Genomic DNA, 142,601 nt, shown 5'->3' with positions numbered 1-142,601 from the left:
CATCATCAATATTCCCAAATGGCATGTCTTAATCCAAACAACCAAGATCATATTGTGAATCAAACTTTCATTGCAAGGCCGTCTGCATACCCCCTATATATGTTTGAGGCTGCTTCACTTGATGAGGGTACTACTCGTGCAAACAACATTAATATCAATGTACATGTAGATCAGCATTTCCCACTCAACGTGAACTCGAACAATCTTGGGGCATGGATTTTGGATCAGCATAATGTTCAACCCCTTCCTTCTACAGCACCATTTACAAACATGGATGCAAATCTGTTAATGCCATCCCTCATAGGAAGTACTACTACTGTTAATGCAAACATGGTTGAAGTGGAATCTTGTAGCAATATTGATGAAGAAGGTGATATTTCAATGGAGTGCTTGCATAGTCATCAGGATTTGATTGCAGTAGTTCATTCCCGGCAACAGCAACCGTGTTCGAACTTTCCATTTTTGCTGGGATAGTGTTGAAGAACAACATGGAGGGGATGAAATTGCTGGGCCACTTCATCGCAATACGGGAGATAATATGATGTCTTCATTTCTCCCATCCTACCACTGAGATTTAATGATGGCTAAAACATTCCTCATTGAACCCTAGATCGAGGAAGGATCATGATTCATCTTTCAAGCTTTACTATCTTTGCGTTTAAATTTAAGGACGTACTGTAGAACTAATACAGGGACAGTATGCATGCATGCAATGTACAGAACTAGAAGAGTAGAGAATAAATCTAATATTAAGAGTTTTCCTTGTAAAACATGATTAGTTAGCATCTTTCTGACAGTTCACATTTTGTTATGCTCTATTTTTAGGGATCAATGATATATTTAAGATTTTCTTCATTATCTTAGCTTAATTAGCAAATAGCTTCTTAATAGTATATACAGAAATTTCTACCATGCAAAATAGCTTCTAAATGATTTTGTGAAAATCCCTTATCAGAATAGAACATAAGTGCAACAAAAACCTATTGCAAGAGAATATTTGTGAGATAGTGTTGAGGTCACTACTAGCAAAATGAGCAACCCACACTGATTTTATACACACTGATGTTCACACTGATAAAACATCTGTGTGATTTGATTTCTAGATACAGACATCCGTGTGAATTGATCAACTGGACCCTACATAAGCACATGTTCACACTATTGCCTACTGAAATCGGTGTGAGATAAAATCTCTCACAGATGTCCGTGTGTCCCACATATTTAGCAGATACTGACATCTGTGAGAGATTTTTACACACGGATAATTGTGAGTGATAACAAAAATAAAATTTATTAAATAATTTTATACTCACAGACATCAGTGATAAAGGTTTTACACACGGATATTTGTGAGTAATAACAAAAATATAATTTATTTAATAATTTTATGCTCACAGATATCTGTAACTAGGTTTTACACACACGGATGTCTGTGAATAATAACAAAAATATAATTTATTGAATAATTTTATACTCACAGATATCTGTAACTAGATTTTACACACACGGATGTCTGTGAATAATAACAAAAATATAATTTATTAAATAATTTTATACTCACAGACATCTGTAACTAGGTTTTACACACACGGATGTCTGTGAGTAATAACAAAAATGCAATTTATTAAATAATTTTATACTCACAGAAATCTGTAACTAGGTTTTACACACACGGATGTCTGTGAGTAATAACAAAAATGCAATTTATTAAATAATTTTATACTCACAGATATCTGTAACTAGGTTTCATACACACGGAAATCTGTGAATAATAACAAAAATATAATTTATTGAATAATTTTATGCTCACAGATATCTGTAACTACGTTTTACACACACGGATGTCTGTGAGTAATAACAAAAATGCAATTTATTAAATAATTTTATACTCACAGACATCTGTAACTAGGTTTTACACACACGGATATCCGTGAATAATAACAAATATATAATTTATTGAATAATTTTATGCTCACAGATATCTGTAACTACGTTTTACACACACGGATGTCCGTGAGTAATAACAAAAATGCAATTTATTAAATAATTTTATACTCACAGACATCTGTAACTAGGTTTTACACACACGGATATCCGTGAATAATAAAAAAATATAATTTATTGAATAATTTTATGCTTACAGACATCTGTAACTAGGTTGTTCACACACAGATATCTGTGAGTAATAACAAAAATATAATTTATTGAATAATTTTATTCTCATATAGTCGTAGACGTCTGTAGCAAACATTTTTCATACATCTGTATGAATAATTTTTTTTTCCTTTTTTTACTCTAATACTAGGAAAATCTAGAATTAAGTTGGAAAATTATCGCGGTGTACTCTGTATAGGATTCATCAGAGAGCACGGAGGATAGTCATCTTCATTTCAATAGCAGCTCAACAGAAACTCCGGTAGGTGTTTGGAGACAGAGAGAAAGAACCCAGATCTGATTTTCTTCGAAGCGAATGAGAGCACGACTCCTCCGTACCAGATCGCTTGATTTTCTTCTTCTCTCTCTTATATCTTTAACTCCAGATCTGATCTTGGATTTAAGAAGCAGATCGATTCCAGGTCTGTTCTTTGATCCTTTATCTCAATTCTCTATGTTCAATTTGTTATTGGATCTTGAATTAGTGAAATATTGAAATAGCCTTTCATGGTTCTTTTCTGATCCGGAATTTCTTTGGATTTTATATAAAATCATACTCCGTCGTCTTCCTCCAGGTATTTCACTTCCAATACAATAAAAAGTGGGGTTCTGCATCATGGGTTCCAAACTCCAAGCCAAACTAAAGTTCCTCTCAAAAAAGCTGCTCATAAAATGAGTGAATAATTTTGGTTTAAGTTACCCCCGTGCCTCGTGCTCTTGTGGTTAAATTTGGAGATCTTTTGCAGGCAAGTATAAGTATCATTCTTCTTGATTTTTTTTCAGGTTATAAATTGATTTATAATCTGATAATCTGATCGTCGATGCTTATTTGTTTAAATGTCTAACATTCCAACAGATAGCAAATACTTGGGTTTTGATCTCAGGTGTCATTTGGCATAAGGTAATATTTTTTTCCCCTTGATTTTTGCATCTGCACTCATGCCTTTCCAATTGATATTGATCATCAATTGACAAAAACAGAGGGGGTTCTGATCGATCTTCTGGAGATGCAAACAGAGGGGGTTCTGGTCTTCTGGAGATGCAGCAGACGAAGGGGAAGATGAAGAGAACGGGAAGATGAAGAAATGAAGAATTAATCTGGAGTGTGTTTCTTTGTTCAATCATGTATATTTTGTTTGTATATTTATTGACATTCATCCCCTTCTCCCTCCTTGTATCGAATATGATGAGAATTTTAATAATTAGTTAATATTATTGGTTGTTCTTCAAATATATATTGTTGGTTAATAACTTAATATTCAACATTATTTAACTAATTCTATTTTTACTGTGTAGTTTATACAGATTTAGTTTAGTGATTAATATTCTCACTGATTTTTAAAGATAAATTTTATATTATATTTATATGTATCTCATGCGAGCATGTGCTGGTCCCACAAAAAAGTTCACACTGATTTTTTTATCAGTGTGGAGAGACCAAAGGCCACCCCCCTCAAATGGGACAGAAATCCAATCTGTGAGTGTAGGGTGGCTATTGAGCTTCCCACACGGATATCAGTGACCATTAGATATTATATTCACTGATTTTAATCGGTGTGAATAGTCAAATTTGCTAGTAGTGGGTCTTGGTTACAAACTGGATAGATGAAAATTTTCACACTTCTAGTTTTACAATCCACAATTATTATTTTTTTAGATTGAAATCGCTAAAAAACCAAATTTTGAAATAGTAAAAGAGGAAATTCAAGATGGAATGTCAATGGTGGATTTCACTCTCCTAAAGCAAATGAGCTAGACAAATAGGTTTGATCTTAGCCATACTTGTTCGACACATATTGGTACACAATATTAATATCAATTACTATTATATTAATCAAAGATCAGATGATCAAGAATAGACTTTAACAATTTGTGTGAACCATGTTTAAACTAATGAAAAGTTTCTTGCTATAGCATACATTTTTATGAATGGTCGAATCCATTTTCGAAAGCCCTGTACATTTAAGACCGTACCCCTACCGAAATCCGGAATTTTGTTTAATTAATCAAAGCATCAACCACGACTTTAAAGGGTAAGACCAACAGAATGAACTGTTAAGGCTTGGCTTGTAGTCCACTGAGAGGTGAGGAAAAGTCTTTCATAAATCTGAAATTCTTGGAAAGGGATTGGTTAGTTGTGGAGGAATTCGCAAATGAATATCCTTAACTAGAGAACTAAAAGGCGAAGGAGTACGTTAGTGCAACCTTTTAAAATTGAAACTAATCCTTGACGAAGAGCTCGATCAATCCCTCAACAACAAGAGGAATTAAATTGTAGATCTTGCAGTCACTGGGCAGAGGCCCATCTACGTATAGTGTATATCAGTCAACCAAATTTGGATGGGCGCTTAGAAGTTTTTAAATTTTTGCCTTCTTTTTTTTTTTTTGGTACTATTTTACTCTCAAACCTTGGTATCAAATCTTAATGACTGGGCCTTCAGGCTGGGCCTACTGCTTCAATTCTTTTTCTTGACTTCCTTTTTTGAGATTTTTCTTGGGCTTTTTAATGATATATGTGTGGCAGGCTCAATCAAGTGGCTAGTACTGGTGTACACTAATTGCGCTCATTGGCGGATGTATTAGTTTATTGTTTGGGTCATGTAACATCAATTAGGTCAAGGTTTTAGCTTTTTAAGTTTTTGTAGTAGTCACTATAAATAAGTGTGCAGTGATATTTCTTTAGTGAAGTTTATTTGTTAGGGCTTTGTACCTCATTTAGGCCGAATATGCATGACATTATTGTTTCGATGACTTTAGTTCTGGCATATATATTTTCATGGTGGTGGCTCAGTGAAGCTGTGTGAATATATTATTCATTTCCCTAAAAAAACATTCCTAATGATGGATGACCATAATTTTTTTTTTTGTTACTGATAGATACGTGAAGTCGTGAATCATACTCTATAAATAGTAAAAACATTCGCCTGTTAGCATTGAAGCCACCCTCAAGTGCAAGAGGTACAAGTTATAGAATAGGGGATTGAGTAAGGATGTCGAACCCACGAGGATTGGTAAATCTTTTCCTAGCTAAGGGAAAACCTAAGGAAAAACTAGAAGAATATGCAAATGTACAATCACAAACAAAGGCTCACAAGTGAACCAAAGTTCATGGTGAGTATGTGCAAGATGGTGTGTAGAGATTTGATTTTGATTTTGAAATTGGTTTCTATTCAAATTGAAATAATGAAAACAAGTAATATAAACTAAGCTAAACTAAACAAGTTGTTATCAAATGTGTATTTACAGGAGCATTTGCCAAGCATAATTAGCTATAATGAGCCACGCTCATACCACCGCCAGTGGTACCAACAATCATCAACGATGTGACCTACGGAAACACAGCCAAACAGGCTATCACCTGAGCCCTGGCTCACCCCGAGATCACCGCTGACGCGCCGCCCCAAGATCGCCTTGCTGAAGCATCAGAAGCTGGGAACTGAAGCATATCAGTCTCACATCGAAAAAGAGGAAGAGGTCAGCCCTTTCTCCACCTATAAAAGGTTCACTCCTCTCTCCTTATTAATCATGCATTTATTACTTACCTACTGTTATTCTGTCAACATAAATACATTGACTAACTTAGGCATCGGAGAAGAGAAGGCTGCCAACCGCGGTCTCCCTCTGACTCCCTTTGTATTTCATTTGACAGGCAGCGGGAACATTAGCAACAATATCACAAGTAGCGGTTCGCCATTCGAACCAGCGTCAACCAAGATTTAGCTACCGCTTAATCTTAGACATTAACAAAATGGATGGGAGTTAGGGCATCAGATTTCACCTTTTGCCTCCCTTGCAAGCATTAAAGCAATTGAATATGAATGATGCAAAGCTAATTGTCCAACTACCCTCTTAGCATCCGGATAGGACTACTAAGGCTTAAACCCCTTTCATTTTATTAACTCTAACTGGATAAGTCTAGAGCTAACTACGTAGAGACAAATTCAATTACCGGATAGGTCTCAATCCTTTGCCCCTAAATGCATAAAGCTTAGAGTTTAGGTAACCAAGCAAGCAAACTAATCCTATCTCTAAGTGATTTTAGCTCACTACCCTCACATGCACACATGGTGTGCTTTCATGCTCCCTTTTTGCTTAAAGGTAATCAATCTCTAGGAAAAACTTCATGTCATAGCAAACACATAACTCAAATTGATTAGGTCTAAGTAATGCATTCAACAATTGACTTAGCATGTGAGAATGACAACATGAATTTGCATCAATTTATAAACAAAAGCATCAATACAAGCAAGTTTGGCTAGGGCTTTCAACCCTAGCCCCAACTAGTTCACTACTCACACATAGCTATATACACAAGCTTCAATATTCTATTAAACATCAAATATATAAAGAGATAGGGAGTAAAGGGTGACTATTGATGATGCCGGAAGAGGTGATGGAGATGGGTTTCCAAGAACATGATGTGGTGGTGGTCACCTCCTTCTACTTGCTCCAAGCTCTTGATATTGGTAAGAATAGTGAAATTTGGAATCTCTAAGGTGAGTTGTGGTGTTGAGTGGTGTAGGAAATGGAGGTTGTAGTGGTGGAAATGGTGGTTTTAGTGGTGGAAATGGTGGTGTCTTCTCTAGAGAGAAAATGGATCTTTGATAGGATAAAGATGATTGAATGGAGTCAAGAATGCTGAATAATTAGTCTTTGGCCTCTCTTTGATCAGCTATGTATGTCCTCTTTGGTCCCAAGGTGTGCAAGAGATGCTCTTACACCATTGTCCCCCAAATGGTCCCAAATTGGCAAGGTGACAAAAGGACAAAGTGTAGGGAGATATTTGAATTTCAAGTGATGGGATATTCTCACAACCATGATCCTCCTTTGCTGGAGAAAGGACCCTCCATGAGTGGCGGCTCGCCGGAAAAGTTCATCGGAAAAATCGCCGGAAAAGTCGATTTGCAATTTTCTTCCAATCTCCATGTCTTCTTCCCCTAGCTTCAAATTTCCGCATTTCAAGCCTCAAATAGTCATTTTATTCCCAATGCAAGGTTTCCTACAAATAAAAGGAAATGGATTAAAAAGGGTAAAATAGCATGGAAGACAAATCAATTTTCATAATTATGGGGCACAATTGCATAATTAAGTAATTTGTGACTCAACAAATACCCCCAAACTTGAATATTGCATGTCCTCATGCAAAAGCATTAACCCAAATCCGAAACATAACAAAACTAACACAACCTAATCCTTCCAACATTATCCTCAAAGAACACAATTTACTCAAGGCAAGAAAATCAAGTCATGTCTTAAAAGTTTATGAAGCTATGGGACAAATACTAGAGTAAAATGTATGTCATGCCATGATTGTCACTTTGATGCACCAAAAACCAAGCTTGCACAACAAAACCGTGCTAACCATAAACTCACTAGATTTTCACTCTAATTTTCACACAAGTGTTTAAGGGTTAGCTACACTATCACTCAAACAATCTCATGCAAATGCCGCCATATGCTTGCTTTTCAATCTCATCTCCACGGGTCATGCACAAACCATCTTGGATAAAAAAGGACTTTTATTAGGTTGTAATGAGGCTTAGGGCGAGGGGTTAGAGAAATGAAGTGGATAGGAAATCACAAATTCCAAGCAACTTAGCAAGCAACTCCCTTATTGAGATTTTACGAACTTAAGACCTTAAGATGTTTCGTATGATTCACTCTCTTAACCATTCCCCCAAACTTTAATCTAAAAACTATTTATTGAACTAGAGAAACTTTCTTTTTGGATTTTATTTATTTATTTATTATTTTTTTTTTTTAACTTTCTTGACTTTCTTGAAATGTAAAGACAAATTACACCTGTACAACAAACATAATACTCCCCCACACTTATTTCTTTTCAAGTACCCCCAAACTTTGTTTCTTGAAGCATCTTGACATATACAATCTCATATTGCTCACTAAGAAAACTTAGAAAGGGTAAGGCTAGTGTTTAAGCTAGAAGGTAAGACATTTGTGGTGCAAAGAAATGAAAGGCTAACAAAAGACACAAATTGGCAATCTAAGGATAATCATCTTTTTAGGACAAGAGCTTGTTTGACCATGGTGGAATTCCTATTGCCTCAATCATTTCAGCGATGTATTCATGCTTGACAAAAGTTTTGAGAGATATAAAGCAAGTTCTAGAGATACAGTTCACAAAAGATTGATCACACATGAAGAATAAAGTGCTAAGAGCTATTGGATGCACTTTCATTAGACTCAAAACTCACATATATGGTGCAAATAGTTCTCACAAATTTCATCATGCCAACCATATTTCAATGCATCAACTTGACAATCAAATGTAACAATGAAGTTAAGCATAAGTCCCATAACCTTTATTTGAAAAATTGAGTTCATAAGACATAAACATGATTTCTAGCCCTTTACGAATTAAGTTCAAGTTTTATCATAGGAGTTGGAAGGAACTAAACACAAACAAACACACAAAAACTAGAAACAACTAAAAGCTAAAAACAATTTTTTTTTTAAACAATTTGAATTTATTGAATTTAAACTAGACCTTCCCCCCACACTTGAACTTAACATTGTCCTCAATGTTAAAAAGTGTTTTCTCGAAAGCTTTGCAATGAAAGAGTCAAGCATGGTAAGAAGGAGCAGGCAAACTATCACAAAAACAAAGAAGTGACCAGAATTTAAACACAATGAAGTACATAAAGCAAAAGAAAGGTAAGAAATTGCTCCCCCTTGAAGACCATGAAGTTCATTCAATTCACCAACAATCACCAACATGCAAGGCTTAAAGCCCTTGCCTTCCAAGCTAAACTTTAATGGTGTCATTTCTTCAAGAATGGTTCCAAGGGTTTTCCTTCTCCTTTACTTGCATTATGAGCTTGACTACCTCCAAGTAGGGCTTTGCTTTAAGGACATATTGTCAATCCGTTGATCATCTAGGCTCAAGAGGATGGAGCAAGAAGAGCATCCTCAAGGTAATTAAAGGATCTCTTTTAGATCATGCATGCCACTTTGTAGATATGATTTCAACCGGTGACCATTGACTTTGAATGTGCTACCATTACTTAGATTCTTGATTTTGATAGCTCCATGGGGCAAAAACTTGCACCACTTCAAATGGACCACTCCACCTTGATCTAAGTTTTCCCGGAAAGAGCTTGAGTCTTGAATTGTAGAGAAGAACAAGTTGTCCCACATGAAATTCCTTCTTCACCAACTTCTTGTCATGATAGAGCTTGCTTCTTTCCTTATACAACTTTGCATTCTCATAAGCCTCCATCCGGATTTCGTCAAGCTCACATAAATCAAGCTTCCTCTTCTCTCCCTCTTTGTCAAGATCAAATTGAGTTTTTTAATTGCTCAACTTGCTTTGTGCTCTAATTCAACCGGCAAGTGACATGATTTATCATAAATCAACCGGTAAGGTGACATACCAATAGGGGTCTTGTATGCGGTCCGGTAAGCCCATAGTGCATCTCCAAGCTTGGTGCTCCAATCCTTCCTTGTAACCCCTACAACTTTCTCTAGAATGCTCTTGATCTCCCGGTTTAAGATTTCAACTTGACCACTTGTTTGTGGGTGGTAGGGAGTGCCAACCTTTTGCTTGATGTCATACTTCTTGCATAAAGCCTCAAAATGCTTGTTGATGAAGTGGGATCCTCCATCACTTATGATTGCTCTTGGAGTGCCATACCTTTGAAAGATGTTCTCCTTGAGGAACTTGAGCACCACATTATGATCATTTTTTGCACTTGCAATATAATTGCTTCTACCCACTTAGACACATAGTCAACTCCAACAATGATGTATTCGTTGCCATAAGAGCTTGGGAATGGTCCCATGAAGTCAATGCCCCAACAATCAAAAATTTCTACTTCCATGTGGTTAGTGAGAGGCATTTGGTTCCTTGAGGAGATGTTGCCACTCCTTTGACATTTATCAGAAGTACTAGCATAGGCATATGCATCTTTGAAAAGAGTATGCCAATAGAAACCACTACTTAGTACCTTGAATGCCATTTTCTTTCCTCCAAAATGACCTCCACAAGCAAGTGTATGACAATGAGAAAGGATACTTGGAACCTCCTCTTGGGCTATGCATCTTCTCAACACTTGGTCCTTGCCGAACTTGAACAAATATGGGTCATCCCACACATAATTGTGTGCCTCCTTGAGAAACCGCTTTCTTCACTACTACAAAAAGTTAATCAGACAACGGTGGATTTCTGTTGTCTGATGACCAAGTCCACCGTTATCTAAGTCGGTGTTGTGTGATTGAAAAATCACACAACGGTAATTCCACCGTTGTCTGACAGTAGTTGGCTCAACAGAATAGCTATTTTTCCGTTGTGTGAATTCTGCGCAGCAGGTGCCTGCCATGGCATGCACAGGGATGCCTCGGCCATTCAGACAACAGAAGATAATTTTTGTTGTTGTCTGAGATTCATAACACACAACAGCTATGATTCATTCTTTGTTGTTTAAGATCAATAACACACAACATCTATAGTTCTCTTTTGTTGTCTGAGACACATAACACACAACAGCTATAACTCATTAATTATTGTCTGAGATTCATAACACACAACAGCTATAACTCATTGTTTGTTGTCTGAGATTCACAACACACAACAGATATAACTCATTCTTTGTTGTCTATGATAAGTAACAGACAACCAAAGTGAAATTATCTCCCTTGTCTGTTATTGCATTCAGACAACCGAGAGAATTTTATTTCAGTTGTGTGTTATCAATCTCACACAACAGAATTTTGTTTCTTTTGTTGTTGGTTGTTAGTTCACACAACAGCTAATCAAATTGGCTGTTGTAGGAGAAGCCTTAATTTTGAACTCTTCTGCAATCATACAACACATTGTTTTGTATTATGTTGTATGACTGAAATTGGACAATAATTACCACACAAATAGTACTCTAATCCATATCATTCAATTACCATTTTTCAAACATCCATACATTCAAGAAACTACATAATGTACCAAACAAGAAAGCATTCCTAGCTAGCTATACATCAATCAAAAGATGATATAATATCTTTTCGCTTCAACAAAACCTTCCTGTGCCACTTTGTCAAGCATCTTGTGCACTATATTCTTATTTGCATCACCTCCAAGCTTGTTGTGAAGCTTCACAAGTTAGCACATACTGTAGCAAAAGAGCATGATATAGTACCTACATGGCTTAACTCTGCTTCATGCTTGCTGCTGTGATTTCCACCTGACAAGTAAAAATATGTACACAATATGAGCATAATAAAAGTATGCTGATCAGTTATCCTAGTTTAGCTATCACTAGGTACCGAGCCCTGCGCGATGCTGCGGGTATTTCTGAATTTGGTAAAACAAAAGGCAATTAAGCTAAGTTTGATGTTCAAAGTTATGAGACGATAAAATAAAAGGAAGAGAACACATTATCCTGGAATAAAAGAACATACAAAACCCATCATAACAATACCAGACAATGATAAGAAACTTGTGGCATAATTCCATATACTTTTGGCCCTTCTTCCATAACAGACCAATCTTCTTGAACATGTCTTTGGCGAGTCATCGTCCAAGTCTTCTGAATAAGGTGAACTCAAGGGATTGTAGTGGCTGTCAAGAGAACTTGTTCTGTTCACAAACTTCCCGTTGTTTCTTGTTGAAAAAATAGCAGCAGCTGCCTCAGCGGTCTTCCTCCACTTAGCTGACTGCACCTTTAATCTCCTTAGAACTGGAACTGCCGTGTATAATCCCCTGTTTGTTTATTGATCTGCTTGGAATTTCATAAAACCTATATGCTTCCTCCACATATCCACTCCCTTACCCAAAATATCAATCAAAGAATTAGAAACAATTAAAGGGATACGATAAAAGCCTGTTACTAAAACCATATTTCAGATTCTACAACTGTACAACTTTGTCAACTAATGAGGAAATCATAATCAATTAACCCACATGAATGGAATGAATTACCTAACTTAGAACTGGAACCGCCGTGTATAATCCCATTTTTACTCTCGGTGTTCTTCCGCCAATGCTTAAACAAAGAAGAATTAATAGCACTCCTGCAAGCTGCCATAGACTGTAAACTACTTAGTGCAACATCTCTATATATAATTGGGTCTTAATTATACATAACAAAGTTCATCACAATGACCCATAAATCAATTCAATTCCAATGAGGTTTGCTTCTTTTACCATCTTTTCTTTTTTACTTTTTCCCAAAGGAAGTAATCTACCCCAAGCATAAGGACTTGGTTAAGTTGTATAAGTTTGCATTATTGAAAATGCTATGCGATGTAACCAAAAACATCTATGCAATGTAAAACTGGAATCTCAGTCTTTTCATTTCAATCTAAGGTATCTGAGAAATGACATAAATCTAAACCATGCTTGCTGTCAACCAGAAGAATGTGCATGTGTGAGTGAGTGGACTAGTGAACACAATGAAATTTTAATGAGGAACTAAGAAACACATTCATTTTCTGATGTAACACAAAATAAGTTGGATATCCAGTGCCCTTAAAACTAAAATTTATTCATGAACTTGAGATTTTCTTCTGCATCAGTATTGTTCAACATAGTTCAGTTAATAAACATATGGGGACTTGATACTAATGTATGCCTACAACACTACATAACCTGAAACAAAAGCTTCAAAAGAAGATTACCTCCCTTTTCATAGCCCAATTTGTCGAAAGGATAGTTCAAAGTGTGAAAAGAAGTTGTCATAATCCCATCAAACCAACACCAAAACCACTCCTACATGCTAACAGCTCTGCAAAAATTAATGAATTTTGCAACTGGCCTCCAAAATGTATAAACTTTTTCAATAAATAAACATGTACCTTATAATGGTTATAAGGTATGCAAATTAATTTGAAAAGGAATGCAAATTAAGCACCACCCTCAATCAATCAAGATCCATATAAAAAAGGAACATGTATAAAAAAACTGCAACATATAAAAGTTTTCTGGATCTAATACCCTAGCATGCACTTGTCGACGATTATCCTGCTTAACCATCTCCATCAATGCTATCTCCAGCTCCTCAGCTCTGAAAAATGATTAGGGCCAAAAATATGTCAATGTCACTAAACATATTCCATTCATCCTATGCGAGTACAGATTTTATAAGCTAAAATTGTAATAGAAAATATTAACCTGAGTTGAGCAGATCTCTTATCCTCCAGAAAGAGAACAGGGGTATTTTAAATTCCTATGAACATGAAAAGCGATTAATAAATATTAAGCATAAACTAAGAATAGAGCTACTGGAGTGTAGAGAGGATTACATTTAATTGCTTACATCCACATAATAGTTAAGTAAGAACATATTCTCGTATTGTACTGCAAAGTCACTACCAATTGAAATCAAAACTCTCATTTATAATATGACATGGTTCATAATCCAGAACAGATGCATGACTGAACAAGCATTCAACTAACAAACTAACCAAATAAGTATGCTTCTATGTTCTATATAAAACAATCAGGAACTCAGTAAGAACTAAGAATCAATTAACAATCAGTAACTAAAGTAAGCAGATGATGCTAATAATTAACAATTAATCCAACCATCAGTCAAAACCAGCTAACAATCAGTCAAATAGTTGAATATAATCCAACAATTAAGTGAATTAACAAAACAACTCATGTCAACTTCAAAAGTCAGAACCAAATTGAAGTAGAGGCTGGTCTGTTTCGCAACTCATCAAATTGAAGCAGAAAGAATCCAAATTTCAAGTTCGACCCTTCGAGCTTTGCTGCAATTTCAAATTTCAAGTTCAAGCCTTCGAGGCTTTGCTACAAAAAAAAAAGAAAAGAAAAAAAAAAGAGCCCCAAATCTCAAATTTCAAACAGTGAAACAATTCATAGTTTTGAAGCTTCAAACTTCAGATTGGGTGATTGGGAGACTTACAAAGTTACAAGTTACAAGCAAAGATTGGGACTTTGGGAGGGAACGAGAGTGCCTAGGCTCAAGCTGTGACTCTGTGAGATGACAAGAGGACGAGGAAAGAGTGAGAGGAGGAGTGCCGCTAGCCCGCTGGGTTCAAGGAGGAGCCGAGGAGGTCGTTCCGTACTTCTTTCACTTCTTGGGTTTTGTTGAGGCTGAGAGAGGAATGAGAGAACCCTAGAGAGGATTGAGAGAATGGGTCGAAGAAAAATAAAATCTCTATCTCCTCCATCGCTGAAGAATATTTGAATTTCAGGGGATAAAGAATAGAAGCAAAGAGAACGAAAGACTGAGAGAGGTTTCATGAGAGGGGTTTCATGGAGGGGGAGGGGGGGTTTCACAACCGAGAGCTGAGAGAGTTCGAGAGAGGTTAGGCTTAGGTTTCATTTTGTTTCGGGCTAAGTGGGGGGCACAATTAAATTTTAATAAATTCTGAAGTTACTCACACAACATAAACCTAACAAACTGTTGTAAGAGTGCACTACTTAAAATCAAAATGTCAAAACATGGAGGGAAATATGCCGCCTACAACATTTTGGCTCAAAATGTTGCCACTATGTTCCCACTTCACACAACAGAAATGTATAACTTCTGTTGCGCAATTTCTGCAGCTTGCACTAGGTTTACCTAGTGGAAAACATTCAAGCAAGCTTCCTCAAAATTTGGCATCCAATTTTCAATCACACAACGGAAATCTCAAGCACCGTTGTACCTAGTAGCCCAAATTTCATATTTCAAGAGGCAACCAAGACTCGAGAATAGAGGGAAATCTGTCGCTAAATTTTTAAGGCTCAGACAACGGACAATACTTAATTGTGTTGTGCAATGTAGTTTTGAGAAAAAAATTATCACTTTGTTGACATTCACACAACAGAAAATCACTAATACCGTTGTACAATAGAGTTTACTTAAACACACAACAGACGATTTCTGTTCTGTTGTGTGATTAGTGTTGTGTGATTAACATTTTGTAGTAGTGCTTCCTTGATAATCAAGCTCATTTGGGATGTACTTCCCTTCACTTGCATGGTAATTCACCAAGTTAGCAAACTATGGGAGCTCCCTTTGTATTGACATTGAATAGTTGCTCATCCGAAAATGTGTCGTTCAAATGAATAGAAGCATCATCACCTCCTTCTTGCAACCTTGACAAATGATCCACCACTTGATTCTTTTTACCTGGCTTGTCCTTGATTTCTATGTCAAATTCTTGTAACAAAAGGATCCACCGTATCAATCTTGGCTTTGCTTCCTTCTTAGACAATAGATATTTCAATACACTATGATCCATGTGCACAATAACCTTGGTTCCAAGCAAGTAACTTCTAAACTTCTCAAAAGCAAAGATTATTGCTAGAAGTTCCTTCTCCGTTGTGGTGTAGTTTACTTGTGCATCATTCAAGGTACGGCTAGTATAGTAGATGACATGGAGTACCTTCTCTATCTTTTGTGCCAAAACAGCTCCCATTGCATAATCTGAAGCATCACACATCAACTCGAATGGTAGAGACCAATCCAGTGCAACCATGATGGGGGCTTGAGTGAGCATCACCTTGATTGTCTCAAATGCCTTCAAACAATGTTCATCAAAAGTAAAAGGAGCATCCTTCGCAAGCAAATCACAAAGAGGCTTGGAGATCAAGAAGAAATCTTTGATGAATCTTCTATAAAACCCGGCATGACCAAGAAAACTTCTCACGACCTTTACATTATGTGGTGGTGGTAACTTGGAAATGAGCTCCACCTTGGTTTTATCAACTTCAATACCTCTTGAGCTAACAACATGTCCAAGGACAATTCCTTCTTGTACCATAAAATGACACTTCTCCCAATTCAAGACTAGGTTGCTCTCTTCACATCTTTGGAGTTAGGGATGACAAAAATCTCCAGCGGAGCGGAGCTCCATTGGATACCCGCCCCTAATGGGGGGAGAATCCGGGGACAAATGGGGAATGGGGAATGGGGATGGGGATCCTCAATCCCCGCTATCTAAGATTGGGGATGGGGCAGGGATGGTATAGTGATCCTCATCCCTAAATCCGCCCCAATAATATATACATATATTTAACTTATATATTTTTAAATTTATTTTTCATAATATAAATCACAAATATATACATTTACTACTTTACTTTAATTGCTACGCTTTTACTTTAATGGTGTTTTGACTTTTGCACTCACTGAATTATGATTTATGAATTTAATCATGTTTTAAATTTATTTGTTGTAGATTTTGATTTTAAAAAAGGCAATATGAGAAAAAATTATTTTATTTATTAAATTCTTATTGGGGATTTGGGGCGGGTTTGGAGGCTTAGTCCCCAGTGGAGATGGGGACGGGGAATCCCCAATATATTTTTATTGGGGATTGGGGCGGGGATTGGGGTAGAGAATGATCCCGGGGATGGGGATGGTATTATGATCCCCATCCCCAACCCGCCCCATTGCCATCCCTATTTGGAGTACAAGGGTCAAGTGTTCTAGGCATTGATCAAATGAATCTCCGAAGACACTAAAGACATCCATGAAAACTTCAATGAACCTCTCCACCATGTCACTAAAAATAGAAATCATGCACCTTTGGAAAGTGGCGGGTGCATTGCACAACCCGAATGACATTCTTCTATAAGCAAAGGTGTCATATGGACAAGTGAAGGTGGTCTTGTCTTGGTCTTCCGAAGCAATTGGAATTTGGTTGTAGCCGCTATATCCATCAAGAAAACAATAGTATTCATGGCCGGCAAGCCTCTCTAGCATTTGGTCAATGAAAGGAAGAGGAAAGTGATCATTCCTTGTTGCATTGTTGAGCTTCCGGTAGTCGATGCATACTCTCCATCCATTAGCAACCCTTTGAGGAATAAGCTCTTCCTTGTCATTAGCTACCACAGTCATGCCACTCTTCTTAGGAACCACTTGGACCGGTGACACCCACTTTGAATCGGAGATGGGGTAGATGATACCAACATCAAGCAACTTCATGACTTCCTTCCTCACCACTTCTTGCATGGGAAGATTAAGCCTCCTTTGTGGATCCCTTCTAGGCCTCATGTCTTCTTCAAGAAGAATCTTGTGCATGCACATACTTGGAGTTATGCCTTTGATGTCGGCAATAGTCCACCCAATGGCCTCCTTGTGATCATCCAACACCCTAAGTAACTTTTGTTCTTGCAAATCACTCAAACATGAAGAGATAATTACGGAAAACTTGTGGTTTTCACCAATAAAAGCATACTTTAAATGGGAAGGAAGTGGTTTCATTTCAAGAGTAGGGGCATTTAATTGAGGGAAGTAAGGGAAGAGACTTAGAAGGGGATACCTCAACCTTTGGTTGCAAGTGTGGAGTGCATGGCCTCATGGCCTCAAGTGTAAGATCGGCTTCCTTGGTTGCCTCTTAAACAAACTCCATACCATTATGATGCAAGCATGTCTCTAAAGGATCTTTGGATGTGGTTTCAATAAAAGTGTTCTTCACCATTTTGTCAATACCATCAAGAACCTCAATCCGGTGGCATGGGTAAGCTTGTGAAGGTCTATTGAATCCCTCAAAGATTCTAAAGCCGATAGTGGTTTCATGGACGGTCATGGTCATCAACCCTTCCTTAACATCTATCATTGTCCCACCGGTAGCCATGAAAGCTCTTCCAAGAATAATAGGTAAGTATTTCTCCATTGGAGCCTCTTCCATGTCAAGAATGACAAAGTCCGCCGGTATTAATAGCTCATCAACTTTCACAAGTACATCTTCAACAATTCCTCTTGGGTACACGATGCTCCTATCCGCCATTTGCAATGAAATAGCAATGGGGCGGATTTCTCCAATGCCAAGAGATTCATAGACACTATAGGGCATCAAGTTAATACTAGCTCCCAAATCCATCAAGGCTTGATCAAAGAACTTGGCACCCACTTTGCATGGAATAGTGAAGAAACCCGGATCTTTCAACTTGGGTGGTAGCTTCCTTTGCAAAACCGCACTCACACTCTCACTAAGGCACACCTTCTCATCCTTCTCAAATGTGGTCTTGTTATTGTTGCAAAGCTCCTTAAGAAATTTGGCATAGGTAGGAATGGTTTTGATTGCATCCAAAAGAGGGATGTTAATCTCTACCTTCCTAAACACATCCAGGAACTTGCTCTTTAACTTCTCATTCTTTTGCTTCAATGACACTTTTCTTTGAGATTGAGGGTAAGGAATCGTCACTTCTTTTTCTTGAACAATCTTTAAAGGAGGGTTGAAGGTGATACCTATTTTGAATTGCCTTTCATTTAGAGTAGAAGGAGAGGCTTCATTATCCTGAGTTCCGACCTTGGCATTAAAATTGTCCTTCAAGGCTTCTTCTTGCTTCTCATCGGCATAAGGATTCATCTTATCATTCAAAGCTTCTTCTTCACCATCATTGAAGCCTAAGATGACTTCTCCATGTGACAACTCTCTTGCTTTCCCCTTTGATCTTCTTTCAAAACCGGGTGGCTCCCTTGGAGTTACATCTTCCTCATTGGTAGGCATGTACACATTGTTCTCCACTTGCCTTCCACTTCTTAAAGTGGTAATAGCTTTGGCTTCATGCCTTGGGTTGTTCTCCACTTGGATTGGAAACACACCTTGCTTCCTTTGACTCAACTCACTAGCTAGTTGCCCCATTTGTACCTCAAGCTTGCTCACACTTTGTTGAATGACATTGATCTTCTCATCTTGCTTTGCTTGATTATTCACAAAGGCCGTCATCATTTCTTCAAGGGTAGGTGTCTTTCTTGCTTCTTGAATTGGCACTTGGGGTTTGTTGTAGAGGTAGATGTTGTTGAGGTGGTGCTTGATAGGGTGGTCTAGGAGCATGATAAGTATTGTTTGCTCCATGATTGTTGAAGTGTGAGCTACTTGCACCTTGATATCTACATCCTTGCCTTTGGTAACCTTGACCTTGTTCAGTGTTTTGATTGCCACCCCAACCAAAATTAGGGTGGTTCCTCCATCCGGGATTATAAGTGTTGCTATAAGGGTCATTCTTTGGCTTTGTTTGGTAGCCAAGAAGATTGCATTGCTCTATCAATTCCGGATACATGTCGCTTTGTGAACACTCTGTTGTGCTATGATACACACTTTCGCAAATCAAGCAAGCTTGCTCCATGGCTTTGACTCCTAAACTAGGCTCCCGAATTTGGCTTGGTGATGCCATTTGATAGAGGGGTCTTCCTTGTGCTTGTAGAATCATGTTAAGCTTCTTTTGCATATCTCCTTCTATCCGCTTCAACTCTTGTTGCATATGAATACTTGGAATGTCAACATTATACATGCCTCTCCTTTGTTCTTGCTCCCTCATAGGTACTTGTGCACAAGACATCATCATTGGCTTTCTATCCGAAGCGCTATCATAGAGTTGAGAAGATTCACTCATTTCATCTAGGATCTTCATTGCTTCATCTTCGGTCTTGTTCATGAAACATCCCCCACAAGCATTGTCAACTCTCCTCCTTGTGTCTTGTGAAAGCCCGGTGTAGAAGGCACTTAGAACCGCTACCTTAGAGAGGCCATGATTGGGAACACCATCTTCTATATCCTTGAATCTCTCCCATGTCTCATAGAATGACTCATTTGGTAGCTCTCGGAAGTTCATCAACTCATTCCTCAATGAATTGGACTTGTGAGGAGGGAAATAGAATTTGAGGAATACCCTTTGCATCTCTTCCCAAGTGTGGATACTACTTGGGGGTAACTTGTACAACCATTTCTTGGCTTTGTCCTTCAATGAAAAAGGAAAGAGCCGAAGACGCAAGTTGTCTTCATCAATACCAAAAAGTTGAACGGTTGAGCATGCTTCATTGAACTCTTAGAGGTGCAAGTATGACTCATTACTTGGCAAGCCAAAGAAAAGGGGTAAGTTTGCAATAGTCCCTGACTTTATGTCAAAAGCAACGGCACATGGTGGAAGCACGATGCAACTTGGATGATCGGAGATTGTTGGCAAAGTGTACTCCTTCATGGGGCATGGTTCAACCATTGTGGGTATCCGAGCTATTTTAGCTTGCAACTCTTCCACTAATTTCTTGATGAGATCAAGAGTTTCTTGCGGTATCCGAGTTTCTTCACCACTATCTTCAAGAATTTGATCAATAGATATGTTGTCTCCACTTAGTGTGCTTGGAGATAATAGAGTAGAATATCTTGAATTGATCCTTGGGCTACTTGTAGGTGATTCGTGAGACATAAACACCTATAATATTTCAAAACAAAGGTAAGAATATAAGTTAAGATACAAAAGAAACCAAAAACACGAAATTGAAAAATTGCTGAAAACAGGGGAAACGACCGGTCGGCGACACTTGCCGACTGGTTGGTGAGTTTTTGACCCTAAGACGACCGATCGGAAATTTCTGACGACTGGTCGGCGAAACAAAAATCACACGAAATGAACACAAACGACTGGTCGGCGGAGACCAACGACTGGTCGGTAAACAGAGATAAAATAAAAACAAGGAAAATTTCTAGCTGATCCCTAAGGCTACTCGAGCTAGGGATTGACTTTCACACCAATCCCCGGCAACGGCGCCAAAAACTTGTTAGCATTGAAGCCACCCTCAAGTGCAAGAGGTACAAGTTATAGAATAGGGGATTAAGTAAGGATGTCGAACCCACGAGGATTGGTAAATCCTTTCCTAGCTAGGGAAAACCTAAGGAAAAACTAGAAGAATATGTAAATGTACAATCACAAACAAAGGTCACAAGTGAACCAAAGTTCATGGTGAGTATGTGTAAGATGGTGTGTAGAGATTTGATTTTGATTTTGAGATTGGTTTCTATTCAAATTGAAATAATGAAAACAAGTAATATAAACTAAGCTAAACTAAACAAGTTGTTATCAAATGGATGGGAGTTAGGGCATCGGGTTTCACCTTTTGCCTCCCTTGCAAGCATTAAAGCAATTGAATATGAATGATGCAAAGCTAATTGTCCAACTACCCTCTTAGCATCCGGATAGGACTCCTAAGGCTTAAACCCCTTTCATTTTATTAACTCTAACCGGATAAGTCTAGAGCTAAATACGTAGAGACAAATTCAATTACCGGATAGGTCTCAATCCTTTGCCCATAAATGCATAAAGCTTAGAGTTTAGGTAACCAAGCAAGCAAACCAATCCTATCTCTAGGTGATTTTAGCTCACTACCCTGATCACATGCACACATGGTGTGCTTTCATGCTCCCTTTTTGCCTAAAGGTAATCAATCTCTAGGAAAAACTTCATGTCATGGCAAACACATAACTCAAATTGATTAGGTCTAAGTAATGCATTCAACTATTGACTTAGCATGTGAGAATGACAACATGAATTTGCATCAATTTATAAACAAAAGCATCAATACAAGCAAGTTTGGCTAGGGCTTTCAACCCTAGCCCCAACTAGTTCACTACTCACACAGAGCTAGATACACAAGCTTCAATATTCTATTAAACATCAAATACATAAAGAGATAGGGAGTAAAGGGTGACTATTGATGATGCCGGAAGAGGTGATGGAGATTGGTTTCCAAGAACATAATGTGGTGGTGGTCACCTCCTTCTCCTTGCTCCAAACTCTTGATATCACTACACCAATTTTTCAATCAGACGACAGTTTTTCACTGTCGTCTGATTATAGAGTTTGCTGTTGTCTATCTCAATGCCGTCTGATACATAATCAGACAATACCAAAAAACTGTCGTCTGATAAAGTTTACTACAACAGCGACTACTATATTGTCTGTTGTCTGAATACCACGAAGAACAACAGCAATAATACTAAAAACTTTCGTCTGATAAAGTTTACTACAACAGCGACTACTATATTATCTGTTGTCTGAACACCACAAAGAACAACAGCAATTTGTACCAGAACTCTTGTGCAAAGTAATTTCAGTTGGCAGACCCTGGAAGAATGTTGACGTGTAATGAATATTTAGAGAACATTGATTTGTACAAAAACTGTTGTCTGAATGAAGCTTGTAGATCAGCAATGTAATTGAATACTATTGTCTGACTTTGAACAAGACAACAGGAAAACTATTAAAGCTATTGTGTGTCATTGCTTCAGACAACAGTTTTTTCTTTCTTTTTTCTTTATGTTCGTTTGTTAGACAATGGTTTGCGATTGGTATTGAATTGTCTGAGATAGAAAAGAAGATATACACAATTGAACAACATATCCTTGATTCCAAAAACCATTTCATTCCAGTATTCGTCCCAACATTTACACAGGAATTAACCTTGCCCAAGTGCCTATATCTTTTTCATTAGCTTAACAAGCTTTCAAGTTTCATGAGCTTTACATGATAATAAAAAAGAATACAATTTGCTCGATCTCTCAAGATATAGTTGTAAGCAAAATCACTGCAAGCTTGAAGCCTATTCCTTTGGTGTTGTACCACTAAGATAGTTGTAAGCAAAATCACTGCAAGGAAAGAAAAGTAGATGCAATTAATAAATTGTCAAGGTATTGAGAGCATCATGATCAAATACTAAAGCTCTTATAAAAAGTAGATTGCAATCTCTAGTCACCAACTTCACGCTCTACCTTAGCAAGAACGTGCAAGTTTCATTGCAGCACAGGCATCATCTAGACAATTGTGTGGAGAACCTTTCTTTCTAACTTCATAGCCTAACACAGTCTGACGCAAGAAAAAGAGATATATGCGACAATAAACCATGCATGTGACAGGTTCTAGTCAAATCATTGTAATGGACTAATTAACGGATTCCATGGTGCAAATAGGAAATGTAAAAGTGAATTAACAGGTTTCGATAAACTTGCCTTGCACAGATTATTCAAGGAAGGTTTCTAGAAATAGGCCCATCCAAATATCTAAATACATATGCGGTATCAATCACCATTAATATATGGTCTATCTTCAATGCTGAAAACAAGAAAAACGTCATAATGAAAAAAACAAACAAATGAAACAGATCTGAAAAAAGAACACATAAATGTATAAGTAGACTGAAAATCCAGAAGGCAAAAAAAAAATTATGGATTGATTGCAACTCAAAACCAACTTACAGAAACAACAATCAACTTACCCTGCAGGTCATTATTCAAACTGTGTCCAACTAAAATAGTTCAATCTGACAACAACTTCTTGAAGGATTTCTACAATACACACCAAGAATTGAGGTGAAAAAATGTTAATGGATTTAACCCTTGAAACCAATAAACAACCATTATACCTGTATATCAGCTAAAGTACATGTAACACCAGCCAAATCTGCAGCATACATTCCTGTAATAACAGTTCTGTAATCAGCAACTTCTTTCTTGGGGTTTACTCGTTCATCCAGTTTGACCTGAAAAGACAAAGTATCATATACAAGGGACTTGAAAAGGTCTAGGTATTAACACAATATCTTCTGAGGTGGACAGCAGTAATATCTCTAAGTACCCTAGTGCACATCTTCCAACGCAGGAATCCCTTCTTTATCTCTCACTGCCTTCAAGATTCACAAAAGGAAATGTAGTTAGAAATGGTGAAGATGGTGAGGATTGTCTTGCTACAAACAACCTTATGGCAGCTGCTACTAAGTAGAGTAAGTGAAAAACAGAACACTAGTGAATACTAAAGTTATAACTTCAGAAGATTGAAAAGAAAGTGAAAATAAATGAGAAGATAAAACCATATATAAAAAAAAAAAAACCAAATCAATCCATTTGAGAATCATAAAACCATAAGTACACATTCTATGTATATCTACATTTAGAGAGAGAGAGAGAGAGAGAGAGAGACTGAGTAATTGACATTACTTTCTGTAATTTTCTATTTACAAGAAAAAAAAAAAAGGAATTATATGTGTACCTGGAGCTGCTACCTTTGAACTGGTGAACATGGGCACCAATTTTTCTGAAGTCTACACTTGGTTGCACTTTGTGCAATGAAAACAAAAAAGGGAAAACCTCATGAACAACAAAATCGAAGTATCCAAAAGCAAAGCATCAGCACAAAACAAAGCAACCCAATCCAAAAGATATAAAGACAGATTGAAAAAGAAAAATCTTGGGGCCTCACAGAGCTCTGGTGATATAATTGAGAAGCTTCTCAGAATCATCAAAGAACAAAGACACCACTTCCACAACAAAATCTGGGTTGCTCTCATCTTAAAGCTGTTAAAGCTGCAAAACTTGGCCATCCAAAAGCCCCTTCTCTCCCAAAAACCCACCAGGAAACAAAAATGACCAAATAAAATCAAGAACACAACAACAATCAAAACAAACCCATCTGAAAATTATTCATAAATCTCAACATTAATTTTCTGTTCCTTACCTCCAGAATTGACAGAAGCTTGCAGCTTCAACATACTCTTGTATCTGCAAAGATCCAAGCACAACTTGATAAGCGAAATAACTAGGACTCAGCATCCAAACCAATTGGAACTGACATAATGAAATCGAACCAACAGCAAGGCAGCAAGAGCAATTAGAACATTCATTCATTTAATCAAGAGGAAAGCAGCAACTTACCCAAGCTTGAAAATTTCTGAATCGAACCGAGTCTCCAAGAGCAAGATCAGTTGACCACGAGCCCGATACTTCAACTGAAAACCCATAAATTAATGAAAGAGTGAGACACAGATCGATTGTAAACCCAGAAAAGATCGATTGAAAACATTAAACCCAGAAATTCAATTCAACCCAAAAATTCATGAGAGACAGAGAGAGTAAGTCAAGGAGAGAGGTCGTGCTGCTGTGCCGGAGTCCGCAGAGAGAGAGAGAGAGAGCCGGCCTTCATGTTTTGGTTTAACCCAGAACCCATCTTCGATTTGGTTTAACCCACAAAACCAAAAGAACTCATCTTCGATTTGGGTAGATTGGGTTTTAAGTTTCAAGAGACAAGAGTTAAAAAAAAAATTAAAAAAAAGACTGAGACGCCGACCCGCCCAGCACCGCCTAGGCCGCCTAGGTGGCCGACTTTCTGCTCGGAAGAGAAGGAAGCGATGGTGACCGTGGAAAGAGAGCGGGAGAGGAAGGAGGAAAGGTATAGGGTTTCGGGGAAGAGCTATTGTTGAAGATAAAGTGAACGAGATAAAAGTGGGAAATCTGACTTAAGTGCCCGCGTATGTGAAAATTTTCAACTTAGAGTTTTCCGCGTTTTTTAAGAAGGGCGCTAGCATATATATATATTGAATCCTAAAACTCAGACAACATCAATTTAAGTACATTGTCTGATGGAGAATGGCACAACAGACAACTAAAAACTGTTGTGTGAATTAATAATCAGACGACATCTATTTCAGCCATTGTCTGAATTAACAATTAGACGACATCTATTTCAGCCATTGTGTTAATAGTAATTGCACAACAGAGAAGTAATAACTGTTGTGTGATTAAAACAATCATACAACATCTTTTCTCAACCATTGTGTTAATCAATCTTGGACAATACCAATGTAATAACTGTTGTCTGAATTGATTGATTCAGACAACATCAAAAAAATAACCATTGTCTGAATTACAATTGCACAACAGCAATGTAACAACTGTTGTCTGATTCCAAAATTCAGACGACAGAAATATTCTTGCTGTCGTCTGATTATTTCAGACGACAGTTAAAATGTTTGCTGTCGTCTGATATGTGTTGTCTGATTGAAAAATTGGTGTAGTGTATTGGTAAGAATAGTGAAATTTGGAATCTCTAAGGTGAGTTGTGGTGTTGAGTGGTGTAGGAAATGGAGGTTGTAGTGGTGGAAATGGAGGTTGTAGTAGTGGAAATGGTGGTTTTAGTGGTGGAAATGGTGGTGTCTTCTCTAGAGAGAAAATTGATCTTGGCTAGGATGAAGATGATTGAATGGAGTCAAGAATGCGCTGAATAATTAGTCTTTGGCCTCTCTTTGATCAGCTATGTATGTCCTCTTTGGTCCCAAGATGTGCAAGAGATGCTCTTACACCATTGTCCCCCAAATGGTCCCAAATTGGCAAGGTGACAAAAGGACAAAGTGTAGGGAGATATTTGAATTTCAAGTGATGGGGTATTCTCACAACCATGATCCTCCTTTGCTGGAGAAAGGACCCTCCATGAGTGGCGGCTCGCCGGAAAAGTAGCCGGAAGAGTTTGCCAGAAAAATCGCCGGAAAAGTCGATTTGCAATTTTCTTCCAATCTCCGTGTCTTCTTTCCCTAGCTTCAAAACTCCGCATTTCAAGCCTCAAATAATCATTTTATTCCCAATGCAAGGTTTCCTACAAATAAAAGGAAATGGATTAAAAAGGGTAAAATAGCATGGAAAACAAATCAATTTTCATAATTATGGGGCACAATTGCATAAGTAATTTGTGACTCAACATCGCCTGATTAAAAAATTTGTGATTGCCCACAGTTAGATAATATTTTCTTTTTGGTAAATTGAAGGGGATCAAACTCTTTACCTAATCGATATTTGATCACCTATAATTGGTGATCAAGAAAATTCTAATTACCCATCTTGAAATTTAATTTAAAGTTTGAGTATTTTTCTTTTTTTCTTAATCCCCACCTCATCCATTGACCATGCCATATTAGTGAGATTAATTTGAACTATGTTCACTTCCACCATGTCTTTTTAAACCAGCTAACCAACATTGCCACGACTCACTATTAAGGGTTGAGATTAAATTAAAATATATTAAAGTAAGTTTTAATCTTAACGTACTTTTAATTTTATATTTGATATCAGCAAATTATACTATATACTAAAGTTGGTGGTTTGGTGCCAGGAGACAAAGCAAACGCTATTTGTATATGAGATATGTAAAACTAGTTAGTAGTTGATAAATTTTTCACATGTTCATGTCACAACTTTTCCAGGATATATAAATATCCCAACCAGTTAAGAACAAATTTCCATTGTTGGAAAAAGGGGCAAAGATTGGCTAACATATAAGGAAAGGGGAGGGCTCCATATATAGCCCATACCAAAATTCAACATGTAGGTTACAAAACCACGTGGTGTGGTGTGTTGGTCGAATGGCCTAGTCTGGAACCCCCAGGTCTAGCGTTCGAATCCCAGCTCCATCCCGTGGCCAGCAGATTTGAGGGACCCTTTGGGTTCGTGCGTCTGCGGTGCAGTGGATTAGTCTGGCTTTGCCAGGCTTTCGCCACAATGTTGGTGCAGGTGTCCTGGCGCTGGGATACCACTGCATGGGTGTGTGAGTTACTAACAACTAACCCGATCAAAAAAAAAGGTTACAAGTGTGTGTAAACTCATTACTTTATATCTTGAATTATAGATTAATTAAGAGAGAGAGGATTACAGCCGGAAGGTCTAGAGCAATTAATAACACCATTAATTAATAAAAAGACCTTATGCTAGAGACGTTTCATCCATGACTTAACGAGTTAACCAACCAATGCTTATAAAGGCAAAATCCCAATATCTTTTCTCTCTAATCCCTACTCAAAAATCCCAATGGTAGGCCCTAATGCTACTCCATTGCTCCTCCTTAAAGCTAAGAATAATAATAATTATTTCCCCTTTTCATTTCTTCCCCAAAACCAATTAAAGGTCGAGAACTCTTTCAAGCGAAAAGAAAAAAAATGATTTACACATTAATATTAGTTTCAAAGTTTTAGCTTGCTATCCATCCAAGCAAAAGTCATTTTTTATATACTCACATCGAATGTGGTAGATGATTTGCATCATACCCCTCGCTTTCAGCACGTACTACTCAATCCATCACTTTCATCCCTGATCGGTCTCTATTTTTCTACTTCTATATTTGAAACTACGTATATGGGAACGTTTAATATGTCATATCAGAACTCTACAATGAGATAAATAGTTATATATACCCAGCTTGCTATAGTACTAGCTGGTTTTGTGTCTTCCTCGTTCTAACTAATCGTTTAGATTCATATCCCAGCCAAGACAAGGACCTTCTCTTCTCAACACGCAAGCTAGTTAGTTTCAGCTGTGCAATAATTCTGCAAACATTTACTCGGGGTCTTCAGCTTTTTATGTTTTTGTTAATATTCAATACTATATAGGCATTTTCCTTAAGACATGTCAGCTTTCTAGCTTACAGATCTAATCATCTAACATTCCCTCCTCGATTATAATCAGTCAAGAAGTGTATTCATGAGGGAAATATAATGCATGATGTCTTCGGAGCTAAACATAACCTGGTGAATCGTGTGTATAGTGTTGGAATAATGAGAACTTTGTCGTTATGAAGACAATTATGAAACCTTGAAAAAATTTATGAAATTTAATATATATATATATATATATATATATATATATATATAGACAATTATGTCTTGATTAACTTGTCATCTCTAAACATAAAAAATGCGACATTTTGTCAAACAATTAATCCATTTCTTGAAGAAGAAAAAATCAAGAATCTGAAATATTAGGAAGGAAAAGGAAAGTCATTGGGTCAATAAATATAAGACCACTGCATCAGTACTAGATCAGAAAACGAGTTTGCATCTTCAATTTATATATAATGTTTCAATTCCCTCTGTGCCAATAGCACACGTTTAATCTCAATGACAGATGAGCTAGGTTTTTGCGTTCAGCCGACAACAAATTTTAAGATGGTTTCTAGATCAAAGATGGATCAAAGGCAGTTGGAGCATATGTATATGTAAAAGCCTCGTGGAAAATGATTCTGTGATGAAGTTTGTAAGGCATGCAACCCCTAAAAGTCAAAAAAATACATACACGAATTGGTCTAATCAAAGAGTTGTTGTAGAACAAACAACCTTCCAATTGGGTGATGTCAAACATATTAATAAATTAAATGTGTAGCATAGACGTTATTCATACACTATATATGATCGAGCTTTGTTAATATATGCTTGTTGACAAAGCAAACATGTTAATACAACACTTAGATCATGCACATTGCAACAAACCATATACTAATTATTTGTCATTCTCAATGGCCAATGATTCTTTTGGAAGCCATGATGAGGAACTAATTAAAGTGACTCACAGTTTAATTTGATTTGAAACTCATGGATTACGTGATGCCATCGTCACCGACCAACATAATTATACGAATATTGATTTTCAAATGATATCATGCGTGCTTTGAATAGTGTGACTGAAGGCTTTTTGTAAATTGTTAATAATTAGGTTACTGGGTAATAATAGGTAATCAGGATAATCAGAGTTGAATGGTTTCATTTTTACCCGCTGATCATGTCCCCAATAGCTAAACCAGATATTATTTTCACGTTAAATTAAGAAACTTCGAGTGATCAATGTCTGTATCCTTGAGTGAAAACTTACCATCTACTATATACTTATTGTTAATTGTTATTAAATAAATATATATATATCCTTGAGTCCAGACGCCAAGGACTCCGCTTTGAAATTACGGAGTGAACTTCGAGTTTTGGGTCACTTTTAGGTCGCATATCCACATCTCGACCGTTCAGTTTTTAGATACTATTGTATAGATCATCCCTGCAAATTTTCAGCCAAATTGATAATCGACCGTTCAGTTTTTAGGTACTAGTGTATAGATCATCCCTGCAAATTTTCAGCCAAATTGATAATCGTTAAGGTATCTAACTCGCTTAAACCAATTGACGGACTGAATCTGTCAACCTGAACCGTACTAGCTTTAAGGCAGTTATCAATGCCTTAACGATCATCAATTTGGCTGAAAATTTGCAGGGATGATCTATACACTAGTACCTAAAAACTGAACGGTCGAGATGTGGATATGCGACCGAAAAGTGGCCCAAAACTCGAACTTCACACGGTAATTTCAAAGCGGAGCTCCGCTCTGGATAGGATCTGTATATATATATATATATGTTTGTATGACATATATATATGTTTGTATTGAAACTTACCATCTACTATATAGTCTCAGCTATTGAAATGACCGTACATTATATTCTCTGTTGAAGACATTTTTGATGATGATGAACTTTTCCGCAACTACCATGGTGAAAATCCGTGGTTGTTGATGTAAAGGTGATTATCCTTTTCTCTTTTTCTTTTTTTTGTAAAAATGGGGAAAAAAAATGAAAAAACAAGATTGCAAGATTGCAAGATTTGGAGTTGGAAACACTTTGTATATGGTGCATATGCTGAAGAAGGCCCGAGTGACTCATAGCTTTAATTACCATTATAGTAATTATCTCCAAAACACGGATAGAGCGCAATTCACCATGTATGTGCTCTCTAATTAGTATATTATCAACAATAGATGATTGAAAATTACATCATACAAAAAAGTTATTATAAAGAAAAAAAATAGGATTTTCACGTTTTAGTACTCATGGTAATATAATAGTAGGGAAAGTATGTTACAAGTTGTCATGTACGTATTCGAGACACCCTACCGTTGGTTTTATGTTTTTGTTTTATGAACGAGAACAAATTAATAATATCTTCATAAAGTAGGGAAAATACTTCAAACCTAAGTATTATTGTTTTATTTGGCTTAACATTATAAGTTAGGTGTAAAATGAATGAGCAAGTGCAGTCAAGTGATAAAAGTAATTAACAGCCACAATTGGCCTACGAGGGATATCAAGTTTCCAAAGACAGCACCGTTCACAAATTAAGCTGATTACTTAGCTTAGTGTTGGAGAAAAAAATGTTACAAGTGGCAACATTAGAGTTTTGCAAAATAATATAAAAGTAGAGGAGAACTTTAGTTGAGAACCACTAAAATAAGGACTAGTTGATGAATTTTTGTGAAACCTACTTTTAATAACATTTATGCAAATCAACCGTTAGATGTTTAGATATTCATGTTTAGATCATTTATGCAATTTTTCAACCACATTAAAAATCATTAACACATTTATGATTGTGATTTATCAGTTATGAACTTGAACGTTTGATGTTTGACAGATTTGGTTTGTTCATTGATTTGATCCAGTTTAGTATCTTAACAATTAGCAATTTAGAAGAAAATTTTCAAAAGTGATGTACATATGCATGCATAAACATCTAACAATTTGCAGTGTAATTGAAAAGTGGGTCTCCCAATCTATTAATTAAAAAGTCATCAACTAGTTCTCATTAAAGTAATCTACATTGCCAATGAGAGTGGTTCAGTTGGCAAGGGCGGACTTGAGGTGTAAACCCACACAAGTTCGATCCCCTCTACCAACAATCTCTCATTTGGTGGGCAATCTACAAAATGTCTTGCATAATTCCATATCAATGGGCTGGGCTGGGACACTAGCCAGTTTTGTAAGTCCTATTGGGTTGAGGTCGTAGGTTTGCCCTGACCCTGATAGTGTAGGGAAGCCTCCCTCTTATCTAAACTTTTCTTATCCCAAAAATAATAATAAAAAAATAAAGTGATCTACATTAAAAAGGATCCCATAAAAGTAGATCTCTTTAGTCTTTACCTATTGTCAATTGAATTTTAATTCAATACCTAGATTTTTAAATGGGCAATGATATGGGGCCTCAATGAGGCCTAAGATTTGTGGCCTCAAATCCTAGGTGTCATGTCATGTAAGCAAATACAAATTTTTTTTTAATTCCACATAATATATCTTGCCACATCATATTATTGCAACGCCAACTTTACCCTTTTATATTTCCTTTTAGATGTTAGGGGGTGAATCAATTACATTAATGAATTTAATTAGGTGATGAAAAAAATATCAACTATTAATTATGTACTAATTTAGAGATATGTCTACAAATTATTTGACCAATATTTTTCTTCATTTAATTAAATTCTTTCCTATAATTTTTCTTTCCAAATAGCATTAATATATTGAATTAGGTGTCAAGAAATAGGCATTAAATTTTCTTTCCAAATATTGATTAATTTCATCCAAAAAAAATAGCATTAATAAATTGAATTTGGAAAATATGTATGTCTAAATTAAGAGGTAAGAAAAAATTCCATGTTAGTAGCAATCATTAATTATCATCTACAATCTAAATATTAGGGAAAAAACAAACAAATAATAATAAACTCAATTTTAATGTTTAAACCCTAGCTACATAAAGAGAAAAAAAAATGAACAAAAGAATATATAATAATCATATGAATATGTAATTTTCACGTACATTATATTTTCAAAATTTGCAGGAACCCAATAAAGGTTGAATTTATATACATGTGTTATGCAAATCTTTTGTTCGAATGTATGTGCAAATCTATTGATTGAATTACATGAAATTGTTTCTGTTCTTGATTGAAGAAAAAAAAATTGTTGTTTAAATCAAAGCATGAGTGTAATGAAAAGGAAAAATGAAAAAAAAAAAAAAAAAAAAAACCAAAATATTTCTTTTTTTAGAAAAAAAACCAAACTAATTTAGGTTCATTAGATTTTAGAATGATAAGATTATCTTTTTCTCAAGAATTACAGAACATGATCTAACAAATAAGTGACTTATGTAGGTGACATGGCATGACACCTAAAATTGAGGCCATAAATCTTAGGCCTCATTGAGGCCACAAATCATTTTCCATTTTTAAATAATAAGAAAACCTCGCTATTCATCCAATACATGCACAATATATATGCTTTGTGAGATCGATATGCATGTGTGTGTATGACGTTGTACATATCGTATGATCTAACTTGCACAATCCAGTTTAATTTGTAGTCGCATGCACATGAGGCGAAGATCTAAGAATAGAGTCTGATGTCAAAATCGAAAGCTCACAAAATAACATAAAAAACTTTGGATCGATCTCTCTCTACCAATTGTCACTGAATTTTAAGTTGGATGGCTAATCAAGTAACTAATACAGTTAGTTCTCCATGCCAATACGATCCTATTCAATCTTACTAGAGAAATCACGTAACTAATACAATGAGTTCTCCATGTCAGTACGATCCTATCCAGTTGACAGAAAGCTAGAAGGCAAAAGGTGAAGGTAGGATGATGAACAATGAAAACACTTGAAACTAGCTTCGATCATGAACATAATAAAGGACACAGTACCAAAAATGCGGTAAAAAATAAAGGCTGCTAAACTACACACAATTCATCCTTTTCAATACATGAATCCATTGCTTCTTGACCAACAAATCACACAGAACATAATTACATGCAGTGCCCTTCTTCTTACTCCCAATCATTTCTGGTGTAGAATACGCAGGTAGCTGCTAATTGGTACAAAGTGATTGTGAGGTTTTTTCAAGGTGACTATGATTGCTTAACAGTAGCAGACCAAGAAGGAGAGCGAGGCGTGTAGTGAAACCCTGCCGGCATGATTGTATACAAATTTTCCGAGTACGTGAACTGAAGTTGGTTACAGAAATACACAAATATTTTGTACGTAGAAAATAGTAAAGCAAAGTTTGATGGAATGTCATTGTAGGGCAAGTCTCCGCCATGTGTGGAGCCCATTCTCTTTATTAATGTCGGGCCATTGTGTGTACTTGTTCTTACTTTTAAAGGGGAGAAGCGAGCTGGAGACCAAGTCCCCCTTGCAAATTAAAACCCTCTAATTTCTTCAATCTCTCTCAGTTTAGTTTCGCCTCTGATTGTTGATCAGAATTGGTAAGTATAAGAAGGAGGGGAACAGAGAAGAAGAAGGAAGAAGAGCAGGTATAAGTGGCAAAGGCTTAATGGGTCACCATTCTTGCTGCAACCAACAGAAGGTGAAGAGAGGGCTTTGGTCCCCTGAGGAAGATGAGAAGCTCATCAGATACATCACCACCCATGGCTATGGTTGTTGGAGCGAAGTCCCTGAGAAAGCTGGTACTCATCATCATCATCATCATCTCTCTCTCGCTCTCTCCCTCTCTATATTGAAAAATTAGGGTTAATCTTGTACTATTGTGATTAATTTTCAGGGCTTCAAAGGTGTGGTAAGAGCTGCAGGTTGAGGTGGATTAATTATTTGAGGCCTGATATTAGAAGAGGGAGATTTACTCCAGAAGAAGAGAAATTGATTATTAGCCTTCATGGGGTTGTAGGCAACAGGTTGATTTACATCTTAAACATCTGCATTATTATAATCTAGCTGGTTTCTTTTGCAAATCTGATCATAAAGTCAGTGGACACACATTCATAGTATCTTATTATTTAATCCTCCAAAACTTTTCTCAAACATGCTGAATTGGGTTTTGCCAGTCATTAAAAAATTTTGGGAATGGTTTCCTGGTTTGTTGTTGTTTTTGTTTTCCTTTGTTTTATTATGTGCTTTTGATCGAAGCATGAATTAACAATATTCTTATCACTAAATAATTAAAAATCAACTGGTCGATCACGTTTGTTCTTTCAATTGACCTCAAATTAAGTAATTAAGCAGGTGTTTGGAAACAACTTAAGTGAAATGGACCTCTAACTGAATACAAACAAACTTCAAAATAAAGTTATTTTGGCAAACATATATATGTCTCAGAAATTATATTTTAAATATATACGTAGCCACTAGCCAATCCAAGTAGAGCTCCTGTAAAGCACCTGTCACCTGAATACAAATTAAGGACGTTAACTAGTCAACTTCGAATTAGGTTAGGCATATTTTTGACGATTTTAGCACAGGTACACACATACAGTATAAACATGCATATGTACGTTTCTACTATCTGGTGCTAACTATACCATTAATCTTCCTGTTTAGATGGGCTCATATAGCAAGTCACCTGCCTGGAAGAACAGACAACGAGATCAAGAACTACTGGAATTCATGGATCAAAAAGAAGATTCGAAAACCTTCCCCACCATCATCGACTTCGACAACAACCAGCACCGCTGCACCTATTGCTCAAATGGGTTATAATGACTCAACCCAACAACTAGATTTTGCAAGTCAAGATTACATCGCATCAAAGCCTCACGCTCAAGATCAAACCATATTCTCTTCAACATACCCTATGTTCATGTTTGATACCACTGCAATCGATCAATTGGCTGCCGAAAATTACAATGCGCGTGTTGAGCTCTTCCAAGATATGGTCTCAGTGGGTTTTAGTAACTCTGACGTGCCGTGGAATCTGAACCAGCATCAAGTCCAGGCTCTTCCTCCTCCTCCTCTTCCTCCTCCAGCCATGGACATAAACTATTTGCCGCCATTGATAGAGAACATGGACAGCATGTTGCCTATCATTGATGATCATCATCATCAAGTACTCCAACCTAACAATTGTAGTAACATGGATATGGAGGAGGGAGATCATCATCACCATCAGGATCAAATGGCAGAGTTGAATGAATGGGTTGTGTCCCAACAACAGTACTCGTCATCATGTCCTAACTTTCTTTTCTGGGACGAGATGAATGGTGTGGTGGATGATCATCAAGGGCCAGGATCAATAAATATCGTTGGAGAAGATCATCATAATATTATTGTACCTGCAACTTCATCAACTACGGGAGCCAATGCAGTACTGCTGTCTTCATTTCCTTCATCTTTATAAGATATTAATGGTGGTGATCCTACAGTACTGATGTCCCCTAACTCTCTCACTCTCTCTCTCTCTCTCTCTCTATCTCTCTATCTAGGAAGAGCTTTTCAAAATGGTGCAGGCGTTTGATCAAAACATGGAGTTTTCTTTGTTCTTTTTTGGTTTTTACTTTTGGGTGAAATATGATATTGGATTGTGAGATTAATGTATAGAGACATAAGCAAATGCATGCGATGTTTATTTAATTTGGGTTTGTAATTCGAACGGAAGAGGAAATGTATTAAGAAATGCAATGCGACAAGAAGCAATTTGAATCAAGTATCTATGCGTAAACCTTTAATCCTTCGTTTTCGTCATGGTATTAAATAAATCTAGCTCTAATATAAGCATTCGTTTTCCATCTTTTTGCGTTTTTGAATTCAAAGCTATTATCACTGCTGCAAAAAGAAGACAATTCAACAAGTTAACCTAGCTTGTATCCACTCGATCCCGCAATCCAGTATATGACAAATAATATAAAGTTATTATATAAACAAAACAAAAAAGAAACAGGGTTCGATTCTCATGCAATATTGTTAAAAATAAAAAATAAAAAAAAGAAACAAAACAAAAATTATTCACAATGTTACTAACACTTCTCTTCACCTTGAGTGTATGAAATATCAATTTTTTGAGTGTAGAATGACTTTATGGAGTCTCAATACAACCCCCAGGATATGTTATTGTCACACCCTATCCCAGAAATCAGAATTTTTTTTTTTTCCGAGTAAGGATGTGAATAGCTCTTAGTTGTCAAAGATAAGAAACACTTTGGCAAATAAAAACTATATAGCAAAATAAGAATCAGAGGTGACTTGGTTGTGGAACACTTATTACATAGGTCTGTTCTTACAAGATACACGAAAGTAAGCTTATACAATAAGCTTTATTGTACAAAGATAAACCAAAACAGTAAGCTAATAGTTTATTTCTTCTTCTCCTAGATCCAAATTTCCAGAATTTAAGTTCTAACCCTCAAGAGTATCATTTGCACAATGTCATAAAAGGGGTGAGCTTAAAGCTCAGTAGAGTAAACCTCATACATATAATTTAATGATGGTGTAAGACATAAAATGACTCCTTAATCTCCATTGTTAGTAATCTTATACTAATCTCGGTCATCAGTGTCATCTTGCCAAACAAAAGATCATTTTATCAATAATAATTGAAGGGGCTTCTCTCCCTAAGTGTATATACAATAGGCTGACATTGCTGGTCCCTTACGAGTATTAGACTCAACTACACAACTATTTTAATTTTTTCTTCAAAGTTCAAACTAAGACCAGATAGAAACAATATGATGATGAACGACTAAGCATATATTTTACATATCATAAACATTCTGATCAGCAGCAAATATCATTCAAAAACATATCAATAGATATATAAAATCATACTTGAGATTCCACATAACTTCCCCTACCTTAAACCTGGTTTAGTAAAGTTGAGGCTTTGTTTCTAGACCTCTAAAAGCTTGTTCCTAGACTTTGCTGTTTCCAGAGTCTCTATATTGTTTTCTGTTCTGTTTTCTAACTTGTGTTTTCTTACTTCAGGTAAAGACCTCTTTCATACTAGAAGATGTTACAATTAGAACATATAGTTACAATTAGAACATATAGGTAGACTTGCCACCTCCTGTTTACTCTAGCTTAGCTTAGTCAGTTAGATAAACACCTGAGAGTAGCTTATTGCCAACTACTGCTAGAAAAATCACCTGAAGATTATCCCAAACTGCCAGCTCTTGTTTTGAGCTTGCTGCCCAAGTTTTAAATTGCTCTAAGAGCAGCCATTTGCAGCACACAATTAAATTTATATCTGCAGACTTTTATTTGTGGTTGGAAGTGTATATATAAGCATGTGTTTCCATCAAGCTACTAGGTGATACAACAGTTAGATAAAACAAAATAGCATTCCAGAAATATTTTTTTTTTTCTCTAATCTGTTTCTGTGTATGTGTTGCAGGATTTAACACACACTTCCAGCCAATGCAAACTCAAGAAGAAGGAGCATAATTAACTAAGCATTTGCTGGAAATGTTGGTAGTTTTGCAAAATGTAATGACAGCAAGTCAAAAAAGCTATAAAGTACAAATCATAAACAAGAAATTGATGTATTGTGGCTTATGGAAACATGTATTAATGTAGATATAGTACTTTGTAGCTATCTATGTATCCTTCTTGAAACCATGCACAATCTGTGCTATCTCTCTCTTTTCTTCTTTTCTTCTTTTCTTTTCTTTTCTTTTCTTTTTGACAATGGTTGTATACAGGTTAAAGTTTTTTTTTTTTTTGTAAGAATCAATGACTCTTTTACTAAAACAAATAAGTTCAAAGAGATTTACATATATATAGCTATAACATAGTTTAGAAGTAGAGTAAATTAGACTTATTAACTAAACAGAGTTCAAGTCGTCACAGTTACAGCACAAAAAAAAAACCGTCATTATCGTTAACGTTAAAAGAGAGGAGAAGAGCTATTAGGTAGTCTCTTGTTAAAACATAGCTATTCCAGGTTATTTTCTTCCATCGCTGTATTGTTTTGATATTTGAGGAACAATGATTCATTAGTGGCTTTATTAATGACTCCTAAATTCTATAATTTTGTCCAGTTCCGTTGGAAAAGATATGGATAGATTTCTTTATTTGTCGTTGGAATATATGAAGATACAGCCAATATTTCCCAAACACTTTTTCTTAAGAATGAGAGAATGACCATGCATCCATCCTTTCATTAATTAGCTTTTGAAAATGTGTTAGTCCTTACTATTGTGATTTGAATAAGAGGTCCAATATTGCTTGAAGTTTGATTGAGATGATTAATTATGGGATTAATCTCTTAGCTAATTGTAGTGCATGAACCCTAACTGCCTTACCGTACAAGGCATTCACCATTTATGAAACTAATGATGAGGAAGCTAGATTTGCTTCGATCTTTCGTCAACCTTTCAACAAGATCCCGATGAGTTTGGGAATTATTCCTTCGTTAAAGGAAAAAGGACGTCCTCTGTCTTCGTCAACAATATATATTAATATATTATTGTACCAAGTACCGCCATGCATAGTCATCGATGGGCTCCAGTGTTTCATCTCTTTCGTGTATAGCTATGGCTCTCCTACCCCATTTTAGGTCATGGTTTCAATAGTTTCGTTGATCGGGTTTGCGTAGGAACAATACCTCATCCATACTTAAGACACCCATGAGTACGTCCACAACTACCATAACTACTACGTACTTCAACAACTTTGTGCTCTTGTTATAAGGAACTAGTAGTAGTGCGACTGGGCGACTTGATAAAAGGATATATAACTCAAGATTCAGGCTACCAATACCAAAGACACTCTTACAGCGAAAGAAGTAATTCATAGAAAGATTTGGCGCCATAAATTCAGTGGTTAGTGATATCTGTAAATCGGTGGTGTCTGTCAAGAGAAGAATGAACAAAGTAGTTAATGGCATGAAAACATATCCAAGGGAAGTTTAACGGTAAAACCGTAAATTAATATGCTGCCTTAATCTTTCTTTGTCTTGAACCCCATACCCCCATCAGAATAAGGGGTGATCCCAAAACGGAATTCACCGGTAGTGGTTGGTTGAAGCTCGGCAAGGTTGTCGCTCCCTTCTTGTCATGTTCTAGGCTGAATGAGCGGTTAAATTGTACAGCTGAATGAGCGGTTAAATTGTACATTGAAGTTGTATCGCTCGGTATCGCTCGAGCGAGACAATGTGAAATTAAAAAGTCTTCATTCTGCATTTTTCTCTTGATAGTCTACTATGGATTTAGAAAAGAAAATATAAGGTTTCTTACAATCCATGTAGGAATTATATAAAGCCGTCTTGGCCTGTTATTTCTTTCTCTTGTACGTCATATTTTTCATGTATAATAATCCAAACGATTTGCACTGCCTATAACATATCACATATGCAATCAACGATTTAATCAAAAAGGGCAAAGAGTAAAAATAATCACGGTTTTATTCTTCTTATTATTTTTTTTATGAAATTTGAGGTTTGATATAACAAAAAAAATTTTGATAGAGCAAACTTATCATGTGACGATAACATACTCATTGTTAACACCTCTTCGAGTTTGATAACTCTATTAATGTTTCAATTTGAGTTTGACAGTAGTATTAGTTAGAAACACTTTTAGTATTCATGTTCTTTTTGATAATTACACACAACCACAATATTTTGCATTCATTTTACCAAATACCTCCAAACTGTTTTTCATTCTCATAACATTTAAAAAAAACAACTCACCAAACACTCGATGCTTCTTCTCTAAAGTTACACCGATCCGGTGGATCTTGTGGGCCGAAAAGAAAAGAGGCCTCATGACCCTGTGGGCAGAAAAAGAAAAACGATCTAAAAAGAGAAACAAATAGCAGGCCAAGAACCAAAGAATTGGGCCCATAGAGTGTATATAAATTCCGAAAACCGCAGAGGGTCCCAAAAACCCAGGCCCATATCTCGCTATGTTTACCCTAAAAACGAGTATAAATTCCACACTATCACTTCAACCCATAAGAGATTTAGGGTTTACATAAGAGCGCAGGCGATAAGAGTTTAGCACACCAAGCTTGTATCTTTCGCCGCCGACTCTCCACCGCAACCATGGTACGTCCTCCTCCTCCTCCTCCTCCGTTTCAATTCTCTGCTCCTCTGCTTCTGATCTCTTTCGTTATTTGCAGATCATTTCAGAGAAGAACCGCCGCGAGATCTCCAAGTACCTCTTCCAAGGTTCGCAAGCAAATCTCTAATCTCAATCACTGCTCGCGTTTCGTGTAATTGAAGTGATGGATTAATCGTTTTGATGTTTTGATTTTGATTTTGATTTTTGATCAGAGGGAGTGTGCTATGCGAAGAAGGACTACAACATGCCGAAGCATCCAGAGATCGATGTGCCGAATCTGCAGGTGATTAAGCTGATGCAGAGCTTCAAATCCAAGGAGTATGTGAGGGAGACCTTCGCCTGGATGCACTATTACTGGTACCTCACCAATGATGGCATTGAGTTCTTGAGGAACTATCTCAACCTGCCATCGGAGATTGTGCCTAACACTCTCAAGAAGCAGGCTAAGCCCGCCGGCCGTCCTTTCGGTGGCCCACCAGGCGACCGCCCTCGGTAATTGACGACTCTTATCCTTTTTAGGTTTTATTGTTGATTGAATTTGAAGATTTATATTACTGTGATGTGGTTTTGTGAATTGTGTTGAATTACAATGTAGAGAAACGGTTTGATACATGATGGTTGTGCCTTTGAATTTGTGAATTAGTTCCATTGTTTGGCTTATTTTGAAGTATGAAATGATAATTCAATATGTACAGTTATATAATGGCAACTAGATAAGATGATTGATGAAATTTGATACTGTCTAAACTGCGAAACTGTTAGGTTTGTATTGGGAATTGGATGGTTAGTTGTTTTGTAGGTTTGATACTGGTTTAGTTCTTTGTCCAGTTCCATTCTATTGTTTTAGGTTTAGTTTCTAGTGCATTTGTTGAACACTGATTGACTGGAATTTGATTTGGTTTTTGTTGATGTGCATTAGTGGCCCACCTCGCTTTGGTGATGGAGAGCGCAGATTTGGAGGTGACCGTGATGGTTACCGTGGAGGTCCTCGTGGTGGACCAGGAGGTGACTTTGGCGGTGACAAGGGAGGAGCCCCTGCTGACTACAGACCTTCTTTCGGGGTAATTTTTCTGTTGCTTAAAGTAGTTTTTTTCTTGTCAGTTTCAGGTTCTATTTTTGTTTGCCAAGTAATTTCATCAACAAATTGTGGGATCAGTACTTGTTGGTTATGGTGAAAAGAAAAGCCTAGTTGAATCAGATCAATACAACTTGAAAACAGTATTGCTAATGAGAATAAAATGGCTTTTGCAAGATAATCTACTAGTTTCAGATAAACATGGAAGACTAACCTAGAGATGGCTATAACATGGGTATAATGTGATTTTTTTTATTTTAGTTTCTGATCTAACTTTAATATGATGACTTGGGGACAATTGATAAGTCATTTGAGAAAATCTCTTATTACAAAGTAGTATATAGTTGCTATATTCTACTTGGTTTTACTCACTCTGTTTTTTTCGCAGGGTGCTCCAACAAGACCTGCCTTCGGTCGTGGAGCTGGTGGTTTTGGTGCAGGCCCAGCTAGCTCTAATCTTTCTTAAGATAGGATGTTGCTTCAACAGTTGCTTGGTTTCCTGAGTTTGTATTTCAAGAACAGATAACTTTCTTTTTTAGGAAACAATAGCAGTTTTGTTCAATTGCTAGTATTGGGATTGTATTCGAAGTTTATGTTATTCTACTTTGTCTTTTGAACCCAACTTTGGGAAAGCAATTTCATCTTGGCTTATCTATAATATGTGATAAATTTTATTATGGTTTTTCTGCTTGAATACCTTGGCTCTCAATTTTTGGTTTTATTATGGTTTTCCTGCCATCATTTTTGTCTCATTAATTTTCCATGTCTTAATAGTGTTCAGATGTGTACTATGTAGTTTCAAAATCCGTTCAACTATGTTTTATGAACCTCATGTTATCTATATACAAAGTGAAGCAGTGCTTGCATTACATGTCCTTGCATAATGAGACGTGTAGTTTTACATTTGGGGAATGTCAAAAAGAAAGAAAAAGGACAGAATGATCTGCCTTGTGTAAGCAGCACTGGCGAATGTTGGCCATGGATTGTCACCCTCCTTTGCCCAGTAATTGCAGACCCTCTAGTTTCTCCCTCTGATTGGCAATAACATGCTTTATGTTTGAAGTACATGGAGACCCCCCTCCTTCTGCACCATTGCTATGTCGAGCTCACGGGCCAAAGATTTAGATTTAGCTAGTAGAGTTGATCATCTTTGATGAGTGCTGGCGTATGCAATGTTATGAAATCAAATTGCCAAATCACATTTTGGTATCTTACCAGTCGGCCGTCAAACAATAAATGTCCTAGTCGTCTTTAGATAAAACAAAGTGCAAGAGAACGCGCCCTACGCGCGGAGAAAAAAGAAAAAGCAAAGAGAGCTCTCTCCCGGCCGAACGCCGCTGGCGCTTCGGCCGCTGCGTTCCGGTCCGGGAGAGGATGGTGGTTCCGGCAAGCAGCGGGGTTCAATGGCAGGGTTTCGGTCTAGGATCCGGGAGAGGTTGTTTGAACTTGGAGAGGGCAGATCGATCTAGATCTGTTCTGGTATCGGGGGCGAGCACGGGCAAGGAGCAGCGCTGGCTGCCGTCGCCACTGCGGTCGGGATCTGGGCCGTGTCTGCATCTTCGATCTCACGGCGGAGATGAGCCCAGAGAGGTTCTGCTTCGCTGGGGGCTCCGATCTCGGTCTTCTGCCGGCCTTTGGGGCAGTCCTCGACTGGGCGCGGCGTTGCAGCGACGTTGGGTTGCTGCGCGGTGGACTGGGTGGCGTAGGGATGAACGGCGGAGACCGGGCGGTGCATGGTGGCGGTGTTGGGTTGGCGGAGGGCGTTGGCAACAAACTTGGTGGAGTGCGGCGCTGGTGTCTGGTGGGAAGAGGAGATTGGACCGAGCCTTACTGGGGTTTTTGTGTTTAGTTTTTTTCTGTTGTGTTTGTTTGTTTGGGTTGTTTCGTTTTCTGCAGTTTTTGGGTCCTTTTGACCTCAAATAAGTCCCTTCTCTTTCGAGTAAGGGTAGTTTGGAGTGGCCTCTGTGCCGGTATGTGCATCTCGTATGCCTGGTCTGCTCTAGGTTGGAGGCGAGTTCCTTGCTTTCGCAAATGGTCGCTCTCTCCTGGTAGCAGTAGTGTGTCTGCCCTAGGTTGGCGGCAAGCCTGGTCTGCTCTAGGTTGGAGGCGAGTTCCTTGCTTTCGCAAATGGTCGCTCTCTCCTAGTAGCAGTAGTGTGTCTGCCCTAGGTAGGCGGCGAGTTCCTTGCTTTGTCAAATGGTCGCTGCCTCCTAGTGGTAGGGTGAAACCTAGTGTCGCTGGATGTTTGATCCAGTGGCAACATGATGGGAAAGCTGTACGTATGGAAATTATGCTAAGCTGCAATCAAGTTGCAGATCAAGTTATTTTTCCGTCCTGTCACCGCTGTGTGACTTATGTCAAAGCAAATAGAGACGCCAGTAGTGCGCTCTTTGCTAGTTGGTGCATTTCTGGATACATGTTTGTAGTTGAGGCTCCTGTTATTATCTCAGGAAGTTCTCTTGATGTACTTTTTTATCTGGGGTTTAGGTCTCATGTCCCCCCCATGTATTCCGTTGTTTCACTTATCAAGGCTTGAGGGCAGCCGCACCGGCCCTTATTTCAAAAAAAAAAAAAAATGTCCTAGTCAATGGCACTGTTGCGTTTCCTGATGACCTTTTTGTTGGGCCAATATTAAGGCCATCACTTTCATAGTTTCATTATATATTGGCCGGCCAATATTATAATTAGAGGTGCACAATGCTGGTTTTGTTTAAATTCTCGGTTCTGTAACCTCATTACCAATTAATATGGGGATTTTTGGCAAGAAAGCAGCATCTGGATTCTCTGCCTCTTCCACAGCAGAACAAGTTACTCAAGGAATTGATGGAACTGGTCTTACTGCCATTGTTACAGGTCATAAATTTTCTACTACTGTGTTTTCAAGCTTAGTATGTCCTTCTCTATTTTCGTTCTTTCTATAGAGGAAAAGGCTCAAAAGCTTATGCATCCAAACAAAATTAGAGTAAGAATTCAGCATGTCACAACTAAACTTAACTGACATAAACTGATATATAGAATTCAGTATGATTAATATCAGTATCTTCCCCTGTATGTATTATAAGTATAATACTAGAAACCAGTGGATTTGATGTATATCTTGAGTTCTATGTCTCCTAATGTTTATTGCATGACAACATCTACATGGTCTTTTTTTTTTGACAAGAACATCTACATGGTCTTAAACAGCTCTTTAGCCTATGGATGCCTCAAATATGTTTCCTTGCTTCAAAGTTAGGCCGTTAAATGTTCCGTGTAATCTAAATTTTTATTCAATTTTAGGAGCCACAAATGGTATTGGCCTAGAGACGGCGCGTGTTCTTGCATTGCGTGGTGTTCATGTAGTAATGGCAGTAAGGAACATGGATGCCGGTACCAATGTCAAAGAAGCAATCCTCAAAGAAATCCCGGATGCAAAAATTGATGTTATGGAGTTAGATCTCAGCTCATTGGCATCTGTCAGAAAATTTGGAGCAGAGTTTGATTCCAGAGGCCTTCCCTTGAATATCCTTATGTAAGATCAGCAATCATGTTCTGATTTTTTCTTTCTTACATTGATTCTCTTATATGTACTCAGTGCGGGGAAAAGCTCGTATAGAAACAACTTATATTTCTTCCTTCGTTCCCAGTAACAATGCAGGGGTTATGGCAGATAAGTTCAAGCTATCACAAGACAACATAGAACTCAATTTTGCGACCAACCATTTAGGTCTGTTACCTACAAATTTTTGCATGGTTGTTTTCTACAAGCCGCTCTAATGAATCTATACATTTGTTACTTGAACCATCCAATATGCAGGTCATTTTCTTCTCACAAATCTGTTGTTGGAGAACATGAAACACACATCAAGAGAAAGCGGCATAGAGGGGAGAATTGTTAATGTATCATCTCTTGGCCATACATATGTATACAATGAAGGAATTCGTTTCGATAGTTTCAATGATGAATCGAGGTAACACCATCAATAGCAGCATGTCTTGCGGCGTTTGTTGGTTTAAGATCAGTTAAATGTGTTTTACTTGCTACTTGACAGATACAACAAGTATGTTGCATATGGAGAATCGAAGCTGGCTAATATACTGCATGCTAATGAGCTTACAACGCTCTTCAAGGTATTGACCTTAAGCTTCAAGTATATACTTCTTGGTTGAGAGATATCTTATTTTCAAAATATTGACTAAACAGGAAGAAGGAATTGAGATGACTGCTAATTCTCTTCATCCTGGAGCAATTCACACGAATATTATACGCAATGATATGTTTTTAAAGTGTAAGCTAGCTTCATCTGCTTACTTTTCCAGTGTGAATGTGTCTGCTTTTTAACTGATTCACCTATTATTCGGCTTCACACAGGTCTTCTCAGTGTGTTGGGTATATTTGTGGCCAAAACTACTCAGCAGGTACTTCTTTAGGCTTCACAGTATATGTAGCATCATTGTTTAGGTGCAATGCTACATGGAGTCATGAACCTCACTCATAAACCACATCTATGATAGCATCACTCATGACATGATCCACAAAGACAAAGGGGTCTCAACTCTATTAGAGATATGATCTATGATGTGATTCAAATAATTAATTTTCATTGAACCTGTTTGTGCAGGGAGCGGCAACCACATGCTTTGTGGCACTGAATCCACAAGTGAAGGGAGTAAGCGGAGAATACTTTGTGGACTGTAACATTGCCAAACCGAGCTCTCAGGCCAAAGATGCAGATTTGGCTAGGAGACTCTGGATTTTTAGCTCGAATTTGACCAATCTCAAGTAGCATACAGGTTCTAATGTCTGTTGCATCACTGCTTATGAAAATCAATTGGCAACTCACGTGTATCATAGTTGTAATTTGAAATAGTGGTCAAAAATCTGTTTTTGCCAAAGGCATTGTTCCATAGTATAAGGAGACTGACCAAAGAAAAATATGTATTAAGGAGAAATCAAATGCTAGAAGCTGAGAATAAAAGCAGAAGCACTTCTGCAACATTAGACACTATCCAATAAAATTCCAATTTCCATAAACTAATGCAAGTGTACAGAAACTGAAAGAAGACTCCTCCGATCTAACTACACATAAAAAATTAAAAAATAAAGGCTAAAGTTTGTATTACTGGGGTATCAAATCAACATATGATGTATGGAAAACGCAAATATAGAAGAATATTAGTGTAGCTGGTCTCGGGTACATTAACTTCAGTAATGGAGATATGTACACATTCAACACTGGTGAACCAGCCTTTTTTCATTTATATTTTTTTTTTGTAATGTTGTAGAACAGCAAAGTTAACACTAAGAAAAAGGATTCAACTGTGGAATATGCTTATGATCTAGATCTACAAAGTAAACAGATGCATACAGCATTTACGCTACTAAAAGACACATAGCATTTGAACAAATAAACAAAAATACTAGCAATGGACAAGATAATCATTGAAATTTCACAGTAAACTGATACTGACCTTCGAAGTACATGAAGACTCCAACCTTTTGGCACCATGGCTTGCACTACCTCACAATGACAACAGGCATGACCTTCTTCGTCAGATTAAGCTTACCCTTCTTGACAGTGGTTGACCATGTCACTAACACAAGAAGATGGAACTAGTTCAGATGACCCTTGATTCCCTTGACTGAAATGATGTACAGGTTCTTATATCCTGTATTGTCAGCACAGTTCACTATGGCTGCCACTGGTAGACCAACAAGTCCTAAATAAACTTGTTTCTCTAATTTTTGAGCAGACCACCTAATAATCATTATTTAGTAGGAGAAAACTCCCCACAAATTTATACAGACGCTTTGCATTAGTTTCACAATATCTAAATCGACAACTGGTATTAAGAGTTACAAAACCACAACTGGAAGACACTACTGAAGGAAATACTTCTGTACATGCACATTGCATTGTTCATGTCACTACTAACTCTAGACAGTACACACATTTTTAAAGGTCTAACAAAAAGAGTGTTTCTCAGTCAACTTCTTCCATCTGGCTTTCCTCAACCTTATTCTCCTCCGATGGAGGCATGTCGACATCATCAACTAGTTCAGGGTCATCATCTTCATCAATGCTGAGACCCAGTTTCAGCATCCTGTGAATCCTCCCAGCAAACCTGTTGGGATCATCAAGGCTGAACCCCGAACTCAACAGGGCGGTCTCATAGAGCAGCAGCACAAGGTCCTTCACCGACTTGTCATTCTCATCAGTCTCGACCCTCTTCCTCAGCTCCTCCACTATAGGATTGTCGGGATTAATCTCCATAGTCTTCTTGCTAGACATGTAAGCTCCCATGCTGTTGTCCCTCAAAGCCTGAGCTTTCATGATCCTCTCCATGTTAGCTGTCCACCCATACTCTCCAGTCACCAAGACACACGGTGAGTCCACAACTCTGTCAGAGACCACCACCTTCTCCACCCTATCCCCAAGAATCTCCTTGGTCTTCTTGCACAGATTCTCAAACGACTTCTTCTTCTCCTCTCTCTGCTTCTTCTCCTCCTCCGACTCATCCTCCAGCTGCAGCCTTTCTTTCGTTACAGATACAAGCTTCTTCCCATCATACTCCTTCAACTGTCCAACAGCATACTCATCAATCGGCTCAACCATAAACAACACCTCATATCCCTTCTTCTTAAGCCTCTCCAGAAACGGCGAGTTCTCGACAGCCTTCTTGCTCTCACCAGTAATGTAGTAGATGTTCTTTTGGCCCTCCTTCATCCTAGTCACATAGTCCTTAAAGCTGGTCATCTCATCAGTGCTTTTGGTGGAGTAGTACCTGAGCAAATCAGCCAGCTTCGCCCTGTTCTGGCTGTCCTCATGGATACCCAACTTGAGGTTCTTCGAGAAAGCCTCATAGAATTTAGTATACTCCTCCTTATTCTCTGCAACCTCATTGAACATCTCGAGGCACTTCTTCACCAGATTCTTCCTAATCACCTTGAGAATCTTGTTCTGTTGCAGCATCTCACGCGAAATGTTGAGCGGCAGATCATCAGAATCCACAACGCCCTTCACAAATCCAAGGTACTCCGGCATTAGCTCCTCACAATTGTCCATTATAAACACCCTGCGCACATAAAGCTTGATGTTGTTCGGCTTCTTCCTCGTGTCAAACAGATCAAAAGGTGCTCTTTTCGGCAAGAAGAGGATTGACTTGAACTCGAGCTGCCCTTCTACAGTGAAATGCTTCCAAGCAAGAGGGTCTTCCCAATCATTGGTAAGGCTCTTGTAGAAAGTGCAATACTCCTCCTTCGAAACCTCCTCCGGCTTCCTCAGCCAAATCGGCTTCTGCTTGTTGAGTAGCTCCCACTCATGTACCACCTTCTTTACCTGCTTCTTCTTCGGCTTCCCTTCCTTGTCTTTGTCCTCATCAACTTCCTCAACATCCCCCTCTTCCGTATTGTTGCCTTCCCCTGCATCATCTTCATCATCACTAATCTCCTTCTCCACAGTCTTCTCCACCCAGAGGTAAATCGGGTAGCTTATAAACTCGGAATGCTTCTTCACAAGCTCCTTGAGCTTCCTCTCGTCCAAGAAATCGAGCTGGTCTTCCTTGAGATACAAAATCACCTTGGTCCCTCTACCAAGTGGCTCTCCATTAACATCCCTAGTAACAGTAAAAGACCCACCAGCCTGAGACTCCCACACATATTGATCATCATCATTGTGCTTAGTCACAACAAGGACCTTCTCAGCCACCAAATAAGCAGAGTAGAATCCCACGCCGAACTGCCCGATCATGCTCACGTCAGCCCCGGCCTGTAAAGCCTCCATAAACTCCTTGGTCCCGGACCTCGCAATCGTCCCCAGATTGTTCACCAATTCTGATTCAACATCAAATTCATCAGTTAAATCGTTCCATCAAACAATTACAATGTACGGAAAATAGTATCCATTAAGTACCTGCTTTGGTCATGCCAACGCCGGTGTCGAAGATGGTGAGGGTTTTTTTGACCTTGTCTGGGATGATCCGGATGCATAGTTCGGGTTGAGACTCGAGCTTGCTGGGATCAGTCAAGCTCTCGAATCGGATCTTGTCCAATGCATCAGAGGCATTGCTGATAAGCTCGCGGAGGAAAATCTCTTTGTTGCTGTAGAAAGTGTTGATGATCAAACTCAGAAGCTGGTTGATCTCCGCCTGGAATGCGAAGGTCTCAACGTCAGCTTCCATCTCAATTTCAACCATTTTCACTAACTCGAACTCAAAATTTTACAATGCTTTGATAGTGTTTACTCTTTTTTTGTCTTTGTGAATATTTATAATGGGAGAGAGTGAGAGGTTTGGATGAGGTTCTGGTGGGTTCTTTGCCGACCCAGCGAGTCGGTTATAGATGAATCGATCTTGGTGCTTCTAGTTTCTGGATGTCACTCTTAGTTTAGAACTTTCCCGCCAGCGCCTATTTTTGCTACAACTGTGTTTTGCTTCTGTACGTGGCATTCTAAGCAGAGGGATACGTTGTGTCATTTGACTCTTGACTGTTTATCCGGCCCAGAGATACGATGATTGTTTCTGGGCCAAATATCTAACTATTTATTTTGGGCCTGGTTCGTTGATTGTTTACTGTCCAGAAACAATCAATAGAGTAGGCTCAGAAGAGATAGCTGATATCCGGCCCGGATCTCCTAGAGCACAAAATTCTGTCAAATCGAATAGCATTTTGAAAATTATGTTTTAGTAATAGTGAGTTCATGGCATAGAAGAATTTGAATGAAAATAGGAATTGTAATGGTTTGACATGCTTCGACGTGTCATTGGGTCACTTTCTGAATTTTATGTGTTTGTGAGCTTAGTATCCATAGAGCATGTCTTGTAGAATATAAACTTGTAAAACACTGAAATATGGAGTCCATATTCTTTCTCTTTAATTAAAAAATTGTAAAATGAAAATGTGTTGGAGATTTCAGTATTCCGTTAATTGAAACACATCTAAAAATAATGATTTATCAATGGTGAGATAATTTGAATAGAATTGAGGTTTTGCATGTTTTGCCATGTCGAGAGGTGTTTATGGAGGCACCAGTAGAATGCAATGACAATGCCAAAACATGTCAAACTTTTGTAATAGTATTTTTTTTCTTGAAATTAATATGTACCATAAGCTCATTATTCCTAGAGCATGATTTTTAGAACATATTTCAATTATCGGAACACCGAAAACCTCAAACAGTTTTTTATTTTATAAAATTTATTATTTTCTAACTTTGAAAAAATCGTTAGAGATATTTGCGTCTTAATTTTTGAGTTCCAACAGTTCGAGAAGTGTTTAAAAATTATTATTTGATGGTAAAAAAATTTTAGTGAGAAAATAAGAAATTGCGACTTTGGCCAAAATGTCATGTGTTGTAGTCCATGGTTTTGAATTTTTGAGAAACTATTAGAGTCCAATTTTCAACTCTATGAATTGCAATTAGTTTATAGTTTTCTTTTATCTTTTTATATTTTTATATATATATTTTTTTTATCAAATAAATAACTTTATAGATTGAAATTCAATAGAGTTTATTACAATTATATTGTAACATATCTATAAAACATTATTGGAGTGTTGTCAAACCACAATGAACTCATGCTAGCCTTAAGCTAAAATGACCATTACATATCATTCCGCTGTCATCCATTGACAGATCAAGAAGATGTGGTAGTACCCACAGTGGTACATAGAGATAGACAATGCTCTGCTATTACGAAATAGCTTGAATCCTCGTTCAGTATTACTTTAGAAGATTGGCTAGTACTGCCTATGATCACGAGAAGCATATTTAGTTGAAACAATCCACCGAGATCCCAAATGCCAAAATCTAAAGTACCTGGGCTCATGAGTGTGGGCCACATTTGGGTCCAAATTCAAGCAACATTCTCAAAAACTTTAGACACCCAAAACTCCCAGACTGATTTAGGCTAAGGTATTGGCTTGGGCCCTCCAATTAATCTGGGCACCCAAGTGGAGCTGGGCCTCCCAATTGATCTGAGAATATATAAATAGTGTTATATTTAATAGACAAGCCATTTACAATTTAATAATAATAAAGTAAGATGTTAAAATTAATGACAAGATGATGTCTTGGCTAAGATGCAGCATGAATACATCAAGTGCATTGTAGAATGAATTCACATGACATCCTCTTCTTATGAAGGAAGATAGGGGGATAAAAAGAAGTAAATGGTTATTAAATCATTCTGAACTAGTAATAATGAGGTTATTAAATCATTCTGAAATAGTAATAATGATTGATTCATTGTATGTTCTGAACTTGGGACAGCAAAGACTTGTTATTCTCCCAGTTCCCCCAAGCATTTTATCAGTACATCTCTCTCTCTCTGTGTTTTTTCTTCTCCTGTTTATTTTAATTGTTATTGAAACTGGTTCCTGGTAGCATTCATGTTAGAAACCCAAATATTCTCTGTCAGTAGAGAAATTGTTAATTCTCCCTAAACCTAACACATTGTAGGGGCACAAAAATCAAAGAGATTATTCAAAAAAAAAAAAAAATCAAAGAGATGAAAATACTGAGAAAATTCATTGAACTGGTTACCATTTTTTCCAAGTGAGAGTCATGGTGACAATAACCCTCTGTAGGAACCTTTGCCAATATTGCATCAGAAGTCTAGTATCATGGATTCATGGGTAGTTGGTGACTGAAAAAGTTTGACAGAGACTACATAACCAATCCTTTAAGGTTTACCGGAGACTTAAGTTTGCGTCAAGTAGCTATCTTTTAGAGTGTGTCACACTTCATCATAAAGTCTCAACAACAGCAACACCCTAGAACATGTCGACTCTGACTCTAAGATGTAATACAGTGTGCGGTAAAATTAAGATTTCACATTTTGGTGCAAGTAGAAATTTTGATATTTCAAATTTATGAAAGTTGTTGAGGGTGATACCGCCCGCATCAAAATGTCCACGACTCTAATAGAAAACAAAAGAAGTTGGAAGTCCAGAATCTAATGCTTGATTTGTTGGTCAAAGTAAATAGACGCGTGTGCTCCATGATGTAACCTAGTCCAACTCCTTCATAAGTACTTTTTACAACTTGTTGTTTGTTAAAAATTTTGAAACCAAGAAAAGTCGGAGTCATCACCTTAAAAAAAAGTCACGGATTTTGCAAACCGTTTCCAGACCGAAAGCTCTAGAAAAGTTGAAGAAAGCTAGCTTTTTGCAGTGCATTGCATTCAGAGTTTCACAGAAAACCCATTACTCGTTATCCAAAAATCACATATTCAGCTAAATTTGGCTGAGGATCACGAGCACCATTAAAGCCCAGAACAACCCACTTGAGGGTTTTTGAACCCATCACAGAAAGGAGCTTCCTTTGGGTGGTTTGAGTTTTCAAGTAGGTTGAACATGGCTGCCAAGGAATCAAGCTCTGCTGCTTCAACAGATTCTAAAATCAAAAGGGTGCTCACGCATAATGGTAGATATGCGCAGTACAATGTGTTTGGGAACTTGTTTGAGGTCTCTAGCAAGTATGTCCCGCCAATTAGGCCAATTGGAAGAGGTGCTTATGGCATTGTCTGGTAAGTTTTTGCTTAAAGTTTTGATCTTTTTGGCTTCTTTAGCTCCCAAATTGCTTTGTTTTAGAATTGGGTAAATTTGAGTACTATTTATGTGGTGAAATGGTGAATCATATTCAGGAGCATTATGAAGAAAACATGTATGAAATTGAGCAACTAGGGACTATTTAACTGATATAATTTTTTGGATTGATATGATTTGTTATTCCAGCTTTCTTTGTTGGAGTTATTTGATCTCTCCGCTTAGAGTTTTGTTGGTACTGTACTACTATACTAACATATAGGAAGGAGGGAATAAGGGATATCTTATTCCTATAGAAGTTGGCACATACAATGTCAACCAATTAGTTTTCTCAGATTCTTATATCAATTTGGTGATAAATGAGCTAGTTTCGTGAATATAGTTGATTCTTGTTAGCTGAGCAGGTTCAGTTGCTAGACTTCATGCTTTTTTTTTTCAGCTCATCATCTGTTATCGAGAGCAAATTAGTCTACAATACTGCTTATAACGCTGATGAATGGCTTGTTTCTTTTGACAAAGTATGATCGTTGGTTAATATAGTGGTGGGTTACAATTTTCTCTTCTCTTCTTTCTAGTGCTGCTGTTAATTCAGACACACATGAGGAAGTTGCCATTAAGAAGATCGGTAATGCTTTTGACAACATAATAGATGCCAAGAGGACGTTAAGAGAAATCAAGCTTCTTCGCCATATGAACCATGAAAATGTAAGTTTCATTTTTTGAGTTATAACTGAACTTATAAGGAAGTCTACGATAAAATTCATGCTGATATAGTGATATGTCGCTATGCATTTAAGGATGAATTATGCCAAATTTCCTCAGTCCACTTGCAATGCATAATTTCACATATCCAAGTACTGAACTACTAATTGACTTGGTGTTCCGAAGCCTTTGTTTAGCATCTGGCAAGGGCAACAATAGACAAGTGCCTAAAAGGTTCTGTAAAATGGTACATCATTTATCCCATACTTCATACTCAGATAGGTGTTTCTTCTGTGTATCAGTAAGTGCACCTCACTGGCCATGAGGGGGAGAAACATCTTATACAGCCTCTCAGTGTGCTATGAATTTGGCACCTCATTCTTGTCTTTCTGGGTTTTCTATTATAAACAAAAATGTGAATTATGGGTGAGCATGTCTAAATTTTTGTAGCCATATCCCAGAATGGTTCATTCACATGTGCCCTTATGAGTTTATTTTCTGTTGGACTTCATATGTTACTTCTATTTGGGTCTGCTCAGAATTACAGCTCAGCTAATTCCCTCCACAGGTTATTGGCCTCAAGGACATCGTACGACCGCCCAAAAAAGACAACTTCAATGATGTATACATTGTTTATGAATTAATGGACACTGATCTTCATCAGATCATTCGTTCTGACCAACAACTAACTGATGATCATTGTCAGGTTTGCAACAATGATATCAATGAGGCTTCATACATGTCATTGTTCTTATACATTTCAAATTCTCAATATATATCTGGTTGTTGCAGTAATTATTACATACCTTTGAGATGAAGGTTTCAAAATTGAACTTTCCTAAATTTGATGCTTGATGAGAATGGATTTTACATTTTTATAAAAGGTTGAAAACACCATGCATGTAGTGATTAGATAATGTTGATAGAAGGGAACTCATCTAATGTTTAATATGTTAAGATTTTGTTATTTAAATTTTAAAGAAAAAAGTCTCATTTTAAAAATTGTTTAACTGTTAGGAATAGATTTTTTTTTTTTTAATTTTTTTTTCTGCGAATCAATGGGATTTCTGAATTATGTTTACCTTTCCTGCCTGTGAGTCATAGATGGGAATCCGATTTCCTATGAAGTAATGATGTCCCCTTTAGTCTGTGATTATGTGCTTCAATTTTTGAATGATTTAGTGTGCGTTTGCTTGTCTCATTGTTGGAGTGTTCCTGATGAACTAACTCTAGATTCTTATCCTGGAAAATGCAGTACTTTCTGTATCAGCTGTTAAGAGGACTAAAATATATTCACTCTGCCAATGTGTTGCACCGGGATCTGAAGCCAAGTAATCTGCTTCTTAATGCTAATTGTGACCTTAAAATTGGAGATTTTGGACTAGCCAGAACAACATCCGAGACGGATTTCATGACTGAATATGTTGTCACTCGTTGGTACCGAGCACCAGAGTTGCTTCTTAATTGTTCAGAGTACACTGCTGCAATTGATATATGGTCTGTTGGTTGCATACTCGGTGAAATCATAACCAGAGAACCTTTGTTTCCTGGGAAGGATTACGTTCATCAGCTGAGGCTTATCACCGAGGTACTACTTTTAGAGCTTCCAAATGAACATAAAATTTAATCAAGCATTATATTTAGTGTCCTACTGATCTAAGATTGAAGTTACATCAGTAAAAACTGAATATAAAAAGGAAAAGGGGTAACCTAGTTTGATAGTTGTCCATTCTTGAACCCTCTTCTCTCTGAATTTTCTCATTCTCTTTGTCTGGAGAGTTCCTTTCCCATCCTAGCACAAGCTAGGTGGCTAGGTAGGTTGCTGTGCCTAGACAGAGTTGAGTTGAAATATTCTGAAGTGTTCCATGATCCCTAGCTCAGGTGGCAGGGGATAGGTGGGGGTTAAGGGTAGAGATCCTTGGTTCAGACCTCCTTGTGATAAAAAAAAAAATTATTTTATAGTGGACATTCCCAAATACCACCATAACCAAACAAAACAGCCTAGTTATTGTTGAATGATAGTCTGATAACTAGGGGATTATAGTCCGGGAAATGGTTGGTGCTTGGTTGTTTCTTCCTGAGTTCTAATTTCAAAAGCTACTAATTTCAGTAATTTGTTATAAGATATGCAGGTTAGATAGGTGTTCATATGTTCAAAATTTTATTATGCAAAATGTCAAGCTGGTGGTCTATTATGTCTGCAAAATTTTCAGTGAGCAAATTTGTGGGGTGTTTTTTTTTTCCTTCCTAGTGGGAAGTTCTTTACAAGTGGTAGACAGATGTACATGGAACATAATATGTGATATTATTTTGGTTGTTTAAAGTTAATAGGTTCACCTGATGATGCGAGCCTTGGATTTCTTCGAAGTGATAATACCCGCAGATATGTAAAACAGCTCCCGCAATTCCGGAGGCAACAGTTCTCTGCTAGATTCCCTAATATGTCTCCTGGGGCTTTGGATTTGCTAGAGAAAATGCTCGTCTTTGATCCCACCAGACGCATTACTGGTACAAGAAATGGGTTTAAGCTTTCTAGAGCTTTTGCAAAGTATTGGATCATATTGAGTCAATGTTTTTTTTTTCCTGACTCATGGTTATATATCTGTTTGCAGTTGACGAGGCACTTTGTCACCCATACTTGTCGTCCCTTCACGACAACAATGATGAGCCTGTTTGCCCCAGGCCTTTCCATTTTGATTTTGAGCAACCATCATGCACTGAAGAGCACATCAAAGAGCTCATCTGGAGGGAAGCAGTGAAGTATAATCCAGAGCCAACTCATTAAAGGGCTTGCTTTTCTAGGTCTGTAGATACATATTATGAATCAGTCCCTCTGTAACAATGAATCATCAATCACATTCGGAATAGCTATAAAGATTGTGTACTTGTAACTTGAGTTCAACTGATGTACTAGGAGCTGAGTTACTTGAGAAGGCCCCAAGTCGGTTGTTGTTATGCTCTTACTTGAGCTTTCAAGACTCTAGAGCATGGTAGAAGTGCAATCGGGGCACAAAGATTGTGGATGCTGTTTTAATTTAGATATGGATTTTTAAGCTTAACCACTTGTGTAAAATTAATAGATGTGAAGCCTGTTTCCATTTGTTGATTGAAACTTGCACATTTTAGATTATTGCTTGCTTCTTTGTTTGTTGTAATGATGGATTTGGTGGTTCCTTGTTCTGAGAATGTGTTTGGGCAATGGTTTGGGGATCCCAACCTTCATCGAAACAGTCTCTTAAGATATTACAAATATTAAGTTTAATTTGTCATCGACCAAGAGTGAAAATACATGATCTTACAGGAAACTTTCATTCAATCTGGTGTGCGATTACATTGTTGCTTTTTGGCTATAAATAGTTCATCTATCTTTAAAAGAAATCATTGTTATGGCAATGTCTCACACAGCTAGTTGATTTTACTTCTAAGATTCTTTTTCTCAGTGGTTTTAGAAGTGCAATGTTGTGAGGACAGTAGAATCTGTCACAAGTACTTTCCTCTGTAACAGCAGAGCTGAAGTTGCATATTATCAACCGGAAGACTTTCTTCTGGGAAATCACATGCCCCGATCTTCTCCGGACCCTGGTCTGCTAGAAGCTCACACGGCTGAGGAACCACTCCGCTTGAAATCCCAGCAACGTCAGTGCAGTTCCAAGGTACTTTCTTTCCCTTCTTTGCCATTGTAATTGTAACATTAGATATGCAAATCCCAGTAAATGGATCTCCAGTTATTCCCCCCAGTTTACCTGCCATTGTTACATTCTCAGCCACCATATCATGATAATTTATGTTCTGGATCACTGGAAGCGCATTAGGATCATAGCCATCATCTGCATGTGATCCATAGTCTCCTGCAATCCAAAATACATACTTCATGGTTTTCATGGTCATCCCTCTGACATATATGTCTTTCACAAAGCCTCCTCTTCCTACAGCAGTTTTGATTCTGACTCCTGATTCCGTGTTAATGGCAAGGATATCCTCAGCCCTGACATCTTGGATCCCACCAGACATCTCACTTCCGAGTGCAATCACAGCACTAAATGGAGAAATGCATGTCAAACGTCTGATCACAAGCGCTTTGGTTGGCATCCCAAAAGCAATACCATACTCATCCCAACCACTCTTTACGGCTATACAATCATCTCCAGAGACAATGTAACAGTCCTCAATTCGAGTATTTGTGCAAGAGTCTAAACAATAAAAACCAGTAGTTTGATTAGCAATTGAGGAGCATTCATACTAGTTTGACATTAAACTTTGATTTACATTTTGTGCAGATGAGCAAGAATTTAGTACATATACACATGCTTACCGGGGTTGATCCCATCTGTGTTTGGAGACGTTACTGGTGCAAGGATTGTAAGGCCTTGAACTAGAACATTGCTGCATTTTTTATCTTTTGTTAGAACAAATCTCAGAATTCAAAAGACTCAAACTTTATGAGTTTGAGAGTTGTTTTATGCAAGTTGACTGAACAAGTTTGTTACCCTTTTACTTATCTCTTGCAGTTCTTACAGCATTAGACATAAAAAAGTAGCAATTAGAGAGTAAGAACAAAGCCATTTGCAGAGCCAGAGAATGAAGTTACCTGCTGTAAACAGGATGAACATTCCATGATGGAGAATTAACCAAAGTAAGGTTCGAAATTTGGATATTTTCTGAGAACATGATTTCAATCAGGTAAGGCCGAGTGTACTTTAACTCCCCCTTGTGGAATTTTTGCCACCATAGTTCACCTTGACCATCAATTGTGCCATTTCCCCCTAATATAAAATGTACCTCATAAACTCAGCAAAATACTCTAATTTTCTCAATAGTATCATTCATAATTGAAGCATATTTCGTGCTTGTTACCTGTTACTACAACATCAGTGAGGTTGGTTCCAAATATCAGACTGATGAATCTTCCTCCAGCAGTATCCCTTCCTCTACCGTACGATGGAAGTGGATCAATCACTGGCCATTCATTCTCATCCTAGCACAATAATGAAGATAACATTATCATAGAGTCATCAAATTTGCAGCCATTCGATCAAACACAAAAAATGACAAAAGGTTATTGTCTAAAGAGGGTTTGGTTGTCTAACCTGAGAGGCAAGAAGAACAGCATCCTTGTGGAGATAGAGAGTGAAATGGCTGGTGAGGTTGAAGCTCCCAGTTAACCATTTCCCAGCAGGAACAAAAAGTTGGGATCCACCTTGTGAGTCATATTGACTCAGATGCTGAATTGCTGCCTGAAAAGCCTTGGTGTTTGATGTGATACCATCACCAACTCCTCCAAAATCTGCCAGTGATGCACTTTGGGCTCTGCAACTTATGGCTGAGTACTCAAAGCTGTCCACATTCTTAGCCTTCCGGCTTTCAACTGCGTTTGTGCACAATAAAACCAGAACCAGTAGTACCACCATAGCCATCTTAGGTAACTGTCACATTGAAAGCACAGCCAGCACGTTTAATGTGATTTCAGTAACTGCCATTTTTTTTCTTTGAGAAACAACCAAAGCCAATATTGTAAATCACAATATGACAGAATCCCACATACCAAAAACTGTAAAGGAGAGAACTTTATGCATAAAGATTTTTTTTTGTGTCCCAATGAAAATGATGAACATCAAAGAGCAATGCCTTTGGTCTGTGAAACCAAATTTGTGGAGCTAAAGAGGAGAGAGATTGAATGAAAGGGAAGAGAGGTTACCTTAGCTTTTGGGGGAGTCCTCCAAAGTCCCATCATACAAAAGGTAGTTTCTCAAACATGGTATTTTGGTTAGTTGCAGAGCCAAAGTATATATAGAGTCATTCTCAAAAAAAGTATATATAGAGTCAAAAACTGTGCAGTTTGTGTTCTGTGTTTATCAGTTACTTTCACGCCACAGATTTTTCTGTCTTGTTTGAGAATGAAACCTAATTACATAAGCAATGCCTAAACTCTAATAGTGCTGTAATCACAGACCCAATACCTCAATTATGGGATGTTTCATACTGTCTTGGGATTATTGAAAGTTTGAAACTCTTGAGCCAAGAAAAGAGAGTCGTTGAATTAATTCATTGTGTGAAGCACACCGTAAATAATGACTAATCTAATGACTTTCGAGACTTTGAAGGATAGCATTTTGGGTCAATTATAGGGTTTATTAGTTTCCTTTTCTTCTCATCCCTAGACCCTAGCTAAAATTTGTAGTTATCTATGTCTCAAAGAATCATTCTTGAGAATCCGTCACAACTCAAAGTTGAAACGAAACAAGGATATAAAAAATAAAACTTTTTCTTTTGGCAGAAATAAAAAATAAAACTTTGGATTTTAGTAGTGTGAGTTCAGATTTCTATGACCTGTAAATAGATTATGATAATGCTACCCTTGGCTTCATCTCAATTCTAATTTCTTTTGGTTCTTGGTGCATTGCAGTGAGAGACTGAGAGTCAATATGGTTCAAGCAAGATCTGAGGGCATCATTGTGAAATCACATGCTCAGTTTTGAAATCAGAAAAAGGGGAAGTTGAAGTAGGCCAACAGTGTGTTCCAATATGCCAATATGGGGTCAGAAAGATATATCATATTTATGACAATCTAATGATGGTAACTATGTGGAACACACGATATGAACTATGCGCACTATAGAAAGCACTCCCACTTTCCCCATTGCTATTTCTTCTTTGAAAACTGATAATCACATTTGCTATTTCCGGATGGAGCTGAAATCATCTTTTTCTCACTAGAGAAAGTTAGTTCAATCCTACCCCATACCCATCACTTTCTCCCCAACTTGTTTAAAACCATGAGTTTGGAAACAACTCAACAGGTACATATACCAGATTACCCAACCATGTGTACTAGGCATTATCCAAAGTAATGGACCTAATGCATGTTAATGGTAGTGGTGAGGTCATATGGGAATGGGATTATGGGTTTCTTGAGTGCCTGGTGGTGTACCAAAAGGAATGGATTTGTTACAAGCCTAAGATCCACTATGGCTTAGCTTGGACCAAAAAGAAGAAATGTCTTTCATTTTCAGTAATCTCATACCCTAGTTGTGTTACAGGGAATGTTACTAGAGACCATTTTTACAGACGATTCAATATATGAAAGCCAATTTAGTGATAGAGTTTGGACATATGAGGTCTTTTGCGTATATTAATCCCTTCACATTTTGCATAGGCCGGGTTTGAAAGCCGCAAAGTAGGATTATTATTAGGATTTTTGTCCATTTATCTCATTTCTAGGGATTTTTTTGTCACTTACCACATTAAGTTTTTTTAATTCCCTCTTATCTAAAACACTCTAAGGAGGTCTTCCCTAATACCCCATGAAGTTTTTTTTTTAAATACTATTTTACCCTCACCTCTTTGTTACTTAGAGAGAGAGAGAGAGAAACCATAGGAGACTTCACCTGAGCCGGTCACCGGTTGCCGGAATCAGTCTAACTTTCGCCCGATTTCGGTCACCGGATTCAGGCCAACTTTTGTCGGAGTTCCGTCACCGGTTGCCGACCGCCGCCCACAGGAATTTTCTGAAAACCTCTATTGCCCCCCAATAGAGGACAATAAACCTCTATTACCCCCCAATAGACGTCTATTGTCCCCCAATAGAACCTTCAATTACCGGAATGGAAACTAATCTTTCTAAAATTAGACAAATAAAACTTTGATTAAAGAAAAAAATGAAGAGATTATATCAATTCAAAACGTCTATTGCCCTCCAATAGACATTCAAAACTTTTTTTTTTCTTTCCTTATGATTTGGGCACCCACCTCCCCTTCTCCTTCCGGTTGCAGATCCGGGACCGTAGTAGTCTTGAAGCTGACTTACCGGAGCTGCACGACTCCGAGTTGCATGAAGTCGTCGCCGGTGGCACAATCCATGGCGCCGCCTCACGACAATCGCCGGCTACTGGGCTGCACCTCCGACGGATTGGGTTCTGCAAAACGATGGCGACTGGTGGTTCTGCGTCGTCGACGAGGCCAATCGGAGTAGCAATGACGAGTCGTTATTCTGCAAAAAGATCGGAGCGGTGGGTGGTTCTGCAAAACGATCGGAGCAGATGCCGGGAGCATCGTCGAGAATCGCCTCCAGGTTATCCAGTCGTTTTCCGGCCATTCTGGTACCCTCCGAGCCTCGATGACGGCGCAGATAAGAGAAAGACAGTGTCAGAGGAGAGAGAGACAGGGCCGGAGGAGAGAGAGAGCGCTGGAGGAGAGAAAGATCGGGATGTGAGAGAGAGAGAGAGAGAGAGAGAGAGAGAGAGATGAGGGGGTGGCAGTGGTTGTAGTTTCTTAATTAGGCTGAGGGGATATTTGTCATTTCTATTTGATTTGGGTTAGTGAGAGTCAAAATCTGTTGCTGGGGTGAGAAGGATAATTTTGTCCAATTTTAGTGTCTTGGGTCAAGGACCCTTATTATCTATACTATTATTAAGAGAAGAGGTTTTGTTAGCCAAAACTGAAAATTTTGACAGATTTAACCTTGAAAGATTAAAAAACTTTAAGAATAAATTAAATCACAAGGGTAAATTGAATAATTATAAAATAAATTTTTATTAGAAAATTAAAAAGAAATGATCCCACAACCCCTACTTTTTCTTCCACTATGTATGAAGAAGGACTAGTTAGTAAGTTTTAGTCGAAACTGAAAAGTAAAGAAGAAAATAATAATTGGCTGCCTGCGGATCTATGATGTGATTGGGTCCACAAATTCACGGTATATTTGTCAGATTCGTATTGTATGATTGTGTAGCATATAATGTCATTATCTCCCCGTGACACTTTGATTTATGGCCAGCTCTTCACGGGCACTACTAAGTAGTGGAGGCTAGAGGGATTTTCTCTTTAGTTATCACAATCTTCTGCATTATATAGGCACCAAGCCACCAACTTTTATCTGTTACTAAACTTAAGGGAACATGAGAATCTTAATTGTGGTCACTGGTCAGAAAAAAGATAGAAAATTATATCATATGAAGAGCATAAATTGTTCATAGCAATATGTATGTGGGTTCATCTAAACATCCCATTTTAAACTATTTTGTATATCTACTACATATTAGTAAAAACGTGTAACAACGTATTGAGGAGTTGTTAATACAAAATATTTTGTTCTTTTATTTATATATTAATTTTATATATGCATATTTGAATGTAGTACCCACACCGTTTCCATGCCACAATTGATAAAAAACCTAGGGCGTATTGCTCAAAGCCTCAAACAATTAGTCCGGCTATCCGCGCGACCAGAGAAATAGTAATATCTCGGAAGACATTGATACAAAATTCATGACTTTAACAATGAACTCATGCTCTAACAATTTTCACACTAAAATCTCAACTCTCCATACTTAATATCCCACAGTTTGATCAACAATAATTTGTTGATACCTTACAAACATTACTACACACCTAGTAGATGCGATATACAATTTTAATTTATAAGTGGAAAGTGGGTTCTTAGGGACATTAAGGTTCTCAGACTCATGACCTGATTGCAGTACTAAGTGATGAAAAGATTATCACCTGCATTTAATTTGTCATGTCTCCCAAATAGCAACGGTTTAGTATGAACTATGAATCATATTGAAGATGGATGCTGTTTACCATGCATGAGCTATGAAACTTATAACTGAGAATAAATTATTGAATCGTCAGTGGACCTCATGTATTACATGTGCTTCTGAAGGTAAAAAATGCATGCTCCTTTGGAGGAGTAACTTTTGATGCATATATACCTTGTCAACTTCAATGGCTACATCGTACCACCCAAAAAAAAAAAAAAAAAAAAAAAAAAAAAAACTTCAATTGCTACATATGTAAAGGGAAAAACGATATTGCAGGATACACAAAATTATTTAATGGAAGTGAGCGAGATTTGATTGCAATACAAGACAAGAAGTTAAGATGAGCTAGATTCAGCAGGAGAATTAACGATTAACCCCTCCCAAACTAGCAATTAGTTGTAAATGCCAAACATTATTAGCTAGTAGCTACTATGACCCTGATCCTCAAGCGTTGTAAAAATTTATTGTAACCAAAGAAAATAGCCATCACTGCATCATACTATCTAAGAGCAATTCCAACATCTTCTCTATAGTTTCTGTATTATAAGGAAGCAAAAGTCAAAACTTTAACTTTTTTTTTTCTTCTCCAATTTTAACAGATTCTCTATTTTACAGCAATGTCTAAAATCTCCATAATTCTTCCTTAAATTTTAGAGATTGCTATAAATTTAGAGAATTTGGTTTTCTCTTTCCTCACTATCCCTAAAATAGGGATAGTTATAGGGAAATTGTTGGAGCAAAAGAGACTCATTTTTTTCCTAAAATAGAGAAAAATTAAAATATGAAGAAACTGTTGGAGTTACTCTAACAATTAAACTATGTATAGATTCAATACATAGTTCAATTAAACAATTGAACTCGTGATTATGCATGCAATCACGTAGAGAGTTCAATACTTATAACTAAACTGTTGCAATTTGTTTCAGTGTCTAGGGCAGTTAAACGTTGAGAGTTCTTTTGGGACAATGAGTCAGGGACCTACTAGCTTAGATTGGAGAAAGCAAGGTCAAGTTAGCTCAGTTTTGGACCAGATTAAAATGCTCACCCTAAAAACGAAACCCAACTAGAGCTAGGCCTATTTTGTTGGTCTAACCAAATCTACAAAAATTGCAAGGCCGATTAACCTCACCTAGTTAGTTTACAGCCCAATAATATTATACAGCTGTATCATTACGAGTGGTGCTTTTGCCCCCAAACATTTAATCTTCACACCAGCACTTCAATTATAAGAACTTAATTTCTAATCTCTTATATATCCTACATGGTCTCTCAATTTTCTAAGCTCTAAAAGCAAATAAAATGACTCCATTCCAGATAGAGGTGATATCTGGAATCTGGATGCTAGCTAAGTAGCTGGTCTACCGAGCGCGCACGCACACATATTGTACTTGGAGCATGGACATACCTTTCACTACAACAAAACTGCTCTATATATAGCCACCATCGATCAATATCCATTTTCATGCAAAACAGCTAGGAATTATATATAGTATTAATTCAGGTGTGCATATGTACATCAATGTATAAGTTAAGTTCTTAATTGATCGAAGGCTCACACTACTGCAGCGCGCATGCATATGAATACATATGCAGCTGCCAATCAACTACAGCTTGAAAGCTGATTAAATTACAATTATAGATATGCATGCATTAATCTATTGAATGTTTAATCAACTACACCAGTTAGTCTTGATCAATTTCAAGCATATATAATCTATTTGCTCGGAGCTTCATTAAAATCTGTCCCAGATGACAGCTTCATGAGTCAGTTCATCTTGTCCAATTACATATGAACTAGCATCTCATCAACAATAAGTTCTATTTTTCATTTGGTCGGTATTGTAGCAATACCATCAAGTTTTAGTATAATTTATTTAATTTACTTCAGCAAGTACTAGGATGTACTAACTCGATCAGGACCTGGTTTCTGAGGGCTCAAATGATAGCTTCAACACAACCCAGGCGACCTAGCTAGATGTTCAGAAGAGGCAACAAGCCAAGCATGTAATCATATGTATGTAATTGAATTTGAATCTAGCTGAGGTCTGTGAGTGTTTGCCAAATTAGCTACCTGGCCTTTTTAACTGGTTTAGCTAGCTTACTATGTTGGCAGTAAGTGTATATTATCTTCTCCAAAGTTTATAGGGAGAGGGTGATACTTTTAGAGTGAGATAACCCTAAAATAATCTGTATGTTTAGACAAAATGATTACAATTAAAAAAAAGTTGGTCAGAATTATAAAATGTAAATAAGGAACTTATTTTATGAGGTCGAATCTAAAGACATAGCTTAGAGAGTACACCCAAACCTTGAATTCAACATTTCTATTGGTTATGAAGGAGTCTCAAAACAGTTAAAAGTTTCTACTCTTTAGGGTTCTTCATAATAAACAAATCAGAAAGGAAAGGATCAGAAGAATGCCTGCTCGATTTTAATATTAGTACTGGTCGGAATTAAACAGGTAAACTAATCAATCTATTTCAAAGATAAACGGAAAGTGTCGCTTTTGGCTTTCCAAATTTGACCAAGAAGAATAGACAAACTTATAGTTCTATATAATTCAGCCATATCAGAATAAAACACCAAAACAAACTTACTACATATTTATAGAATTGTATACATCAGTCAAACTCGATTAATTAAGAAAACCCACTTGTGGAACCTAATTTTGCAAACAGAAGGCAAACCCACAAACTTACATCTATATATAATCCTCTATATCATGCACTTTCACCAAATCTTGGAGTTCATGATAGCTAGAGTAGTTGATTACTTATTATCTCTCTACACCCCACTCGATCTTCTTCGTCCAACCCTCGAAGAAACCCTTGCAAATACAACACTCGTGGGGACCGATATATCCCTTTTATTTAACACAATATTTTGTTTATTTCCGGAACCCATAAAACTATATATTCAATATTATTGGTTGTTATTGATCGAAGTAGGGTGCTAGAGGAAATAGAGGCATCACTTATCTCCAAACAAGTACCCAAGTGATGAATCACCGCCAGGAACTGATTTAACTTTTGTTGTTGGACGATCCTGAATTATCATGTGCAGATCCATGATTAACTTTCCGAGTTATATAATGTAAATATAGAAAATCTACAACATATATGACAGTAAACTTACAGTTAAGAAGTTTCCAGAATTTGGGCCTTCAGCTCTTCGATAGTTGTTGGAATTGGAAGGAGTCTGATGATCTGAAGGCTTTTGATCATCAGTGGTGGTGGTATCGATGCCGTATGGCGGCAATACTGGCTTAGCAGCGGGAGGTGGAGTTTGTGGCTCCTCTGAGCCAAACAAGTAACCCAATGAACTTTGTCCACCGCCAGAGCTCCCACCTCTACTCATGGCTTCTCAGGAATCGGAACTTCAGAAGTGGGATGAGAAGGAAAGAGGGAGCCCTAATTTATATACTGAGGATGATGATGCGTACCTAATTTGTCATTAAATTTATTATTAAATAGTAATATCAACTATAGTACGTAATTTACAATACGGAAAGGGGCATCCGATGTATATATGTATGGAACTGTCTTTGTACATATCTCCCTATAAGTGCATCACAGATTTTTGGTAATTAGGGTTTTGTTTCGGTGGCCTTGTGCAATTCTCAACCCTTAATCACTATAGGGTTGTACTTTGAAATCCACCATAACTTCATTTTTTTCTTGTGGATTTGTTATTAAGGTTTAGAAAACACCTTTCTCAAAGAAAAAAAAAAGTTTCAGAAAACACAATTAAGGAGAAAGCATATACAAGGCATGAAACAGACCTTTTTTTTTTTTTTTTTGATCAAAATGAAACAGACATTTTTTTTATATATATTTTTTATCAAAATGAAACAGACATGTTGTTTTTGACTACTAATGGAAATTGATGTATGTGTATAACAGTATAAGCATGCACTATATTATAAATTTCCTAGTTAGAGTTAGGACGATTAGATTGATCTATATTTCTATAACTGTTGCTTTGAAAGGTGGCTAAACGAAATTATAAGTTGGTTGAAGGAACTGACGAAGTGGTGTTAGCTCAGTGATTAGAGCACCCACTACCTATGTACGAAGTCATGGGTTCGAGTCACCATGGGGGCAGGAGTGAAACCCATTGATCCTCTTTCAAAAAAAAAAAAAAAAGTTGGTTGAAGGAAGTAGGAACTTGAATTTGATTAGCCTTTAAAACAATAATAACCTCTTATAAATCGGAATTAGTGATAAATGATTATTGCACAACTGGACAAGAACTTAACTCTTAGTAGTTCACCATTGTTGGAACTTGGAAGATCCCTAAGCCCACAGATTACCAATTACACTACTGGATTCTTTCTTTGTTCTCTTAGTGGTTTATAACGGGAGAAATTAACTATAGGGCTGATCATCAAATAGGTAAATCAATTAAGAGAAATTCTTAGGTGGGGGTTTCCCCACCACGTGTCTTTACGCCCCCCAATCAAAAGAGAGGAAATTTTCTATATTTTCCAAAACTACCCCTGCTCCCTGAAGTGCAATACCCAAAACACCCCCCTGCTGGGCAGTGATTGGCCCTCCCCACCACGTGTCCGTGCGGGTGCCCTACGCAAGATTCTCTCATCAATTAATCACTGTCAACTAATTAACCATGACATAATCAATTAACTGTCTTTAACTCGACAGGGTCAGGTGGGTTGGTCCTAAACTACATTATTTAAAGAGCTAATAAAGCAAATGCTACTTAAAACTTGGGGTTAAATCAAGAAAATATATGGAGGGTGAGTCATTGAGTAGTCTAGCCAACTGTCTAATTAACACGATCTATTACGTGGATGAGATGGAATCTTAAAAATTGAAAAGGTCAACGCGGCATAAAAATATAAATATCTTGGAAGCTTAATTTTCTGTTTAGATTTCCAATATTAATTCCTTAATTTGATGAGTTGCATTTCTCTGGCTCATAGAGAAGTTCTAAATAAAAATCTGATAGAAAGTCATCAGTTCAATTTAGATGAATACTACCACAAATCAGATCAATGCAGCTATCTAATACTACTTCAGTACGTATTTCTCTATGGTATATTAATGTGCTCTGAGTGTGGTCTTTTTTAGCTCTCTGAATTAAGGACTACTTGAAATACATGAAAATTGGCAGATTGAATAAATTGAAGTGGCAAGGAGATAACTGATGAACTTGTTGAGGTCTTGTCAGCAATTGGCTGTTTATTTGTTTGAAGTACCTTTTACAGGTAGTTGATGATGGAGCAAGATATGATGACACCTATGGCCCTGAGTGTTGCATAATAATTGTACGTCAAACCAGTATGTAATTGTCTCATCAGTGTTCGATCGATGTGATAAATTTCGACGAATAATGTCTACTTATATCTATCTTCCCAGCTTCTGAAGCTGCATTTGATCGTGAACACTTTTTTTTTTTTTGGCAAAGGATCGTGAACACTTGATGGTCAGTACTACCAGCAATTCACTCATGGAGGAGTTGGATGTCGATCTGTGGTGACAAATTGTTCTAGTCTAGAAATAATTTTCGAATCATGAAATGCGAACTCTGTCAACCACTATTGATTTCCTCGTCGATCAGTACTTGGAGCAAGTTCACCCATTGGGTCACCAGGTCACCTACTATTCACTATTTTTTGTGTATTTTCACCCTCTGGGTCACGGGCACAGTGTATTTCGTGCCCTGGGTCACCACGGTGACCTGCACAGTGTATTTTGTGACCCAGAGAATGAAAATATACACTAAAAAGCAGTGAATAGTAGGTGACCCAACGGGTGAACTTGCTCTTATGAAGAAAATTTCCACATTGATATTGCATGTGATGACAGTGACCAAGCTAGCTAGCTAGGTCAGCAGTACTTTCAGTACTAAAATAAGTAGTATTGATCGAGCATTGTGGATTATGGTATTGTTTGCAATGCGAAAACAACTAGCTACTCCTTTTAGTTGGGGAAAGTTTGACCAAAGGTGAACTACTTTTTTGGGTATTATTTGTATATCACCTTACGTGGAAGTTGATGTAAGAGATCATTCTATCACATAATTTTATTAAATGACATGACTGTACCACATCAGCTGCCACGTAAGGTGGGATGCAAGTAGTACTAAAAAAAGTGGTTCACCTAGCATTGCTCATGACTAAAAGAGATCATGGGATAAAAGCAAATGGGAGGCTTTCTGGGGGAGGGGACACTAATGATTACTCATGAATCATGATAGGTGTTTGCCATCTATAAACAATAGGTTGGAGTTTTTCGTAGAGCTATCACTCGGTCGGTTCGAATCGGTTATAGATCTTACCCACTTCAAAACCAAAGCTTTCGATTTCAAAATGGAGCTACCAATTACCAACTAAAATTTTAGGTATTTAATCATATCTACCAAATTAGGTATTTCAATAATATAAATTAGAATGAACAATACTAGATTTTTTTAATTGATAAGTTGTCGGAAACTTTGTATATATTCATCTGTTTATCTGATTATAAATCTCTTATGTACATATGACATCAAGTTTTAGTCATTTTCAATAAAACTAGTTATTTAACAATCTTTTAACAAGTTGCTTAAAATACATGTACTCCTAACGTAGTATTACTGTATTAGTATAATTTTAATACTATTATGAAAATAATTATGTTTATATTTCTTAATATACATGTATGTGTATTGAAAAATACAGTATATATAGCTAATATTTAGATAATCGGTAGATTCGGTACTTACCAAAACCAATCCAACTTTTTTGGTAATATTCGATTTCGGTTTTATCGGTTTCTATTACTAAAATATTGGTTTACCAAACATAAAATATTAGTTGGTATTCAGTCAGTTCGATAATTACTATATCAAATGACAGCCTTAGTTTATTGTATACTTAATTGCGATAAAAACAACAATATTAACTACCACTAGCAATCTAGCATATCGAACATGCAATGTTGTGTATCTTGATTTTTCTTTATGATATTCTTATCTGAACTCTAAAATTTCGTAAATACTACAAAAATCACAATCCTAAATTGATATTTCTCATCCTTCTTTTCTTGTCCCTCTACTTCTCATCCTCCTCTTTCCCTCTTTCAAAACCTTAAGTATATATATTGTATTGATTGACAGTGTTGGTATATAAGAGCATATAGCACCTGAAATGAAACATCAAAGGTTTACGAACTAACACTAACTTAACCATTTAATTGAGTTTAATGAAAATTAAATAAAAAATTTGCAACACCTAAACTCAAGTCGGAGAAATTTGATGTAACATGAGGGTTTACCCTAAAAAGACGTGGAGTCCATCCTTGGATCATTTGACCCTAGACACTATGGCATCGTCCCGAACCTATAAGATTTCCCGGGAATCCAGGACCTTACCCCTTTCCAATCAATAATGAATTATCGGAACGGGAGAGGATCCTCTCCTGAGCTCTATTTTTAGCTGAACTAACTGAGCTTTTGTTTATGTAATGCCATGTGTTAAAAGATGAATCTAACGACCCAAATAATTTTGCTCTTTGGTTTTATATTTTGACATATAATTAGAGCTTGCCATGTGAACGCAATCAAATCTAACGGTTTAAAATAGCTAATGGACAATCTCAGACTGCATCATCTTCTTCTTCTTCTCTCGCCTTGAAATTTATCAATTAATCTTCGTATTAGAACATAGGCAGCCAAGTGTTCTTTGTCTTCAATCTTCACCAACTACCCTCTTCTCTCACTCTTTGTCTTTTGAACCTAGTTCTTCGATTTTGGATCTGACCCGGCCAGTTCATAATTTTCAATTGTTTGATTGTTAGCTTCATAATCTTGGTTTTTGGATAAGAGATCTTGAAGGGATATATTCATTCAAATTTGGCCGAGGGAAGAGAAGCTTAAAATCATCTGCTCTTTTTGGACTGAGCTAACCACAAATCAAAAAAATAAAATATAGATATATTGAATGGATTGAGTATCAGCAGGAACGCATGAGCAAGAAGACTTAGGTGGTTGATTACATTTGGTGCGGAAGAAAGGAAAAGAATAAAAACTGAGAGAGAGAGAGAGAGCAACCAGTGTGAAAGAAGAGAAGAACAGGAGAGGGAAGGAAATAAAATAGAAAAGGAAAAGCCAGATTTATTGTAGGCCATTAGATCTAACAATGGACACTTGTCTTCATCTCTTTAAAAGCTCAGGTGAAAAAGTTTATCAGGATATATATAATCATATAATACAACTGGAAAAAGGGAGTAGATCGAGGTTATATAGGCATGGACCAATCTGTGAAACAAAAGTCTTGTACATGTATTCTCTTTACTCAACATGACACGTAAAAAATGCCACAAAAGGAACTTGAGATGTAAAAGTATGAAACTAAAGGGGTCCCAAATTAACAAAAGATGGGAGTCCTTTGTTGATGACCACATGCATGAGAGCATCTGTAGTAATAGACACTGCTTGTCGAAAATCAAATTATAGATAAAGGCTGATATTATTCATAAGAATTGTCAATGCCTTCATAGTTTTTATGCAGCAATTGAAGACAATAAAAGTAAGTAATGCCATTAGATGTTTGAAGATAAAAATAAATAAAAAATTATGCAAAGGAATTGACAATAGAGTAGGGTCCACCATCATTGATTGAGCAATTGTACGGGTAAAATTGGCTGTCGGATTGACTAGTACGGTCCAATCCTTAAACTGTTCACGGTTGATGCATTATCATTTTTCTTCTAACCAAGGACTAAAAAATCGAAAGTTTCGGCGATATTTCGTCTAAATTTTCATTTTTTTGGGGTGTCGATATTTCCGTGACCATCCAAGTATATTTCGACAGATATTTTGGAAATTTCCCGAAATTTTCGGAAATATCGAGAAATTGATGATATTTTGCGAAATTTTGGGTAATTTCTGTGACCATCCAAGTATATTTCGACAGATATTTTAGAAATTTCCGGAAATATCGAGAAATTGACGATATTTTTCGAAATTTTGGATAATTTCCGGAACCTTTCGACTCTTCCCACCCTTTCTCATATCAGTCACACGCAAAGTCACCACCACTCTACAACCCTTTCTCACATCAGTCACATGCAACATCAACATCATGTGGCTAACATATAGTTGGCCAAAAATTCAAATAAAAAAAATCAACAAAGTCACCAAGGCTCAAACCTTGGTCACTTCATTGCTCTTTGAGCAAGAGCCTTAGCCAACTCTGCTGCACCTACACTTGTGTTATCATTGCAACATTCTAATATATATTCATTTTGACTATGAATCTGAAAACTTAGGTAAATGTTCAATCAATAACTAACATAGAACAATCAATTACATTTTGAATTTTGTACCTCATAAGTCTTCTACGTGATTCTAAGTTACTTATGCAATTCAAGGTGTAATGTATGATATGTACAAAGAATGTATATAATATGTAATGGCCTAGCCTCCCATTGGGTTTCCGGCCATTAAAAAAAAAAAAAAAAAAAAAAAGATGTTTATTTCTAAAATTTTCAGAGTTGTAGGCGATTTAGCATTTACCGTTTCATCTTAAATTATTACAAATTACTATATAACAATGTTCATTAAGGTTTTCTTTTCATATATAGTAGACAATTGATTAAATAAACATATCTAAAAGTTTTACTTAAAATTTCCATTTTTTCTTCAAATTTCCATCATTTTTCTTGATTATTTACCGAAATCGATATATCCTCGATATTTCCGTTTCCGGGACCATCGAAATTTCCTTGAAACTCGATATTTAAGTCCTTGCTTCTAACTGACCAATAGATAGCCTATTGGTATTTGAAGCGCCCAGTGCTGCATATGCTATGCTCTGTCATCATAGCTAGATTACCACATATGTATGTACAAATAAAACAAATTTTTGTTGGATGCATGGGCTCCTAAAGATGGGAGTCTCCTTTTTTTTTTTTATTAGAAAAAATCACTGGTACTGCTGCGCTCAAGCCTTGATTATGTGTTCATGTAGTTGAGTAAATAATTATGGCCTATGATGTGTTTAATGGTGTTCAGGTATATTATGCTGTTGAGTAGCAACTTAGATGATTGAGTGCACAGTGTAATCTCATGAATTTTGCATAACGGGCTTTCTCCAATATCGATATAGGGAAGAAAATTTTCATTCTGAGTTCAGCGCATATTAAATAAGCCTTCAACTAATAGGCCTTTGGAGGGCAACTTCAAAGCCCAATCAGTCATACTTCTCGTTTGGACCAAGTTGAAATTTTGGATGAATCATAACCCTTCATTACAAATTCATGGTTGCAGTTTCAAAGCCGAGTCTAATAGCATAAATTTGTGACCAAGCATATCGAGCATTGAAATGTTGGAATGTGAGATTCTACATCACTTGAGCAAAGGCCATTGTGCTAAGCACGCAGTACGCCCCAAGCCTTGAAGGTAAAAAGGCACATAGTAAGAGAGTAGGTAGCAAAATCACCATAGTTACAGTTTCACAAAACATCCAAAAAGTGTACCAATCCATTTTCCTTTTGTCTAACACATCATTGCCTCATTGGTTATGTAAAAATAGCTGGATTAAAATCCAAGGACATTCAAGCACCGGAATTTTGAATTGAGTACCATGTTTAACTGTTCAAGTATACAAGTTATTCAAAGCAACTACTTCTACCAATTTCAAACAAAAGGAACTGGCTAGAAAAAAAAAATTTGTCTAAATTACTATCTATAGTTTCTCTCTCTCTCTTTTTTTTTTTTCCCTCGCCCCTTTCAGATTCTCATTTTTTTTTTCCCCGAACAATTATAGCTAATATTGTCAAATGTTCATTGTGAAGCTAGGTTATATTATCGGTCATCTTTGTCATTAATGACACCATAATTAATATTTTTGTTGTTACAGTCATGCTAGAACTATGAGGGCATCTCCCACGGTAAACCATAATCCTATTTATGGCCTACCCAATGCTCCCACCGTAAGCTATATCCCAAATGCCAAGAAAAATATTTGGCCTTCTCAAATATGCTAGGCCAAATTTGGGCTGAGATTTGGTAAGCCAAATTGTGGGCCCCACTGCCTTTTTTTTTTTTTTTTTGTTTCATTAATAACATGAATTTTACATTTAAGAAAAATCATTTTTCCTATATACATGGGTTATTTATAATGTTACTAAATATTAAAATTACATCATTGTAAATATCTTGTTGAGATCTTCAATATGAGCTCAATATTTGATATGTTTAAAATTTTTAAAATAAATGTGTAACCATTAATTTTTATGATATACTTATTTTTATTTAACTAAATCGACTAGTTTTATTGATAGCCTCGTCAAAACCATACTCGAAAATATATTCTGAGCTGGGAAAAAGAGTACTAGAATGTGAAATACTAAAACATAAACAACAACATAAAGTAAAACAACGAAACTAACAATTATTGAATTACACATTAAAAACTAAAATTAGCTAGTATTCCGGTAGATTAGCATCACTTCCTCCATATCATTGATTGGAAAAATAGCCGTTTTTTTTTTGTCATTTTCAAATTATAGCCGTTTATTACCGTTATTTACAACTATCATTATATCATTTATTAGAAAAATAGCCGTTTTTTTGTCATTATCAAATTAAATTATAGCCGTTAGATGTGATGATATTTGATTTTGGCCTACAGAATTTGGCCTACCGTGGCAGCACTGTTTTTTGTTGGTAGGCTAAAAAAGCATATTAGAGGGAATATTCTGTTTTTGGTAGGCTAAGAGCAACTCCAACGGTTGGAGTCATAAGCCATTTTGGCTTTGGCTTTTGTGGGGGACGTCTCCAACCATTCTGCAAGTGTAGCCATTTTGGCTTTTGAGCTATAAACCGAGTCAAAATGACTCAACATTGAAGAACGAAAGCCAAATGGGGGAGGGAAGAGAAGAGGCGGGCCCCGCCTGCATGTGCTGCATGCGCAGCTGAAGAGTGCGACGCGCCAGAGGGAGAAGACAGAAGCCACTCCCGCATGACGACAAAAAAACGGCTCCGCAGTGGCTGACGCGCGAGACACGCGCTGAGAAGCAGCCGACACATGGGGCCCAGCAGCGCAGAACGGGCAACAATCTCTCCAACGGTAAGAAATCTAACGGCCCAGATTCAACTTCATTAATTCTATTTAAAATGAAAGGCCCAGATTAAATCTTTCTAAACATAAAAAGTTAATATATATATATACTGAATATCTAATCTGACGGTTCAAAAAATTGTATAGATTAAAATCAACGGTCAATAATAAAGTAAATGTGTTTTAAACCCAAAAAAAATTGAAAAAATAGGAGAAAATTTTCTAAAAAATCAGGAAAATATTTTTTGCCCGTTGGAACAGTAACTTTAACAAATTCTATAAATACCAACCCTCTTCTTCATAAATTTTCACACCAAAACATCTCCAATCTCCTCCAAATTTCATTCTTTTTCACCATTGTTCTTCATCTAGCTAGCTTTCAATTTTTTTAGAAGATGCCTAACCCAAGACAAGAGTGTTGGAAGGACGCCGAAGATATAGCCTTGTGCATAGCTGTAGTTACCGTTGGTGAAGACGGCTCTAAGGGTACTAGTCAAGAGAAAAAAAAATTGTGGGAGCGTATACATGAAGTATACGAGACTTGCAAGCCTGCCGGAGGCGTGGTTAGATTGGGAGGAGGGTGTGACGGTCGTTGGAAAAAGATTAGACCGGCATGCGCTTGATGGCGTCAAGCTCTTAACAAAGCGGCACTTCTTCGAGGAAGTGGTGATAATGCCACCGACGAGGTAACCCTCCTTATTCTTGACGTTTTATTCTTATTTTTAAAATTAATTTTACCGTTATTTTAACATGTTATGTATATTAACTTTCGTATAAATATATATAGTACATGATTAATATCTTCTTATTTATAGATATTACAAGCTAAGTCAATCTATCGTACCTTAGCTAAAGGAGAGGAGTTTGCGTTTGAGCATTGTTGGCCAATATTAAAGGATACAAAAAAGTTTAGCAATCCTCCGGGCATGAATGTCGGTAGCTCAAGTTTTCCTACCTCTATCAACTTAGAGGATGACGGCACTCCCGCGAGTGAGTCCCCAAGCTCTTCAAATGTGCATGCACGCCCCCCAGGTCAAAAAGCTCAAAAGGCTGCTAAGAAAAAATCCAGGCAAGACGAAACAGGTGAACTCTTATTGCAAATGCAAAGGATTGCAGACCAAGGAGAGCGCGATCTCGAATACAGGCTGCGACTCAGGGAGGAGACTAAATTAGCTGAGCAGCACGCGGATGATGCTCGCACAATGAAAGTGGATCCGTCAATTTTCACACCCAAAAAAAGGAGTTATTGGGAGAGGAAGCAAGCACAGATTATTGAGAGGGAGGAACAAAGCTCTAGTGCTAGTGCATTTCGTCAACCCTCCTTTTCTGCAGAAGAAAATACACCACATAGTGAAAATGACTCTAACTTGGACCTCTACGTGCCAGTTCAAGAGACTCAATGGATGGGGAGAAATTAGAAATATTTTATTGGTTGTACTTTTTCACTTATGTTTTTCAATTATGAAATAAAATTGTTGCTATATTTTATAGTTAACAAATAAAAACAAAAACTTGTTTTTATCTCACTTTTATTCATAACAATAAAACACACTGCATTACAAAAGCATAAACACACTGACAATAAAATAAAACCACACAACATTACAAAGCATAAACACACAAACAATCAAACCACACAATGGCCACATTGCCAATTATTGAAAGCGTGAAAATACAATCTCTTCATCTGCGGTTCCGCTCTGCTTGCAACTTCATGTTCCAGAGGTGATTAACCAAATCTCCTTGAAGGACTCTATGCACAATTGGGCATCGAACCCCCTGGTAACGGGTCATGAACTCCTCAAGTTCAGGACGGTTGCGCTCAACCTCATGATCATCCTCATACCTCTCATATATTTGTGCTTTCCTTGGTCTGGTGGGGATATCATCGGGGTCAAAAGGCGACTCTTCATCTTCTTCACGCTCATCATCGACAATCATGTTGTGCAAAATAATGCAGGTCATCATGATGTATGATAGATCCTCCCTATCCCATCCACGGGCGGGTCCTCTTACTATTGCAAAACGAGCTTGGAGAATGCCAAAAGCCCTCTCCACGTCTTTTCTGTATGACTCCTGCATCTTTGTAAAATGAGCTTGCTCTGGAGTAATTGGATTTCTAATTGCTTTCACAAAAGATCCCCATTTAGGGTAGATCCCATCGACTAGGTAGTAGCATTGGCCATATTCTCTATCACCTACATAGTACGAAACTCGAGGAGCCTCACCTGTGCATATTTCGTTGAATAATGGAGACATTCCAAGTACATTAATATCATTAAGCGAACCTGGAAGTCCGAAATAGGCGTGCCAAATCCAAGCATCGTATGATGCGACCGCCTCCAGAATGATTGTGGGTTTTCCCTTATAACCAGTGAAGTGCCCTTGCCATGAGGATGGGCAGTTTTTCCACTGCCAGTGCATACAATCGAGACTTCCCACCATTCCGGGGAACCCCCTTTTCTCAGCAACATTGAGCAACCGCTGCAAATCTGCCGGAGTTGGTCGACGAAGGTAATGATCGTGGTACACATTCCAGATTGCTCTAGTAAAGTGCGACAAGATCTCCAAAGCTGTAGATTCAGCTACGTCTAGAAACTCATCACACAGGTCAGCCGGAAGCCCGTAAGCAAGCATCCTCATAGCACAAGTCAGCTTTTGTTCGGTAGACAAACCAACTCTGCCGGAGGCATCATCAGTTTGCACGAAGTACGGATCGTGGTTGGCGACATCATGCATCATTTGGTCAAACACATGAGGTCGCATTCTGTACCTTCTGCGAAATATATCGCCCTGGAACCTGCACGGCGAAGTGAAGTATAGAGCTTTCAATCGTCGATCCATAGCTTCTCGATCTCTTGCGATGTACTGGCGCCCGGCCTGTGAACCACCCCACTGTGATTCTTCCTCTTGGATCCTCAAGATATGAGAGGAAGCTGCCTGCATCACCAGGGCTCTTTGACGATTTCTTGTAATGGCATCTTCTTCCTCTTGCATCAGCAATTTCCGTAACCTATTCATTGCAACAAGGAACCAAAAATATAAATTGAAAAGGAAGTTCAGAATTTCTAAGCTTCTGATATGAGAATAGATGTGTTTGTGAATTGGTGAGCTATGATGGAGTGAATGACTCCGTATTTATGGAGGGTTGGAAAAGGATATCTGAAGATAGGATACGACACGTGGCAGATAAAAATCAAAAACGTAATCTAACCAGCCTTTCAACGACTGACACGTGGCACTAGAATCGGTAATAAAGTTGAGATAGAAAATCTTATCTTGTCACGGGATAAATAAAATCTCAACCGAGATAGAGATAAGATATCGGATCCGAATAGCATTGACACGTGGCACGAATATATAGATTCCCAAAAATAAATAAATAATTTTTTTTTAATCAATTAATGACGATATATTATATAACATAATTATGTATGATATATAAATTCATATTGTAGTTAATTAATTCTCTAAAATGATTAATTTATTAAATGACTTTGGCTTATGACTAAACATGGTTGGAGATGGAAAAATTGAATGAATAGTGATGACACTAGGGGAGTCAAATTTTGCATATGGCTTTGGCTTATGACTCTATTGTTGGAGATGCTCTAAAACCATTTGGCTTTTAACCTATCATGGGAGATGCTCTGAGCAGCCAAAAAATAGGGCTAGAATTTAATAAGAATAAAGAGATTATATATTATGACTGACGCGCTGACTCAAGTGTCTCTTTTAAACCACAAAAAAAAATATATATATATTGATTAATGTTGCTTTGCTTGTCAATAACTATTTCAGTATTTCTAACACCGTCAATACTTCATATCATCACTGCATATTGTCTTCAACTCTTCATCGATCATAATAATTTAATATTACTACTGTTGTTATCGACGCCATAGTTAATATTACACCTGTTACAGTGAACATTGTGCATTGACATTTACTTTTTATTTCTAAAAAAACAGATGAAAACAAAATCAGCAAGAAAACAGAAAATCTGTTTTAAATTAAAAAGAACAAAAATTGTATCCAAATTGCTATGCACCTACACCCCAAGAAACTGATTTTAAGTAAACTGCACAGCAGGAACATGTTCACAACCCATCCTTGTTTGAAAAAGCTGTCAAGCTGATGCTTACAGCATGCAATTAACTTCCCTCTTCACCTAAACTTCCTTCTGCTTCATTCTACATTTCCTTCGAAGCTTGTTGATTTCAGGTCCTCTCTGTTTTCCCCCTACCAATTAACCTTTTCCTCCTTGGAAGAATGGAAGATCAACTTTGAGAAGAATGAAGATCGAGCTTTTCTGAAATCTAGCTTGGCTGCTTAAAGCAGCTTTTAGCTAGCTTTGATCCCATGGCGACCGGAGTTTCCGTTTTTTTGGTCCCAATATGGTACTGTTTCGGTCGAAACAATCTTCTTGCCGGAAAATTTATCTCCCAAACTGTTAGGAAGTAAATCAGTTAGCATCTTCTATAATCTTCTATAATAGGATAGTAGTGATCTGTTAGTATTAGTAATCAATTGTGAATATTCTGTACTCCTTAATTGTAGCTTAATTGTAGGGATAGTTACCTTGTAAAGCAAAACTTGTATATCTTTGCCAACGTGATTGAATGAAAATCATTCCAACCAAATCTTCTTCTTTTCATGGTATCAAAGCAGGACTAGAATCTTGACTCCATTCCAATCAGTCCTATTCTTCAGTTTATCTAAGATCGCTTCCCGCAGTTGGATCATTGACAGCGGGGCGACAGATCACATCTCTTCATCTCCTAAATTATTTTCGCATAAGAGTAAAAATTGTTCATTACCTCCTGTGTTATTACCGAGCAGAGAGAAGGCTAATATTTTTGCAAAAGGATCATTGCCTCTGAATTCTGTGTATTACCTGCGTGATGTATTGTGTGTGCCTACATTCAAAGTTGATCTGTTATCGGTCAGTCGTCTGACAAGGGGCTTGAATTGTTCCGTGACTTTTTTTCCATATTGGTGTATTTTGCAGGATCTGGTTTCGAAGCGAACGATTGGTTTGGGTAAGCAACGTGACGGTCTCTATTATTTGGTGGCATTAGCGACGGAGAAAACCACGACCAAACCACATCATTCATCACCCATTCAACCTGCCTATCACCTCACCATGTCCTCTACCAATCTTTGGCATCGTCATTTGGGTCATGTTTCGTCTCGTCCTCTAGATTATATTGCTAAATATTTCTTAAATATTTCTCTTAATTCGAATCATGCTTGCGATGTTTGTCCATTAGCAAAGCAGAGTCGTCTTTCTTTTGGTACTAGTTCGATCTCATCTGTTAAACCTTTTGATCTTATTCATTGTGATATTTGGGGTCCTTATAAACATTCTTCTCTTTCTGGTGTCCATTATTTTCTTACTATTGTGGATGATTATTCTCGTTTTACCTGGGTTTTTTTAATGCAACATAAACATGAAACTCAATCTTTAGTAAAACATTTTTTTGCTCTTGCATCTACTCAATTCTCATCTCAGATTAAAAGTTTTCGCAGTGATAATGGGGCTGAGTTCCTTTCTCTTCAAAAATTTTTCCAAGATAATGGAGTCCTTTTCTCGACAATGGTTTGCCAAGTTTTCAGATGCTATACAGTCAGCCGGTTATATTCAATCAAAAGCGGATTATTCATTATTCACAAGACGACAAGGCAAGTCCTTTACCACTCTTTTGATATATGTTGATGACATCCTCATTACTGGTAATGATTCTCATAGTATTGCTGCCCTCAAGAAATTCCTGCATAGTCAATTTCATATTAAAGATCTTGGTAATTTGAAGTATTCTCTTGGCATCGAAGTCTCTTCTTCAGCCCATGGGACTTTTATTTCCCAACGAAAGTATGCCTTGGAGATTATTAAAGATGCAGGATTGTTAGGTGCAGCTCCAGTTGACACTCCCATGGAGCGTGGTCTGAAGTTGTCAAATGAAAGTGATGTTCTTAAAGATCCATCTAGATACAGAAGGCTAGTTGGAAGGCTAATTTACCTTACTGTCTCAAGACCTGATATTACTTATCCAGTACATATTTTAAGCAGGTTTATGCATGAGCCACGCAAATGTCATATGGAGAGTGCACTTCGGGTTGTGAGATATCTTAAGGGAGCTCCAGGTCAAGGGTTGTTCTTTTCCTCTAGTAGTGACCTCAGGCTGCGTGCTTTTTGTGATTCAGATTGGGCAGGATGTCCGATAACACGAAGATCCACCACAGGTTATTGTGTTTTCCTTGGATCTTCATTAATCTCAGGGAGATCAAAGCGACAGAAGACTGTGTCACTTTCTTCAGCTGAAGCGGAGTATCGAGCAATGACAGGTGCGTGTTGTGAATTAACATGGCTTCGATATCTTCTTAAAGATTTGGGAGTATTGCATCAACAGCCTGCCTTGTTGTACTGTGACAATAAGGCAGCGCTTCACATTGCAGCCAATCCAGTTTTTCATGAACGAACTCGACACATCGAAATGGATTGCCACTACATCAGGGATAAAATTCAAGATGGCTCCGTTGCAACAAAATTTGTGAGTTCTACACATCAGTTGGCTAATGTCCTTACCAAGGCCTTGGGAAAGGAAAATTTCCTTCCTATGATTCACAAGTTGGGAGTTCGGGATATCCACTCTCCAACTTAAGGGGGAGTGTTAGGAAGTAAATCAGTTAGCATCTTCTATAATAGGATAGTAGTGATCTGTTAGTATTAGTAATCAATTGTGAATATTCTGTACTCCTTAATTGTAGGGATAGTTACCTTGTAAAGCAAAACTCTGCTTGTATATCTTTGCCAACGTGATTGAATGAAAACCATTCCAACCAAATCTTCTTCTTTTCACAAACTGGTACTGTTTATAACAGATTTTCTTGGCAAACGGAGGTAAGAAAGATGTACTATAGTAGATGGCCCTTCTTCTGAAACTGAAATTCGAGAAGTAAATTCTATTTCTTGACATGGTTTGATTAACTTCTTTACAATACAGATTGGTGATCTTCCTGTTCCAGTCTTCAAGAGATGTTGGGTACATTTTGTTCTCTCTGTGGGATCTGCTGTAAGTAACTAATATGGAATAGTCAAATCAAGCGTCGTTATTTTGTTAATGAATAATCCCTTGTGTGTCTCATGGTTGAATAGAGGTGTGAAATTTGCTTCAAGTTCTTATATTATTCACAGGCGGAAGTGGAGTTTTGGGCAACATGGGCGAACAGAGCTCTGTGGCAGCTTCATTGTGACAAATGCACGAGGACACGAGGTTTATCATTTAATTCCTGAGAGAAAATTCTATCATGTTAGAACAAGATTCATGTTAAATGCACTATTGGGTGCGATCATACTAGCAATAATGCACCGAATCTCATCAAACTCCGAAGTTAAGTTTGTTTGGGCGAGAGCAGTACTAGGATGGGTGACCTCCTGGGAAGTCCTCGTGTTGCACCCCTTTTTAAAGTTAAAAACGGACCAAGGGTTTAGAACGCGTTTACACACGCCTGAGAGAAACTAGAGCTTTCTTCACCTTGTCCGGTGGAATGCGCTGTCGCCGTTGTTGGACGGGCCTTGTCAACTCCATGTGGGTCTGGGGAGATGGTGGGTCCCTCGATCGTTGTCTTGTTTGTAGTCGGGGAGATCGCGGTGGTGGTTTGTGCAGTGAGGAAAAGGGATCGGAGATTGTGGCGGTGGTCGAGTCTTGGTCTGTACCTCGCGAGTCTGATCGACGAAAGAGATTCGTGTTGCGCGGTCAGAGATTGCTGGGGGGTGACGGGATCGTGGCAGCGTGGTTGGGCTCTGATCAAAAGGATATGATCCGATTGGATTCCTTGAATTTGATCTGGGAAAGGCTTTGTTTGGCAGAAGCAAAACTTATCCATTAGCTCGACGATAGAGGTCCGAGGGCGGTCTAGCGATATCGGTGGGGCGAAACACTCGGCGGTCTGGCGGCGGTGGGGTTGGACCAGGCTTGTCTGGCGGTATGTGGTCTTCCTGTTCTCTTGGATGAAGCTTGGGCTGGTTTTATTATTTATGTTTTTACTTTTGTTTATTTTATTTAGTTAGTGTTGTCTTGCCTTTGGCGTGTAATAAATCCCTCTATGTATCTTGTAGGGCTAGTCGAGCTAAATGTCCGTGCCTTCACTCTTAGTGCCTTGTCTGGCCTAGTGAGGAGGCGATCCATTGTTAAATGGTTGCAATCCCCTAGTAGCAGAATGAAATTAAGTGTCGTCGGAGTTATTTTTCAGCGGCAACACAGTAGGAAAGCTGTAATTTTAGTAATTATGCTTCATTGTAATCGAGTTATCTTTTCATTGTGTCACCGTTATGTCAAACCAAATGGAGTAGCCAGCAGTGCACTCTTTGCTAATTGGTACTTGTTAGAATACAAGTATTTTGTAGAGTCTCCTGATATTATTTTGGGATGTTCTCTAGATGCTTATTGTAATCAGAGGTTTAGGCTCAATGTTCCCCCTTATATTCGGCAATTTCATTAATCAACGCTTGAAGACAGCTGCACCAGCCCTTCCTTAAAAAAAAAAAATGAACTGAGAGCCGTTTTTATTAGATATTAACTAAAAACTAAACAACTTAAAACAAAATTGGAAAACTTTATCCGGTAGTCCATATTTATTCAATGGGGGTGTAGAATGGAACATGACTCGATCATGTACATCATCAGTGTTGAATGAAAAAAATTAGGTAACCATTGTTAAGCTTTTGGCAACTTGTACCTAGAGTTTAAGTAACTATGGTTACCAAAAAAAAATTGACGAAGGTTACTGAAAATTTCGCTATTTTTTCTTGTCATTCTTTTATTCAACACATGTTGTATACTTGGAACTGCCTTATTACATACTTTAGGGGCATACCTTATGAAATTGACTTTGGAAGCGTTGAATCAATCAACCAAATTAATTGGATTTAGTTGTTAAGTTTTTGATTTTTGATTCATGGGCTGTGGGATTGATATTTGGACACTGAATGCAATATATATGGGGATTTTAGGTCCAGTGAATATTCATCCATTAAGAGATTGGCCCATGTTAAAACACAAATTCTAGCTTCCAAAGGTTATAACATGCTGAGTTCTTTCACCAATCTCTTCTTCATTTCTTGACATGATTCGATCAAATCATTACAATTCAAAAGGGGCAACTTGCACAGCAGTAACCACTCCCCTAACATAGAAGCTCAATGCTTACCGTATTTGAAGGTCACTGTGTTCGGTAACAAGCTGAAGCAGGCCTAAGCTCTTACTCTCATTCTATTTTCCGATAAGTTTGATAGTTTCATTCTATGCTGCCCAGTACCATTTGATCTAGTGACATAGTCTCCCATTCGTAAGTGGGAGGTTGTGAGTTCAACTCACGAAACACTAGTTGTAGCATATGAGTTATTTACCTGATAAAAAAAAAAAAGTTTGGTTCGCGGAGAGAAAAATAATTTCTTTGTCTTTCTCATGGAAAAGGAAATGAAATTTTTCAAAGAACTTTTCATTCCAATATTTGGTAACATAAGAAAAGTCATCCGGAAAGTTGTTAAAAAGTTTGTAATTAATACAATAAAATAATGTGTTGTAAATAATAAATGTAAGGAAATAAAGGGGGAAAGTGATTCATTTGAAGTATAGAAGGAACTATTTTCCCCTCTATTTTTCTTTGCTTCAGGAAAGTTTTTCATTTTCTTTGGCATACCAAATGCAAGAAAGGAATAACTTTCCTTTCCCGATGTTTACTTTCCGCAAACCAAACAAGGCTTAAAAGTCAAAACAGTAAATACACACAAAATGGTCATTGATTATCATTTTCGTGAACAATTATGCTAATGTCGCTAAATGTTCATTGTGGTGATAGTGTTATACTATTAGTCGCCTTTATCATTAGGATCCTTGACCCATAAGTCCAATTATAAGAAAAAATTTCTCCATCAGTCCAAAAAAGAAAAAAGAAAAAAGAAAAAAAAACAGGTTCACATCATACCTATTTAACTCAAAAATAGAGCGAAATTACCATTTTATCCAATTCATAATTAATAAATTACAGAATGTCATTGTCACTCTCAGACAGTCAGACCTCTCTCTCCTCTCTCTATCTCAACCAGTGGCGTATCCAGGATCGGAATAGGGGTTGGGCTGGATTTAAGTGCATACAAATTTTGCAAGCTCGTAATTTTTTTTTCTTTTGAGGTTTGGAACCCAGTGGGAGGCTCATCCTCACGCCTTTAATATTATCATTCAAAACATAAAATAGGGAGGGACATAAAACCAAATTAAAACCCCTTAAATTAAAAGTTACAAGCATAAACTTGTTGTAAAATAATAAAAACTAACTAAATCGTACCCTCCAAGGTCCACTCATTTCAAACTCAGCAATCACAGAATCATTGTCAATACTATCAGCAAATTCTTTTCAATGTTGAGAACCATCAAATCATCAAGAAAGTCATCTTCCATCTTATTCAATACCTATAATAATATATATGTATCATTATTAAAATTATATATATATACAAAAACCAAAAACCAAAAACCAACATCAAGATTCAAGCACCAGGTTATAACTTATAACCAAAACAAAAACTAAGCAACTGAAAGCAACCACATATAATATTGCATATGTCAAATATCCATATTTAATATTGTAAGCTTCCAATTATCCAATAGCCACTGCAATTCCGCAAACCAATTAATCCACCGCAAAGCAACTAATATACCGATTATCATTTATCAATAGCCCATCCGCCATCCCTATCACATATTTCAAACATCCACTGCCTCCAAGCAATTAATTAAGCAGAGAATTAGAAAGAGAGAACTCACAGGAATGACACGATTTGGAAAGATTTCAGACTTTTGCCATTCAATGATCTCTTACGAAGTTCCGGTCTTCCGATTACTTCAATTGAAGCCTCTGAAATTCAAAGCTCACAGTCAATTGCAAGCAAAACCCATCAATGGGGCTTGGGAGAGATGAAATTAGAACTTAGAACTACCTTTATGTGGGTGATCTGGAGCTAATCGGGTTGGAGCCTTGGAGGAACTGAGGAAGAGGAACTGACGAACTGATGAACTCGGTCGGAGGAAGAGGAACTGAGGTCTGAGGAAGAGGAACTGAGAGGAATTGAGGTCTGAGGAAGAGGAAAGGAACTGAGGAAGTCAAGATTCAATAAGAGGAGCTGTCGGCTACTCTCTCTCTGGTAAGGAATAAAGGAACTAAAGGAAGTCAGGCTTAATAATTTAATATGATGTGTTTACATATATAATTTTTTTTTTGTTAAGTAGGCTGCAATACCTATACTTGGGGCTTTTTCTCCTTGATTCTCCCTTGGGCTATAGCCCAACCAGCCTTGTTACTGGTTACGCCCCTGATCTCAACTCGTTAATGGCATGGTTCTTAGACCATTACCACCTTCTCATTTCTCTCTCAGGAGCCCCAAATCATTGTCGAGCGACTCAGCATGCCCCCTCGGTCTCGCTCCCTACGAACCCGACCTCATACCCTGAAAATTGGAGCAATCGCTCCGAAGTCGAAGGTGCTATGCGGAGTTAGGAGAGTCATCCGATCCCGAGCTCTCCAAGGAGGACGTGATTGCTGGAATCCGGAGCGATTTTACGGAGATCGGCAAGAAGTTCAAAACTTTTATATTCTAAATCACATGTGTCCATGCACTTCTATTTTCATCACAGCTACTTAGTTATGTACTTCCAATTTCAATCAATTTTGTTTAATTCTTAGTTTTTTTTGCCAACTATTGTATAATATATTTTGAAATTCTGGTTACTAAGATATAATTTTGCATCTTATATTAGTGAATTATTATTTTACAAGAGAACCTATTTGAGTCATGTTTTTCAATTTAAAAAATAATTGACGGAAAGACTAATGATTGGACAATATTGATTAAGATCGAGAGCACATGAATACATGTGATGCAATCAAAAATATAAGGGCACAACTGATTTAAGGTGTAAAGATTATGGAGGTAAAATGATATTAACCTAATATTATTTTTTGAGAATCAATAATTTTTTAGAGTTAGTGGAGAATAATTTTTTATTTTGGTTTGATTTGATTTTGATTTTGAAAATGTCAATCGGAAATACCACAAATGCAATCACTGTCTGGAGATATTCTCCTGGCCTATATGCTTAGCACACGACACACATATATGTAGGATTTTCTTGGCCGAAGGCATATTCATAAATGTAAGTTAAGTAATGTTTCGGACGGACCGTTGTCCCGGCTAGAAGTTATATAAGTTCTTGTAATATATACAAATGATTACGCACGTGATTATGTAGTGATTATATTCAAGCATCATGGATTCATGGGTATTATCGTTAAAGGTATGTTATAATAATGTGCACTACTTGATATTCTACATGCATCTATGGTTGTAATGACCAATGAGTATCATCTTAATTGGATTAATTGGGTATAATTAGTAAGAGAACTTGGACCACGCACGTATGATCTTGTCCTCCTGTGCCGTTGGAAATCACATACGCAGAAAACAGAAAATCTGTTTTAAATTACCCAAAAAAAAAAAAAAACAAATTCTTGCTCTGAAAACAGAAAAAAGAAAGAGAAAATTACATATAAGTGAATTTTAAGGTGTTGTTTTAGCCTAAAGGCCACCCAATATTTTCTTCCTTCATAAGGCCACCAGATACAAAATAGGATTAAATTTTGAACATTAAAAATAAAGGAATTTATAGTTCTGCCACTCTCAAAACAGACCCAAATTGTGATATCAATCTAGGGTTTGTTTCATTTTCAGAAACGCATCCTTCTCTCTCTCTCGTCGCCGGCGCACGTTCTCTCTCGTCGGCGGGACACTCTCTCATCGCCGACGTTCTCCCTCGTCGATGGGCCTCTCTCAACCGCCTCTTGATCTGGACCTCGTCGCCGGCGCTCTTTCGATTTTCTGTGGAGTATCTTTGTTTGCAGTAGCTTTCTCTTATCTTTGTTTGCAGTAGCTTTCTCTTTTCAATTTCGATTTGCTGTGGAGTATCTTTGTTTGCAGTAGCTTTCTCTTTTCAATTTCGATTTGTTGTGGAGCATCTTTGTTTGCAGTAGCTTTGTCTTTCAATTTCAATTTGCTGTGGAGTATCTTTCAATTTCAATTTGCTAGTATGCTTGACAGTCTTTCGTTGTAGCGATTGTTCTGCTTTGGAGTATCTTTTAGAATGTTTGGTAGTATGTTTCATGATGCTTGACAGTAGCTTATCTTTAACAACAACTTGGCTTACCAGCTTGCATGTTTAACAAGAGCTTTCTGGTTCTATCTCAATAGCTTTATGGTTCTTTGACAGTAGCTTTACACATCTACTACAGTAGCTTGTTTAGTCTTTTACAGTAGCTTTTTGTTGTTTTTGTCAGTATCTTTTGTAGCCTTCCACTGTAGCTTTCTTATTCTTTAATAGTAGCTTTGTTTGTTATCTTCTCTCATTCTTTTCTCTACTTGCAGGAAGGAAAAATGGCTGAACATAGAGACCGAACACCACAGTATAGAGCAAGTCTACAGTCATTCAACGAGAAGATGAAAACCTACAAAGGGATGATCAGTCCAGATGTAATGTTGAGGTTGAATAGGACACCATTATGGGAGATCATTTATGTCTTCCATCATGGACTTTTAAAAGACAGAGAATGCAGAAAAGTAGATGAGGACATTTACATATGTGGCAGTTGATTTTGGTAATAACTTTTCATTCATGCTTTGTAGTAGCTTTAAGATTGCTTGGTAATAGCTTTCATATGTGTACAGTAGCTTTTAGACCTTCTAAAACGATTACCAGATTTTGTGTTTAGCAAGAGCTTTATAATTTTGTATTAGTACCTTTAGTGTTCTCTAACAATAGATTTATGCTTCATCTACAATATCTTTCTGTTTGGTAGCCACTTTGATGTTTGGTAGAGCTTTCAGGTTTTTCACTTTCATATCGGCAGTAGTTTTCATCCTTGTTCTTAGTATCTTTTTGATTCTTTTGTAGTAGCCTTCCATGTCTCTAGGAGTAGCTTTTGTGTTGCTGGATAGTAGCTTCCTTACTCATATAGAGTAGCAGTCTCAGTTTGGGAGTAGCTTTCATGTTGTTTGGTACTAGCTTTGTCAGTCTCTAGGAGTAGCTTTCAACTTCTGTTTCTTAGTAGCAGCTTTCTCAATCGTTGGAATAGCTGTGTTAGTCCCAGGGAGTAGCTTGTGTTCCTTGGTTGCAGCAAAGCTTCGGTCCTCATGCTTTTCATTGTTTGCTATTACTGTAGCACAAATGCTTGGGAAGATATTGTTGGATACAAATGCTTATGATGAGTACATAAATGTTATTCTTGCAGCATTCATACTTCTTAGTACTTTAGTTGCATCACATTTAATTGTTGTTATGCTTTTCTAATAGTTGATATGATTAGTTTGGTGGTACTTTTCTGAGCCTTTGAGAGTAGCGTTCTTAATATATGGGAGTAGCTTTTTTGTTTCATAGGAGCAGCATTCCTAATTAATGTTGAATATGTCAGCAGCTTTTGTGCTCACTAACAATAGCTTTTATATTAACTGGCAGTAGTTATCCAATTCCTTGAAGAAGAAGACCTTGAAGAGGAACTGGTTAGAGAGAAGAGGAAAGGGAGGAAGCAAGCTAGAAGGCTGAATTTCGAATCAAGCATAAAAAAGCAAGCCTACTAAAGACAAGGAGTTCATTTATGCCAATAAAAGAAGAAGGAGCGGCAAGAGGCATTAGATGATAATTCGACCAGTAGCTTCATGTAGTGGTGACAGTAGATTTTTTAGTCTATGAAAGTAGCATTTTCATGTGTTGATCGTAGCTTTATGATTGTTTTATTTCCAACTTTGATATTTGATGAAAAATTTACTGGTGACAATAGTATTTTGAAGTATTGACAGTGGCTTGATGAAGTGTTGACAGTAGCTTTGTGTGTAATTCTCAGCTTTGATATTTGATGGAAAATGATGTCTATTTTGATATTTTCAGCATTAATTTTCATCTTTAACATGAATGTCTTTTTCCAACTTCATTTTGTAACTGTTCTTGCTATGGGCAGTTTGGCACATTTATGTCTGATATTTCCATGAATCAGACTAATGAAAAGGGCAAAAGGCAACTCCAATCTTACATAACCATTGTGTAACTTAAAAACATAATAAAAATAGGTAAAGCAAAAATTGTAAAAATGTAATGAACTTAAAAGCTTAGACATCTAATAAGATTCTCAACAAATTGAAACTGTTGGAATTATGACAAAGTTAAACACCAAAGTTCAACATCAATCTTGAAAGTTATTGCAGAAGCTGTTCCCATTGTAAAAAAATTCGAATATAGTAAAAGCTATTACTGAAGCAAAAACTACTCCCATTGCTGTAAAGAAAAATACTCCCAATATTGTCAAAAGCCACTCTCAATGTTTTAGAAAGCTATGCATCTGTTCATGTACTAGTGTCAGCTTTCAGATTTGCACCATACATGTTGCCTTGTTGTGGAGCCCCTACTCACCACATCTACCACCCTTAATAGGCCTTGTCTTGCCACCTTCTGCAATAGACTTCATCCAAACAGATTTTGACCGGGACAATGGACTTCTAATCAATGGAGACTTCACAACAGAAGCTTAAGAGAATAAACAAAAGCTAATGGAATCATATTGAAAAAATACTAGCAGAACAGAATAAAGTCACTATGATAGTTATACAAAGCTACTAAGTGCATTCAACAACGAAGAAATAGTGGAAGAACAAAGATATGACAAAGATTAGTATTATATATAATCAGGAATGAAGACAGCAGCACCTATCTCTATCAATCAGATAGCTTTTAGTTTTGATATGAATGAAAACACAGTGAAACTGATAAGTAATGCACAGTAGCTTAGTTTGCTAATGATAGTAGCTTGTGGAAAGCATGACAGCAGCATTTCAAAACTGCAGCAGTAGCTATTTTGCAGTATATCAATTCTCCAAAAAAAGAAAACAAATAAACCAACAAATAATGCATAATAAGTTCATCTTATAGCAATAGTAGCTTATCAAAACTATTCCAGTAACATTTTTATAGAGGATCAGTATCTTTTTCTATAGGATATCAAAACGAAAATCACAAAATAACTCTATGACCAAAGCAACAGAACCAAAATGAAAATCACAAACCAAACATAGGGGAATGAGTCACAATTCAAACATAATCAATTGACTTTATGATGATACATATCCACTTTACAACACAACCAATTGTACTTTCAACGAAATGAATCAATCTATATTCTATATTAGTTTCCAAAGCTCAGGTTTTGAATTGAAATAAAATTAATTTCAAACAAAATCAAAAAAGAAAAACACATCAAAGACGAAGCAGTCAAGGTCGAGGACTTGAAGATGAAAACGCTGCGGTGATGGCTCCGGCGGATCGTGTAACGCATTCCCGATGGAGGTGGATGCAATTGATTGGAGAATCGATCGCCGGTGACGTGAGAGGGACCTCGAGATGCTTCAATTAGACAAGTGGCCGTCGTGCTTGGAACACCGAGATCTCTCGCCGTTTAGGTCATAGCTAGGGTTGATGAAGGTCGTAGGCGTCTTGATCGCCGTTGCCGGAAGCTAGAGAAACAAAAGCGACAAATGGTTGTCAGAGGACGAAGAGGAAGAAAGAGCGCTTCCCTGGGAGAGTCGCACAGAGAGAGAGAGAGAGAGAGAGAGAGAGAGAGAGAGAGAGAGAGAGAGAGAGAGAGAGAGAGAGAGAGAGAGAGAGAGAGAGAGAGAGAGAGAGAGAAGACGGAGAAAATGAGTAAACTGAGATCAGCGATTTGATTTTCTTAGGTAGAAGGGCAAAATCGTCAGAGAACAAATTATTTTGAAGATGCAAGTGGCCTTATATGTACAAGAAAAATAAGGTGGCCTTATGGTTAATTAAAGTTTCAAAATGACACTTATGAGTAATTTTCTAAAAAAGAAAATGGGGAAATACACCTACACCCCAAGAAACTCACTGCTAGTAAGTGATGTTCACAGCAGTAAACAAGTTTCCTTGCTTGAAGAAGCCGGCAAGGTGATGCTTATACGTACGTCCCTCTTCTAAACTTCCTTCTGCTTCATTCTACCATTCCGTCAAAGCCTGTTAATTTCGAGGAAGGTCCTCTCTATTCCCCCCCTACAAATTAACCTCTTCCTCCTTGGAAGTAATCAACTCTCAGAAGCATCAAGATTGAGCTTTGATCCCATGGCCACCGGAGTTTCGGTTGCCTCAATCCCAATATGGTACTGTTTCGGCCGAAACAATCTACTTGCTCGAAAGCCCATCTCGCAAACAAGCACCCCCTGTTTTGTTTTGGCTTCAGCAAAGAAGAGACACTTGGTTATGGAAAAGAGAACAGAGCATGAATTTACAGAGAAAAGCTTGGAACAAACAGAGAGAAGGAGTGTTATAACTCCAAGAGTTGCAGAGAGATTAGCAAGAAGGAAATCGGAGAGAAATACTTACCTTGTTGCTGCAATCATGTCCAGCCTGGGAGTCACTTCAGCTGTTGCCATGGCTGTTTACTACAGATTTTCTTGGCAAACAGAGGTAATGAAATAGTACAGTGTCACTTTTGAAAATGGATTTTGATTAGTCATATGGGTTTGATTAACCTTTTGCCATGCAGATTGGGGAGTTTCTTGTTCCAGAGATGTTGGGCACATTTTTGCTCTCTGTGGGCTCTGCTGTAAGTATTGGATTAGAATTCAAAAGGGGTTTGTTTGATTGGTGGTGAATTTGATTGAAATTTCTATAAATCACAGGTGGGGATGGAGTTTTGGGCAAGGTGGGCGCACAGAGCTCTGTGGCATGCCTCATTATGGCAGATGCATGAGGTTAATTAACCTTATATACATTTACTGTTCATATATCAAATAGTTTCTTACCTTGGTTTGGTGCTGAAAAGTCTGTTCTTTTTAGTAATATGGTGATCAAAATTGAGATTGGTAGGTGATCTTAGATTTTTGGGTTATCTTATGGAATTTGCAGTCTCACCATCGACCTAGGGATGGTCCTTTCGAGATTAACGACGTGTTTGCTATAACCAATGCTGCTCCTGCTATTGCTCTTCTCTCTTACGGTTTCTTTACCAAGGGTCTTTTTCCTGGACTATGTTTTGGAGCTGTAAGTGCCTATTCTTTTCAAATTTTGTGTTTTTCCGGTCAAAGCCCTAAATTTGGGATCGGCCGATGAGTCTCACTACTAATTTTCACAAACTTACACACACATAAAAAAGGAAAAATGTTGATACTTCTCTAATCTAAGTCGCTTTTTCTTTTGGTTTCGGAATACAGGGGCTAGGGATCACAGTTTTCGGGATGGCATACATGTTTGTGCACGATGGTCTCGTCCACCGTCGATTTCCAGTCGGGCCAATCGCAGACGTCCCTTATTTACAAAGAGTTGCTGCCGCCCACCAGGTTAGTGACACTTCCTATTGACACATTTAACTTTCCTAATCAAAATTTTTTTCTCATTTGTTCATCACATGCTCATCGATCGTTTTTCTTGTAAATTTGAATATATAGGTTCATCATACATACATATTGAATGGAGTGCCGTATGGGTTGTTCTTGGGACCTAAGGTAAAACAATGTTCTTATTGATTTCTGATATGTCAATGAAATATGATAAATTGGGGTTAATAAGTGATTAAATCATGTGATCTGCAGGAAATAGAAGAGGTTGGAGGCATGGAAGAATTAGAAAAGGAGATCAAGCGGAGAAGCACCAAGAGTACTATACCCAAAAGCTGACGTTATTTGAAGTGATTGCTTCATTTCTCAAAACTCTTTATAAAAAAGACCAAGTTAGGAAGCTTCAGACTCAGAGACTTCTCCAACTGTAACAATAGACGTGCAAGCAAAGTTCTTAATTTCTAAGGCTTTGAGTTCCTATAATTGGAAAGCACTTACAGAGACAGCAACATCTCAAGAAGACTGAATGTGACTTTGTGATATATCAACCCGAATCTCTTGTTGCGTTCTCTAGTCTGAAAATCTTGGACAACTCTCTCCCCGGCCGCAGCCTTATTCGCCATTAGTTTAGACTAGCAAGGTTTGCCCGCGCTTTGCTGCGGGATATGGATCATAACCATAATGTTGGAAAAGAATAGATACATGTTAAAAAATAATTGGTAGTTGGATTGGATGAGCTAGATACAAATTTCAAATAGATCAATTTCAGTTAAATACAAATTTCAAACAGACCAATCTTTACTCTCTTTGATTTCGATTTCTCCAGCCAAGCTCAGTTGGTTACGAAGCTTGATTTGGATAGGGCCTCCCTGAAGATCTAGATTGAAGGCCTAAGAGTTGGGGGGAGGTCCTTTCTCCTTCATCCTTTTCAGCATCCTCAAGAATCTGCTGCTCTTCTCTCACCTTTGTAGTGTTTCTTTTGCTCCATTTGTGGTATTTTCTGGCTATGTCCAGTTCATTCCTGGCACTGTCCAAATCGGGAGGACATTGTTCCTCACCTCTCTTTCTTTCTTTCTCAATGTCAATCAATCCCACATCTTTCCAGATGAAAACATACATTATATATTAACATTATATAATGTATGTTTTGATTTATAAATTTAGTAACACATCTTTGTACACTATGTTTTTAGTGTATTTATTTGGTATATTATTACTATTATTTATTAAAATTTTTAAACCATTTCTTGATGTAACTCTTGAAAGTGCAACATATAATTGTCCGTGAGTAAAAACAGGTTCAGGTAAATATATGCCAACTTGATTTAAAGATTGACCTTGACTTTTATTAATTATCATAGCATAACATGGTCTAACTGGAAATTGTCGTCTTTTAAAAATGAATGGCCACTTATTTTCAGTAGCTGTAAGAACAATTCTAGGTATAAAAAATTTTTGATTTATATTTGTTCCTGTTAATATTTTTGCTTCTATTAATCTATCAAATAATGCTGTTATTATTAATCTTGTACCATTACATAATCCAGATCGTTGATTTAAATTTCTTAATAACATAATAGGCATTCCGATCTTCAAAATTAATTTATGCGATGGTAATCCAGGAAATTCCAATTTATTTAAGAATTCTGTTGGATATAAAACATCCATATTTTCATGATTTTTTGAATTTTGAACAATAGTATATGAGCTTAGGTAAGTACTCACATTACCTGGCAATAAATTTATAGCATAATTGTTTATTTCTGTTACTGTAGTATTTCGTGGTGTAACTATTGCACGTTCTCTTAAATAATCAAATTTGTTGTAATTTTCATTGAAATTTTGATAAGTTGCTAGAAAAATTGCTTTTATTGGATCTATATAATTATCAATAAGTATATCGTTTGGAATTTCAACCCATGATGTATCTATATCATTTTCATAATTTATAGATTGTATTTTACCTTCTCCAATTTGTAATAGCCAATTTGCAAAAGCTGAAATATTTTTTCTATCCTCATCAGTTAAATTTTTTTTTGATAATCTCATATTTTCTGTTAAATGAAATATTTTAAATGATTGCCAAAGGTATGAGTAGTTTAATGAAGCTTCAATTATTTGTTCTTTAGTTCCTCCGGTGATAACAGGTAAAATTTGTCTAAAATCACCACCTAATAAAATGGGTTTACCACCGAATGGTTTATCTTTTTGTATATTATTTGAATCTGATAAAATATCTCGTAAAGATTTATCTAATGACTCAAAACAATGTTTATGACACATTGGAGCTTCGTCCCAAATAATTAGTTCTGCTCTATCAATTAATTTTGCAAGATGAGTACCTTTCTTTATCGGACATATTGATAAATTATTTATTGTAATAGGTATTTTAAATCTAGAATGAGCGGTTCTACCATTTGGAAGTAATATTGAAGCAATTCCTGATGATGCAACAGCTAAAACAATTTTTCCTTCAGATCTTAATTTACTTATTATTGTATGCCATAAAAAAGTTTTGCCAGTTCCTCCATGACCATGAACAAAAAAAGCGTTGCATGTTTTTTTTTCAATCCCTTCAATTACTTCATCATAAACAATTTTTTGACACGTATTTAACTGAGCAACTAAATTTGTATGTAAATGTTTTAATTCTCGACAGTTATAATCTAATTCTTCTTTTAATAATTTATTTTTCAATTCTAATATTTTATTTTTATCAGGCATTGGTAATTGATGATCTTTTAATGAACTTGATGACATATTAAATAGGTGTTCTAGTTCAAATAACAATGTGTTCTTCAGTTCTGATTCTGGTAAGGTCAAATTTGGATTTTGAGTTTCTAATCTAGCTTTATATAAAATATCATCACACATATTTGACCAATGTAAATCAAATAATGTTTGAGGACTTGCAACATCGCAAAATAAGATTATTGTAACAAAAAGTTGGCGTATTTCAGAAGCCGTTGCAATATATGAAGAATTTGTTAATGCTTCAATCCATTCTTTATCATCTCCTAATAACCCCAAGGCTTGACAGGCTTCTTGATAAGAAGGGTATGTAATCTCATTAACGGTCTTTATTGAATTGAAATCACTACAACCTTTTTGAATATTTAATAACATTCTCATAAAATATAGTTCGCCTTTTGTAGGATGTATATATGTTATTCGTCCAATTGTTTCATATCGTTTTCTTGGTGCCCAACATTTTGTGCGATCATGCCAAACAAACTTAGTTGGAAATTCTACATAAGTTAATTCGCGTGCCTCTGGGTAAATTTTATTTGCTTGAAACCATCCGGTTAATGTAGTATCTTCTGTACTTTTACGTTCTATGATTGATTCAAGAGATTCAGATTCATTAAAAATAACATTTTGTTCTAACGGTAGATGTATTTGTAAACGTTGTACAGCAGGATGCTTAGAATGAATTAGATATTCAAACAATCTCCAAATAGATTCATGAGGAGTTAGATAACGACAATTAAGATAAGTTTGAATTTCATCATTTAAGTTTTCTTGTAACAAAATTCGAGCTCTATCTGGACCTTTATTAATATATTTGAATAAATATTTAATTAACATAGATTGGGAACATAATTCAACATTAATATGAGCATTGTATCTCAATAATAAGTTTGAATTATATGGTACAACAAAATTATTACCAACATGAACGCCATTTTTTTCGACGAATTTTGTGTCATCATTGATACGTTTATATGTTGGTGGTGAATTAGCTTCGAATATAGTTTTTGTGTTATATGGTTTTGGAAAGAATTTAGAGCATTTTCCATCTTTCATGCAAGGGCTTTTTGGATTAATTTGTCCACATGGCCCATGAATCATAAATTGACTTACAATATCAAAAAGTTCTGGATTAACATTTTTATCTGGTAATTCAGCTGAAATAATAGAGTCTATATCTGCTGCTGTATAACATTTATAATCTCTTTTTAACCAAAACAACATATGAGCATGAGGAAGTCCTCTTTTTTGAAATTCTATTGTGCAAACATCTGCCTCAACTTGTCCAAAAGGTTCCCCAGATTTAATATATGTAATCATATTTTGTAATTTTATGTTAAATATTCTCGAAATTATATCAGGCCTGTCTTCAATTTTAGATTTAGGATCATTTTTTAAATATCTTTGTATTTCTATCCATTTAACATTGCAAGTAAAAGTTATAAATAAATCAGGATTGCCATATTGTCTGCAAATTGCCATAGCATCTTGATAATTATTAATCATATCTCTAGGACTTCCAGTATGAGAACTTGGTAAAATAATTTTTTGTCCTAAGTCATGACCTTTATGAATTCCAGATGAAGATGCAGTATACATTTCTTTAAGAATTTCATTTCGGAAATTTTTTTGATTTTTCCTTATCCAATCTAAACGATCTTCCTCAACAGTTGCATAAGCATCAACTAAAAATTGTTGAAATAATCGTCCACCCTGTAATAAAGTATTTTCTACGTTACGTCTGTCTTGAATTTGATACGTAATATAACTTCGCATTGATATTCTCTCTCTTTTTTGTTGGGAATTTGTAGATGTTTTGTGCATCAATAAATTTGGTTTATATCCATCTTCACCATACGGAAAAAGAATCGGATATTGTAATGACATATATTTTGGATGTATTTTCGAAACTCGTTGCAATTGTCTATTATTTGATTCAATAATTATGTCTCTCTCTGAATTATGTTCTCCAATATTGCCCACTGTTAACGTTAGAATCCGTGGGGATCTCTAGTTAGCTTAAATGAGAGAAAGAGAGAGATTGACACGAGATGTATAGTGGTTCGCCTCCGCATGAGCGGGAGACTACGTCCACTTGAAAGCTATACTAGTGTGTCGAGCCTTGCGGCCTAACAAGATTACAAGAGATGTAATGAATGTGTTGAGTTGTGGGAGGAGGCATTCCTTTTATAGATGAAGGAATGCTTCTCTTTTACTTGTTCTTCGATGTGGGACAAGCAAAGTTACTATTCTAGTCTATTTAACATGCAGAAAGCTATGTTTGTGGAGGCATCTTGGCAAGGGCGGAAATGTGGCTTCCCGGTGGCGGATTTGTGACTTCCGGATACTGCCGCGTAGCCTGAACATAGGGCTACACGATGCATGTCTCGGTTGGGCCTTGCCATGTCTTGTGGATGTCCCAAAGTGGGTGTTACTTATGCTTGGTGACGTAGTAAATACTCCATATTATTGGAGGTATGTACAAGTCCCCGAAGTCCCCGAGTAAGAGTAGCTTCTTGGTTGGGGAGTTCAAATCATGAAGTCATCAAGCATAAGTAACCGGGCGGTACGGAGCCCCTACAAGTCCCCGAACTCCGTAAGCAAGAAGGGACTCGTTAACCTGCACAACAAAAACAAAAAGCAGGCATACGTAGAATGCTCGTTGCATGGAGCAACAAAATATAAACGTATGGGGGGCGTGATACATGTTGATGTATACACGTGAATGGCGCCGAGTACGATCGATGATGACGGACAAACTCGAGAGCGCGTATGGTCGTGTGAGCATATGGATTGTATATGATAAATGTAAGTTGTATGAGCGCTGCGAAGGTAAGCGTTTGGTTGTCGCTCGTATTAATGGAACGCGAAAAGAATTCAATTTGTCGGGAGCGACAAATGGTAGAAGAATTCCATGTTCCATTAACGTGGTGGGATGAGCGGAAGCTCAATGGGATGCCGGGAAGGCATGAGCGGGAAGCTCAATGGGGTGCCGGGAAGGCATGAGCGGAAGCTCGTGAGCGGAAGCTCAAGGGTTGCCGGGAAGGCATGAGCGGGAAGCTCAATGGGGTGGGCCCCTGCTAGGCCCCGCTAGAGAGTCCCCGACTCCCCAGCCATGTTTGTTGAGGGGGAGCTGCACGGAGCAGAGGGTGTTGGGAAGCGATCCCAATCTTTGGTACCCAAGCGTCGGGGTTAACTGCCAGATCAATGGCTGCCGTAGGCTGCGTTAACTAGTCCCTTGCTGCCGGATCAATGGCTATTATGAGGCGTTGCCTGACCGCTTGGCGGTTTTGGTCGTAGACCGTGGATGTGTAAAGTATGCATTTGCATGAAAAAATGACAAACACATAGAGCAAGCATGCACAAGTAGTAAAGTGGCCAAGAACATGTCGTAGGCATGCGTAAGGGTCATGGAGACATGTATAGACATAGCAATAGCTCTAATTGCAAGAGCGTAAGAGATAAGATGTAGTTACTTATCTCGTGGTAATTTGGGGGCTGGCGGAGTTGGCCGAGCATGGCGATCCATTGCTTGGCGGATAAAGTACTCCGATAATGTCCGTCAACTCGTAGTTGCGGTTGAATGGTCGATAGAAATAGAGATTTCCTTGAAACAAAATATATGATTAAGATGTGGATTTGTAAAATCAACATCAACAATTTGCATATGTATTTGGACAAAATCGTAAGCAAAGTGTACAAGTAAATGTAGTAGTTGATGACAAATAAGTTGCATAAATGTCTATTTTGAATGTCCAATTTGCGGGGAACATACGAGCGCTCATTAGTTCTACATAACACATCGTTTATATGCAAATGTGAAGATGCCATGTGCCAAGATGTATAGCCGGATCCGGGGGCATATAGGTGAAGTCAACCATGCATATAATCTTGGAGATAAGGAATTTAGTCAAAGCACCAGCATGCTATCATATTACATGGACACATGTAGCATAATTATGAATATCCAATTAACAAGCTTTGCATGTGGCCGACACAAGCATAAGGTGAAAGCATGGCAATCTGCACGCATGACCATGCTTAATTGATCACAACGGAAACACGCACAAGTCTCTATAGTTGCATGCTATCGTGGGCTTGTAACTGCCGTGTAATTATAGGCATGTAAGGACAAGCGAGAGAACAGTGCAGTGTGTATATATGATAATCAATCAAGGATATTGATTAAAAGAAAAAAGCTTATCTGGTTGGTTGGGGCGTCGACTGAGAGCTGGTGAACTGACGAAAGTCCAGCGTCAAGTTTCGACGAGTTGATGAGGTCCTCTGGTCGTCAAGTGTCAAGCCCCAAACGTTAAAGAGCTCAGCGGTGAATTGCGGCGCTGATGCGCAGCGGAGGAGAGGACTCAGCGTAGGAGAGAGCTCAGCGGAGGTGCCTTGGCGGAGCGGAGCTCGGCGCGGACGGAGCCCTTGCAAGCAAAGGTCAGCGGAGGTTTCGTCCGCCACAGAAGGTCAGCGGAGTTGGAAGCATGGCGGAGGTTTCGTCCGCCACAGAAGTTCGAAGCCGGAAAACCATATTCTACGGAAGCGAGCGGATCTGCAGTCAGCAAGCGGACGAGCTGTGCAAGCTGTCGGAGCTGTTCAGTTGGGCGGAGCTGCTGGCGGAGCAGAGCCGGCATCGAGCCGAGCTCCGGAGGTGCAGTGAGCAGAGGAAGTGCCGCTGATGGTTCTCCGGCGGACGTAGTCTGGCGGAAGCCTTAAAGAGTTGGCGGAGAAGCCGAGTTCGGCGGAGGAAGTTGTCCGGCGGAGCGATTAATGACTGCCGGCGGTGGGGAGTCTGGCGGAAGTTGGGTGCCTGCCTGGCGGAGCGGAGCTCCCTAGCGGAGCTGGTGCAGCGATGCAAGCATCGGAGCGAAGCTTCGGACCAGAGCGCGCTGGCTTGGCTGCTGCTACCGCCGGCGGAGGATCCCAGCGGAGCTAAGGCTGGGCGGAAGATCGCAGTCCGGCAGAGATCGAAGTTCGGCGGAGAAAGTTGCTGCTGGCGGAGCAATTGGCTGGCGGGAAATTTGAAAACTGGATGGGTGCCCAGAGAAGTTCTCTGGGTGTCCAGAGCAAATTTGGCCGCCCAGATTGTTTTTTTTTTTTTATGCCAGCGTTGACCTTCATGGGTTGGGCGTTGACCAACCTTGACTGGTGCTGACCGAAAGTGTGACCAAGCCTTGATGGGCGTTGACTTCCCCCGCCGGGCGTTGACCAGCCCATACGTTGGTGTTTTGAGCAGTTTCTGCAAGTTTTGACCACTTCTTGGGCGTTGACCAACTCCGCCGGGCGTTGACCACGTGTTGACCAGCCCGCAAGGTGCAAATTTCTGCACACTCTGCTCTAGTTGCTGCCAAGAAACATTAATTCAAACATAAACTCAAAGAAGGAAGGAATTTCTTCAAGCTCCGCTGAGCAGACTTAGCTCATGGAAGGTGACGAAGCCAATGTGTTGGCTTCCCACAGACGGCGCCAATGTTAACGTTAGAATCCATGGGGATCTCTAGTTAGCTTAAATGAGAGAAAGAGAGAGATTGACACGAGATGTATAGTGGTTCGCCTCCGCATGAGCGGGAGACTACGTCCACTTGAAAGCTATACTAGTGTGTCGAGCCTTGCGGCCTAACAAGATTACAAGAGATGTAATGAATGTGTTGAGTTGTGGGAGGAGGCATTCCTTTTATAGATGAAGGAATGCTTCTCTTTTACTTGTTCTTCGATGTGGGACAAGCAAAGTTACTATTCTAGTCTATTTAACATGCAGAAAGCTATGTTTGTGGAGGCATCTTGGCAAGGGCGGAAATGTGGCTTCCCGGTGGCGGATTTGTGACTTCCGGATACTGCCGCGTAGCCTGAACATAGGGCTACACGATGCATGTCTCGGTTGGGCCTTGCCATGTCTTGTGGATGTCCCAAAGTGGGTGTTACTTATGCTTGGTGACGTAGTAAATACTCCATATTATTGGAGGTATGTACACCCACAATGAGACCACTAATTTCCTCAGATGTTGGTCTTTCATATTGTTTACTATCAGTACGTAAACAATCAAGTACATTCACAGTAAATAAAGGTAAACACTGATTTTCAAATTTATCTCTTATCGTTCGAAATTGTTTAACTAATTCATTAATTTCATCGAACATCTTAATAAGTCCTTCAACTATATATGGTTTGATGTTGTTATTCATATGGGTAGGATTAATAGCATTAATACGATTATAAATCTCATTTTGAGTATCATATATATATAATTGTGCATATTTAGGAAATTCTCCCTCAGATGGCAATATAGAACCCATTAAATGATGTACTTGACCACTGATTTTAAATACGTACGGACCTAATCCAGTATTTATTTTTCGATCAATTATTGCTCCCATTGATGTAAACGAAAACATTGAATTATAAATTCGAATATTTTCCCTAAAAAGTTTACTTTCCGAACCGTTATTTGGATCTAATAATGTTCTAAGAAAATTCGGAGTTGGTTTAGCATGTGGAAGTTTAATTTTCCCTTTTTTGCAACAATTTGTATAGATAGGAGACACTTTCGTCGATGTTTGTTTAATTGCCTCTTCAAGCCAAAACAGTGCGTCACAGTAATCACAAACATAAATATTGTCGCCTGCATCTTCATATCTAATGATTGAACCTATCAATACAATTTCCCTTTTTGTCAAACGGCATATGCAACTATCTATTTTGATAAGTATAATAGATACAATTTTGAAAAAAAAAAAAAAAAAATTACCTTGTCTAGTGCTTTGATAGCTTGCTTGACCGAATGAATGTAAATGTTCGCCTGCATACAATTTGCCAAAAGTGAGAAGGAGGAAGGGGGCTGTGGAAATATCAAATTGCAAAGAATGATCATATTGTTAAACATGTACAAAAACTATGTTTACATTAACCTCAAAAAACTCAAATTGCATAGAATATTCATACTTAAATTATTGTTATTAAAAAAAGGTAAGTCACACTCGTATGCATGCTTAACTTTTTTTTGTTTTTTACACTCATACTCGTTTCCCATGATAACAATCTATTACCTAGAATATTGCACTTACCAGTTCCACCCTGACCATTACCATTCGAATTAGCCTCAGTAACAGTAGTTCGCTTCATTGTCACATTTGACGTCTCTCGATTATTTCTAACTCGCTTATCTCGATGTTGTATTACATTGATACCATCATCATTGTGTTGCTTTACCCGGCTATCCTCAACCACCGCTTCAGACACTATTTAAAAAATAAAAATAAAAATACTGTTAAGTCATTTTCATTCCATAAATAACAACCAAATGTTGGTAAACTCTTTTTTTTTTTTCACACTAATATACTAACCTTCTATCCATCTTCTTGATTTGATTCGACGATTGATATTGTTATCAAAAAAGGTAGCAGTAGTGTGACCATCCAATGCATTCTGCACATTTTGTTGATCATTATCATTTGGTCCATCATTCATTCTTAAGTATCTTTTTCCCTTCAGCTTTCGATTGTTTGATGCCATCCCTGCAATTTTAAATCATTTAAAATAGGTAAAAGAAGTTGCAGATCACTCCAAAAAAGCGAAGGGAGAGATAAGAGGGAGGGAGAGAAAAAGAAAGAAAGAAAAGGGAGGAAGAGAAAGGAAAAAAAAAAAAAAACACACACACACACAGAAATGGAACAGATTGATCACACACACCTAAATTCCATACACAAAAGAAAGAAGGAAAGAAAAGGGAGGAAGAGAAAGGAAAAAAAAAAAAAAAAAAGCACACACACAAATGGAACAGATTGATCACACAGTCTGCAAGCCATTCTTCACAGAGGCCAAACTAAAAAGACCAATTACATAATATGACACTATAATGCTTATATGTATTATAAACTCAATACACAAATAATTTATTATAAGTTTCCACTTTATATCCAAGTAAGGAACAAAAATTACATACTTTAGTTACTCCTAACATGAGTGAAAACGTGGATTAAGCCTAAGTTCTCTTACGGTTTAAATCATACGATTTGTTTGCACATATCTTTGGCACATAAACAATAGCTTGGTCGGCAAAACTAAAACTAAACTCAAGTACTATACTTATTGACTTCAAACACCCTGTTGTAGACATAAGCATAACAGCAAGGCATTAATAAAGAAAATCCAACAGCTCCATTCACTTCCAGTTTTACCTCAAACGGTTCTCACGTCAACATTGAATATCCAGTGTATTTTCATCTAATGGATTTTATCAATTGACCCACATGTCATACAAAGACCAATTAATTTTATTAACCAAAATAAATGGCCAAGAAAGAAAGCTCTCTCAGAATGCAAAAAGGAAATCTGATTACGCATCCTATTACTCCAATAAGCCCACTTACAATCAACACTCACCGAGCCGCTTACAGCTGCTGCTTCGTTATTCACAGTTAAGACCGGCACTTCTGATCTCTCTCTCCTTCTTTTCCTTCTTCCCCTTTTTTTTTTTCCCTCCCTCGTTCTCTGTGTGCTTGACAAACAACAAAATCTGAAAAGAAAACACAAAATCAGAAGAGACCCCAACACTATCAAACTTTGATCACAACCAAACTTGATAATCAAACCTGATAATCCGGAAGAGCTAACGTTATCAGGAAGAGTTAACGTTATCAAACTCTATCCAAGCATTCATCGACAACCAAACCCGACGATCGGGAACAACGAATTTCGGTATATATAGACGCTTCCGTCGGTGTAAATAAGTCGGTGATAGAGGCTTCGAGATTTCATGATAAAGGCCTCGACACTTCTAGATAGCTTCAGGCATCTCAACTTTTTCTTTTAGTCGGTTAGATTTTTTGGCCCAATCGATGTCAACTTCTATCAGAGTAATTCAAGGGCAGAACCGTCTTTCTACTGTTATTGTGAACAGTAAAATGAATAGTGTAGGAACTTTAGTATATAGATAATAATATGTTAAATATTGGTTGTTATAGGGGTTTTCATTGTAATTTTCTTTCTTCACTAAAAAGGAAAAAAAGATTTCCAGCAGCTCCGCCCCTCAAATTGTACTTATGTATTGCAAGTTTGCAACAAATATAAATAGTACATGTCTTCTTCAAGAATCGATTTCTTTTTAGCTTTTAGAAGTAAAAATTGACATTATAGCAAATCTCATCTTACTATATCTAAAATGGAAAGTGTTACACTAGCTCGATTACTAAATTTATTTTATCATATCAGGTGTATATATTTTGTTTGCTTAACTATATATCTCATAAACCCAGAAAATATCTCATTCTTGTCAATCATAAACAGATTCCCTCCAGCACTTTTTATTTGAAAGGGCAAGGATGCCTAACGACAAATAAGAGTTTCACATATCTTTCTAAGTAAAATGACATTTTTTTGGGTCACATGGACTGTTTGTACTTTTTTGCCGCCAAGTCGTTTCCTATTATTTATTTAAAGGGCTTGCTCTGTTTTCTTCAAAGTTTATAGAGCTATCACAACCTACTCATGGACTTGGTAACTATGTGCCAAAAGAGCTGAAGCAGGGTGTTAGCTCACCCAATTTAGCTTCTGGTGATCTCTTTCTTTCTCGACCAGTTGTGAATTTTATATGATAGTTGGGCCAGTTGCAAACTTGCAATGAACCTTAATTCCAGTTATGGAAGAGAATCAAGAGATAGTAATAAACATCTGGTTCTAGCTAGAGTTCATTTACACGGTCAATAACCTTTGCTAATGGATAACGAAAAACCACAGGCTGATCACCAAAACAATTTGCCTGCCCTCGTCATTGCTTCATTTGCTGAGCTATCGATGACTTGATCAAGATTATCGACAACTTTCTTCTTCCAAAGCTTGGTACGTGAGATTTAAGAGAAACCAAGTTTGGTGAGTAAGAGTGCAAAAAGTGCGACAGATGGATTTTTGTTTTGTGAGCTTCTCTATATACCTTGCTTCAACCGGTAAAAAATATCGGAATCCATAATGAGTATACAATCAAATATTCGTTTTACAATTTAAGTATATTTACTGCACACTAACCAACATGTAGTTGTTGAAGTAGAAGGACACTAAGGGCACGTTTACTTACTTGGAATGAGAGAGAATGATTACGGGGTAAAACTATTCCTACGTTTACTAACACATAAATTCCGGATAAAAATATTCATGAGTTTACTAACACATGAAGGAATCGGAATGGGTGTAGGTCCCACCTCCTTATAAGGAATCGATTCCTGAATACTCAGGAATTTGATTACGAGGGGGGGATGGATTTAGGAATCAACTCCTACAGAATCAATACCGATTCCTTTCTTCTCTCATTCAAGTTGTCTCCGATTCATGATTATTTTCCATTCCAAGGAAATAAACGTGCCATAAATTGTTGCAATTTGAAACTTAAATCGGAGCAATTAGCAATAATGCTACCAAACTGGTTTGGGCAATTTAAGGAGGCAATTCTCTATCTGTACTTGATCTTGACTGGGTTGGCATTAGTACACAAACCAAATGTGCGTACTTGTTCTATACTTCCCACTCTGCCCCATAAGGGCACGAACCTAAAGTTCTAAACACATGACAAGGTTGTGATAGAAAACTAGCCATTGATCAAAACAGTTTATATGATTGCTCCAATAGTCCGGTTGTGGGATAATTTATTTGAACATAATGTTCAATTCATGAGTACTTTTAGTTTTGTTACATTGGAGGGGGATTGAACTTGATTTAACATTATTCTAATTCAATTATTAACCCCTCCTCATTTGGACTAATCTTGTAACGTCCCGAACCCAAATTCACCGGTTTACTAGTCATTTGGACAGTAAACGGTAATTTGTTTTACTTTTACTCTTTTTCAGCAACTTTAGTGGCCCTAAAAGTTGACTTTTTGTTCGGGTCAAAATTTGGGAAAATGTTCTTCATGGAAGTTGTAGAGGACGTTAAACCGAGCGCGTGCATATGTGGTTCGTAAAAATCGGAGCTCGTATGCGATAGTTATAAGCGAAATAGTAAAGTTACTGTTTACGGTTACTGTTCATGGTAAGTTTCTATAAATAGCCAAGTTACTGTGGTAAGTTTCCATTTTTGGAAACTTACCCGGCCTTTTCTCTCTCTTCTCCCCCGACATTTTCTTCCTCTTCGGCCCGATTTCTTCTCCCTCCGGTTTCTTCCTTCTCCGGCCGACCCACGACGGAATCTGGGCACCGGCAGGCTCGCCTCCTCCTCCTTGTCACGCCTGGGGTGGTGTTTGGCGGTGGCTCGACCGGTGGAGCTCGGAATTGAGCTGTGAAGGTTACTGTAGCCGATCGGAACTTTCATCGATTTCCGGCGATTCCGGCCGTTTCCGGCCACGAAATTGGCATCGAAAGTTCGGTTTTCATCACTGATCATTTCCCCTATGGCCTTGTGTCACGATTTGTTGTGTAGAAGTCGAATTGATGAATTGAAATTTTAGGGTTCTTGAGAAATTTCTGGGCTTGTGTTCATCGGCCGAATTGGAGCTCTTTCAGGTAAAATTGGAACTTGTTGTAGTTGAATGAATGGTTGGGTGTGTTGAGTAGATGCTACTATCCAAATTTGGTGGCCATCGGAGGTGGTGGCCGCCGGCGCGTGGGGCCCACGCGCCGCCACTGTTGGTGGCTCGTGGAGGCGTGTAGGGCAGTGTTTTAATTCCATTTTTTAGCCCATTAAATTCTATAAATATTGTAGAGCTTGTATGTGAAGTTTGGTGATTTTTGGAGAAACTTGGAATTAATTATGAATTTTTGAAGTTTAGGGTTTCGATTATCGAATTACGAGAATCCGACCGTCGGATATCTCTCGGTTCTGCTTTGGAACCTTTAGATTAACGAATTGGTATTAGTGGTATAATTTGGGCTGAATCCGAGGAGAATGGGAGATGTAAATTATGAGGAATTGAGTTTAGGAATTATATTAAATTGTTGAATAATTATTCACGGAATATAATCGTGTACAGGATGTCGTACCGAGCCCTGGCTCGATGAAGGAACTCGTATACGTGATCGTCGGAATAGTACTGTGAGTGGACTTTTGTTTTAAATAGCAATGCATGCATTTATTTTCATAAAATAATGCTCTAGTGATTATTCATATTACTTTTTGAGGAAATGAATTAATTTTCGGAAATTGATTTCGAATTATATCATGGATTTGTTTTCAATAATGAGTTTCAAAGGTTGGTTTTGATTTATAATATTATTTGATGAATTCCTTATTTCCGAGGTAAATTTCCGGAATTAAGCATATCCCTAATCACCGAGTTAAGCTTCTAGAAGATTTTTAAGATGAGTTTCAATGGAGTTGGATATTCTCAATTGTTTATTGACTTTCGATTTTGGCATCGGGAATGCCTAATTAAGGATTTTGGATTTGGTTGGCTTCTTGGAGATTTTGAGAGAATTTTGGAAATGAGATTTACTTATACTAATTTCCGGTTTTGGTTACAGATTTGAGAATATTTGGGCGTGTGGGACACGCCGTCGATTTATTCCTATTTCTCACTTATCCATTTTGAGATTGAGAGTAATCTTGGCGTGCGGGGTCACGTCGTTGAATACATGGTTTCTATCTCGTGAGAAATGTGGGGAAGCTACATGGATTTACTGGTTTTCGATGATTTTTCCTCACCATACGCGGGTTATGTGATTAGGTCTCCTCCTCACTGACTTTGTGTTGGTGAGTGGCAGTTGAGGTAGCTTGTTCTCCTCCTCATCTACTTTGTGTTGGTGAGTGGCAGTAGAGGTGATTTATTCTCCTCCTCACGTGGGTGGCAGTTGAGGTTATTAGTTCTCCTCCTCGCACAATCTATGTGTGAGTGGCAGTTGAGGGTAGGTAGAGCCTGGGAGGCTCCATTTCCCGTATGGTGATATCTCTTCCCCATATCCTATCATTTCTCGACTAGCGGGGCCTAGTCTGATTTCCGTGTAACCAGCGGGGCTGGTCTTATCCTGTTGAGTATCGGAGTTTCGATCTTTCCTCTCAGTTGTTTGTGACTAGCGGGGCTAGTCGGTTTTTCTTGAACAGAGCTTCTCGTGATTTGTTTTCTAAATCATTGCATGCATTGAGAGTTTTTAAGGAAATAAATGTGGGAAAGTATGAAGTTTTATTTTGTTTTATTCATATTAAATTATTTATTTTTGTCCACTCACGCTAACGTATTTTATGTACTTTCCCCTGGGCCCTTCGGTTTCAAATACCTAGTGTGCAGGAGAAATTAGTTGAGGTCGGGCGTACATGGAGTCGAGGCATAGTCAACAGTATGGCTTCCGCAATTGCCTTGAATTAGGTTTTCCTCATTTACCTTTCTATTAGAATTGCTCTGATTACCTGCGGAATTAAGGTTATTAAGTTGAGATTTGTGTGTTGTGAATTTGGTTGATGTTGTTTGGGGGAGCAGGGTGGCTCCAGGAGAATAAGGATAGATGATTTAGAAGTGTAAATTTTCTTTCTACAGGTTTTGGGTTGTCCACTTTAGGGGAAGTTCTGCCTAATTTTCGGTAGAATTTTCGGTAGAATTTCTTCTAAGGTGGGCCCCGCAGGTCCACTTCTGATTTCAGGGTGAAATTCGGGGCGGGTCCTGTCAAATCTTACGAGCTAATTTATTGGTACTTTAATGCAAAGTATTAGCATTTAGCAATTTAGTGAAAAGTATTCATTGGTACGTTATTCTAGCTTAGTTTAGGCTTGCTGTTTCAGCGAGCATTCCTTTAGACTTTAATGAGTTTAGTTGTGGCTTAGATATGTTATCCGGTTTGTCCTGAATTTTCTTATGTAAGTTATGTTAGACTTTGGCCTGTTTTCATGGCTAGATTACTAATGAAATCAATCCTATTCGAAAAGTATTAATAGAAAGATATTGACATTTTCTTATAATCAAGACTTTTAGTATTAGTGATGAGAATCAATACTTTTTTTTTTTTTGAAAGTGAGAATCAATACTTTTAGAATAACGTAAAATACTTTCAAACACAACGCATGCTACTAGTAGACTAGTGTCTCTCGTGTATTGCAATGTGGTGGTTATTTTGCGGAGGGAAACTTTAGCAAATGGCTAAAGTTAATAAATTCAAATCAATTTATTACTTAATTGAATTTTGGATTTAAAAAAAAATAATTATGCATTTGTCTTTCTTGGCCCAATATGCCCTTATTTACACGCGTCGACGTTTGAGCGGTGAGTCTTATTAGTGTACACGCGTCAGATCTTAAGCAAAAGTCCAAGAATATTGCCGCAAAAGCTTCCCACCGAAACATGAAACTTCCTGAAGCTTCATCTTTGGCCTCCTTCACATCTTCTTCTCTACTTTCTCCTTCTTCTTCTCTTCGTTTGTTTGTTGCATATCAGTATCTGACCAAGCACCGCATCAGGTAATCTTTATCTATCTGCCTAATTATATCTAAGTAACTCTTCGTTGTGGCATGCACAACTAGTTCTGGGTTTCACTGGTTTAAATCCTTTATAACTGTTCTTGGACTCGGGTACTGAAACTAGCAGTTTAGTTGGATTTGGTTTTAGTGATCTCAGACTTTCAGTTTGGACTTGTTGCGGTTTCTGTTGGAAATTTTACTGTTTTCTTTTGGTTTGCACTTTGCACTCGAAAAAAAATGGAAGGCCTTCTCTGTACGGAACGTGTTTGATTGTTAGGCTTTTGTTTATTGGAATATGCTGTCAAATTATTAAGCCTTGTAGGGTTTTATAACACCAAAGAGGAGATATTTGGGAATATTGAAGCTTTTTTCAGTGATGGTTTAGAGAATTTAAGATATAAGTTTCAAAATATACACCTAATGGTATGTTAATTTCTCTGCGATCATGTTGATTAGCAGTGATTGTAAAGCGTGGTTCATATTCAAAGTCCAGCAGTAAAACATTATCCTGGCCTTAATTTTCTGTTTCGCTTTGTTCCATTTGTTTTGAACTTTTAATATGGGGTTGGTACCGAAATGTGTTGTGTTGTGGTCTTACATGCTTATGATGTGAACTTGTGAAGTATTACTAGCTAGACTAGGTGAGGAACTCGACATGCCTCGCTGCATTATGAATGATTGATGGTTGTTGATTTCAGTTTGCTCCAGGAATTGTTTGCTTTGTTAGTTTCAACTACTGGATTGTGAAGAATAGACAAAATAGAGCTAATATGCGTGGAGTAGCTGCATTATCGCCTGTTAAGAACAGATTCAAACAGATCCACCCCATCAAAGGGTCATGGGGTAATTTCTGGTTCCATTTATGTCATCATTGTATTGTATGACACTCGAGGACTTCTTTATCTGACTACTATAAGTTACTGTTATTAGGTACTGTGGTCACTTCGACATCAAACAAACAAGGGAACAGCAATTATGGGGAAGCAGGGCTTGTTACAAAAGAGAAAACTGATCCAATTGTCGTCTTCAGTAGGCCTCCGCCCCCTCCACCTGTTATTGGACCGCTGCTTGTTCTCTCATTGTTAGAAGCCTCGTGGAGTCGCAACAACGATGATGACTGACAGGTGATCTCCTTAATGGAATTGCTTGACTGTAGGGCAAAACAAGTTCTCTACTTGAAAAATATGTTTGAAATGTAAAGCAAAATGTTGTATACATAGCTGAGCAATCGAATTGCGATGTTCCAAAGCCCTATGTAGCCTTCTATAATTGGTGCAAACATCATTTTGTATATCCTCCATATGCATTGGAAAACAATATGAGGACTTTTTAGGAACCCTGCAGGAGACATATCGATGGTATGTCATGATAAATCTGTGATGTAATTAATAATTGAGGTCTGAGGTTTTGTTTAAAACTTCACTTACATTCAGTAGCTCTTGGGAAACCATCAAATAGAGAGGTCACTGCCTTCAAAAGACTCTGAGATGTCCATCAGCAAAATCATACATCAATAAAAGCTTGGTGAAAGTCGAAACTGTTAAGATCGTTGTTGAAAGAGTTACCAGTACTAGGTGTCCTGGTTTGATCGGTGATTCAATAACAATCTGTGCTTTCCTGCAGACATTTAGAACCAGTTAAGAGCTGGATTTGTTCATCTTAAATCAAGTTAGAGGTCAAGATACTGAATTTATTTGTGTACTTGATAATTAGTTTTTCTCCTTCTTTTGAGTATTCAAAGAAGCTGCAGCCTCTGGTGAATGGGATCTGTTTGTCTTTCCATTCTGCGTACGAAATATAAATCAACTTAGGAAATAGTTTGAGGATTCACAAAATAAATGGTTCAGAATCATATCTACCCATGTGCCAGTTTGCTGCTGCTGTAAGCTGATCACCTCCTTCGCACACATGTTGTATGCTGAACTTTATATTATTGCCCATGGCTGCAGTTAGCTCTTCAAAGAAGTTCATTATTACCTGCATAGAATGCAGCTTAGGCTTTGTTAGTAGCAAGGAAATCAGCGACTTTATTGTTGTTGGGAAGAGTAAAGGCTAGATGATGATGACCTTTTTGCCTTGTAATGGTGTGCTAAAGGAGCATTCCTCTATGCAACACTCACTTGAGATGTAGTGACCTAGTTGCTTCAAGTTCTTCTCATTGATGCATTTGTAGAAGTCATTGATCGTGTCGGATGGGGAGAGCGATCCCGAAGAAAAAGTTGAAATTCCCCTTGCAGCCATGATAGGAAAGAGCCCGCTGATGTTGGAGAGGTTTTTTTCTGCCTTCCTTTTGACATAGATGCTATGCGGCTTTGCGTCAGCTCTGTTCTGCCGAACAAACTTGCATGTCCTTTTGATCGTCAAGGAACCAATGGCCGGTCCGGCCATAGGTTTGAAGCACATTCTCTGACTCGGTGCAATGCTGGAGAGATTGACAACGGCAGCCATTGCCTTGCGACAAGTTTGAAACAAAGGGAGATTGAGACGGTGCTGGTTTTGGTATTGAAGCAAACACTCATGTAGAATGAAGACTTCATACAAGCTAGGCACGAATGTGAAGGAATAGAGGAAAGAATAATGGGTCATTCCAGCATTTGCCTTAACCAAGGAAAGAATCTCCACCCAGCTGGTTTTTGTTAAATTTGCTTTGTCATATTAATTTGTGCCTTGCTATGAAATCAAAGGATCAGAAGTCCAGTTAAACCTGAAAATTTCTTCGTACGTATCAGGCATCAATATCTTTTTGCTAAGATCTTGTTCTCTCGTCCTTGTAGGGTTTTTCAGTCTTTGTCAACTATGTCAATACCTGATTTTTGCATCTCGGTGTTTTCAAGGACACCAACACCAACCTGTGACTTCTCATGTAGGCAGAGCAGTTTTGAATCAGTTTTGAAGTGTACTCTTCTTGTATAAAGTACACATAGTATCAATGCATTCCTTTTCACGAGTGGGAATACTATCTGCACATCTTTTGCCTGTTGAATTGATCGTGAGTCTTTATACCTTTCCTTATAGGAAACTTTTCCCGATGAACAATCTCTCGGAATAGTGTCGTTGTGAACAACAAAATTGTGTTGGTAATGTGCTAGTCTTTATATTTTTTCCGAACAACGATGAACATATTAGGTTTTGAACGACGATATGTTTGTTGAGTTAGCTGTGACATTTTCAGTTTTTTTTTTCTAGGTTTTGAATGACAATATGTAATATTTTTTGTTTTTTGAAGAAATTGGTCGTCAATCCATTAATAGAAAATGTGGTTAACAATACACAGTAACCACGCCTCGGGGGCACGATCTATTTGCATCACTGCTCAAGAATCCCTAGGGCATCTCACATAAAGCTCAGGAAAGATGATATGTTTATTGGGTTAACTGCGACATTTTTAGTTTATTTTTCTCTTAAGAGGTTTTAAATGAAATTTTATCCTCATAATTGTAAACTTTTCATTTTATTTTATATATTTGTGGTTTCAATGACAAAATTTTCTTCACAAGCGTGTGAATCTTTTTTATTTATAAGAGACTATCCGAACTGGTGGTGAATTCAATTTTTTTTTTTTCATGTGAGAATTTTGCTGACGAGTAGTTTGTCGACATCCAAAGGACAGATATGGATGTGGGAGTTTACTCACATAGGTAGGCCTTAAAATCACCTCAGTAAATATGCAACATGATGTCATGGACACTGGCTAAAAAACCTCAATATATAATACATGTCACAATTTAGCAACTTCTGAAAATCAGTGGATCAATACCATTTTCCATCTTAGCCTACAGTTTCATATGCCTCTCTTCTTTGACTTCGGCCTTGGGAACCAATCTACTAGACCATGTGATTCATCATCAAATATACAAATAATAGATCAAGAACAAGGCTTCGCCTGTTGGTAGCAGCATGGCCATTTGACATTACCAAGGAGGCTCCCTGAAAACAAGGCCACCATATAAATATATAACTGGATTATGTTCTGCTCCCTCTTATCCTCACAGCTTGCAATAAGCTACTATAATCATCTATTAACATTGAAAATTTGAAATAATAATAATAACCAATCACTAATTCCTTACAACTGCGTTAGGATGTAGGGGGTATCCTGATGTACTCTCCTAGGTCCTGTCTGCCAAACCACCAAAGAAAACCAGGACCAGCCGCAATCCGGTGGAGTGCTAGCTGCTAGATAAGCCGCACGTGTTCAATGTAAGACAAAATGAAACCAATCATTTGCATTAAACAATGGTAATCATATAGTGAATCGATCAGTCACCAAATCATACACAAATTCAACTTGTCTCAAGTTGAGCTGAAAGGAATCTTGGACAGCCACTCGGCCAGACAAACAAGCTGGCATGCCTCCTAACCTACACCGGTATAGAAAGATGGTTCCTAGCTTCCTATGATCTTTGTAGATGAGCTGGGGATCGCTATATAAACTCGCCACCATTGCCATTATATCCACAACTCTCAAACAAGAAAGACCTACAGCAACAAAAAAGAAAAGGTTGAAATTAACAAGTCGGTTGCAAAATGAATAGCAAGATATCTGATGTTCCTGCAGAGGAAATCGCCGCCAAAAGCTTCAGAAGCAGATCAAAGCCTCTTCCAAAAAGGGGACAGATAAAATCAAGAATAGCTGCAAATGCTGTTCACTCCATAGTCTCTGCACTATCCAAAGCCTCTTCAGATCGCAAGAATTCCAGCAGAAAATGTATCTCCAGTCAGAGCTAGAGCAGTAGAAATTATAGATTCATATCATAATATGCAATGTATGATCAGTCCTTTTTAATGTATTTAGCTCTTCTTCTATAATTTTGTTTTCTTCTTCTAATCATGCTCAATTGGTAGTTTCTAATCACTTATAGCAGCTTATTATGGGGTGAAAAAAAATAAAATAAAAAATGAGGGCTAAAGAACATCAGCAATAAAATAGCAAGAAGATGGCTAAACCTGGTTTTCATGACTCATAGATAGTTTAAGATTAACCAACATTTGAACATATAGTATGCCACATGCCTCTACAGTCCTAGCTTTAAACACTTGCAAGGTCACTAAATTAGCCCACATAACTGGTGAACACATGGAAAAATATCTTGGAAGCAGATTAATGATTATTTCCGACGTCCATGAGCAAAATAGAAAGTTGAGGCCAATGTGGAGGTAAAAAAAATTTAAAAATAAAAAACAAAGCAGAAGTGCCAAAATTTGGATATAAAAGTAAAACTTCATCACCGTATGTAACTCCAAATGCATATCCAAACTGATCAGATGGCAAGGTATAAAAGACACCATTGCTCTTTGTAGGTGATAGATCTTTAGAATGGCTGAATATGTTTTTTGTTACTCATTCTGGGGCTGTCATTGATCATAGATCATTAAACTTGAACCACCATTTTCCAGCTTAGCTGAATATGTATTGCTTAATCTCATGATGAAGTCATCAGCAAAAAGGTACTGAAGCCATCCTCCAATTTCAAGCGAACTTGAATTAGGTTCCTTGTAATTTTTTTTTTCTTCCCTTCATATCTTTTCTCACTCACACTGCCTACTAAGTGAAGCATACAGAGCAACATTCTTTTTGGGAGACGAAAAAAAACAAGGAGAGCAACCCTCTCATCCCTAGCGATACTCTAGATCGGCCGGCGGCTGGAACTCACCTTCCCCGGTCTTATGCAGCGCTTCAAAGTTCTGGCTTGGAACTGTAGGGGCCTCAACAACACAGAAACACAAGATGCTCTTGTCAGTCTTGTTCGACAGCAAAACCCTAGTCTTATCTTCCTCTCCGAAACATTGGCTTCTCCAGATCTGTTGACGGCAGTTCAACGCCGGATAGGCTTTGATGGTTTCTTTTGTGCCCCTAAGGAGGATGGTTGTCGTGGCCTGGCTCTCTTCTGGCGCACTGAGATCCCGATCCGTTTCAGAACCTCTTCAGCCAACCATATTGATGCTGAGGTCGGTGTTGTAGGTTCTGCAGGAGTCTTTCGATTCACTGGTATTTATGGAGTGGCTACTACAGCGAATCGGGACATCACATGGAATCTCCTCCGTTTGTTAGCTTCTCAGTCCCATCTGCCTTGGTTAGTTGCAGGCGATTTCAATGAGATACTATGTCATGCAGATAAGTCAGGCGGTCTTCCTCGACCTGTAGCACAAATACACAGATTTAGACAAGCACTGGTTGATAGTGATTTGATCGATATGGGATTTGTTGGATCGCGTTTTACGTGGTCTAATCGTTTCACTAAGGAGAGACTTGATCGGGCCTGCCAAACAGTGCAATGGAGAGACCTCTATCCTTTCTCCCGAGTTCTCACCCTTCCTCTCAGTCAATCTGATCACTGCCCTATCTTGATCGAGGTGAATCTAGAACCAGCCTCATCGAACCGAAACCCTAAAGCTTTTCGTTTTGAGGAGATGTGGTTGGCTCATGCCGATTGTACTAATGTTGTTGAACAGGGTTGGATGCTCCCAACCATTGGTGATTCCATGCTACAAGTTGGCAGGAAGATCAAGCACACAGGACATCTTTTCTTAAAATGGCATTCTGGAGTCTACCAACAAAGACAGACCAAGATGCGATTGATTCAAGGCAAGTTAGATGACTTGATGAGGAAGAATTTTGAGGCGTGTCACTTTGACGAGCAAAAAGCTCTCCAATTCAGGTTGAATGAATTATCTACTGCTAATGAAACTTATTGGAGACAACGTTCCAGGATTCAATGGTTAAAGGAAGGGGACCGTAATACGGCTTTTTTTCATCGACGGGCTTCGAATCGTAGATGCAGAAACCGTCTTAAGGGTCTCACTAATGCATCGGGGCAATGGACTTCTACATCAGGAGAGGTCTCGGAGATATTGCTTCACTACTATGCATCTATCTTTAGGGCAGATACCTCGGAACCGGAGGCACTTAATGTTGTGTTGGATTGCTTGCAACCCAAAGTATCGGAAGAGATGAACTCTGGTCTTATAGCCCCATACTCTGATGCTGAGATCAAGAAGGCTTTGTTTCAAATGCATCCCTCAAAATCACCAGGTCCTGATGGGATGTCCCCATGTTTCTTCCAGAAATTTTGGAACGTGGTAGGACATGACGTCTGTTGTGCAGTTAGGGAAGTGTTGACTACGGGTAATGTCTCCCAGGAATCAAACTTTACACATCTTACTCTTATACCGAAGATCAAGGAACCCAAACTTCCTTCTGATTTGAGACCGATTGCGTTATGTAACGTGGTGTACAAGATAGCTTCCAAGGTCCTGGCCAACCGACTCAAGAAAATTCTGCCTCACATTATTTCCCCGTTACAGAGTGCTTTTGTTCCAGGTAGATTAATTTCGGATAATACTTTAGTTGCTACGGAGATTGCTCACTTTATGAAAAAGCTTCGTCGGCAGGCTGAGGGTTTTTTCTCTCTAAAATTGGACATTTCAAAAGCGTATGATCGGTTAGAGTGGCAGTATCTTGAAGCTGTCCTTCTCCGGTTGGGTTTTTGTAGAAGCTGGGTATCTATTGTATTAGCCACTGTGAAATCTGTCAGTTACTCTATTTTGCTAAATGGTGCTCCCACAGGTTTTATATTGCCCACCAGGGGTATCCGACAGGGAGACCCCTTATCTCCATATTTGTTTATTTTGTGCGCAGAAGGACTCTCAGCCTTGATTTCCTCGTCTTTTCAGAATGGAACCATCAGAGGCTTAACCATGGCCCCTAGTGCTCCCACCATTCACCATCTACTTTTTGCAGATGATAGCTTTCTCTTTGGGGAAGCCTCAGTCCAGGAATGTCAAGCTTTTCAACAGATACTCTCAGTGTATGCTCGAGCCTCTGGACAACATATTAATTTGCAGAAATCTAGTGTGGTGTTTAGTGGTAATGTTAGTTTGCAGAACAAGAATAATCTTGCAGCTATTCTTGGGGTGCAGTGTGTTAATGAACATGGTTTATACCTTGGCTTGCCTATTCATGTTGGGCACAACAAGAAAGCCATCTTTGCTTATCTCAAAGAGAGGCTGTCAAAGAAGCTCATTAGTTGGCGATCCAAGATTCTGAGTTCTGGAGGTAAGGAATTGTTGATTAAGGCAGTTGCTCAAACTTTACCTAATTATGTCATGAACTGTTATGCTCTGCCTAAGTCTATGTGCGATGAGCTACAACAGATGTGTTGCCAATTCTTTTGGGGTAGTACAGAGGAGAAAAAAAGAATACATTGGAGATCATGGGAAAGAATGTGCCTACCTAAAACTCAGGGAGGCATGGGATTCAAACATTTACATGCTCATAACTTGGCCATGCTTTCGAAACAGGGTTGGAGGATGCTCTCTAAACCTGAGTCACTTGTGGCCAGAGTGTTTAAAGCAGTTTATTATCCATTTGGATCCTTTCTCACAACAGATATGGGTGAGCGCCCTTCATATTCGTGGAGGAGTTTAATGGAGGCTCGACCGGTTTTACAAGCAGGGTTGTCCTGGAGGGTTGGTGATGGGCAGCTAATTAACATTTGGGATGATGAGTGGATCCCAAATGTCTCTCATCATTCTTTATCTCGACCGGCCGACTGTGTTTTTGATAGCGTTTCTGATTTGATTAATGGTGATTCCTTAACTTGGGACCATGCAGCTGTTCATGCTTGCTTTGAGCCTCAGGTGGAAGACCAAGTTCTTTCTATTCCATTGAGTCCTCGCTTTGGAAATGATCGCATGTCGTGGAAGTTTGAGAAGAGAGGGCACTTCTCTGTCAAGTCTGCTTATAGGGTTGCTTGTGATTTCTCTATTGGCCATATCTATGCTTCTACATCTACTGGGGACCCATATGGTCCCATTTGGAAAGCCTTATGGAGGGCTAAAGTCCCTAGTAAAGTGGCGATCTTTGGGTGGAGAGCTGTTCACAATCTCCTCCCAACTCGAGCTGCTTTAACCTCCAAAGGATATTCCGGTCCACTGCAGTGTGTGGTTTGCTCTAGAGGTGTGGAAACCTTAGAACATCTGTTTTGTGAGTGCAGCTTTGCGAGAGAGGTTGTTGGAGCTCCTCCGTTCTCTATTCCTACGTCTACTCTACGATGGAAAGATTGGCTACTAGCTCGGGTAACTTCGTTGGCACCTGCATCTTTTGACCAACTCTTGATCCTCCTCTGGAGTATGTGGAAGCACCGGAACGACGTATTATGGAGAGAGCATAATAGAACTAGTGCCAATCTAGTGGCCACTGCTATGGCATGGCATGAGGAGTATATGCAGGCTAACCGGTCTGTTGTCACTTCCCAGCACGATCGTTCGAAACCTAAAAAGTACTGGAGTCCTCCAGATGATGGTTTTGTAAAGTTGAATGTGGATGGCTCTTTCCTGCCTTCGGTTCAGTATGGTGGTACGGGGGGTGTGATTAGAAACTCTCATGGTCAGTTTATTGCTGGCTTCTCATGTAGAATGGAGTTTGTTAGCTCCCCGCTCCACGTCGAGTTACTTGCCTTGAAGAATGGATTGGAGTTGCTACAGGCTATGCAGATCACACGAGCTGTCGTGGAGAGTGACTGTTTGTTTGCAGTGCAGGCCATAAGCTCAATAGCTGTGGACCTCTCTCCTTTGGGTGCCTTGATCTCAGACCTCAAGTCTCTACTAGCTGCAAGTACGGAGTTTAAGCTCTGTTTTGTCCCTAGACAAACTAATATTGTAGCCCATAGACTCGCTAGTTTTAGTTATGAGACCAATGGACTTATTGATTGGTTTGTTAATGCTCCAGAGTTCATCTCGGATGCCCTCATGTACGATTCTATTCGTATCTAGTAATAAAATTTCCTCCTTGTTTCAAAAAAAAAGTGAAGCATACAGAGCAGAGTATAAGCAGATTTGTTCCGGGCTTCAGTTCAAGAAGCTTCCTTGCTACACCCCAGGTCACTGTTCTTATGGAACAATCTTCCATGAGCATCAATGGATATTTGATCAATGATCATTCTTGCTTTGCTGTAGGAGTAAAAATCGACAGAAGTAAACCACACGGGCACAGTGTTCCACATGTGGCATTCTCTCAAGAAGCTAACATTGAGTTTCGAGTATAAGCTTCTTTGACAAGATATGCGTGGCAACACGAAATGAGAAATCCAAGAAAGTTATCTGATCTGGACAATATATAAATAATAGAACTGGCTTCACCTGTTGGCAGCAGCATGGCCAGTTGACATAACCAAGGAGGTTTTCCTGAAAGCAAGGACATTATGTATTAGAAGATATACAAATGATATTTTTTCTGCTCCCTATTACCTACACAATTTGCATTTTAGCTAATAAAAATGGTAAAAGCATTTGTTAACACTGATAAACTAAACATCACAATTTTTGTCTGTCATCCTCCCCTACCTGTCAGCCAATCCACAACAGAAACCAGGGACCAGCCACAATCCACGGAGAGCTCCTAGATATCCCGTACGTGTTCATGATCAGACAAGCTCAAATAAATCATTTGAATTAAACTGTGGATCATGTTTTAAATCAATCAGCCACCAATATCATCAGACAAATTCAATTTGTCTCTAATTGAGCTGAAAGGAATCTTGTACAGCTAGACAAGCAAGCTGGCACCCCCCCAATCCCTAACAGACACCAGTTGAAAATATTGTTTCTAGCTTCCTCTCATCTTTGTGGTTGAGCTCGGGTTTTCTACATAAACCCCCAACCATTGCCATTATCTTCACATCTCTCAAACAAGAAGACTCACAAGCAAGAGAAAACGGTTGAAATTAACAATTCAGGTTGCAAAATGAACAGAAAAATCTCCAATGTCCCTGCTGCGGAAATCTTCACCAAAGGTTTCAGAAGCAAATCAAGGCCTCTTCCGAAGAGGGGACAGATAAAATCCAGAATAGCTGCAAATGCCCTGCACTCCATTGTCTCTGTGCTATCCAAAGCCTCTTCAGATCGTAAACATCCTAGCAGGAGAACCTATTTTGAGTGAGAGCGAGAGCATTAGAAATTATAGATTCATATCATAATACGCAATGTATGATCAGTACAGTACTTCTTAATATATCTAGCTCTTCCTTTATCCTTTTGTTTTCTTCTTCTATTATACTCAGTTCATAGTTTCTAAGCAAATATAGCAGCTTGTTATGGTGAAATAAAAAAAAGAACAAGGCTATAGAACATCAACAAGAAAATGGCTAAAGCTGGTTTACATGACTCTCACAGATAATTCAAGAGTAACGAACATACTAACATGTTAGGCTTGTGCCAAATGTCAGCAGATGCTACAGTCATAGCTTTAAAGGTCACAATGTTAGCCCAGGAAACGATACTCTTAAATGCTACTGTTGATTTGTTGAACTCATGGAAAATAATATTGGTCTGCAGATTCAAAATTACTTATGGCATCCATGACAAGAAATACAAAATTGAGACACCAATATAATGTATGTGTATGTAGTGGGAGGGAAGAAAAAAGAATAACAAATATGTGCATACACTTGAAATTTGGATATAATAGTAAAACGTCATCAGTGTCCAACACCAAAAGCAATACCATATACGAGTATACAACTGGACTTAAAATCTGATTCAGATCGAACAACTAAGACTTCAATATCTGAAAATCCAACCTGAACAGATGTTAAGTGCTGCAGCCAATGTTTCCTATAAGTAGAAAGAAACGATGCGATATGTTTTTATTGGCTCATGTAGGTCATAGATCATTAAACTTGAACCATCATTTTCCAACATTAGTGTCAGTGACATTTTCTGATACTTACTTATTAGCTGATATAAATTTCTCAACTCCTTAACATAATAAGTCATCAGCAGATAAGTACGGAAGCCAACTATAACGAAGTACCATATAAACTTTTATTTCCCTTCATTTCATTTCTCACTCACACCACGTGCTAGGTGAAGCATAGAAAGCAGAATATATGCGGATTCATTTGCGGGCTCCAGTCCAAGAAGCTCTGCTGAAACTCTGCCCAGGTCAATGTTCTTATGGATGTCGCCGGCTATGGAGAATCTTCCATGATCATCAGGGACAATGGTTATTTGATCAATGGTTCTCCTTGCTTTGTTCTAGGAGTGAAAATCGACCTAGGTAACCCATACATTGCATTTAAGTAACTAAAAGCTTCTTTGACAAGATGTCCATGAAGTAAGAAATGCAATATAAGTTTTCTGATCTGGTTTTATTTCAAATTAAGACATCAACAAATATACAAGCCAGTTTTAGTATTTCAACTGTTGGTAGCAGCATGGCCAATTGACATTTAGAAGGAGGTCTCCCTGAAAGCAAGGACATTATGTATTAGAATACAGAAACCCTTTTTTTTTTTCTTTTTTTTCTTTTTTTACGCTCCCTATTATCTATAAAACTTGCTTTTAGCTAATAAAAATGATAAAAGCATCTGCTAACATGAATAAAATTAACATAACAAATGACTAAATCCTTACCCATTGTCGTCAGTCCTCCTCTCCTACCTGTCAGCCAATCCACACAGAAACCCAGGGACCAGCCACAATCCACTGGAGAGCTCCTAGATAACCCGTACGTGTTCATGACCAGACAAGCTCAAACTATGGATCATATTTTAAATCAATCAGCCACCAAAATCATCAGACAAATTCAATTTGTCTCAAGTTGAGCTGAAAGGAATCTTGTACAGCTAGACAAGCAAGCTGGCATGCCCCCCGCCTCCCAACACACACCAGTTGAAAAGATTTTTTTCTAGCCTTCTCTGAATCTTCATGGATCAAATTCACCCCAATCCCCTGATAACTCATTCAGCTTCAACTGCTATATAAACTCCCAACCAATACCACTATGTCCAGATCTATCAAACAAAAAGACAGGAAGAAAATAAGTTTGAAATTGACTGAGGTTGCAAAATGAATAGCAAGGTCTCTGATGTTCAAGCTGCTGAAAGCTTCAGAAGCAGAAGGCCTCTTCCAAAGAGGGGGCAGATAAAATCAAGAATAGCTGCAAATGCTTTTCATTCCATAGTGTCTGTGCTATCCAAAGCCTCTTCAGATCGCAAACATCCCAGCAGAAAACCTATTTGAGTGAGAGCTAGAGTGTTAGAAATTATATATTCATATCTTATTCACAATGTATGATAGATGATAACTATCTTCTTAATGTATTTGGCTCATTTTCTCTCATTTTATTTCTCTTCTTCCATTTAAGCTCAGTTGATAGTGTCTCTAAAGATATAGCAGCTAACTGGAGAAACAAAGAAAGAAAGAAAAAAATAAATAAAAAATGGCAAGGATTCAAGAGGAGCCAACATATATTTAAACAATATGGCAGTTCCCAATTCCAGCAAGATACTTGGTTATAGCTAGAAACACTTGCAGATATGTTAGCAAAGCAAATTATACTAGTTTGATAGCTGATTATCCTCATAAATTTTCGAACCCTGGAAAATAGATTCGAACATTTAGCTTATCCACAATGAAAAAGTTGATGGGGATATGTATATGGAAGTATAAACATAACAGGAAAAAAAAAAAAAAGAGAAAATTAGAAAAAAACCCAAAAAATGAAGCTCCTTTTAAGAGAAACCCAATCCTATGTTTTCTTTTAATCTACACCCATTCATATAATTAAACCTACCGTATAGGTTTTAAGTCTATAATTAAGTTTTTTTCTCGTTTTTTTAGTTTGACTATTTTACCCTTCTCGTCGAAGAAGGAAAATATTCCTCAAATATAGGTGTTTTTTTTTTTTTTTTGAATTTGAATTGAATTTGAATATGGTATCAGTTATAAACACAAATTAGAATTTAATACCATCAATTTATTTTTCCTGATTTAAAAACGATTAATTGCCTTAATTATTGTATATCTCTTCCTTTCTGATTTGACCTATATATTTGCCATTTTTTAGTAGATATGTTTGTGTAGATAATCCTATTATTAAATATGTCAACGTGATTAATACCTTAATTATTGTATGTAACTGATGCCATATTTTAGGAGATATGTTTGTGGAGATATTCCTTATTTAAAAAGATTAATTGCCTTAATTATTGTATATCTCTTCCTTTCAGATTTAATCTTTATATTTGCTATTTTAAAGTAGATGTGGTTGTGTAGATATTCCTATTAGATTGCGTAGATTTCTCAATCTGATTAAACATCCTTTTGTGGAGGTATTCCTATCATGTAGTGATTAAACATCCTTTTGTCTTTTGTCTCGTATGAAATTTCAGCTATTAATATGGAAGTTATGTGTTTTAGTTGTGTTGTTGTATTCCATTAGTTAAGTTTTATGAAATACGTACTCTCACACGTCACCACTCAATACACAGTTCGTTCACTTGCTACTTTGGGTATCTCTAGATGAACCATAGGTAGAATTGTGTACTTTTTCCTATCGTGCAGGTGTCAAATATCGTATGAGTTTTCACATTCGCAAGTGATTTAGATACCTATCATTTATGAGTTTACATTTTGTGTCTATCAATCAGGGAATAACTTAGGTACAGTAAACCGTAGGTAAAATTGCATAATTTTGTCTACTATTCAGGTGCTACATATATTGACTAACTTTGGTAGCATAAACCCTAGGTAATATTGAATAAATTTGCCTACCATTCAGGTGTTTAACATCTAGTGGGTTTTAATATACGCAACTAATTTAGGTACCTATTATCCAGAAAGTTCACAATTTGTACGTAAATCGTCCAGCGAATGCCTTATGCACATATAACTCCGGTTTCAGGAAATGCATTTTGCTACCTATACTATATGAAACTACTTCACGACCCTCCCCCCTTATGCCCAGGGGAAATCACAAACTACCAGACTTTCCCATAATATTGCCTCCAACGTAAAGACAACCCTATTCACCCCATTAACCCTGTTTAATTGTGCATAAAAAAAAATTTATTCAGAAATAAAATGATTTCCACACGATCCATCGTGTTTTAAGAAACACACTTTAATCATACAAATTCTCAAACATTGCAAAAAAATACATATAAGATCACTTTAAGCATCCACAATCATTAACATTCCAGAAAAGACATAAAAACTGATGAAAGGCCTTCCAAATGGCATTCTTGTCCCTCCCAAACTCCTTTCACAAAGATGAGCCTAACCGTCATTGTTGTCACTTAAGAACCTTCCCAAAACATGTGCTCTCTGCTGAGTCATGGCACCTTTTTTAAAGGTAGACTCTAATTCAAGACCTTCCGATAATCGCTTGATAATGTACGTCACAGCAATCCCGATGTCCACACTGTACATTAGAAAACAAATGAATAAGCTCATACACACACATATTAGGAGTGCTGATAGTAAGGAACAAGATAATTACCTGGAAGGATCTTGTTTAGGACATTCCTTGCTTGAAATAATAGGGAAATGATGAACATTATTCCTTCCCAACCAGGTAAGAAAGTCCCTGTCTTTGTTTGATACATTGAACGTAAATAGACTCACTTGCCCTTCTCTTTTCACATGTTTCCATATCATCTTGCTCTTAATAATTGATTTACCCTTATCTTTCAAAAATGCCAAGCGTAATAGTGTTAGATACATCTTTGATTAGTTGCTCCAGGATCACCTTGGACAACCTTTTCACTCCAGGGAATCGTCTTTTAATGAAGTAAGAATCCCCTTTTCTCTTCTTCTGGTTAAGGTTGATCTCACGACCTTCAATATTCAAACCAAATAGTTCTGGAATGTCACCTACAGATATGGTACCAGTAATTTCCCCAAACTGAAACGAGTTTTTTTCCTTGTCAAAGCATTTTAAAAGAGAAACGATGTCACTATTAGACTTCCTACAAGCAGAGTCTATTATTTGCCACTCATAAAAAGCTCTAAACAAATCCCTGAACGGTGTGGACTCTATCAGATCAAGCTTCACTTCAGTAATATCTGCCCTTACCTCGTCGGTCATAACACGTCCAAACTTGAGAAGGTCGCACCTAAATTCCAGGTGGGTGTACTCTTTAGCCATCAAAATTAACTTGTAGTATCTATTGAGAAACAAGAAGATGAAACAAAAACCTGCAATAAAGAACTTGTATAGTCTATCATACCTACTCAATAGCAAAAACCTAGAACCATCACAAAACAAATACCTCTTCGTCAGGAGCACACACACCTTTTGAATAGGTAGCAACCACAATACTCATCAACCGTACCAATCGGATATGCTGTCGAACACAAGCAACCCACCAACCTCTAATTGCGCAATCCATTTATATCACAAGCTTGTAGAGATATTGACACCGGCTTTGAATGTACAGATTAGACTCTTCAATATGGAGATTACGTAACCTCCAACCCAGAGGAGAATTTTCAATTGCTGAAATCAAGGGTTGAATAATTTTGGGCGACGTCTATGGGCAGCTGTTTCATGATCGACTTCCATCGACAACAAATCTAGATTTTATTATCAATCCTATTTAATAGTGGCAGCTTTAGTAATTCTTAACAACATTGAGTTTTATTATTTATTCTATTTAATAGGTTTTTTTATTTTGCATAAAAAAAATTAATTGATTTGGGTGTATATTAAAACACTCTTATGATTGGGTTTATTCTAAAAGAGGTGTGTCAATTTGGGTATAGAATCAAATTCCCCAAAAAAAAAATACAAAAGTACTTTGGATTAATAAACATTCCTATCATTATCTAATACTAAATGCAAAAGCAGATTATGACTGCACAAGGAGATGTCAAACCCAACCTGATCAGATGACAAGTATTGCAAAAAGTGGTTCTGTATGTCGAAACCAAGCTGCAACTTCTCTCAGTATCATCTTGCAATTTTGGTGTCACTGACATTTAGCTGATACAACCTCGTCACCTCAGCATGGATTTCTTCACTCTCACGAAGCGGCTTGTCATCGGCAAATGTATACTCATGCTGACCAACTGCATACCAAGCCCGAGTAACAGGTCCATTCTCAGAACAATTCAGCAATATATCAAAGAATTCCAAGAAACAGGATCTCCGCAAAGCATATCATCATAACAAGTTAACAACACATTTTCAACAGAAACCACTAGTAAATACCACATCATCATAAGCAGCTCCTATCCTCCCAATCCAAGAAAAAATATGCGGGTCAGTAATTTCATCGAACACTTTATCTGCAACCCACTTATTCCCACACCTAGACTACATATCCATAACTGAATTACTCAAATGAACTGAACACCCACACAAAGACCCAACCTTTACACCGACCCATGAACCAGTTTCCCCTGCTTCTCATCAAGCACAGCAGACAAGCCAAACCCAGTCAACTCCGAGCCCAAACCGATCAGATAGTTTAAAAACGGGTTCGGGTCGCCGGAATCGGGCCAACCAGGAAATAAGGGTCTCTTCGTTCATGGTTTTGCGGAACCTGAATGAATTCCAAATGCTTTCGCGGCAAAATTCAGTTGAAAAGGTCGTTAGTTCGTTACTACCCAGCTCCGGGCTGGGCTTGGGAGATATAACGAGAACAACCTAGGGCCCAAAAAGAGTGAGTTTTGAATTTTAAATGTGTCCGATGATTCCGTCGTACTTATATCTAATGTTCTATTTCAATTGCTTCATATTATCATGCAATTTCTACTTCATGGGAAAAAAAATGGATGCAGACCCACAGGCCCGGCCCTGGGAAATTCAAGACCCGGGGCGAAAAATAAAATTAGGCCCTTTATATAAAAAAAAAAATCAAAAATATTTTATATTGATAAAAAAAATATGATACAACGGGGGGGGGGACAAAAAACCAATACCCCGAAAAATAAACATTACATCACTTTATATCAATCAAATCTCATCTAAAATGATTTCTTCTATATATTGTAAACAATTGCCCATCAATGCATACTTTGGGGCCCAAATATCGCACACTTGCTGTTCCTTTTCTCATATTCCTAACAGAAATACATTTTTTTTTTTTACCCATCTACTGCTTCAATTTGGGCCCTAGGCCGTCACCCTTCAAAACTTGGGCCCTGGGCTATCGCCCTGCCTGCCCTGGGCTAGGGCCGGGCCTGCAGACCCATTGAACAAAATGTTGTTTTGATATGTGATCTATAAAGTAAGTGAAACAAAAAATAAACGTCATTGATGCATTATCTTTTAAATGCATCACTAAACAACAGGTATTTATCGAGAGATGATAATTAGTAACTAATGCGGAGATATATGATTGGGTTATTAATTAACATGATTCTCACATTCACAAAAATTTGTTCACATGTCTTTCTGGCAACAGTGTATTTCAGATCAAAATCTAGCTACAACTCAAATTTGAGGTTTATGCCATGATCGAAGATTGAAGAATCCAGGAGAATATATATATATATATATATATATATATATATATATATATATAGGATTTTTCTCAGGTAAGGATGTCCTTAGTTTTTCTTATGGAACGGATTTACTGTTTTCACCCACTTTCCGATCACATTTTCACATCTTAACCGTTCAGTTTTTAGATCCTAATGTATGGATCACCTCTGCAAAATTTCAGCCAATTTGGTGATCGTTAAGGCGTCCAAAACTGCAATTTACACGAACGAACCGAATCTGTCGAACCGGAACCGTTCGTTTACATTGTTGTAATTTGCAGTTTTGGATGCCTTAATGATCACCAATTTGGCTGAAATTTTGCAGAGGTGATCTATACATTAGGACCTAAAAACTGAACGGTTAAGATGTGAAAATTTGATCGGAAAGTGGGTGAAAACCGGAAATCCGTACCTAAGAAAAACTAAGGACGTCCTTAGTGTAGCCGGACTGTATATATATATATTTTAGCGAATGAAATTTATTAAAGAAAAGAAGGTTATAAAGAGAAATGAGGTAGGACAGGCATAAGAAGCGTCGCTAACCTCCTATCAAAAGAATACAAATTAACGAAATCGAAAATTAAGAAGACCTAAATGGTCCCTATTACAATGACTCATCATAAAATCTGGAGGTGAATCCCACCAAGTAAAGTCATCTGATGAAGCACCATAGTTGGCAAGGGCATCAGCAACTTGATTGCCTTCACGAAAGATATGGCTAGATTTGAAATAAATTTGAGAGATACGATGCAAGCAATTGCTCCACTGCACACGAAGCCTCCAAGGCACTAGATGAGGAAAACGGAGAAAAATAAGTATAAGGGAAGAATCCACCTCTAACCATACATACTTCCAATCTCTAACCCAAGCTAGTTCAATAGCCTTAATGACCGCCATGACCTCTGCAGCCACAGAACTAGGGATATCAAGAGTAGAAGAGAAAGCACCTATAACCAAGCCTTTATAGTCTCTATAAACACCACCATAGCCAGCCTGGTTGGAGTCCACTTTCCATGCACCATCAATATTAACTTTGATCCAACCAAAAGGGGGGGTTAACCAGTTTACTTCAATAATTCGAGGCGCCCGACGAGGTTTGCATATAGCACCCATTCTTTTAATGACACAAAGCTCCTGCACATTATTGAACATGCTACCCGAAGACAACCGACTTAAGGCGGCAACATTACTACAAATTAACCGGCAAGCTTGTGACACACTAACTTCAATACCCTCATATCGAGCCCGGTTTCTGCAATGCCAAATGAACCAAAGAGTCGATGAAAAACAAGCAATCCAAAGATCCCGAAATTGAGGACTGCGTCCCGCTGACAACCCCATATTCAAAAGAGCAAGAATAGAGATTGGAACACCATAAAGCTCAAACTTCCCCAACATAATGGACCATATAGCAGCTGCAAAGTTGCAATGAAGAAAAATATGTTCCACTGATTCCCCATGGCAGCGACAGAGCACACATAATGAAGCTAGCGATACTCCTCTTTTCTGCAAGAACTCTTCTGATATGACACGCCCTCTTAGTACTTTCCAAACCAAAAAAGAAATACGAGGAGGAATATATTTTGTCCAAATAATTTTACCCCAGGCCAAAGGAGGAACTAGAGGCTTTAAAAAAACAATACTCCAGGAGAATATATGCACAGTTGAACAACAAAATTATGTCAAAACATGTGGCAATATATGCTGGTGATAATAGGATGAGCGGTGAGAAATGCAAAGTCAATATTAATCCTTCTTTACTGCCCCTGTCTCCTTAAGTGGGTAGCTAGAGGACATTCATTAATAGGTGTATGCCGGTGGAGACTGGAGAGGTTACCAACTGCCCCCACTTTCTTTTGAAATCTCTCACCCTTCATTCTTCCAAACCTACCAAAAGAAAACAAGAGGGGGGTGTTGCACATGTACTAGTCCTGTTCAATTTTCAACTTTGGGATCACTATTATTGGTACTTCTTCATAGGTATGAGAACCATTAACCATGGGCAAATGTGCACTTTGATAATGCATCTTGGTTTTCTTTTCCCTAAGAGGCTAAGAATATGTGAACAAAATGATTACCATGTTTAATGCTGCTAATTATTTGCCTTTGAAATCTATGTTTGAACCTTATATAGTTATAAGCATTCTCTTGTTAAATGATTCAACAAATTATTCTTTCGTAGTTAAAATGATGAGAATTAACTACCTATTATATTTAGTATGTCTAAATTGAAAAGTAACAATTGGGCCAAACACCACCAATCATCTACTTAAGACCTCAATGTCAAGTCCAACCATAGTCTCATTGACGGAAACCCTAAATCGTTATGCCCACGTACGCCATGCGCACTTAACCGCACTCACATTTCAAATGACATTACATGTAATATATATAAAAAAAAAAATTAATTTTAAACTATAAATTGATAGTTTGGTAACATAATATGTCAATATGAATAAGGTAGAAAATTTGTCCTCTAACCATAAAAAGACACATTGATATTGGAGTTACTATACAAATCCAAAATATGAAACTATTATCCAATCTCCAAAATACGAAACTATTATCCAATCTCCAAAATACGAAACTATTATCCATTCACTTATAACTCTAAAATATCTAAGAATGAATTGTAATATAAGTAATCTAATTAAGATGGTATTAATGATTATGCTTGTATGCTTGTAACATCCAAGTATACTAAACCATTCTTACATTATGTCACCAAGACATGTCCACTCTAGCAAAAGTAGATGATAACTTTAGACACCACCTGTCTCTTAATTATCTACCCTTAAAATCAATAGTTGAAGTTATAAATGATGTGAATAATCAATCCGTCACTGTTTTTAATCCCAGCTTTCCTTGACATGAATCAGTAACCAAATCTACCAAGTGTTCTATCCAAAAAAAAAACACAAAAAAAATCTATCAAGTATTATTATTTTTTTTTTTTTTGAGAAGAAAATCTGGCTATATTTATGGTTGTTGTTGATGATGCTGATTATATATCCAGATGAGCCAGATATTTCCTCCATTTAACATCAACTACTTTCCCACTCAGCCACCAAGAATGCTTGCTCCACATTCAATGAGATCGAAAGTTTAAACTGGTTTAATTTAGGGCAAAAACGAAAAGCTTCCACGGGTCTTCACTGTTTTCAAAATCTGGGGCCAATCATAATCATTGCATTTCGTCTTAGTGTACGTTTTTCTGGGTACCTACTGTATTGGCTTATGTTCTGTTCTGGTTTTGTTCGCTTCTTTGTCCCATGCAACTATCGCCCAGTCAATTCTGTTCCACTTAATCCCTGTTTCATGGTCACGCATCTTTCCGGCTAAGGAATGGGAAAACTTTCTCTTGTGATAGATCACATTACCAGCTAGCTGTTTCTATTTGTTTAAATCTGGCAGTGTAAACTGCCAAAAGTGATCCTCTGCAAGTTAATATTATTCACAGAATCACTATGACACTATACATATACATCCCAGATCCAATCTGTTGAATCGAATTATTCTAGCTCATTCTTTTGTTTTCGATTCTGTTGTACCGGTTTGTGGTCCTTGTACATATGTGATCAAAAATCACCCCAACGCGTATATATGCATGTTCTTCATGACCAAAATGAAATACTACTGCTAGCTATACTTTGAAAATCCTATTTAACTGACTTGGGTAAAAAGTAGAATGTATATATGCAGCTGTTGCAGGCTAGGGAAATGAATAAAATTCAGAGATTGGAATGCAGATTAAATTGTTTAGAACTATGAGATCGATGCACATCTTAGAGGGGATTTGAGGGAAGTTCAAGTTAATGTGATCGAGCACTTTTGGGTTCAAACGTCAAGCTCAAAATATATTCTATTTTAAGGCAAAAATAGACAGCCATTATTATATGCAAGCGGTGCAACTGCTTAATCCTTAATCAATTTAGGTTCTTAATTGGCTAGTAGCTCACTAGCTAGCTCAGTCAATTATACACAATAAAGTCTTAATCAAAGAACCTAACCCATGCAGGTTTTTCGGCAAACGATGACATTTAGTTTTATACTAGTATTGAGGCTATTTAAAATTCTAATTCTATTTAGCAATTATGTGGTACTGGATAATTGATGAAACAAGCCAGCATGATCGTTTGAGCTCATGATCAAAGATTCAAAGGGTAGGTTTTTCGTAGTTGTCATCATTCACCAAGAAAACCTAATCTCATATTACAAGACAAATTATAAAAATTAATTAATATCCTCCTAAGAGGGATTATAACCTCAATGCTCATTAACCTAATATGATAGTGCAAATGGAGCGATTCGTGTCAATATTATTGACAATGCAAATAACAACCATTATGAAAAATATGAAAAATGAGATTTGTCAATGGTTTGTGTCAATGTTAACGTAAGTCGTAACACACTGAATCTTCTAATTTTTTTTAATGATGACAAAGAAGGATAAAACTATGATATGTTAACATTTCTCATACATGTCTTATTACATTTAATATTTAACAATTTGAAGACATGTATTATTATTTTGAGGACTCATGTCCTAAGTCATAATTAGAAAAAAATATTAATTAAAGTAAATAAATCATCGATAGAGTAAAATAAGTTCTCATTTGAATAATTAAGTCCTAAATATGATAATCATATGTATGTCGTATGTCAACATATTGTAAAATTTCCCAACAAAGAAAGAAGAAGTAATCGAAGCATTACAGAAAAACATCATTTTGTCATACGAGTTTTGTTTGACCTGATCACATACCAATTTTATTTTTACATTTGTGTCATATCAATAGATATAAATGGCCATTATTAGATTACTAGACGCAAAGGAATGGATTTGTTTATGCTTAATTTAATTACCATCATATAGCATCACAATCACATAAACGGTGTCTGTTACAAGCAACTAACACTCCAAATTTGTTGAATACATTATGGAAGCTTTTGCTTCTCTTTGCTACAAAAGGTCAAAAATACAAAATTAAAGGTCAAATACTAAGTACAAAAAGAAAAATGATTAGAAGGTAAATACGGCACCAATAAGTAAAGTTAAACACAAAAACTGTCTAATTACGATAATTACTAGCTCCCTTTTATATTCCATCAAACAAAGACCTCTTGCAATCAGGTAAGGACAGTAACACATGCAACCATGCTCTTCTTTCTGTGGCCGCTCCACACCACCCCCTCGGAAACCGTGTAACAAGATCAACGGTCCAAAACACTCCACCTTCTCACTCACACAATTCACATATCCGAGCAATCACACCCCAAACTAAACCCACATCACAGTCATCACTATAACCGGTAAATAAAATAATAAAAATAATGATCTGAGTGTCTCTGATTTCGGGTAGAGGTCTTGTGCAACCTGGCAGCAATGCAAGCTCTCACCTTTACATCTCCTCCTCATCGTCTTCTTCTTCTTCCTCCTCTCCTCCTCCTCCTTTCCCATTCCCAGCTGTTAAATTAACCCCCCAATTTCCTCATTATTACAAAGGCACCCCATTTTTTTCGTTCACATTCTCACAGAGATCTGGGCCTGTTCATCTCTAGCAATAGGGTCGCAAATTAAAGGCGACAAAGATTCTCCCAACATGATACGCAAGCTGTGATTTTTTCCTTTATTTAAGGTTTGTTTTTTTTGTGTTCAATCTCAACGACAGCTAGAGTAGTGTGATCGAGGAACAGGACCCGGGTTGGAGCTCGATCAGGGGTTCTGAAAATGAAAGGCAGCCTGAACAAAGATTCGGGAGAGAAAGTGATTTGGGATCAGATGCGGAGCTCCACAGGGAACCCTTTACCTGGTCCTGGCTCTCAATCTCCTCGAGCAGCCACCCCTAAACTCCTCGTCTGGCTCATCCTCTTCGTCTCCGTCACTTACATCGTCTACACCCTCAAGCTCGTCTCCACCTCACGCGCCGCCTGCGACGACGTCGACGACCCCTTCTCCACCCCCCGCCACATCACCACCACCACCTCATTACTCGCCGACGCCACCAACAACAACGTCACGGAAGCCCAGATTCTCCGGCTGGAACCGGAGCCGGAGCCGGAGAAAACCGACGTCAAGCACATAGCGTTCGGCATTGCCGCGTCGGCCAAGCTGTGGGCCCAGAGGAAGAGCTACATCAAGCTCTGGTACAAGCCGGACTCCATGCGCGGCGTAGTGTGGCTGGACCGGGGGGTGGCCAATCGCAGCGGCGAGGGGCTCCCGCCGCTCAAGATCTCCGGCGACACCTCCGGGTTCGGGTACACCAACAAGCAGGGCCACCGCTCCGCCATCCGGATCTCGCGGATCGTCTCCGAAACGCTGCGTTTGGGCCTCAAGGACGTCCGCTGGTTCGTCATGGGCGACGACGACACCGTCTTCATGACCGACAACCTCGTCCGCGTCCTCCGGAAATACGACCACACCCAGTACTACTACATTGGCTCCCTGTCGGAATCCCACTTGCAGAACATCTTCTTCTCGTACGGCATGGCGTACGGCGGCGGCGGCTTCGCCATAAGCTACCCTCTGGCCGAGGCCCTAAGCAAAATGCAAGACAGGTGCATACAACGTTATCCCGGTCTGTACGGCTCTGACGACCGAATGCAGGCGTGCATGGCCGAACTCGGTGTTCCACTCACTAAAGAGCTCGGCTTTCACCAGGTCCGTCAATCTGACTCCCTCAATTTCCATACTTTGTTGGTGGTACTCCGATTTGGGTCATTTTTTAGTGTTCTGGGTTCCAATTTTTCGATTAGACTAGTCATATATAGTTCTGAAACTGCAAAAATTGATTAGGTTTCATTATGAAGTCGGTGAATTTAATTGAAGTGGTTAATGCGTTCCGGCTTCCGGGTTCGGGAAATTTTAGTTTGTTGAGTAGTGTGTAATATTGGTCGGTCCGGTGGAGGTTGAAGGGGATCTAAGAGTGAGTGATATTGATCTAGGAACATTGAGCGGCTGATTAGCTCAATGTTGACGCGATGGGGTCCACAAGTGTAACATGGGTTAGACCAGGTTTGTGTCCTACAGCTCACCACAACGCAGGAACAGGACCATTATGCCCACGAGCATTTATGTGTTCGTGGACGTCACGCTCCGTTACCTGAACATTGTTGCCATTGATTGAAAAACTACAATTTTACCAAACCCAGTAATGATTAGGAGTATAAATTTTGAGTGGTTCGTTTCTTAGATTGAATATTAATTTGCGGATTTTTTTTTTGACATTGATTGAAGAAATTTTGGCATGGTAGTGGGGCAGGCAATGGTAAATTTGCTCCGAGTTTTGGAGTAGCTCAGCTGTTGTTAATTTTAGTTAACCTTATTAATAGAATGCAGATTTTAATATGGGAAGCTGGTTAATTTGTGCATGTTTCTGTTTTGTTTTGAGCATCTTGTTCCGAATTGTTATGCATTTGGCTTTGCAACTGAAGACAGCTAAAGGGACCCTCATTTTGTTGAACCCTTGGTCAGTAAATTGTCAAGCTATCCAGTTTGTAAAGTCCCCATAAAATAAGTTTTGAAACATTTGTAATCCGCATTAAGATTTAGTGGGTGGTTCTTTGGGCCGTGGTAGTAGAATTTGGAGTGATTGTCCAATTTCCGGCCTATTTATGTTTACAGGTTGAGTGTGGATCTTTTGTATTCCTTTCCTAGTGAATTTTGTATGTGTAAGTTTTACAGTTGTGCCAAGTTAGTCATTGTAACTGATTCTTGATCATGCTTCTTTTTTTATTATTTTTTTTTTTTTTATCAATGGCGGTACAGTATGACGTGTATGGGAACCTATTCGGACTCCTTGCAGCACACCCGGTGGCACCCTTGGTTACATTGCATCACCTTGATGTGGTTGAGCCCATCTTTCCCAACGTTACCCGAGTTAAAGCCCTTCAGCAGCTTATGGTCCCAGTGAAGCTGGACTCAGCAGGAATCATGCAACAATCTATCTGTTATGACAAGTCAAAGAGCTGGACCATTTCCGTTTCATGGGGCTTTGCTGTCCAAATTTTTCGAGGAGTTTTTTCACCCCGGGAGATGGAAATGCCTTCCCGAACGTTTTTGAATTGGTACAGAAGAGCAGATTTCACTGCATATGCATTCAACACGCGTCCAGTTAGCCGAAACCCTTGCCAGAAACCTTTTGTGTTTTACCTGTCAAAGGCAAAATTCAATTCTACAATGAATACGACATTCAGCGAGTATGTCCAGCATCGCGTCCCTCATCCCTTGTGCAAGTGGAAGATGGCTGATCCTGCTAGATTTGAGAAAGTTGAGGTCTATAAGAAGCCTGACCCTCAGCTGTGGAATAGAGTAAGTTCTTTTCAAGAGCTATGAACTTGTTAACATCACTATCTACTGCTTACTAAAAGTTCCAAACAAAAATGATTAACGCGTTTGTGTTTTGCTTTGTTTTTTTCTTGTGCATTGCCAGTCGCCAAGGAGAAATTGCTGCAGGGTCAGAAACCCGAAGCAGAAGAAAGGAACCATGGTGATAGATGTTGGTTTATGTAAAGAGGGTGAGATCAGTGAAATATAGCAACAACAATTAATCAATTTAGGAATGGAAGCAGGCTTCTTTCTTTTCATATTCCCTCTTCCTTCTTCGTTCCATTACCTTAATTGATTCATAGGCTATCTCTTAATTTATTTTTTCTCTATATTCAAAATTTTGGTCCTTGGAAACCCATTGTGAAACAAATCATTAGAAAAAAAAAAAAAAAAAAAAAAAACAAGAAAGTATGTTCATGTACAAAAGTTGTAGGCTAGTAGACATTCCATAGTTGTTTGAGTTAAATTATTCATTTATAAGATTTCCCTCGACAAGATATCTCTGCTTTTGGTAAATGACTATGACGATGGTAATCTATCGATCTATGGCCATTTGCTTATTTTGTAACTAGAGGCAAAAAGCCACCCCTTCCACACATGGAACTCTTCTCTTATTGGAGTTTTGACGATCATGGTTGCGAGTCCTATTCAGAAAGTCGAGCATTTCTACCTCAAATACTACTTTCCATTGCAGGACAAGTTTAAGTATTACGTGTCCCTTAGAACAAGTTGTCGCTCTATTAATCTATGACCATTTCCTTATTTTGTAACTAGAGGCAAAAAGCCACTCCTTCCATACATGGAACTCTACTCCAATAGAAGTTTTGATCATGGTTGCGAGTCCTATTCAGAAAGTTGAGCATTTCTACCTCAAATACTACTTTCCATTGCAGGACAAGTTTAAGTTTTACGTGTCCCTTAGAACAAGTTGTCGCTCTTCGAGGCATTTTATCAAGCATGTAAGTTGCTCCGGATCTTCTACTATACGCAACGCATTAAACCACTCCACATTTATTAAATTGTAGAAGTCTTCTTTGGCGCCAAATGACAGTCTTCTATGGTGCCAAATGACATATAATATCAGAGCAGATTATTCACGTGTACGTCACAAATATATATATTTTGAGTTTTTCTATTGGAACCTCCAAATTTACTCACTTGACCTCTATGCTTTTTACACCTCTTATCAAATTTTCAAATACTAAATTTACTTATTAAACCTCACTAAACTTCCTCAAATAACCTCACTCATATAATTTGCAAACAAATTATTATCTTTAAAATAAAAAATTTAGTCATTTCAATGATTTAATCACTCTATAAATCTTAACTAAATATACATTTTTTTTATTTAAGGAAAGACGACAGACTATATTAAGTGATAACAAAGGGTTACATGGAACGATGCAAAAACATCGGAATAAAGCAAGAAAGCAAAACGAGATGCACAAACGCATCTATAATAAAGAAGAAACAATAAAGGATAATAAGATGCACAGACGCATCTAGAATGAAAGGTAACCAAGATGTGATTTGATGTCGAACGACATCGCTGCACTGCACATGTCACAAAAGCAGTGTAAATGTAATAGTAACCATAACAGTAACCGTAACCGGTGATATGATCACCTAGGAGAGGTGATTCGCCCACCAGGAGTTCGAAAGTAACCGAGGGTGTCAGAAACTCGAGAATTAGCAAACGAACTCCTAAGAACCAGAACCAATACCATATCAGAATGAGCAGCTGTCTTGGATCCAAGATCCGGATTTGTAAGCTACCAGGATCCCAAATACGGATCCAAATCCGACCCGAGCCCAAAGTCAAGTCTGCCAAAGCAACCTTGACAAAAGCCCAAGCCCATTTGAAACTGATTAGGGCACCCAAGCTCATTGGCACCCTAACATCAGCTCCTCGGGCAAACATAATAAGCCCACAAGGTACAACCTTAGGCAAACCATTAGGGCCCAAGTCCAAGTCAGCAAAATAGGCCAAAGCCCTAGCCCACTTAGGGTTATCCCTGCCAGCCAAAGCCGAACTGCTTGTGATCCTGCCGCCGCTCCAAACTGCCACCACGCCTCCGTTCTCCCTGCACGATGGAACCAGAGATCTCCTGAGCTCCGTACCACCAGATGACCCACGGAAAGAAAGGACGCCGTCATCCACCGTGCCTTCAACCTGTGGGCAGTGAGGGTGTGAACCAGCGTCGACGTTGCAGACCGTCCATCCATCCAAACCAGTGTCAGACCACCCAAAACGATGATCCATTTGCCGACAGACAACCAAGGGCCGTCGAGTAGCTAGAAAACGTCCTCGATGGGGGTGCTGCCATATATGGAGAGAAGACCCAAAAGGAGGTTGACCCGCCCTGATCTCACAGTCCGATCCCTTCCGCCATGATTGAATCGAAACTGCCTCCCCCGCTAGCAACTCACCTTGATCTTTGAGCCTCACCCTCCTTGGCCTAATCGAGCCACCTCCAGCAAAAGGTAGAAAATTCGGTAGAACACAAGCCATCACGCCTACCAGCAATAATGGCACAGACGAAATCTGCGACTGAGAAGACACGGTGGTAGCCGGTCTTGATTTAGGAGCCCCCAAAGAAGACGCCGTAGATGCACTCCATACAGGACGGAGAGAGGTGCAGAGAGGCCAAACCCGAGGGCGGCGCTCCCCCAACCCTAGCAGAGCTCTGCTAGGTCGAGACATAACAAAAAAATCCAATCAACAAATATACATTTCTTAATCAAACTTGAGTTTCAAAAATTAATGTCTAATCAATAAGAAAATGCAATGAACTATTATGTTTTTTTTTAAAAAAAAAAATTTCTATTTTAGCTGTGCAAAAAAAAAAATGAAGAAATCATTTGTTTTTATTCCAAAAAAAAAAAATCATTCGTTTTTAAATTATTTTTTTTTGTATTTTTTGTACCACATGATTAATTATTTAATTTTTTTTTTTTTTTTTACAAATATAATGGATTGACTTAGATTTAGGTCATAAATCATAAGAGGATTTATTTTGTTTTCCCTCACCAATATGCGTTTAACATATATATCATGTATTTTTTATGTCACATGATCTTAATCATATTTTTAATTCTTATTAAATATATATGAATGCTTTAATGAGTATGTAGTGAAATTGGAAAATGAAAATAGATAAGGAAAATAATAAGGAATACAATCTAATATTATTGAATTGGAAAGTCTACATAAAATAAATATAATATTTTTTTGGTATAATTATTGTCCTTAATAGTCATTTTATAGTAGGTTATATATGTCATTTAATAATTCATAATAGAGTGAGGTCAAGTGAGCAAATTTAGAGGTCCCAATAGAAACTCTCATATATTTTACTTCGAAACGTAAGCTTACAAGTGACAACACATTATGTGATGTCCTGAACCTCAACACCTGTACAGTAATGTATAAACATCAAGAAAATACATGATCAAGTTCTTGCTGGTGGACCTTGAAGGAAAGTCTATACGAGTCTTCAAGACTTAACCGAGATAGAGAGAGGTATTGGATTCGACTTTGATACTGGCTACAATTTAATAGGCACCAGAATGGTCCTGCTGCTTTCTTCTTCTTATGTTTTTTTTCCGATCTGCTTTTGACCTTTATTCTTGGGTATCATGCAAAATCATTAATCAAAATTGACACTTGGAACACGACCCTCGACTTGTGACACTCAAATTTATAATTAGACTTTTAACAAAAAGAAACAATTATAATTAGACTAGGTCATGGCCCTCATATTTGTTTTTATAATGTCCTCTGTAGGTTCCAAATGGGGCCTTTTGAATAGTGCCTTGCAATTATATATTAGGGTATTAGTATGAGACTAGCTACAGTATGAGCAAACAGCGCTATATATTAGGGTATTAGAAATCTTACCCTACTTTTGTTTGTTTATGCAAAGTCACGTTCATCATTAAAGATTAACTATTCTGATTTAGAGGGGTGACAATATTATAAATGCAAAAGGCAATAGTAGTACACATAAATTAATTGAGAAAACATCCCCATCTGGCGGCTTTCTATTTTGGGTTGAAGAAGCTCCTAGACTCATGTATACTGGTGTCTTGACCCAATTAAGCCATAATCTTCTTACTAACAACCCCATCTTCTTTTTCTGTGGCAATATTTGACTTCTTGTTTGCATGGTGTGGTCCAATATGAATACCGGTTAGTTCTACAATTATTTTTTATCCGACACAATGAAAGTAATAAAATAGTAAGCTCTCTTAGTGTAAAATGACTTTCTCAAGGTATTTCCTTATGAAGACATGTTTATTTAGTCGCAAAACATTGATTTTTATAATAATTAATATTCAAAAATAAGAATTGGAGCTCGAAACGTCATTAGCATCTTTAGCACTCTCTATCTTAGTTTCTTAAGTATTTCAGAGAGCATGTTTAACTTTTTATCAATTTTAGCAGCTGCATCAAACTTTTAAGTGGTTCTTAAAACATTCATTATAAGTTATTCTATGTAATTTATAAATACATTTAAACAATTTTTTCTTCATTCTATAAATAATATAATTTAAAAAAAAAAAAAAAACCCTTAACCCACCCCCTCTTACATATGTAATAAGTAAGAATCGAATTCATAACATTTATAATGTTAGAATTATAATTTACTAACATGTCACAACTCACTGACATAAATAAATAAATAATATAAATTTAAAACTAGCTAAAATAAATTGACTAATGAAAATGATATTTTGAGTTACTTTAATTAAAATTTAACTACAAAATTGGCTAGTATTGCTAAAAATGTTCAAGTAACCAAGTCCATTTTAAAAGCGACAAACTTTAAACCACTTTAATTTACAGCCGTTGAAGCATAGAAAGCTCGTCAACTATTTAGAAAGGGAAAGGAAGGAATTTACGAGAAGAAAAACCTAAACCCTATACAGAAGGATTTCAAATCGGTCGTTATCCCTTCTTCTAGCTCTAGACCTTTTCTCTCTAAGAAAGCACCCTAGTGAGAAGGAAAAGCCCAAAATATTTCTACCAAAGTGTCGGTGCATAGAAATCCACCAGTTTTTTACTGAACTGAAAGCCTGGAGCTGTAGTAAAGGTCATAGTTGCTGTTCTGGGGTCAGCAAACCTGCCCTTTTGTACTTAGTTTCATATAAATTTTCTGGGTAAAAAGCAATCCATCTCTTCAAATTGAAGGTAAGTGTCCTTGATTCTGAGGTCGGGTGGGGGAGAGTGTGAGACTTCACTGTCGAGCAGGATCTGTCGGGAAAGTTCTTTCACTTCCACAGTTCTACGAGCTGCATTGCAGATGGGGACCCATTACCCATGAGGCCTGGCCCATATCAATAATCCACTATTTCATATATCCTGACTTCCCTTAATAAATGTTAGAAATCGTTTGGTAAGAGCAAGTTCACCCGTTGAGTCAATAGATCAGGGTTACTAAGTTATTGGATTAAAATACTGTTTACTGCCACTGGACATGT

The 142,601-nt window shown here is 37.7% G+C and overlaps 12 protein-coding genes, 1 long non-coding RNA gene, 1 other non-coding gene and 1 pseudogene across 20 annotated transcripts; 9 read left to right on the top strand and 6 right to left on the bottom strand.

Moving 5' to 3' along the window:
• LOC133744896 (transcription factor MYB8-like) overlaps positions 1–571 on the top strand; it is a 1,236-nt pseudogene extending 665 nt beyond the window's left edge.
• Positions 572–3,004: 2,433 nt separating this feature from the next.
• Positions 3,005–3,389, top strand: LOC133746412 (uncharacterized). The gene is made up of 2 exons (XR_009864114.1): positions 3,005–3,055; positions 3,136–3,389. It is a non-coding gene; the product is annotated as an uncharacterized LOC133746412 (long non-coding RNA).
• Positions 3,390–33,420: 30,031 nt separating this feature from the next.
• Positions 33,421–35,704, top strand: LOC133745487 (myb-related protein 305-like). Its single transcript, XM_062173569.1, has 3 exons — positions 33,421–33,711; positions 33,807–33,936; positions 34,580–35,704. Exons 1-3 carry the CDS (start codon positions 33,579–33,581, stop codon positions 35,373–35,375), a joined length of 1,059 nt encoding a protein of 352 aa, XP_062029553.1. The 5' UTR covers positions 33,421–33,578; the 3' UTR covers positions 35,376–35,704.
• Positions 35,705–39,907: 4,203 nt separating this feature from the next.
• Positions 39,908–41,787, top strand: LOC133743450 (small ribosomal subunit protein eS10z-like). The gene is made up of 5 exons (XM_062171392.1): positions 39,908–40,019; positions 40,094–40,142; positions 40,248–40,527; positions 40,955–41,096; positions 41,499–41,787. Exons 1-5 carry the CDS (start codon positions 40,017–40,019, stop codon positions 41,574–41,576), a joined length of 552 nt encoding a protein of 183 aa, XP_062027376.1. The 5' UTR covers positions 39,908–40,016; the 3' UTR covers positions 41,577–41,787.
• Positions 41,788–43,754: 1,967 nt separating this feature from the next.
• LOC133745438 (short-chain dehydrogenase TIC 32, chloroplastic-like) lies at positions 43,755–46,005 on the top strand. Its single transcript, XM_062173512.1, has 8 exons — positions 43,755–43,963; positions 44,390–44,621; positions 44,737–44,816; positions 44,907–45,060; positions 45,142–45,220; positions 45,294–45,378; positions 45,462–45,508; positions 45,712–46,005. The coding sequence occupies exons 1-8, from the start codon at positions 43,858–43,860 to the stop codon at positions 45,874–45,876; spliced, it is 948 nt and encodes a 315-aa protein (XP_062029496.1). The 5' UTR covers positions 43,755–43,857; the 3' UTR covers positions 45,877–46,005.
• Positions 46,006–47,073: 1,068 nt separating this feature from the next.
• On the bottom strand, positions 47,074–49,304 carry LOC133745930 (heat shock protein 83-like). Its single transcript, XM_062174092.1, has 2 exons — positions 49,003–49,304; positions 47,074–48,923 (listed from the first exon to the last, which is right to left on the bottom strand). The coding sequence occupies exons 1-2, from the start codon at positions 49,283–49,285 to the stop codon at positions 47,074–47,076; spliced, it is 2,133 nt and encodes a 710-aa protein (XP_062030076.1). The 5' UTR covers positions 49,286–49,304.
• Positions 49,305–52,150: 2,846 nt separating this feature from the next.
• Positions 52,151–56,469, top strand: LOC133742354 (mitogen-activated protein kinase 4-like). 2 transcript variants are annotated; one of them, XR_009862526.1, is made up of 6 exons: positions 52,151–52,618; positions 53,213–53,342; positions 53,908–54,045; positions 54,595–54,927; positions 55,671–55,847; positions 55,952–56,091. XR_009862526.1 is itself a non-coding variant. In XM_062170020.1 (6 exons), exons 1-6 carry the CDS (start codon positions 52,446–52,448, stop codon positions 56,122–56,124), a joined length of 1,131 nt encoding a protein of 376 aa, XP_062026004.1. In that variant the 5' UTR covers positions 52,152–52,445; the 3' UTR covers positions 56,125–56,469. The 2 variants fall into 2 exon arrangements, 1 of the variants encoding a protein (XP_062026004.1); XM_062170020.1 differs by having other exon boundaries at positions 52,152–52,618; positions 55,664–55,847; positions 55,952–56,469.
• A 150-nt stretch (positions 56,470–56,619) lies between these two features.
• On the bottom strand, positions 56,620–59,154 carry LOC133742353 (probable polygalacturonase). 2 transcript variants are annotated; one of them, XM_062170018.1, is made up of 6 exons: positions 59,035–59,154; positions 58,427–58,762; positions 58,194–58,314; positions 57,928–58,102; positions 57,652–57,722; positions 56,620–57,529 (listed from the first exon to the last, which is right to left on the bottom strand). In XM_062170018.1, exons 1-6 carry the CDS (start codon positions 59,068–59,070, stop codon positions 56,820–56,822), a joined length of 1,449 nt encoding a protein of 482 aa, XP_062026002.1. In that variant the 5' UTR covers positions 59,071–59,154; the 3' UTR covers positions 56,620–56,819. The 2 variants fall into 2 exon arrangements, with proteins under 2 accessions (XP_062026002.1, XP_062026003.1); XM_062170019.1 differs by lacking the exon at positions 59,035–59,154 and adding an exon at positions 58,882–59,008.
• Positions 59,155–65,450: 6,296 nt separating this feature from the next.
• On the bottom strand, positions 65,451–66,295 carry LOC133745260 (protein SPIRAL1-like 5). Its single transcript, XM_062173320.1, has 2 exons — positions 66,017–66,295; positions 65,451–65,926 (listed from the first exon to the last, which is right to left on the bottom strand). Exons 1-2 carry the CDS (start codon positions 66,236–66,238, stop codon positions 65,852–65,854), a joined length of 297 nt encoding a protein of 98 aa, XP_062029304.1. The 5' UTR covers positions 66,239–66,295; the 3' UTR covers positions 65,451–65,851.
• Positions 66,296–76,631: 10,336 nt separating this feature from the next.
• On the bottom strand, positions 76,632–77,969 carry LOC133744895 (uncharacterized). The gene has a single exon (XM_062172923.1). It carries the CDS (start codon positions 77,967–77,969, stop codon positions 76,632–76,634), a length of 1,338 nt encoding a protein of 445 aa, XP_062028907.1.
• Positions 77,970–82,293: 4,324 nt separating this feature from the next.
• Positions 82,294–82,411, top strand: LOC133707612 (5S ribosomal RNA). The gene has a single exon (XR_009845225.1). It is a non-coding gene; the product is annotated as a 5S ribosomal RNA (ribosomal RNA).
• A 9,515-nt stretch (positions 82,412–91,926) lies between these two features.
• On the top strand, positions 91,927–94,182 carry LOC133746294 (beta-carotene hydroxylase 2, chloroplastic-like). Its single transcript, XM_062174473.1, has 7 exons — positions 91,927–92,524; positions 92,604–92,663; positions 92,740–92,811; positions 92,966–93,100; positions 93,271–93,396; positions 93,505–93,561; positions 93,649–94,182. The coding sequence occupies exons 1-7, from the start codon at positions 92,180–92,182 to the stop codon at positions 93,730–93,732; spliced, it is 879 nt and encodes a 292-aa protein (XP_062030457.1). The 5' UTR covers positions 91,927–92,179; the 3' UTR covers positions 93,733–94,182.
• A 51-nt stretch (positions 94,183–94,233) lies between these two features.
• On the bottom strand, positions 94,234–104,944 carry LOC133746292 (uncharacterized). Of its 4 annotated transcripts, none has more exons than XM_062174472.1 (6): positions 104,737–104,913; positions 104,528–104,660; positions 103,489–103,659; positions 103,210–103,383; positions 102,894–102,944; positions 94,234–94,490 (listed from the first exon to the last, which is right to left on the bottom strand). In XM_062174472.1, exons 3-6 carry the CDS (start codon positions 103,655–103,657, stop codon positions 94,234–94,236), a joined length of 651 nt encoding a protein of 216 aa, XP_062030456.1. In that variant the 5' UTR covers positions 103,658–103,659; positions 104,528–104,660; positions 104,737–104,913. The 4 variants fall into 4 exon arrangements, with proteins under 4 accessions (XP_062030456.1, XP_062030453.1, XP_062030452.1 ...); XM_062174469.1 differs by lacking the exon at positions 94,234–94,490 and adding an exon at positions 94,500–102,794 and having other exon boundaries at positions 104,515–104,660; positions 104,737–104,944; XM_062174468.1 differs by lacking the exon at positions 94,234–94,490 and adding an exon at positions 94,500–102,794 and having other exon boundaries at positions 104,737–104,944.
• A 6,694-nt stretch (positions 104,945–111,638) lies between these two features.
• On the bottom strand, positions 111,639–113,757 carry LOC133707474 (uncharacterized). 2 transcript variants are annotated; one of them, XM_062133051.1, is made up of 5 exons: positions 112,580–113,757; positions 112,372–112,489; positions 112,215–112,296; positions 112,078–112,129; positions 111,639–111,994 (listed from the first exon to the last, which is right to left on the bottom strand). In XM_062133051.1, the coding sequence occupies exons 1-5, from the start codon at positions 113,096–113,098 to the stop codon at positions 111,932–111,934; spliced, it is 834 nt and encodes a 277-aa protein (XP_061989035.1). In that variant the 5' UTR covers positions 113,099–113,757; the 3' UTR covers positions 111,639–111,931. The 2 variants fall into 2 exon arrangements, with proteins under 2 accessions (XP_061989035.1, XP_061989034.1); XM_062133050.1 differs by having other exon boundaries at positions 111,639–112,129.
• Positions 113,758–134,119: 20,362 nt separating this feature from the next.
• On the top strand, positions 134,120–137,468 carry LOC133743521 (uncharacterized). The gene is made up of 3 exons (XM_062171492.1): positions 134,120–135,446; positions 136,554–137,096; positions 137,218–137,468. Exons 1-3 carry the CDS (start codon positions 134,517–134,519, stop codon positions 137,320–137,322), a joined length of 1,578 nt encoding a protein of 525 aa, XP_062027476.1. The 5' UTR covers positions 134,120–134,516; the 3' UTR covers positions 137,323–137,468.
• Positions 137,469–142,601: the final 5,133 nt, after the last annotated feature.

This window comes from Rosa rugosa, chromosome 4 (assembly GCF_958449725.1).
Source record: "Rosa rugosa chromosome 4, drRosRugo1.1, whole genome shotgun sequence".
NCBI classification, from domain to species: Eukaryota; Viridiplantae; Streptophyta; class Magnoliopsida; order Rosales; family Rosaceae; genus Rosa; species Rosa rugosa.
The sequence above is the reverse complement of the archived record's forward strand: the minus strand, read 5'-3'. Positions and strand labels throughout refer to the sequence as shown.

Excerpts from the sequence above, each read along its gene's own strand:
- LOC133745487 (XM_062173569.1), top strand. The coding sequence starts at position 33,579 with ATGGGTCACCATTCTTGCTGCAACCAACAGAAGGTGAAGAGAGGGCTT. Across the intron at positions 33,712-33,806 it reads CGAAGTCCCTGAGAAAGCTG|GGCTTCAAAGGTGTGGTAAG; the intron begins GTACTCATCATC and ends ATTAATTTTCAG. Across the intron at positions 33,937-34,579 it reads CATGGGGTTGTAGGCAACAG|ATGGGCTCATATAGCAAGTC; the intron begins GTTGATTTACAT and ends CTTCCTGTTTAG.
- LOC133743450 (XM_062171392.1), top strand. Across the intron at positions 40,528-40,954 it reads CCACCAGGCGACCGCCCTCG|TGGCCCACCTCGCTTTGGTG; the intron begins GTAATTGACGAC and ends GATGTGCATTAG. Across the intron at positions 41,097-41,498 it reads ACTACAGACCTTCTTTCGGG|GGTGCTCCAACAAGACCTGC; the intron begins GTAATTTTTCTG and ends TTTTTTTCGCAG.
- LOC133745438 (XM_062173512.1), top strand. The coding sequence starts at position 43,858 with ATGGGGATTTTTGGCAAGAAAGCAGCATCTGGATTCTCTGCCTCTTCC. Across the intron at positions 44,622-44,736 it reads CTTCCCTTGAATATCCTTAT|TAACAATGCAGGGGTTATGG; the intron begins GTAAGATCAGCA and ends CTTCGTTCCCAG. Across the intron at positions 45,509-45,711 it reads TGGCCAAAACTACTCAGCAG|GGAGCGGCAACCACATGCTT; the intron begins GTACTTCTTTAG and ends CTGTTTGTGCAG.
- LOC133745930 (XM_062174092.1), bottom strand. The coding sequence starts at position 49,285 with ATGGTTGAAATTGAGATGGAAGCTGACGTTGAGACCTTCGCATTCCAG. Across the intron at positions 48,924-49,002 it reads CGTTGGCATGACCAAAGCAG|AATTGGTGAACAATCTGGGG; the intron begins GTACTTAATGGA and ends ATGTTGAATCAG.
- LOC133742354 (XM_062170020.1), top strand. The coding sequence starts at position 52,446 with ATGGCTGCCAAGGAATCAAGCTCTGCTGCTTCAACAGATTCTAAAATC. Across the intron at positions 54,046-54,594 it reads TAACTGATGATCATTGTCAG|TACTTTCTGTATCAGCTGTT; the intron begins GTTTGCAACAAT and ends TGGAAAATGCAG. Across the intron at positions 54,928-55,663 it reads AGCTGAGGCTTATCACCGAG|TTAATAGGTTCACCTGATGA; the intron begins GTACTACTTTTA and ends GGTTGTTTAAAG.
- LOC133742353 (XM_062170018.1), bottom strand. The coding sequence starts at position 59,070 with ATGATGGGACTTTGGAGGACTCCCCCAAAAGCTAAG. Across the intron at positions 58,763-59,034 it reads GGACTCCCCCAAAAGCTAAG|TTACCTAAGATGGCTATGGT; the intron begins GTAACCTCTCTT and ends TCAATGTGACAG. Across the intron at positions 57,530-57,651 it reads CACAGATGGGATCAACCCCG|ACTCTTGCACAAATACTCGA; the intron begins GTAAGCATGTGT and ends TTTATTGTTTAG.
- LOC133745260 (XM_062173320.1), bottom strand. The coding sequence starts at position 66,238 with ATGAGTAGAGGTGGGAGCTCTGGCGGTGGACAAAGTTCATTGGGTTAC. Across the intron at positions 65,927-66,016 it reads ATTCTGGAAACTTCTTAACT|GATCGTCCAACAACAAAAGT; the intron begins GTAAGTTTACTG and ends ATGATAATTCAG.
- LOC133744895 (XM_062172923.1), bottom strand. The coding sequence starts at position 77,969 with ATGAATAGGTTACGGAAATTGCTGATGCAAGAGGAAGAAGATGCCATT.
- LOC133746294 (XM_062174473.1), top strand. The coding sequence starts at position 92,180 with ATGGCCACCGGAGTTTCGGTTGCCTCAATCCCAATATGGTACTGTTTC. Across the intron at positions 92,664-92,739 it reads TGCTCTCTGTGGGCTCTGCT|GTGGGGATGGAGTTTTGGGC; the intron begins GTAAGTATTGGA and ends TATAAATCACAG. Across the intron at positions 93,397-93,504 it reads GAGTTGCTGCCGCCCACCAG|GTTCATCATACATACATATT; the intron begins GTTAGTGACACT and ends TTGAATATATAG.
- LOC133746292 (XM_062174469.1), bottom strand. The coding sequence starts at position 98,031 with ATGTCATTACAATATCCGATTCTTTTTCCGTATGGTGAAGATGGATAT.
- LOC133707474 (XM_062133050.1), bottom strand. The coding sequence starts at position 113,098 with ATGACCCATTATTCTTTCCTCTATTCCTTCACATTCGTGCCTAGCTTG. Across the intron at positions 112,490-112,579 it reads CACCATTACAAGGCAAAAAG|GTAATAATGAACTTCTTTGA; the intron begins GTCATCATCATC and ends CATTCTATGCAG. Across the intron at positions 112,297-112,371 it reads AGCAGCAAACTGGCACATGG|AATGGAAAGACAAACAGATC; the intron begins GTAGATATGATT and ends TTTCGTACGCAG.
- LOC133743521 (XM_062171492.1), top strand. The coding sequence starts at position 134,517 with ATGAAAGGCAGCCTGAACAAAGATTCGGGAGAGAAAGTGATTTGGGAT. Across the intron at positions 135,447-136,553 it reads AAGAGCTCGGCTTTCACCAG|TATGACGTGTATGGGAACCT; the intron begins GTCCGTCAATCT and ends ATGGCGGTACAG. Across the intron at positions 137,097-137,217 it reads ACCCTCAGCTGTGGAATAGA|TCGCCAAGGAGAAATTGCTG; the intron begins GTAAGTTCTTTT and ends GTGCATTGCCAG.